Below are 131,742 nucleotides of genomic sequence, written 5' to 3'. Positions count from 1 at the left end.
AGGAACCCTTCTCCATTGCTGGTGGGAGTGTAGACTGGTGCAACCACTGTGGAAGTCAGTATGAAGATACCTCAAAAAACTCGGACTAGTGGTTCCATTTGACCCAGCTATTCCCCTGCAGGGTATCTTCCTGAAAGAATTAAGAGAATCATGCCACAGTGATATATGAGCACCCATGTTCATAGCGGCACAGTTTGTAATAGCTAAAGCTTGGAAGCAGCCCAAGTGCCCATCAACTGGAAATTGGATAAAGAAAATGTGGGTTTTTTTATAAAATGGCGTACTACTCAGCCATAAAGAATGAAAATCTAGAGTCATTTATTGCTGAATGGATGCATATCCATGCCATACTCTTAAATGAAATAAATAGGACACACGTATAAATACTGAATAGTTTCACTAGTGTGAGAAACTGATAGTGTAAACAAAGGTTAAAATGATTAAAATGAATAATTGATATTTTGAAATAGGAAAAAAGGTCCAAAGACTAAGGAGGGAAGGGAGGGGAAAGGGAAAGGAAAAACTATGAGAAAAGAAAAAAAATGGAAATGAAATCTATGTAAATAGGGAAGGGTGGAGGGAGTGAAGGGTGCACAGGTAATGGGTAAAAAAAAAAAATTAGAACCAAGATATATCATGTACAGGTACAAACACCCAATGATAAATGTAAACAAATTGTATACCTAAAATGTACCAATAAAAGAACTAAAAGAATTTTTAAAAAAGAGTTAGCTGGTATAAGTTGTGCTGCTATAAACATGAGTATGCCTGTGTCATGGTAATATGATATCTTTAACTCTTTCAGGAAGATAACTATAAGGGGAATAGCTGGGTCAAATGGAATTTCTAGTTTTAGTTGTGTGTGAGGAATCTCCATACTGATTTCCCAAGCAGTTGTACTAGTTTTCATTTCCACTAACAATGTAGAAGTGTTCCCTTTTCCTCATGGTTTCACCAGCATTTGTTCATATTTGATTTCTTCCTAATACTCACTGTTTCTGGAATACAACTGGAAACTCGTTGTTTCAATTCGCATTTCTCTAATGTCCAGAACATTTTTATTTTTAAAAGGTCTTCTTTTCATGAGTAAGGAAAGTTTAAGTCAAAACCTCAATCACATTCTGATTTCAAAGCTTTTTGCCCCGTCCCAGCTCAGTCCTCATCTTTTGGGTCAGAAATAAACAGAAAGGAAGAGGGAAGGTCTGACCATTCAATCAATTCAATTGACCATTCCCAATCTTGATTGAATTCCCTTTTGGTTTTCAGGATTAGAGTACGAAAATTAAGAATAAATAATTAGTAATTAGAAGAAAAGGGGAAAAGGTAATTTTATTTAGGTGGTAGGGGTTTTAATTTCCTTTGAACTGATAAGGACTTACCATGCATTGCACTATGGCAGGCAGGGAACCACATGTTGTTTCTTCTGCGCAGTGCAACTTTAGGGTCATTGATGACTTTGCCATATAGGCTTACATACTGCACTGCTGCCTGGAGTTCCAGCCCAGACCCTTTCTCCTGGAGTCCCCTTGTCTGAGTAGACCTTTATTTAGGTCATATTGCAGAAGTGGCTACAAACATGTGACTTGCCGGAAATTTGTAGGAAAAGGGGCCACTGTGAGCTAAGTGATTATACTAAAGTTCAAAAAGGATACTTACACATTTAGAAACAATGAGTGTTTCAGCTAGTTGAATCATGCATGATTTTAATGTTACTTTGATATTACTTATAATTTCTATTTTTATATTGACTGGTATATACAATTCAAACAATTAGTATATTCACCCAGTACAAGTCAGAATTATTCCAGATAAATTTTTGAAGGTATTTACAGCTAGCAGTATAGCTCAATTGTAGACCACTTGCCTAGCATCTGTGAGACCTTGGGTTAGATCCTTAGCATTATGCAAAGAAAAGAAATGATATACATGTAATATATATTCAACCGTATGCATCATTCAGTTTCAGGGTAACATAGACACTAAAACTTAAATAACTTTATAACTGCTCATAATTATACTGGAAATCAATCCAATGCTATATAGGCAGGCTACATTTATTTTGCCCAGAGATATTTAATAAATCACTAATACTCAAGTTCTACAGGTTTTTTTTTAATTCAAATTAATGTAGCACATAAAACATTTCTATTGTAAAATATATTTTCTAGATGAAAACAGTTTAATGTTTTGTCCTTCATATTAGTAAGTGATTTTCATAGAGCAAGAATGCTGTGTGCATTGGCAAGACAAATGAAGATTATGGAAAAGCAATTTGATATTGCCTTGTCTTTATGTGAAGTATGCTTCTTGAAATGACTATGTCATTTATGAATTATATACAAACAATGTAATGTAGGTGAATTGTGCTGACACTGTAAAGGTGATTATAGTGTTCAAATTCATGTGAGCTGAAAGAACAAAGCAGCTGAAGACTAATAAATCAGCTTCCCTTTCTGTGAATGGCTTCTTTATGTATTACTCATCTATTTATTGGGACTCTTCTGATTCTAATGTCACAGTTCTTCTCAAAGATAATGTCACATCTTCCTGTGGTGAGGCTTCTAACCATCAGCAGAGAGTAAAGCATATAGACTTGAGACTGTAAAAAAGGGAAAATCCTTTAAGGCACTGTCTCTCAAAACTGTTTAAGAATCTCCTGGGATCTTGATAAAACTAAGATTTTCAGTAGGTCTGGGATATGGTTTCAGATTCTACATTTTTCACAATGCCTAGATAATACCAATGCTGTTGTCCCAAAGTTCTAGGGAAAATGAGAATGTCAAATGAGTCAGGAAAGAATTGCTTGAATGTCTGACACCATTAAGCATCTACCTCAGTTCACTGTCGTTAACAAAAAGTGAAACTAATGAACATATTTGTGTCCTTTATTCCAGCCACCTTTTGCCTGATACATTCAACTGCAGAGTAGTTGAAGAATTGGTTTAAGCATAAATTTGATTCTGTAAAGTAGAAATTATTAAGAAAGAGAAATTCAAAGTCAATAGTGAGAAGGGGAAGCATTTAGGAAGGAAAGGCCTAAATGTTTGAATATTGAAGCTGTAACTCCCACTGTGAGGTCATTTGGAGATGGGATCTTTGGGAAACAGGGCTACATATCGTTACGAGGCTGACACGCTCAATTGGTTTACTGACAACTTGAGAAAGAGAGAGATTTCCCTGCTTTTATGCTTACCAAGGGAAGTTCTGTTGGGGACATAAGAAGAAGTCAACTGTCTACATGCCAGGAAGCCTCACCAAAACCCAAATCAGCTGACATTTGATCTTGGACTTCCCAGCCACTATAATTTTGTGAAAATGGATTTTTATTCTTTAAGCTACTCAAACCTGATATTTTGTTATGGAACTTGAGCTGACTAACAGGAACAGAACTTGGTGAGACTGGGTTAAAAAAGCTCCATGGGTTTTGCTGAAACTGGTGTTGGAGAGACTAGATATTGAGATTATTGGGGGTGAGAATGCCAGATATTGATGCCAGATGGAGTAGTAGTATGTGAGCATTGGAATGAGTGGCTGAATTAATGCAGAGAAAAAGATTTTCAGAAGAGATAGGCTGAAGAACCTGAGGCCTATGTTTTACAAGGACTGTATTCTCCTCAAAGACTGGAATAGAATTGGAGAAGCTGAAAAAGTATAGTGCTTGATATAACTGATGATCCATTCTAAGCTGCAAGTTTTAGAAGGAAGAGATAGTATCAATCATGGTAAAAACTATAGTCAATACCTTTTATTGAATGCCTTCTAGGACAAGTTAATTACTCACTGTACATTGTACTTATCTTCACCTCAGCACTGAAAGACAAGAGTTATCATCACCCTATACAAATTGTTATGGTTTATATCTAGATGTCCCCCTAAAGTCTCATGCAATCTTAGGTGGGACCTTTGGCAATTGGATTACGGGGGTATTATACGTAGCTGATTTACCTGATAGATGGGCCCTGATCTAAAGAGTAAGGGCACTGTGGGCATGACCCGGAAATGTATAGCTCCATTCCCAGCTCCTCCCCTGATTCTCTGCTTCCGTGATGCCTCAACATGAGCAGCCACTCTTCCGCTACGTCCTTCTGCCATGCCATCCTGCCTTGGAGCCAGCTGACCTTGGACTATAAATGTGAGCCAAACTTCTCTTTAAATTGTGAATCTTGGGCATTGTGTCTCATTGATGAAAAATATGACCAAGACACAAATTAAGATTTCAAACTGGGCATGGTGATACAATGTCTGTTATCACAGCACTCTGGGAGTCTGAGGCAAGGAGATGGAAAGTTTGAGCTCAACCAAGGGAGCTTAGTGACTTTGTGAGACCCTGTCTCAAAATAAGAAATAAAAAAGGGCTGAATTGTACCTTAGTGTGAGGGTCCTGGGTTGAATTGCCAGTATAACACACACACGCACACACACAGACACGGACAGGCATGTGCACGCACGCACACATAGACTCCACCAAGGCATGGTCCTCAGGTCGATAGTCCCAGCTACTCTGGACACTGAAGCAGGAGGTTCTTGAGTCTAGAAATTTTTTAATGTATAGTGAAATACATAATTATTAAATTAAAATTATTTACAGAAAAAATCCAATCCTGGGAAATCAGTAAAAAGTGGTTCACTTTTTGAAAAATTTGGAGATTGGTATAAAGGATTGAGCTAGAAGTTAAAAGACCAGAGTTCTAGGACTGGTTCTGCCACTTAAGGAGCTGGGCTTTTGCAAACAATAGCTTTTCAAAGCCTTAAGTGCCCTTGTCTCTGGAATGAGTTTAACACAATTCAGGCACATAGTATTTGTGTGTGTGTGTGTGTGTTTCTTTCTTTTTTTCCCTCATGGTACTGGAGATTAAACCCAGAGCTTGTGTACTAGACAGTCGCTGTACCACTAAGCCTGTGTCTTTCCCTCTACCCTTCATCACCAGCATTGTCTATATGATATGACAGTAATCTTATGTCCTAGGTTAAAAACATTTTCATGATCCTATATATTTTTATTATATTTTCAAAAATGCACATCAGGATTGTGATATTGTCTTGAATTTCCACCAAAATAGCTATAAACAGAATATAGTACCCCAATAGTATATTTCTGGCTCATAGTATATTTTTCAATAATAGCTAATATACCAATAATTTTCATTTCTTCCACTGATTACTTTTCATCACTCAAGCATTTTGCCTCTTCTATGTATTTCTGGAAGGAGATGAAATGGCCTTTCAGCTAGAGGTTTTCTAAAAATGAGGTAAGCACTATTTTTTTCATATTCTACCTGAAGTGGATAAAGCCTGATAACTCACAAGAGAGAATCCTAGGAAAAATGAGTTAATTTTATAAACCTAAATAGTGATTCTAAAGTACAGACTGTTAAAAAGCCAACACTTGCAAGCGTCTTTAAGGGCTCCAGGGGAAAGTTGATGTGTCTGAATAATAATAAGCTATAATGCTGATAGCCAAGTGCACCTCATAGAGGTACTAAGTTTTAATGACTCAATATTTGTGGAACCCTTTGAGAATCTCTGAAGTTATGTAAGCATAAATGAATAAGTAGGGACATAATATACCATTGTTATTTCTGCATTAAATCTCTCCTGATAATTTTTTGTAATATCTTATAATGTAAGCACTATGTGAAACTAATGTATGAACAAAGTTATGGGAAAAATGGAATAGGAAGTAATGTATAGCAGTGCTCTCAAATTAAATAATTATACTCTCATATTAATGAGAGATGATGACGTCAATAATTGCCCCTCTAAAAAGCCATTTCTAGGTTGTAAAAATGGGAAATGAGAATCTGAAATAGACACTTAAGATACAAATGTACATAAAGAGTGTGAAAAGTCATTTGCATTTTATTTTTCCTTATGGAGGAGACAGCTAGATTTTTCCATTGGCTCTCTTCACATTGATCAAATTTTAATGATAAATTCACTGTTTAATTTATCACTCAATATAAATTTTATACATTGTTTTAATATATCTTCTATCCTGTCTTTCCATCTATCCCCTATCACCAATTTTGTTAATATGATATGATAATATTCTTATGTCCTAGGTTGAAAAGATCTTCATAGTGCTGTATATTTTTATTATATTTTCCAAAACACATCAAGATTGTGATATTGCTTTGAATTTCCACTGAGATAGCTAAAAATAGAATATGATGACCCAAATAATCTCAATGGGCTTTACTGTAATACCTAGATCTTTCCCCAGTGAAAGATTCATTTCTGTCAGCAAGCCCTGTCCTTTAAAATGAAAAATCTCTTGAGAAGATTTTGTTGAGAAGGCTGTGTTTCTCACCTTTGCATTTCTCCTTTTACTTAAATGACATCATTTCTTCTCAAGACAAAAGGACTTTCTAAGAATGAAATGAAAGGAAGAATAATCTGTTGACCATTTGTAAGGAGAGTAATTCTGGGTGGGACAACTCTCTGTGGGTACACTCTGGCTGGAGGAATGATTGGAAGTTTTGCTAAAATGAAGGGATCCCCTGTGGTGATGGCTCAGGCTTCCTAGAATTCATGGTTAGAGATCAAAGCAGGTCAGAGAAGGCAACTGTTGAGCAGGATCTAATTCAGATTATCCTTAGATATGGTTGCTTCAGCCACTGCTGCTTATGTCCACCATGGCTTGCTTACATTAGGGAAGTACAAGTCACTAGCAGACCACTTTGTCCTTCCTCTGTCCCCTACATGAATTCCTGCACAGATACCATTCTTTTGTCTTTTATATTTGATTCTTGGTTCTTTCAGTAAAAAGCCATAGAAGCTTCAGTTTGGGGATATTTTCTGGGGCTGTCCCACACTTTGGAGTCTCAGCAAGGCAGCCCATCTGGGTGCTCTTGTAGTTTAAACTGGACATTGACTCCTAGTTATCACTCATCCTTTGCCCCACCACAGTCATGAACCCTGACAACTCCATTCCAAGTTTTGAGCAGATTCCATTTTATTTTATTATTCTTAAGTTCTTTTATTGGTATATTTTAGGTATACAATATGTTTACATTTATCATTGGGTGTTTGTACATGTACATGATGTATCTTGATCCTTATTTTTTCCCCATTACCTGTGCACCCTTCACCCTCTCCACCCTTCCCTATTTACATAGACATCATTTCCACTTTTTTTCTTTTCTCATAATTTTTCCTTTCCCTTCTTTCCTTTCCCCCCTCCTCCCTTCACCCCTACCTCTTTGGACCTTTTTTCCTATTTCAAATTATCAATTATTCATTTTAATCATTTTAACCATTATTTACACTTTCAGTTTCTCACACTAGAGAAACTATTCAGTATTTACACGTGTGTCCTATTTATCACTTAAGAGTATGACCTTGATATGCATCCATTTAGCTAGTTTCTCATTCTTTATGGCTGAGTAGTACTCCATTTTATAAAAAAACCCCACATCTTCTTTATCCAGTCTCCAGTTGATGGGCCTTTGGGCTGCTTCCAAGCTTTAGCTATTGCAAACTGTGCTGCTATAAACATGGATGGGCATATATCGCTGTGGTATGATTCTTTTAATTCTTTTGGGAAGATACCCACCAGGGGAATAGCTGGGTCAAATGGGACCTGTAGTCCTAGTTCTTTGAGGTATCTCCATACTGATTTCCACAGTGATTGCACCAGCTTGCACTCCCACCCGCAATGGAGAAAGGTTCCTTTCTCCACACACCACCACTAGCATTTGTTATTGGTTGATTTCTTGATAACAGCCATTCTTTCTGGGGTGAGGTGGAAGCAGATTCCATTTTCTAAGAGAAAACAGGGACTTAGGGAGGTCAGAGGGCATAGATACCAAGTTTGAACACATCACATTCTTCCTAGTAGCTGATGTGGTTGCCAATAAGTGGCAGAGTATTGTGCCCTCAGAACCCAGATAATATATTCCATTTAATGAATATTATTCTCAGTAATATTTTAGTTGCATAATTGAGCTTTTGCATAGTTAATTGTATGTTATATGTCAAGTACCCTAAGTTTTGTCACTCTCTGACAGCATTGTGTTCAATACCAAACCTAGACTCTTAGACCTGGAAAGGAGGCCTCTACCCTCACAGGTTCTAGAGATGCTTTGCTCCATACTCTGGCCACAGGCCAAGTGCATGTGGCCACAGATCCTGTGTCCCATCTTCTGCCATGCCATGGTGGCTGAGACTGCAAATGCCTGTTTCACAAGTCCTGAATTCACTCCAGAGCCCTTTGTGGCTCTTCCCTAAAATTTCTTTTTTGGCTGCATGCAGGGGATTCCCACAGCCCTAAATCTCAGAGGTGGTAAAAAGAAAATAAAAAGAGCTGTTAGCAGAGCTGTCCATGGATCTTGTTTGTAAGGGTGTTCAGGCAAAGAGACAGCTCAAGGAAGGGAAGGTGCTAAGGTGAGAAAGGAGGGAGAAGTGGACTAAATGATGGAGTGGGGACATTTAGAAGAAGGGTTCCATTTTCTACAACCATCACATTTAGTTCTAGAACAAAGAGTCTTAAAGTTTTAAATTGGAATCTGTCCTTTCAGCCTTGGGATCCTTCCAGGATGTTTAAAGAAGAGACCAGGAGGTGGGGCCTAGAGTCACTAAGTGGGCAGATTCCAGGCAGATTCCAGGAGTGGATGAGGCTTGGTGAAGACAAACTACAAGCCAAAGAAACCGTTTCCCTTTCCTATTCATGGGTCTTTCCCAACAAATATTTTTTGGAGAGAATGAAATTAACCTTGCAATTGTACCGTTCATGTTACTATTCTTTTACAACTTTAAAATTTTTATCCTTTTAAAGTTACATTTGTTCTTATGAAGATAGAAAATATTTCATTTAACAGCTTCTTGGTATATTTATTATATTCTTTTATATTTAGACAGGCTACACCTGGTTATGTAACGGGCACTCATGGTTTTTCTGAGTAGAATTGTAAAGCAACAAAAGGAAATTACTGACTCAAGTGTTTTTATAGTATGTTAATACAATGCAGAAAAGAAGGGTGGGGATAAAAGAATATTATGCATACTATGAAATTTTCTTGAAGTCACACTTTAAAAAGCATATATTAAAGTGACTCTCTTTTTCCCATTGTGAACAAAGTACTGATCTGTATGTAAAATGGAAAAATGATTAAATTCTTAATAAGAAGTCTGCATAGATAAGTGCCTATTATATAGAAACTCATACTACAGTATATTAAAAAAATTATTGTAGAACTTTATCTTAGGCAGTATAATAGAAGAACTTTTGAAATGACTCTTCATATTTCATATATTAAAAAGTTGAGACAGAGCTTCAGCAACAGCCTCATAATTACATAACTTCCCAATTTAAGAGGATTTTGGCTATCATATTTCACAAATATCTGATACAGTCCTAAAAGCTACCTAATATTACCTATGGCTGCTCAACAAAAGACTATATTTCTGTTAAACTCATAAACATTTGCCTGCTCAACATCTCTAGATCTTTTGTCTTTTAATCTAATAATTGCTAGTTATTTTTTGTTATAAAATTATTGCTTAAGAGAATACCCTGAAATTGATTGACTGTTACTAAGCAAATATTCTGCAAACCTAGGGATACTGTACATAAAGGGTTAACTTGGTAGTTATGGTTCTTACCTTATAATTTAAGGACTCTCCAAACAGATAATGAAGGGATCACTGAAAAAGGCATTTTCATTTTAGGGTAATATTTAGAAGAAGCCTTTCATAGACCTTAAAAAGTACTTTTGTGCTTTATATCTTTGATTAGTATTACCATACCTCTTCTCAATTTTCAACTAAAATATTGTTGTGACCTTGACTAAAACATGACCTTGTATAAACTCCAAGTGTCTGATTCAATTTTTAAAAACATGAACAGAGCAGGGGTTGTAGCTCAGTAGGAGAGCATGTGAGGTCCTATGTTCAATTCCCAGCACCAAGAAAAGAGAAAAGAAGGAAAGAGGAAGGGTGGGGAAGGGAGAGCAAAAGATGGGGCAGGGAGAGAACAAATAAGACAAAAGCAATCTTAACACCATTATGGAAAATTAAGTTGGCAATTAAACAAGGAAAATACGTGTTATGTTATGAAATGTTTCTATTTTCTATGCCTCACAACTTAAATTTATAAGAGGAGGAAAATTTCAACCCTATTTTAACTTCATTTGAATGGGAAAAATGAATGTCTTCTTTAAAAAATTGAAATAAAACTTAAATAATGTTGAGATATAACTTAAGATAAAAAGTGCTCAAGTCTTAAGTATGCAAGTTGACAAATTTTTACAGTTGGTTCATTCATGAAGCTAGTATGCTAATCAAGTTAACACATTCCAGATCCTCTCACTGAAGATTTTCCTGTACCCTACCCAAAGAGTCCTCCATTCCACCCCAGCACTATTCTGACTGAGCTGTGTATTAGTTTTGTTTCTTTTAAACCTCCAGGAAAGAGAGTCATGGTCTCTTATGTCTGACTTATTTCAGTCAACATGAAGACTGTCAGATTCATGCCTGTTGTTATCTGTACCAATAATCAGTTCTTTTGCATTCCTGTGAAAAAGGAACTTTTAGCTCAAAGTACATAAGTGTGTCAGCATTAGAAAGGAATACTAAATATATTCCAAATTGATAACCACAAAAGATTCAGCTGCTCAACATGCTGAATATGTCAATTTTTTCATTTTACTCAATTTAGTAGACACAAAATTATTCATTTTTCATCTGTCTGACAAATAGTTTTAGAGAACTTTTTAACTGCATATATTTATCACCTATTTTAATATTCTCTTTTGAGAAGTTTTGTTTCAATCTTTTAGTCATTTGAATTTTCTGTTTTTATATTTAATAGTAAGACTTCTTTATATGTATTGACTATATTCTGGTTATTGAGTATATATGTACTGCAAATATTTTTTTCAGTTTTGGCTTACATTTCATTCTCCTATTTATTTTAATGAACAAAAATAATTATTTTAATAAATATCAATATTTCTTTGGCTACTACATGATGTTTTACTGTTTTTCTTTGAGAAGCTTGATTTTTTTTTTTAGAATTTACATTTCTGACTATTACTATCTTCAAATAATTGTGTATATGGTATGAAGTATGGATCAAGGTTCTTACTTTAAAAAATTATGTATAGTCCAAAGGACCCAGCACCATTATTGAGAAAATTGTCATTTCCCCTAAGTTGCAGTTGAGCTTTTATCCTAAATCAGGTGCCCTTATTATATAGGCTTATTTGTGGAGTTTCTGTTCTTTTCTATGACTGTATTTGGCCATCCTTGTACTAACATTATATGATCTTAGTTACAGTCTCTTTATAATAGTTCCTTATATCTGTTAGTGTAAGTTTTCTATCTTTGTTTGCAAGTTCTAGCTTAAACTCTAACATGTAAATCCTTAGAAGTCACCGCTTTGATTCTTGTAAAGAATAAAAAAAAATAAAAGAAATGGTGAGAAAAACCCCAGAGAATTATTTCTCTTGGATTCATCAGAGAATTCAGGTTACAGGGCAAATGGTCACACAAAATCTGAGAGATGAACAAATGAACAGATCACAGATGAGATCATCTTACCTGGAGCACCAGCTGCTGAAGTTACAAACTAGCAGAAACACTTAAACAGTAAATGTGATGAATTACTAGGGATTAGTCAGAGTGGCTCTCCTCACTTTTCTTATTTTTCTTTGAGATTTTTCTCCATATTCACAATTAGTGCTATGTTCTCCTCTGCTTGGAATGTTTATTCCAATTATTTAATAATTATTAATTCAGATATTATATTTTACTGTTTTGTTGTCCTGAAATGCCCATTATAGGACATTTTGTAGATTTTTGTTCAGATTCATAAACATTTTATGTTACTTTCATAAGTTTCTGCAGAAGTCACTCATTTCTTATTCATGTCTGTATTTTTCTCTGTTATCTTTCATATATTAATCACAGATATATTAAAGTCTTTTCTGCATCTCTTTTTTTAATCGTCTCTGGGTCTGATTCTATGGGCTATTTCCTCCTCAGAATATAAATCAGTCACGAGCTACCTTTTTAAATTTAGTAATTATTTTATTTTAAATGTAAATATTTTTGATATTGATTATATCATATTCTCCTAGATTTTTTCAAGCAGTTAATTACATCCACCTACTTTGAAAATAGCACAGTTTGAACTAGGGACTTGTAGACTCGATCTGTGTGGGTTATACTCTTACTGCTAGTTTGTTCTCTTTACTTTTTTAACCTTCCTGGGTTCATAACTGAAAGCTCTGATTATTTGCAAAGAACTGTTCACTATGGCTGGTCCCAAATCCATTCTTCCTTTTCACAATATTATGCAGCTGCAAAAGTCTCTTCTCAACCCTTTACCATTCAGCTATTCTTCTCTAGGCTTTGAAGTCCTTCATACTAAATATAAGGTTGCTCATTCCACTGCTCCTAGGGCAGAGGAGGTGAGCCAATCCCAGCGCCCAGGAAGAGGCTCCCCCACCACCATTCCACCATTTCTAGGGCAGAGAAGGTGAGCCGCACAGGCACCAACAGCACCTCACCCTACCCTGTGGAAATGAGAAGACATGTAAACAAGCCTCAAAAACAGACTTCCAGATCACCTACAGAAACCCCAAAGGGAAATGAGATGGAACAATCTGATACTCAACCACATGGACTCCCTGAACTGGCAATAAAAGAAGATCTGGGAAAAAATGAAATCAGAAATAATTTCTCAGATAACAGCAAACATTGTGCCCTTAGTGCAAGACATGATTAATAAATCTAAAGAGGACACAGACAAAAAAAAAAAGAGGAGCTGAGGAACATGATGGAATCCCAACATAGGAAACAAATGGAATCCATAAAGCAGATACAAACAGATTTCCAGGTGATTAAAAACTCCATTGAAAGTCTACACAGCAGAATGAACCAGTGTGAGGACAGAATTTCAGATATAGAAGATAAGATTGCAATTAGTGACCAGGAAAAGAAAAATTGCTTTAAAATTGTAAGGGACCATGAGAAAGCAATCCAGCAGCTGCTAGACGATGCAAAGAAGAATAACATAAGACTGAATGGAGTCAGTGAAGAAACAGGAGAGAGTGCAGATGACATAAAAATACTCTTCACAGAAGTGATGGCAGAAAACTTCCCAAGCAGGGGAAAAGAACTTGACATACAGATAAGTGAGGCATATAAGACTCCAACTAGCCTTGATCAAAAAAATCTACACATAGGCATATAATAGTTAAGATTCCAGAAAGCCAACAGAAGAACAAAATTCTACAAGCAGTGAGAGAAAAGAAACAAATTCCATACAAAGGAAAGCCCATCAGAATCACAGCAGACTTTTCAGTGCAAACCATCAAGGCAAGAAGAGCTTGTAGTGATGCATTTCAAGCCCTAAAAGAAAACAGCCTCCAACCCAGATTAATGTACCCTGCAAAACTATCTTTCAAAATTGATGGAGGAATAAGATACTTTCATGATAAAGAGCACCTTAGGAACTTCATGAATAACAAACCAACACTCAAAAAAATTTTAGAAAATATCCTGGGAAAAGACAATGAGGATCACAACCCCAGGAAGCCCAGCAGAATGAATCCTTTGGGTGTGACAAATTAAACACAAAGGGGGAGAATCCAACAAAAAGAAAAAGTCATGACAAGGCTTTTAAAGCTTTTAACTTCATCTCCCTAATGCGTGTATAATTCAATCTTGTTATTGTACTGGTTAGTATTTTTCTGATTCTAGAGTTGCACACCTTTCCTTGTGCTGTACCAGTTATTCATCATCTTTTTGTGTCTACTTTTTAATCGAGTTGTCTATTAATGAGCTGTAAGAGTTCTTTATATATTCTGGTCATAGGTTATATGCATTGTAAAATGGTCTGTTTAAGGACTACTTTTCATTTTAATGATGCCATTTAAAGTTCTAAATTTTGATGGAATCTTATTTATCAATTTTTTTCTTTTATACATCATGTTTTTTGTATCCTAGGTAGTTCTTGCCTACCCTGAATTCATAAACATTTTCCCTTATAATTTCTTCTTAAAATTTTATAGTTTTAGTCTTTCATATTTAGGTTCATAGATCCTTTCAAGTTATTTTTATGTATGGAAATAAAGGGTTGAGGTTAATTTTTTATATATGGACACCAGGTGTTCTAGTGCCATTTGCTGAAAGCACTATCTTTTCCTCTCCTCTTGAATTGAGTTTATATTCTATAAAATGTTAATGTTAAATAATCTTTCAAAACTCAGTGGACTATATATGTGTGGTTCTATTTCTAGATTCTCTGTTTTATTTCAATGATCTATATGTCTTTTCTTACACCAACACTGCCTTGATTACTGTAGCTTTACAGGAAGTCTTAAAATTAGGTACTAAACGTCTTCCAACACTGTTTTTTTTTTTCTTTTTCTTTTTACTTTCCTAGGTCCTTTGTACTCCTACATAACTTTTAAATTTCAACATCCAATTCTTCCTTTATAGCAAGTATGCTTAGACCTGAACTTTTATATATACCTTGTGTTTTCTAATCCTTCTAAATTCAAATACAAGTTCTAGGGGCTCTGAGAGATGTCTTAGTATTTTCTCTGTAGATGATCATTTCTCTACATATAAAGATTTTTCTTCTACCTTGCCAATGCTATCCTAATTGTGTCATTTTATTGCCAGACTACTTTGGTTTAGGCCTATGTTTCAAAGTTTAATGGACAGATGAAGGGTAGGCATATCTGTCCTTGTTCCCCACCTTAGGGAGAAAGCATTGTATTTTCTTCATTCATATAAGGCATTTTTGCTGGAAATATGGAGTACATGTCTTTAATCTGTGGAGAAGGTTTTGTTCTACTTCTAGTCTCCTGATAGCTTTTACCATGACCAGCTGTAGAATTTAGTCGAGTACTTTTTCTCCAACTACTGACAGGATCGTATGGCTTTTTCCTTTCCTCTGTTAAAATGATGACTTCTGGGGATGGATCTTCCAATGCTGAACCAACACTGCTATCCCTATAATAAAACCACTTTCTACATACTGCCAGTTCTGACTTCTAATTCTTTTGTTAAACAAATTTCTATCTATGTTCATACTTTTTTCTTCTATTATTTTTATCCAGTTTTAGGATTAGCACAATATTTATTTCCTAAAATGAGGGGAGAAGTGTTCCTTTTTTTCTGCTTTAAATGTTTGATATAACTTATCAGTTAAAATGTATATGAGCCTGTGGTCATATAGGTAGGTTTTCAAGCTATGAATATATTTTCTTTAATAGGTGCTATTCAAATTTTATATTTCCTCCAGAGTTAGTTTCATTAATTTGTCTTTCAAGGTACTTCTTAGAAGTTGTCAAATTTATTTCAAAAAGTATTTTTGTAATATGCTTTCTATATCCTCTTGAATTCTGTAAAATCTGTGGTAATGTCTCGTAGATCTTGATATTATAATTTTAAAAATGCATGATTGATATTGTGTAATAGGAAGTAAAGGTCTAAAGGAGTAGGGGAAGTGGGAGGGGTAGGGGAAAGGAAAGAAGGAAAAAGAAAAAATATGTAAAAAGGAAAAAAATGGAAACAAAGTCTTTGCAAATAGGAAAGGGTGGAGGGGGTGAAGGGAGGGCAGGTGAATGAGAAAAAAATACGAACTAAGATACTCATGTAAAGGTACAAGAGCCCAATGATGTATGTAACTGTATTTTATACCTAAAATATACCAATAAACTTAATGGGGAAAAGAAAAAAAAAAAGATTGCTCAAAGATCAGAGGAAATTTTTATGCAGATTTTTGAGGCTTGTTATATTGGCCTGTTTGATAGTTTTTTGTTACTGTGACAAAATATCTAACAATAACAACTTAAAGGAGGAAAGGCTTACTTGGCTCATGATTCCAGAGGGTCTATGGTCATTTGGCTGTACATCACAGTGGGAGCATGTAGTGGAGCAAAGTGGCTCAATTCAGAGCAGAAAGTAGGCAGAAAGGGGAGGGGTAGGGGACAAATTATGTCCTTCAAAGGTTTGCCCTTAGTGACCTTCTTCTTCTGAATTGGCCCTCCCTCCTCTGTTTCATGATATTTCCTCCAGGTGGGGACCAAACTTTCAACACATGAACTTGAGAGGGGTGGGGCACATTTAAGATACAAACTATAACAGCATTTTTAGTACTCTTGTCCCTAAATCCCAGCCTACTATGTAATTCTGATCGTTTGCCTTTGTCTTTTCTCCACTGACTGTGAAAGCCACAGTCATATTTCACTCTTTGGTTAGGCTCTATTTCCTGTGCTGTTGTTTGAAAAATACTGCAGCAAGAAAGACAGGGAATATGGGTGTTCCTCCCTTTTTCTCAAGATATATAGATAGCTCTGTGTGATGTCTTTTCAATGCTTGCAAATGGTTGCTTTTTAAATGTGATGTTTTAGCCTACTTTTATAATATTTATAATGGGAGCTTAAACATTATTTTACTTTACTGTGTATTTTCAATACGATAATATGATATTTTAACTATTTTTTTTAATTTTTTGTTTTATTCCACAACTTTACTGCCCCCCCCCAACATAAATACTGTGAGACACAATGGAATCAGGAACAAAGATCAAATCTTTTCAATAATAGTGGAGTGTCTGTTTTCTCTGATATATAAAATAATTACAGTAAATTTTTATTTTAAAACTAGCATTTCTTATGAAACATTAATTATATGTGTTGAATGTTTGACCACAAAACACTGAAGCTCTTGAGAAGATATTTAGCTACTCAGGAACCAAACCAGAAAAAAAAAAGTGATATATTGAGAAAGGGCCGTCTGTGGAGGGTTTAATAAAAAGACCGAAAATATCTAGGGATGATATAGGGAAGCCATAGGAGTCAGTGATATTCCTTAAGTCTAGCATTACTTTTAGGAAAAAGGGTAGGAAATATATACAGAGCTATTTTGAGAAGAGTTATGGACAAAGCTGAAATCTTTACTCAAGGGTTACACCTAAGGCCAGCCAGTCCACAAAAAGGAAGCCAGAGGGGAAAAACACATTCATGTGTATGTATAAACCAATTTATCTCTCAATCTATTATTTGTTATATTTGTTACACTACAGCTAAGTAATTTCCTAAACTAGAGTTTAATTTGGGAAAACATTAATTACCTATTAACCTGAACAATTTTATAATTTGATAATCAAAACTGTTACTTTTCTTATCTTGAATTTACTAAGTGATACAAAGTCAAATGCTAACAATGAGTTAAATCCTTTTTGTCCTTGTAGTTGTCCTCTTTGTACTTTCTCTTTTTTTTTTTTATTAGACTACCAGAAGTTCAAGGCTTCAGTGCCATGGGACATTCCATCATACTGTACCTACCCAATCTCAGTATCTCACGGGAAGACTTCCTATCCTACAATGAAGTCTCTTAAAATATAGCGATTTTCACAATACATAAATCCATAAATCCATTTTGTATTTAAGAGAATTTTATAGTACAACAAATCCTTAAAGTCACAGTAGTGACAATTTCAAAGTATACATAATATTTAAAAATTAAAAGCAGTGTCCCTTTTTTTCTGAAGGGAAAGGTCCAAGTTTGCAGTACACTTCACTACATCTTTAATAGTTTCTAATTTCTCTCCTTAAATGAGCATTCTACAAACTCAGAATCATCAAAGTCATAGTCATGGCCAACTGGACTCAATTAATAGTTTGGGGTTTTTTCCCTTGTATCAGTTTTTACATTTACTCTTTATTAAGAACAGATGTTACCTCACTGTCACAAATAGGTAGATCAACTAGAAAAAAAACAAGCAACAAAATACTAGAACTCAAAGTCTTGAAGAAATGAACTTAAGAGATGTTTACAGAGTATTCCACCCCACAAAATCAGAATACACATTCTTCTCACCTGCACATGGGTCATTCTCCAAAATAGACCACATACTTCCTCATAGAACATATTTAGGGAACTGCAAAAAATTCAAGTTCTTCCCTGTATATTATAAGACCATAGTGCGATGAAATTGGAGATCAACAGCAAAAGAAACTGCAAAAATTTCATAAACACATGGAAATTGAAAAACACACTTCTGAATAACCAGTGGGTCACAGAGAAAATTAAAGAAGAAATCAGACAGTTCCTTCAAATAAATGACAATGACAAAACAACATATCAGAATCTATAGGACACAATGAAAGCAGTCTTACGAGGGAAATTCATAGCAGTGAATACTCATATTAGGAAGACAGAGCGAGCCCAATTAAACAACCTGATGCTGAACCTCAAGCTTCTAGAAAAAGAAGAGCAGGACAAACCCAAAGCCCATGTCAGGTAAAAGGGCCGAAGACCAAGACCAGACCAGGCCACAACAAGCCTTTATTAGGGGAATAGATCTGCCGGGCTGTCTCTGAACAAAGGAGAGACAAAAGCAATATGGTTGGGGCAGGGAGAGTCTTTTATAGAGACTGGGGTGGGGCTTGTAGGGGCTGAGGCGGGGTTGAGTGAGGTAGTGACTAGGGAATGGAGGAGCCGGTGATGTCACTAGGTGGTAGGAGGTGAGCAAGTATTAGGTTACTGTCTAGGTTGGAACAGGGGCATGCTGGGAAGAAGGGTTTGTTCTTTGGTGGGAGCAACCATCTTGGCATGATGTCACACAGGGGAGGGGGCAAGGCACCATAGGAAGAGGGCAGCTACTGTACTTAATAGCTGCTGAGGTGGTGGGAGACCTATCATTCCAGGCTTTTGTTTTATGACAGTTGGGCGAAGGTCTCTTTTTCTGGAGCTGCTTCCTGTTGACAAGGGGCGAAGATCGGGGCTAGACCTGGATCTGATGAGGCACGTGGCAAGTGGGGACCTCTTCCTTTTGCCGTACTGGCTGATACCCTGCCATGATGAACTCTGTGACTGTCTGGCTGGTGAATGCCCTCAATCGTTTTTGCAAGAAATTTTGAAAACAGCGAACCAGGCACGGTCCAAAACAGAGAATTAAACAGATAATACTGAGGGGTCCCAAGAGTAGTAATAGCCAGGTGAGCCATGAGCTCCAGGAACCAAACGTACCCCACTATTGATTAGTACCTTGGGGGGCATATCTATCTGGCCCATTGAGTTTTAACTTTTTTCATTTGACATGTAATTTTTTATTTATTATTTACATAGGTTTTACAGAGACAGCTGGATGTTTAGGGGCTCATTTGTTATAGAAGTAAGAGACTGTTATGGAAGAGATCATAGCTCCTGATCTAAGGGCCCATGTGTCATGTCCTTGCTCTTAGAGAATGAGTGGAAAAGTGATAAACACAATTTATATAATCTTTATAATCCTTTTTTTGGGGGGGAATATAAAAGGTGTATGTAACTGAGCAAATGTCTTTTGGAGGCCAACATACCGATGAGTGTAGTGTTACTATGAACCTGACTTCTTCTTTAAATTCAAGGCCAGGACAGTTTTATTCCTGTATCTCTCAGTTTTTGGAGGCCTCCTAGATATATTTAAAAATAAAGAGAACTGATAACCTCAACAAGGACACGGGACGACTTAAGGTGATCAAGTGTAGCATAAAAGGCTTGATCTTTTTAGACACGGGTAGGTATCCAGAAAGTATGAGCACAATGAGAAGAGGCATCATAAACAGAGAACAAGGATGTACATTATTTTAAAAGGAATAAATCTTGTAGCTGCTTGGTATAGAACTTATCCTGACTGTTGCTGACAAGCACGTGATTTTTTCTCAATACTCTTACTTTATGGTTTTTTTTTTTTTTTGATCATTACACGAAAGTTAATTAGTTATCACAGAATCAGAAAAACACTTATCTAAAAGGAGAGATCTGGAGACCAGTGGTTTTTAGGATTGGTTACCTGTAAATAACTTCTTTTAATTTTTTTTGAAAAGAATCTGTACACACTTGTAGCTAATTAATGATTTTTGTTTCTATTTAGTACCCAAAGTTTTGTCTTTTTGAAATGGCTGTGTCATGAGTGAACCAAAAGATTTTAATGGGTGGGCTATGTCTTAATTTTTCTGAAGTCTAGCTTTATTATTATGTCATTGTTTTGTGTCTCTTTTGGTTATTTTTTCTGCTGGGTGTTTAAGACCAAGTTAAAGTGAGACCTGTGTCAATCAATATGAACCTCTTGTTATCTATTAAGGTCAGTTAAGTCTCCCCAGGCCATTACTTTGGAACCATGCATAGTGCCTCTCTGTTTCTCTGTCAGTGTCAGCCATCTGGATGGGTTATGGCCTTGTTTGACCAAGTTGTTTTCAGTGAAAGCAGTGGAGAGTTTTTTCTTGGTGACCCTCCTTTGGCACACAGTACATTGTCCTCTGGTGTCCAGCAATCTCCCAGGTTAGGAGGTTGAGTGACTTACCAAAGATGTAGGACCCTGTAGAGAAGGTTTCCTCATGTCCTGGAACTTTGTTGACCTTGAGGGGGCCAGGGCCAAAATATTGGCTGTCCTCATAGCCCAGTTACCTTTTAGTTTTGGTCTCCAAACTTTAGTTGTTGAACACCCAGAAGAGAAGGTCAATAGCGTTAGCATTGTAACAAGAATAATGAACTTAACTATTATAGTTTTACCTGAATAACAAACATTTTGGAATTTAAAATATAGAGAACTGTTACTGTCATCAGTCATGGTTGTTTTTTAGTAGTTGAATTCCTGTAGAATATTAACAGAAAAAGAGCCACAAATAATATTTTAACATGACAATTATGATGACTTTACCTTTGTAACACATTTAAATGTCCATCTTGATATAAAATAGCCATCATTAAATGTACTCATTTTTTTTAAAACACCAAAAGTTTTTACCTAAATTATCTTTTAAAAAAATAAATAAATAATCTTTTGATAGGATACCATCTAAAGAAAATACCCCATATATGTATCTGTTATCATAAATAGCTAGAGTGTATGAAAAGGCAAATATCTGAATCAAAAAGAGGTTATTATCATAAACAAATATTAGAAAACCTGTACAGTAAGAAAGTATAAATACATTTAGTACACTAGAAAAAATAAAACCTTGTTATTGTTGTTTTTTACAGGATATTTAGTCCTTTGAAAATGGCCAGTGTAAGCACACCATAATAACATATTTAGAATTTATCCCTTTGATGACAATTGATATAAACAGTATAATAATATATTTAAATAATATTTATTCCTGTAAGTCTTTTATAAGGCTATGAAAACTATTGGGTCAGTCTCTTGTAAGATGAAAACTGTTGAGGTCCCCCTAGTGAACAAAGACTGGAAAATATTTCCATGCGGCCGCTCCTTTGTTCACCAAGGGGAGCATGCCTTGAACTTAATAACCTTTATCTATAAATAAAACAGCTGTAGGATTGGACAAAAACAAAGATATAAGACAATTTCTAAAACTAGAGTGCACTCAAATATATTTAGCCCAATGGAATTATAATCTCTTTATAATTTTAGGTTTATAATTATAAATAAGACTATTTAAAACTTTTTGTAAGTCAATTAACAGAGATCTCTTGTAGAATTAAAATCAGAAGGAATGAAACCTCTATTCCTGTAAACCTTTTATAATAAACTTGAAACCAACAAGTAAACATATATTTCCTTTATAAATCACTTTCGCACACCTTCTTGATGTACTTAGGCCTTTTGGTCTTGTCCTGCTAATAAGACAAACATATAAAATCCTTTTATATCAAAAATATATCTTTTACTTATAGCTTTTTAAATATTTTGTCTCCGACTCACTATAAACATTTTATACTTTTGTCCATCATTATCTCATCCCTAGTGGTCTTTGTTAAGTAAATAAAGTTCTAATTCCTGTTTAATGGTTAGACACAGGTGGTTTCTGTCACTGATTACAGCCCTAAACACATGACAATTAAGGCACATATATCACAAGTTTGTTCAAGGATTTTCACTTCATTTTTTAGTTAGGATGTTATCTATAGTGGAGCTACAAATCAAAGAAGCTATATAACCTTCACTTTGAACAGCAGAAGCAATGGGCTAATGTAAGTTTTTAAAGGGATACACTACTTAGTTTGTTTCCACAACTACTTTAATAGCTAATCTATTAAGCTTTAAAACTTTTTCTTATCAACAGAGTTATAAAGTGGGGGAGGTATGAGCGGTGAGTGATCGGCTCAGGCTAGGAGTACTTGAGAAGAACAGGTTTGACAGAGGGAGGGTTAAGAGCATAGGTAGAAAAGGCTTGTATGTAGGGGATTTCTGACCATTTGCCATTGTACTGACAGAAGTTGTGTAAATCACACAGTATGTTAAAATTGAAAGTGCCATTTTTGAGGCGTGGAAACCCATTATCTAATTTATACTGAGGCCAAACCTGATTACAATAGAAAACAAATCTTTTTGGCCTAAAGTCTGGTCCCAACAATCCGAGGGGTTTGAGTTGTGCCAGAAGGCAGCCCAGAGGCGTTGAGGGGCGGGGTTTGGATTGTTGGGCCCCCTGATTAGAGCGGGTGAGGAGGAGGCAGCCCCTGGGGAGAAAGACAAAGGGGAGAAGCATCCTTGTCTCCTTTGACAATCTCCGAGTGAGTCTCCCAGAGGGAGAGAACGAGAGGAGGCGGGCCGATGGGACGTCTCCCAGGGGCACGGTCCTGGGCCCAGAGGCCGTGGGGGTTTCTCTGACCAAGCGCTTGGATTTCTGAGAAGTCCCCGGAGGGAGAGAGAATGAGACAGAGAACCCGACGAGAGGGAGGCTGAACTCCCTACTCACCCAGACATTGGTGACCGGTGTGGATGTGTAGCGTCAGCAATGGCAAAGGTAGAAAGCCCCGGAGGGTCCTGGCAACGGCAGATAGGTCCGTTGGAGATGGCCAAAAGGTCAATCAACCCCGTCCTGCGGGGGATCGTCCCTTAATGGACCATCTACCATCCGAGTCACGGCACCAGAAATGTCAGGTAAAAGGGCCGAAGACCAAGACCAGACCAGGCCACAACAAGCCTTTATTAGGGGAATAGATCTGCCGGGCTGTCTCTGAACAAAGGAGAGACAAAAGCAATATGGCTGGGGCAGGGAGAGTCTTTTATAGAGACTGGGGTGGGGCTTGTAGGGGCTGAGGCGGGGTTGAGTGAGGTAGTGACTAGGGAATGGAGGAGCCGGTGATGTCACTAGGTGGTAGGAGGTGAGCAAGTATTAGGTTACTGTCTAGGTTGAAACAGGGGCATGCTGGGAAGAAGGGTTTGTTCTTTGGTGGGAGCAACCATCTTGGCATGATGTCACACAGGGGAGGGGGCAAGGCACCATAGGAAGAGGGCAGCTACTGTACTTAATAGCTGCTGAGGTGGTGGGAGACCTATCAGCCCATAGAAAGGAGGAAATTATAAAGATCAGGGCAGAAATCAATGCAATGGAGGCTAAGAGAATGATTCAAAAAATCAATGAAGCCAAGAGTTGGTTCTTCAAAAGAATAAACAAAGTTGACAAACCCTTAGCCACCCTTATCAGAAAAAGGAAAGAAAAGGCCGAAATCCATGCAGTTAGGAATGAAAAGGATGAAATTACAATGGACCCAGCAGAAATCCAGAGGATCATCAATACCTACTTCCAGAACCTATACACCAATAAGATGGAAAACAGAAGAAATGGACAGATTCCTAGATACATATGAATTACCTAAGTTGAACGAGGAAGACCTAAAAATTAAAAACAACACAATATCTATTAATGACATTGAAAATGTAATTAAAAACTTATCAACTAAGAAAACCTGGGTCCTCATGCCTTCACTGCTGAATTCTACAAGACATTTAGAGAGGAACTACTGCCACTACTGTTTAAACTCTTCCACGAAATTGAAAGGGATGCAATACTCCTGAATTCATTCCTGGAAGCAAGCATCACCTTGATCCCCAAAGCAGACAAAGACCCAACCAAAAAAGAGAACTATAGGCCAATCTCACTAGTGAACATAGATGCAAAGATCCTTAAACAGATACTGGCAGATAGAAGCAGAAGATCATCAAGACGATCATACACCCTGACCAAGTGGAATTTATCCCAGGGATGCAGGGATGGTTCAACATATGCAAATCAATAAATGTAACACACTGTATCAATAAGGCAAGGACAAAAACCATATGATCTTCTTAATAGATGCAGAAAAAGCATTTGATAAAATCCAATATGCATTTATGATAAAACCCTATAAAAATTAGAATAGACAGTCTATAACTCAATCTGATAAAAGCCATCTATGAAAAACCAACAGCTAATATCATACTAAATGGTCAAAAACTGAGTTCCTTCACACTAAAATCAAGAACAAGACAAGGATTTCCACTATCACCACTCCTGTTCAATACAGTTTTGGAAACATTAGCCACAGCAAATAGACAAGACAAAGAAATAAAAGGAATAAAGATAGGAAATGAAGAAGTCAAATTCTCATTATTTGCAAATGACATGATACTCTATATAGAAGACCGCAAGAACTCAATCAAAAGTCTTCTAGACTTAATAACCAAATTCAGTAGAGTAGTTGGATACAAGATCAACATACAAAAATCAATAGCTTCCCTCTACACCAACCACAGCCTCACTGAGAGAGAAATAGGGCAAGCAATTCCTTTCCCAATAGCATCCAAAAAACTGAAATAACTAGGAATCAAGCTGAGGAAAGAAATCAAAGACCTCTTCTCTGAAAACTATGGCACTCTGAAAAGAGAGATTGAAGATGATATCAGAAAATGGAAAGACATCCCCTGCTCCTGGGTAGGAAGGATCAACACAGTAAAAAAGGTCATAATTCCAAAACTGCTATATAGATTCAGTGCAATCCCAATTGAAATCCCAGCAGCATACTTCACAGACCTTGAGAAAATAATCCAAAAATTCATTTGAAACAAGAAGAGACCCAGAATAGCAAAAGCAATTCTAGGTAACAGAGACATGAAAGGGGGTATTACAACCCCGAACTTGAAATTATACTACAAAGCTACTGTGATAAAAACAGCATGGTAGTGGCAAAGAAGAGACCTGAGGACCAGTGGAACATATTAGAAGACACAGAAACTACTCCAGGTACACTCAGCCACCTCATCTTCAACAAAGGAGCTAAACACCCTCACTGGAGGAAAGACAGTCTCTTTAATAAATGGTGCTGGAAAAATTGGGTTTCAACTTGCCAAAGATGAAAACTAGACCTATATCTCTCACCATGCACTAAATTAAAATCAAAATGGATTAAAGATCTAAATATTAAAACAGAAACACTAAACCAGTTGGAAGAGAATTTAGGAAGAACTCTTGAAGACATTGGGGTAGGAAAAGATTTTATGAACAAAACCTCCGTTGCCTGTGAACTAGCACAAACAATCAACAGGTAGGATCTCCTCTTACTAAAAAGCTCCTGCAAAGCAAGAGAAACCACCAACAGTATGAAGAGACAACCCACAATGTGGGAAAAAATTTTCATCAGCTGTCCCTCAGACAAAGGTCTACTATCTCAAATCTATAAAGAACTTAAAAAAATCAGACCTCCCAAATTTAAAGATCCAATCCGAAAATGGGTATCTGAAATGAACAGACATTTCTCAGACAAAGAAGTAGAAATAGCAAATAAGCATGAAAAATTGTTCAACATCACTGATCCTTCAAGAGATGCAAATGAAAACAATGCTGAGATTCCACCTTACCCCAGAAAGAATGGCTGCTTTCAAGGAATCAACCAATAACAAATGCTGGTAGGCCTGTGGGGAAAGAGAAACACTGATCCACTGCTGGTGGGAGTGTAGACTGGTGCAACCACTGTGGAAATCAGTAGGGAGATACCTCAAAGAACTAGGACTGGAAGTCCCATTTGACCCAGCTATTCCCCTGCTGGGGATCTTCCCCAAAGAATTAAAAGAATCATACCACAGTAATATATGTGCACCCATGTTGTAATAGCTAAAACTTGGAAACAGCCCAAATGCCCATCAACTGGAGACTGGATAAAAAAAATGTGTGGCTTTTTGGTATAAAATGGAGTGCTCCTTAGCCATAAACAATAAGAAATTAGAGACATTTATTGCTAAATGGATGCACATTGAGGCAATGCTCATAAGTGACATAAATAGGACACACATGTGCAAATACCAAATATTTTCTCTAGTGTGAGAACCCCAAAGTGATAGTAAGGACTAAAAGGTATAATAGATAATGTGAAATAGGAAGAAAAGGGGCAAAGGGGGAGGGGAAGTGGGAGGAGTAGGGGAAAGGAAAGAAAGGAATAAAATTAATATGAGAAAATGAAAAAATGGAAACAAAATCTTTTTAAATAGGGAGGGATAGAGGAGTTGAACGGAGGGCACGGGAAGGGGGAAAAAGTAAGAACCAAGACAGATTAGGTAAATGTGCAAATTTCCAATACTGATGAATGTCATTGTACCTAAAATGTATCAATAAAATAAAATTTTTTTAAAAAACAGATGTTACTTGGCTAATATGTAGTTAAGTGATATTGTTCTCATATAAATTTAGAAGAAAGGAAATAACTTTAAAGAAAAGCATTAAGTAAATAATAATACAGGTAATACATGTATAAATCACACCTTATCTAGGTGATGATAGCAAATGACTAATATGTTTTCTGTTGCATTCTCAAATCTTTGAATCATGCAATATAATAGATTAACCATAAATATTTGTATAGTTGAATCATCAGAATTTAAAACAGTCTCAAATAGTAATATCTTTGAAGAGATATCCTCAAGCTTTGTCATATAGACCAATCTTTATTTTGTTTACTGAAGAGGCTGATCATTACTTTTATAGAAAGTGTCTCTGTCTTTCAAATTCTTTATCTGCTATGACTTGTCATACCAGATGTCATGTTGACACTTAATCCTCAGTGCAATGGTATTTAGAGGAGGGACCTCTGGGAAGTGACTAAGTCATGAAGGATCTCCTCCTGGTGTATGGATTATTATTCTTTAATGTTCCTATAAAACAGCTAGAGGGAATTAGCTAGGGCCTTTCCCCTCCTCTTCCTCCTGCATGTGTGCTTCAAGGTGCTAACTTGAAATCTGAGAGAGTAGCTTTCCCTAGACACCAAACTACCAGAACCTTAATCTTGGACATGCACACCTTTAGAATGTTGAAAAAATAAATTTTTGTTCTTAATAAATTACCCAATATTAGGTATTTTCTTATAGCAGCACAGAGTAAGAAAACCTCATGAAATTAATGCAATACAGGAATTTTAATTGAGCTATTGCAAAGAACTCTTTGATCTATTTAAAAAAACAAACAAAAAGCCCCTTTTTCTTTTTCCTTTTTTGAGACAGGATATCCGTGTTAGTCAAACAGATTGGCTTTGAAATCACTGTGTAGCCCAGACTGGCCTTGAACTGGCAATCCTCCTACTTTAACCTCATAAATGCTGAAACAACAGGAGTGTACCACCATGCTTAATTTTTTAAACATTTTTTTAAAGTTTAGCAAGTAATATCTTTACTAACTTACTGTTTTTCATAGTAACAAAACCTGAATTACTTTATTTTTAAAAGGCTTAAATTATTTTAATGAATTTGATGATTTTCTAACATAAATCACTACGTTCTTTCATTACATCTAAGCTTTTATTACTAAGTCAAAAAAATAAAAGGCCATTGACTACAAAATTGAATTTTACTTCTCATAGAAAATGATATTAAAATTCATCACGAGAGATCCTTATTTTATTTTTAATTAGGCACCAAAATATGTTTCAACTAGAGAAAGAAATGTCTTCATAAGTAATTAAAGAGCAATAAATTTCCACAACAAATGAATTTAACAAGCTAATTAAAGGTTTGGTTTGTTTTTTTTTGGTACCAGGGATCAAACTCAGAACCTTGTGCTTGCAAAGCAGGCGCCAGAACCACTGAGCTAAATCCCAGACCCTAATTAAAGATTTTTAAAAAAAAATATGACACAATATAGCCAAAATTGTAGCAAAGACTTATTGTTAAGGATGCTTTCAGTGGAAAGGTGATTAGCAATATATCTCAAAGGCGACTTGAGAAAATAGGACAAACTGGTTCTGTCTGTAAAAGAACTCTGGGTATTGAACCCGGGTTTATAAAGGCTAGAGTGTGTGCCTAAGACAATAAGTGTAGCAGCTATACAGTTATAAATTTTAAAGTATTTTATTATCTTCTAACTCTTCTTTTTGGAATAGGGAAGATAAATACTTATAGCAATTGTATCCATCAGGGCTATATCATTCAGGTTAGAAGTTCATGTACATTCAAGCCTGGCCATGCAAGAGAATTTAATAAAATGATTGTTTCTAATGGTGAAAGCATGGTTTAGCAAAAGGATTAAGGGGCAGTGAACCCCTCTGCAAATAATAACAGACTAGAGTCCAGACCTAGGGTTAAGCGACCAGGGAACATAGTAATGGTAATTATCGGATCCAGGAAAAGAAAACTATATAGAAGTTGCCTGACACAAAACTGTCTGTGATAAAACACACACCAAGTAAGTTAATTAATACCTTGACATTAATTTCCTCCTTTCCAATCCCCTAACATTGTCCAACTGGCTAAAAACAAAGTCTTTGGGCACAAAAATCATTGAGGCTTCCTAGGTAATGCCTCCAGGGACATACAACAGAGTAGAGAAAAATAGGGTATTTGTAAGGACGCACAGAAAATATTCAGCATAGCAGTAGAAACAAAATTAACTAAATATCACACAAAATTACTCTTTCACAGAAGCAAACTGATTAAATATGTTAAAAAATAAAATAGTGGTTGAAATGACGTTTCAACTTGGAGTTTAATTTCCTTTATCACACATAATCTGATGTATCCTACAGCATTTTAAATAAGGAAGAGCAAAAATTTAATCAGAAATATGAAAATTACTTTAGAAAAAAGTCAATCATCTTAATGACTGTGTAATAAGCCAACACACTAAAATGTTGCTGCATGGTACATGGGATGGTGTGATTGTCCAAACTGTGGAGTTCAACATGAGTGCTATGAAGTGGAATGAAAGCATATGGCCAAAGAGCGCTCCTCAAATTATTTTAATAATATTTGAAACTAGAAATAGATGTTCTCTGACAAATAGCCTAAACTCAATTTTCAGTTGAAGACTTATTGCACTGTAACTTTCAAACTACTTATGGTATTAAAGAAAAGTAGATTTGGGATGTAAAAATCTATCTCTTGCTAATTGCACATTACCAATAACCCTTCTCTAATTTTTTTCCCTTCTCTAATTTTAAAAAAGCATATTCCAGAATGCTATGGGATACTGAGAAATAATAAAGATAATTAATAATTAAACTTCTTTAAATTTCAATGGCATTTAGAAACTTATTTGCAGTATCTTAAAATTATTTACACCTATTCAACACCACAATGCTGTTTATATCTTAATCAATGTGATAACTGTGCAGTTTATTAGAACAATTTAAATTTCTGCCTACACAGCAAAAAGTAATATAGATTATATATTTATTATTTATTATATTAGTTTTATCTTTATATTATATGGTTAATATGTATATAATAATATTACTAATTCTTCTCATAATTCACTATCTTTGCCAAGTAGAATTTCTGGTACATAAATGATTGTAGGGGCCAGGGATTTAGCTCAGTGGTTCTGTTGTCTGCTTTGCAAGCGCAAGTTCCTGAGTTCGATCCCTGGAACCAAAAAAAAAAATGATTGTCCCTTTGGGCTAAAAATAGTGTCTATCCATGCAAATCTATTTCCAATAATAAATATTGTTAGTTGCCTTCCCAGTACCCATTCTTGTTTTCTTAGTTACAAAAATCTCAATTTTCTTTGTGATGGCAGTATGTTCAATTAAAATATGTTACTCTGGAGTTGTTTGCAGTTTTGTAAGTCCTCTCCCAAAATACAAAGGCTGACAGTTTCTTCAAATACTAAAATATTTGTACCAAAATAGGTACTATCTCTTCTTCTTTCATTTTTCTTCCTGCCTGCAATCTTGATATGAGCCTGGATATAAGTAAATGTCTTGAGATCATGAGTTAGCAAGCATAAAAATGGCAACCAAATGTTTAACTACTAGAATGGAAATGGAAAGAACCCAGGCTACAGGTTATACCATTGAACTCCAGAGTCAGATCCAGACTTCCAACCTCTGAAATTGCTATGTAAAACAAATTAATCCTACATGTAAAGCTAAAATGGTTGGTTTCTCTATTATCAGCTGAATGCAATTCTAATATATGTTATATGTATATATATGATTATATATAATATATATATGATTTTTTTCTTTTTTTTCAATATATATGAGTTACTTTCCCATCACTAGGACAAAATACTTAGGATTCAAATTATCAAAGTAGTCCACTTATATGTCAGTTGAAAATTTAAGAAGTTTATTTACATTTTAAATTGTGTGTGCATGAGTGTGTGTGTGTGTGTGTGTGTGTGTGTGTGTGTGTGTGTGTATGTGCATGTATAATACTGGGAATTGAAACCAGGGCCTTACCCATGCTAGAGAAGCACTCTAGTACTGAGCTACATCCAGCCATTTTTTTCCAGGCTGGCCTCCAACTAGTAATGCTCCTGCCTCAGCCTCCCAACTAGCTGGGATTACAGGCATGTAACATTACACCTGACAAAAGCCCATTTTGATATATTATGAACAGGAACCCAGAAACACATTTTTCAAACTTAGTTTATTAATACCTCTTAATATGTGAATTTAACTTTTTACTCAACCTTTTTTACACTTTTTGGTATAAATTTAAGAATATTTCTTGACTACTTTCCATCTATTTGAAAAGTTTTTACATAATGTTTTTCAAGGAACATTCAGAAAATAAAAGACTCAATGCTATATAAATAATAGGCTTTTGTTTATGATCAATAAGAAAGTAAGTCAGATATATGTCATGTGCAATAAATAATTGTTCTTTTGTTTTTATTATTTTTGAAGGCTTTATTATATGTTATATTATATATATCATATGTATTATATGTAATATATTATATTGTGTATATATTATATATATGAGAGAGAGAAAGAGAGGGCTGGAGGGTCCACTGATTTGTTTAAACTTGGAATTATCATTTAATAAGATTTTTTTATTAAAATTGGTTTAATAATGGTGTTGAAAGATTAGATTTATTTTTCATCTCAGTTACTAAGCATATTTATTAAAGTATTTCATCATTTCCTAACTCATCATGAAAATTCATACTGTCTGATTTATATATTTATCAGTTAAATATAAGAATACATAAATGTGAATATTAAAATTTCCATAGTAATCATCAATAGAAATGGAAAAGAAGAATAAAGCTATTAAAAACACATTTCAAAACTGAATGTTCCCATTACTACAAAGATGCTGCTTTTTCAATATAAAATGTAACTGATTTTATACAGGAAAATTTTCAAAGTTTTATAAAGCAAAAAAAAAAAAAGAAAAGAAAATCAACCAAAGTGCTGTTCTTATGTTCTGTTTATATTAGAAAGCAGAATATACATTCTATAACAATGCTGCCATAAGTTCCTGAAAACTTTTGTGGTTCTTTGAAACCTAGCATTACAGGTGGTGCTGATACATACAGAACTTTGTATGTGAAATTGAAATTTATCCTGTAAATGGATGAAAAACCTGAGTAGACTCAGATGAAAACAGAATACCACAATCAGTTTATAATACAGGCTAATTCAAATGGAAAGAGGTTCAAATTCCCATTCTGAGAATATGGGAACATACTCAAAACCTATAACTTATTCTTAATGACACTTCACTTTTCATTTGCCTTATAGCAGCCTTCTACCCAAGGGCAAAGATTGACATACTATTCCTTAGTCCCTTAATTTCAGCTGTCCCCTTAACTATGACTCTGGGGGTGGAACTCACAAATAGGACAATACATCAGAAAAGACAAGATCATAACAGAGAGGGAAAAAAAAGTATGCTGAAAAATTTCCTTTACATGCATCCTTAATAATTGATAAAAGATATCTAGTTTGCTGAGTCCAGTTATACATTTTTCAAGACAGAAACATTTGTTCCTGGTTTTCCCAGAAACATTTGTTTCCTGGTTTTTATGTAGAGTGCTACTTCACATTTCCTGTTGTTGTTATACTCTAGTCAATTTCTTTAAAATAAAAATAAATTAGGCTTGCTATTGGGAAATATTTTTACGTGCCATGTTCTGTGCTCTTTGAAAGCAATATAAAACTTTGTTGATTGAAGCAAACCTTTATGTAAACTTCATCTTTTGAAAGAAATGCACCTGCATTAGCAAACAATACGTTGAATTTAGGGTTATTTCCTACATAAAGCTAAAGGCAAGTTTAATTTGTCACCTTCAAAACATGGGTGTCAGAACTATTAAGTTTTTCTGATTGTTATTGACCAAATCTCACTCAATTTTTTTCCCTTCCTATATCAAATGACAAAATTACAACAAATTTAGCTCACTCCCAAAATAGCCTAGTTTGGCAGGCATGATAAATAAGTCCCCTTCATTTTAACTTTTACAAGGAAACTAACTTTGAAACGACCAATTTGTTTTTTCTTCCCTGTATACTTTCTCCAACCCATTCCTGTCTATAAAGCCAACCACCTCTGCTAGGCTCATCGGAACACTCATTTTTTTTCTAGAATCAAAAATAAAAGCCAAGTGAGATTTTAAAACTAAATTTGTTGTAGTTTTGTCTTTTGCTGGAGCACTGGGGAAAATAGGACAGGTTGGGATTAAGGGATTTTTGGGTGTCCTGGGCAGTTGGTTAAACTTTCGTGCTACTAACCAAAAGTAGGAATGTTGAGAGTTAAGCAAAGCAGCTCTGAAAATGATATACACTTACTTTAGTTTTATTAAATTTGGCAAGGTAACTATAATAAGCCAAGCCTATTGCATTGCCTATTCATACCTCAATTAAGGTGGCCAGGGAAGGTTTGTAGAATGCAGACAGGGTAAAGACATTTTAAGATACTGCCGCAGTTTTCTTTCATAGTGTGTAATTAGTTTCTTCAATTATTGTTTTTAATTCTGTTTTTCTTTTGTGAGTTCATAAGTTAACTCACAATTTTTCAACCTGACAAATGTCCTTATGTATACTGTAGTAATTGCATATAAATAAATCACTACATAGAGAAGTTCCGATGCATTTTTTTCTTTTTTTTTTCTGTCGCATTTTTATATTTGTCATCCATATTTTATGTGAGCAAGGGAAAAACATGTTTATTCAGAAATTTATTTTTCAACTGTCTATACTGTTTCCTTTTTTGAAAGCTTTTGATCATATTATGCCAATCTCTAAGCATTTTTTCCTTTATGATTTGTAATCAGTTTCTCCATCTTCATTCAACAATGCCCATTCTGTTACCAGATGTGCCACATCTAAAGAGAATTGCTCTGCCTCTCATTTAGAGTGAAAAGGATTTATTTATCTTGAAAATTTGTGAAGCAATTTCACATAAAATACCCAGTGATGATGGGTATGGTAATATTCAGGTGAAGCAAAAATCCTTTTTGTTTCTTCATTTATGTGGTTGGTCATGATTCTGCAGAATTCAATTCTGTTTTCTTTGAGGGAAAATACTCTTTGTATCTTCCATATATAAAAGAATTTAAACTCAGCTTGACATAGAAGTAAAATGTTAACTCTATTAAATGCAAATCTTGGGGCTGGGGATTTAGCTCAGTGGTTTCGCTGCCTGCTGCTCAAGCTCAAGGACCCGAGTTTGATCCCCGGTACCAAAAAAAAAAAAAAAAAAAACAACAATAAATGCAAATCTTTATACTAACATACGGAGAGAAGAGGGTCTAAAAACCCTGACATCTCCCTTATCCTGACAAGGGATTCCAAGCTGTTGACTCCTGTCATTCCAGCCCCATCAGAGTCTGGATGAGGCTCTTCATAACAACAAGTATGCAAGCCACAGAGCCAGGCATAGAATGAACAGTTGGTCAAACAAATGGCTATTCACCAGCACAGATGGGTTAAATGGCAGAATAGGCATAGTTTAAAAGATAATTACTGATTTGAGGTAAATCTAAACAAAGTGCCCAGTAGCATAGAAAGACAGATTTGGTAAACAGGAAATATTAAGGAATTGATAGGAAGACTAGAATGAACAAGTGGCTAATTTATCTAATGGGCATCCTGAAGAAACAAATATAAATAATAGAAGTTGAAATAATATTAAAATAGATGATAATAATTATTCAGAAATAATAGTAAACACAAACATTGCATTTCCTATGTGTGTCAGATGTTTGGTGTTTCTTTAATTTAATCTTTATAACAATCCTATGAATAGGCATGTCAGGAATCCATAGATATAGGAATTACAGGAAGTACTGCAAAGCATCAGTACAAAACACATATCTGGACATCCTGCACTCAAACAATAAACACCAGATTTAAAAAATAGAAAAGATAACAAGAATAAAAAACAATAAGAACAATTCTACTCATAACAAATTTCAAGTAGTAGATAGTGGAATAATGGCCTTGATATGTAGGAAGAAAGTAACTGTTGGATTAAGTATCCAATAAAACTGTTTTTAAGTATAAGGAAATTATAGTAATATTTTAATATAAAATAATGTTTACCATCAACATATTTTCATTAAAAAATTATTCTCAAAAAAAGGCCAAGGGTCAAGAAAGAATGATGAACAGATTGGTAAACACATAACTAAAGAAAGTATTGTCTTTATAAATAACAGTAATCATTTCTAATTTAGAGTATAGAAAAGAACAAAATTAAAATACTTTACTATAATAGTGTATAACTCAGAAAAGAACTGACAGGAGTTAAACTGTAGGAAGAGTCTTATATTATTTGATATGAGGTTAAAGAATGATTTGTATTTTATCAAGTGTGAGAATTTCAAAGTTGATAACTAAAAGAATAAAAAAGTATACATTACTCCCAAGTCAAAGAAAAAAGATGAACTAAAAATTAAACAAATATAATATTCCAGTTTATCCAAAAGAAATCAAGAAAAATAGTAAAAGTGAGAAAATAATCCAAAACAAAATGGTGAAAATAAGTCAAAATAGATGTATAGCCATAACATATTTAATATTTTTCAGTTGAAAGACAAGATCCCTAGAATATGATACCCCAAAATATGACTTTTGATGTGGTGAGTACATTAACTGATGATGGTTGGTTGAAGGAACTCAAAAGCAAGCTCTCCCTAACCTTCTCCTATCCTTCAGCTCCTTCTTTCCCCTCTCCCAAAGTGATTCATAAAAAAACAAGAGGTCCTCTTCCTCAGGAGAGTCATAGAAATTAGAACTGCTCTCCTCTGCAGCAAGCAACTGAACCTATAATGGTGTCTGTCTTAGATACTGGGACAAAATACCAGACATGCAATGTTAAAGAAGGAAAGGTTTATTTTAGCTCACAATCTGTAGAATTCCATAGCCAACTGGCTCCAAGTCAGGATGGCATCACAGAGGAGAAACAGTCCATTGCATGGCAAGCATGAGGTAGCAAGCAGCCAAGCAGCAAGCCTGCCTTTCCCTTTTATCCCATCCAGGCTACAAGCCTTTTGGGTGGTACCACCTGTACCCAGGATTGGCCTTCCCATTACCAACACCCAGACCTATGATAATCCCATAGTGGACTAATCCAGCACTACATCCTTAATCCTGGTATCACATCTTTAATCCACATTCACACACCCTAGATCCAGCCATCTACAAAAAGTCCCACCTATGACTGCATAAGGATTTGGGGAGACATCTAGATACAAGCCATAACAGTATCTCTCTTCCTTCTTCCTTCTTTCTGGAAAATCCTAATTCCAGAGTGGTCCTGCACCAAAGCCACTAGGAAGGACAGCTAAACAGAGAGGCCAAGAAGAATCTGAACAGGAAGACCAACTCTGTTCTCACTCTATTCAGATTAGCTCATGCCTATTTATACACACTTCTGCACAGCTGTCCATTCTTCCTCAACCGTAAGTATAAAAAGTTTGCTCTTATCTTGGGACTTCATTTGTGAAGCCTCCCATGACACATAAAACTCTTATTACATAAATGTGTTATGCTTTTCTTTGGATAATCTGTATTTTTAAAATTCTGTGACACTTATAATGGGTGAGGAAATATATCACATCTTTCTGCCCCTTCGATGTTTAAAAAGGAAACTTAGCTATACATTGAATGTAAGTGCTACACATATATCCTAAGGAAACAGAAAAGACCAAGAGCCAGGGATATGGCTCAGCAGCACAGTGCCTGTCTGGCAAACATGAGACCCAGAGTTCGATTTCTAGTACCAAAAAACAAACAAACAGAAATAATAAAAGTCCAAGAGATGGAGGGAGAGGAAGAGGATGAAAAAGAACTAAAATGTGTTATGTAAATGTACCAACTACCCACAATGAATGTAGTCATTATGTACTGCAAACATGTACAAACAAAATTAAAATTTTAAAAAGATCATGCTTACACTAGTAAAGTCCCAGAGCAAAAGATTAAACAGGAAAACATTTTTAAAAGATAGAGCAGCTGTATTAACATCAATGAAAACATTTAAGCAAAAAGCATTGTTTTCACTAAAGAAATTAAAAACATTTATTGATTTACCCAAAGCTCACATAATATTACTACTTATTTTTTTTTCCAGTGTTAGGAATTGAACTGAGGGTTTCACACATGATAGACAAGTGCTCTACCATTGAGCTACGAACTCAGCTCTTAGGTCATATGAAGTTAAATATATGTCTACCACTACTGTGGGATTATAAATATTAGTGCACTTACTTCTCATTTCAATCCAATCATGTAAATACTATTTCTATTGTTCAGGTGAGGCAACAAAGGGATAAAGTTTAAGCAATTTGCTCATGGTCATTTAGCGAGGAAAGATGGAGGTCAGGACTTGAACCCAGAGGCAATCAGCCTCAACTCCATAAAGTTAACTGCCAGGCTATGCTGCCCGATGAAAAGTTTAGTGTACTAGAAACCTGTAAGCAGAAAATGTAATGGCCTCAAGTATATAAAGTAAAATTTGATAAAACTGCAAGGGGAAAGAGACAAATACAAAAATAATAGATATTTTAATACCTTTCCAAATTATGAAAAGTTTAAGCAGACAAAAAAAATGTTGCAAAAGAAAGAAACCTTCAGCAACACAATCTGAAAGAGTTTGATTTAACAGGAATCATATGCTCTGAACCCTTTAGCAAAACTATAGCAAAATTGTATATAACAGGCAAGTATGATGTATTGGTTATCTACTGTTGCCTAACAAATTACTCCAAAGAACAGTGACTTTAAACCACGTACTTTCATCATCTCACAGTTCCTGTGGATCAGGAATTCAGGCTCGAGTGTCACTGGCTCAGGTTTTCACAGGTGGTTTGGCCAAGGTGGTGGCTGGGGCTGTGGTTTCATCTTAAGGTGCATCTTGGAGATGAGCCACTGCAGTCACTCATGTGGTTGCCACCTACAGTCAGTTCCTGCCAGTTGTTGGACTGCAGGTCTCACTTCTTCCTGAATGTTGGCTGGGGCCTCACTCACTTCTTTGCCAAGTGGACCTTTCACAAACCAGGTCACACCATGGCAAATGCTTTCCTCAGTGCAACCAAGAGAAGAAGGAAGGGAGAGTGAGAAGAAGGAGAAGGAGAGGAGAGATAGAGGTAGAAGAACACAAAATACTGGAAACAAGTCAAAATATATTTATAACCATAATTCAGTACATTTAACTTTCAGTTGAGAGTGCTTCAAAATGATAACCCACATTTGGCTTTTGATTTGCTGAGTTCTTTGAACTGAAGGAGATTGGGAGGACCTCAGAAGCCAGGACCTCCTGTATGCCTGCCTATAGCTACAGTATTTTATAACTCAAATGTCCACTTTTCTAAGTGAATCACTAAGTTCAGTGCACCCTCAAGGGAAGAATATTACTCAAAGGTTGGGAATGCCAGAAAATGTGGGTGATTGAATATAATTTTAGAGGTTTTCTAGCACAGATAATAAATACAAAATACAAGACAGTAAAGTGGTCTAGATGAGAAGAAAGAAGACTATAAGAGAAACACAGAACTCACTGGCACAATTTTACTGGCACTGGCATTTTTTAGAATTAGATGATTCAATTGTGTCTATGAAGCTTTATGATAGAGCTATAGGCTATTTTGTATATATAAAATATCATATAAGATATAACATTCAAAAAGAAAGTCATCATCATCTGAAACAAAACAAATTCTGTCTATATGACATCAACCCTTTGTAACCAGATTTTATTGAAAATTAACCATTGCATTTCTTCTGATTTCTGAGTCCTTTTGGAAGATGGCTTTATCCCTTTGTGCTGAGATTACGATTGCCTATGTAAACTAAATAGTGCATTTTAATTCTATCTTTAAAATGAAAGAATTTATTTTGATGTATCATTAATTCAATCCTTTAAGATTTTAAAATTTTCATGTAAAAGGCATTCTTCAAATTAATCAATAAAAAATCATACATTTATGTAAACATGAGCTTGCTGCTTGAATTATTCAACTACAAACTCAACTCTGTCATAAAATTGATTTCTTTTTTATTCATTATATTTATTGCTACATTTTAAGGATTCAATATGATGACATTCATTACTGGGAATTTGTAGCTTTACATGATATACCTTGGTTCTTATTTTTTCCCCATTCCTCTGGCCTCCCTTCAACTCCTCCAACCCTCACTATTTACAAAAATTTGTTTCCATTTTTTCCTTTTCTCATATTTTTTCCTTTCCCTTCTTTCCTTTCCCCTACCCTTCATATTTCCCCTTCCCCTTTGGGCCTTATCTTCCTATTCCACATTATCTATTCTACATTTTGATCATCATTTACACTTTAAGTTTCTCACATCAGAGAAAATATTTGGTATTTACACATGTGTGTCCTATTTATTTCACTTAAGAGTATGGACGTAATGTGCATCCATTTAGCTATAAATGTCTCTAGTTTCTCATTCTTTATGGCTGAGTAGTACTCCATTTTATAAAAATACCACATCTTCTTAATCCAGTCTCCAATTGATGGGCAATTGGGCTGTTTCCAAGTTTTAGCTATTACAAACTGTGCTGCTATAAACATGGGTGCACATGTATCATTGTGGTATGATTCTTTTAATTCTTTTGGGAAGATACCCAGCAGGGGAATAGCTGGATCAAATGGGACCTCTAGTCCTAGTTTTTTGAGGTATCTCCATACTGATTTCCACAGTGGTTGCACCAGTCTGCACTCCCACCATCAGTGGAGAAGGGTTTCTTTTTGCTCACGACCCTGGCAGCATTTATTAGTGGTTGATTTCTTGATAGCAGCCATTCTTTCTGGGATGAGGTGGAATCTCAGTGTTGTTTTCATCTGCATCTCTCAAGGGACTAGTGATGTTGAACATTTTTTTCATATTTTTATTTGCTGCTTTTACTACTTTGTCTGAGAAATGTCTGTTCATTTCAGACAGTTTTGAATTGGGTCTTTAAATTTTGGGGGTCTGATTTTTTTAAGTTCCTTATATATTCTAGATAGTAGTCCTTTGTCTGATGAAGAGCTGTTAAAAATTTTTCCCACATTGCAGGTTGTCTCTTAGCTCTGTTAGTAGTTTCTCTTGAAATGCAGAAGCTTTTTAATAAGATGAGATCCCAGTTGTTGATTCTCTGTCCAGCACCATTTATTAAAGAGGCTATCTTTTAGCCAGTGACAGTGTTGGTCTCCTTTGTCAAAGATGAGGTAGCTGAGTATGTCTGTAGTTGTTTCTGCATCTTGTAACTTGTTCCATTGATCCTCAGGTCTGTTTCACTGCCATGCTATGCTATTTTTATCACAGTAGATTTGTAGTATAGTTTCAAATTTGGGATTGTGATACTGCCTACCTTGTCTTTCTTGCCTAGAATTGTTTTTGCTAGTCAAGGTTTCTTCTGGTTCCACATGAAGTTTTGAATTGTTTCCTCAAGGTCTGTGAAGTATACTGTTGAAATTTCAATTGGGATTGCTTTGAATCTGTATAGCAGTTTTGGAAGTATGGCCATTTTCACTATATTTGTTCCTCCTACCCAGGAGCAGGGACGTCTTTCCATTTTCTCATATCCTCTTCAAACTCTTTTATCAGAGTACCGTAGTTTTCAGAATAGAGGTCTTTGATTTCTTTCATTAGGTTGATTTCTAGGTATATCATTTTTTTGGTTGCTATTGTGAAAGAAGTTTTTTCTCCATTTTCTCTCTCAGTGAGTCTGTTGTTTGTGTACAGGAAGGCTATTGATTTTTTTGTGTTGACCTTGTATCCAGCTACTGTACTAAATTTGGTTATTAAGTCTAGAAGACTTTTGGTGGAGTTCTTGGGGTCTTCTATATAGAGTATCATGTCATCTGCAAATAATAATTTGACTTCTTTATTTCCTATCTTTATTTTTTTCTTTCTTGTATAATTGCTGTGGCTAATGTTCCCAGAGCTATATTGAACAGGAGTGGTGATAGTGGACATCCTTGTCTTATTCTTGATTTTAGCATGAAGGATTTCAGCCTTTGACCATTTAGTATGATAGTCACTGCTGATTTTTCATAGATGGCTTTTATCAGGTTGAGGTAGAAACTGTCTATTCCAATTTTTTGTGGGATAAACAAAAATTTAATCATGTATGTGTGTTGGATTTTGATAAAAGATTTTTCTGCATCTATTGAGATGATCATATGGTTTTGCCCTTGGCTCTGTTAATATAGTGTATTACATTTACTGATTTGTGTATATTGAACCATCCCTGCATACTTGGGATGAACCCTACTTGGTCAGGGTGTATGATCTTCTGCATTCTGCTTGTATCTTATTGAGGATTTTTGCATCTATATTCATTAGTGAGATTGGCCTATAGTTCTCTTTTTCAATTAGGTCTTTCTCTGCTTTTACAATCAAGGTGATGTTTCCTTCCAGGAATGAATTTGGGAGTATTGCTTCCCTTTCAATTTCACTGAAGAGTTTAAAAAGTAGTGGCAATAGTTCTTCTCTAAATGTTTGTAGAATTCAGAAGTGAAGGACATGGGCTTTTGTTTGTTGGTGATTTTTAATTAGGTTTTAAATTTCATTGATTGATATTGGGTTGTTTGGAATTTTTAGGTCTTCTTCATTCAACTTTGGTAATTCATATGTATGAAGAAATCTGTCCATTTCTTCTGTGTTTTCCATCTTATTGGCATATAGATTCTCAAAGTCGGTATTGATGATCCTCTGGATTTCTGCTGGGTCCATTGTAATTTCACCTTTTTCATTCCTAATTGCATGGATTTGGGCCTTTTCTTTCCTTTTTTGATACAGTCTGCTAAGGGTTTGTCAATTTTGTTTATTCTTTTGAAGAACTAACTTTTTGGTTCATCAATTTTTTTGTATCATTTCTTAGTTTCCGTTGCATTGATTTCTGCCCTGATCTTTATAATTTCCTCCATTGTATGAGCTTTGGGTTTGTCTTGCTCTTCTTTTTCTAGAAGCTCGATAATCAGCATTACATTGTTTATTTGAGCTTGCTCTGTTTTCCTAATATGATAATTCACTGCTATGAATTTGCCTCATAAGACTGCTTTCATTGTGTCCCATAAATTCTGATATGTTGCATGGGGATTGACATTTAATTGTAGATACTAATTTCTTCTTTAATTTCCTCTGTGACCCATTGGTTTCTCAGGAGTATGTTGTTCAATTTCCATGTGTTTATGAAATTGTTTTTCTATCTTTTGCTATTGATCTCCAATTTAATTTCACTATGATCTGATAATTTGCAGGGTATAACGTCAATTCCTTTGCACTTACTTAAACATGTTCTATGAGCTAATAAGTCATCTATTTTAGAAAATGAGCCATGTGCAGCTGAAGAGAATGTGTATTCTGATTTTGTGGGGTACAACACTGTAAACATCTGTTAAGTCCATTTGTTCAATAGTTTGGTTGAGTTCTAATATTAAGTTGTTTATTTTTTGTCTAGCTGATCTATCTATTTCTGACAGCGGGGTATTGGGGTCCCTCCCTACTACTGTATTAGAGCTTATTTGATTTTTCATTTCCATTAATATTTGTTTTATATAGTTTGGTGCACTAGTATTTGGTATATATATATATTTGTGATTGTCATCTCTTCCTTTTGGACTGTTCCCTTTACAAGGATGTAGTGAGCTTCTTTGTCTCTCTTAATTAGTGTTGGTATGAAATCGATTTAACCTACAAATAGGACAGCTGCTCCTGGTTTTTTTGGAGTTCCTGTCACATGGAGTATTGTTTTCTACCCTTTAAATTTCAGTCTATGAGTTTCTTTTTTAATTAGGTATGTTTCTTGTATGCAGCATATTGTTGGGTCTTACTTCTTGACCCATTCTGCCAGTCTATTTCTTTTGACTGGGGAATTGAGACCATTAACATTGATGGTTATAACTGATATGTACTCAGTTGTCCTTGTTATGACCTTTTCCTGTTGTTGGATTCTCCCCTTTTGCATTTAATTTATTGTGCTGTCCAATAGATTCATTCTGCAGGGCTTCTTGGGGTTGTGGTCCTCATTGTCTTTTCCTAGGATACCGTCTAAAATGTTTTGGAGTGCTGGTTTCATATTCATGAAGTTCCTCAGGTGTTCTTTGTCATGAAAGTGTCTTATTTCTCCATCAATATTGAAAGATAGTTTTGCAGGGTTCATCAATCTTGGTTGGAGGTTGTTTTCTTTTAGGGATTGAAATAGTTTACTCCAGGCTCTTCTTGACTTGAGGGTTTGCACTGAGAAGTCTGCTGTGATTCTGATGGGTCTTCCTTTGTATGTGATTTGTTTCTTTTCTCTAACTGCTTGTAGTATTTTGTTCTTCTTTGGGGTTTCTGAAATCTTGATTATTATATCCCTAGGTGTAGATTTTTTTTGATCATGGTTAGTTGAAGTTTTATATGCCTCCCTTACCTGCATGTCAAATTCTTTTCCCCTGCTTGGAAAGTTTTCAGCCATTACTTCTGTGAACTATTTTTTAAGTGTCATTTGTACTATATCCTGTTTCTTCATTGAGTCTGATTAGTCTTATGCTATTCTTCTTTGCATCATCTAGCAGCTGCTGGATTGATTTCTCGTGGTCCTTTGCTAATTTTAAGAAATCTTTCTTTTCCTGGTCACTAATCACAATCCTGTCTTCTATATCTGATATTCAGTCCTCACAGTGGCTCACTCTGCTGTGTCAATTTTCAGTGGAGTTTTTAATCTCCTGGATATCTGTTTGCATCTATTTTATGGATTCCATTTGTTTCCTATGCTGGAATTCCATCATTTTCTTGAGTTCCTCTATTTTTTTTTTATATGTGTCTGCTCTAGAGTTATTAATCATGTCTTTCACTATTAACACAATCTCTGTTGTTATCTAAATTATTTCTGATTTTATTTTTTCCAGATCCTTTTGTATTGCTAGTTCAGGGAGTCCAGCTGATTGAGTTTCAGATTGTTCCATCTCCTTGCTCCTTGGGGTTGGCTTTGGTGATCTGGAAGTCTGGTTTTGAGGCTTGTTTCAGTGTCTTCTCATTTCAACCCATGCAGTCTGCTGTGCCTTTATGAAGTGACTCTCCTTTCCCAGTGGGTTTTAATTCTCAGCAAGCCTCAGAGAGGCTTTCTGTTGCTCACATCTGTGCCAATTCCTGGGTTCAGAATGATGGCCTTCTAGATCCATGTGCTGGTCTGTTGTCTGGGTGGGATTCTGGCTTGGGGCTGGGTACACTTAGGGCTGCTATCTGGGAGGGCCTCTGGCCTGAGATTGTGTGCCTGTGCAGCTGTTTTCCAGGAGGTAGGCCTTTGCCTGGGGCCTGTGCACCCAAGCTGCTGGTGCCTGGACAGGGCCCTGGCAGGGGCCTGTGCACCTGGGCCACTGTTATCTGGGAGGGCTTCTTGCTGGGGTTTGTGTTGCTGAGCTGTTGGTTTCTGGGGCAGCTTCTGGCAGGGGTCTGCACACACTTACTGATGGTATCTGTCTGAGCTTCTGGCTGGGGCTTCATAGAAGTGATTTCTAAATGTTAAAAGAAATGTAAACAAAGGAACTTTGTTTTTTGATTTGTAGTAGTGTATATCTCTTTCCTACCCACCCCCTTTTGTGCTATTATCAGAAATTTAGTTTGGCAACGTGAATCAAACTAACAACATTAGCCAATTACCTGTCTGGTCTGGCCTTACATTAAAACTTGAAGAAATTTGGGACTATAAATTGGCTTACTTAATTTAAATGCAACTGTTTCCAATTAAAGACATTTGCATCAAGGAGAATCTAAATCTTTTATTCTGAAAATAGCAGAATTATAAATACCACAACTAAAATTTTATACAAATGACATTGATATTTTTACTAATTTTCTATTTCCCCATTAAGAAAAAGAATACAGTGGTTCTTTCTTTCTTAATTCATTTTATTCTGAATGTCCCTAAATATGTATTTCCAGAAAGCTGCATTGTTTGTGGCCAATTGAAGATTCTTAGAGATAAATAAGTTAAAAAGTAATTTACCATCACTATGAAAAAGGTAAGAAATATAAATGTATAAATATAATTTTAAAATATAAGTATAATTAAAAATATAAATATAAATTAATATGTGAAATTGTCTTAAATCATCCTTCACCATCCATTTCCACCCTCTTGAAGTAACAAATTGTAAAATTCTGATACTTGTTGTATTTTCTATATTAAAAATGCTTTTCTTCTTTTATTTATAAACTTTATTTTCATTCTAGCAATCTTATCATATGTAGCAACAACATTAGTTTTACTTTTACTTGTCATTTGAGAGTTTATCATTTTTCTTTTGGTACTGGAAATCAAACTCAGGATCTTGCACTTGTGAGGCAGGCAGCAGCACCACTGAGCTAAATTCCCAGCCTGACAGTTTATCATTTTTAATTTTTATTTTTATTAGTACATATTTGCAGCACATAATGATTACATTCATTATGGGGAGGTGATCCTTGTACATAATATATCTTATTCTTTAAAATTTATGTGTTTCCATATCTACAAACATATACATTTTGAAATTAGAGTGTATATAATTAGTCTGGAAATTTCCCTTTGCACATTTTCTTCTAAAACAACATAGTCATCTTTACATGACTGAAGACATAGCTGCACATTAATCATTGTTTTATTAGATACAGAAAAATTCCATGGCTGGGTAATAATAATTTAACTATTTCCCATTATTATTTAAAATATTATTTATCAATTTCCATTTATGCATATACATTATTTGCAATAATTAAAATTTATTTTTCAGTGCTGAAAACTATGCTACAATAAACCTTGTTGGCAGTGAAATTATTATTTAAGTTAAATTATTTGAGAAGTAATTAATAGATCAGAGGGTATTTTAATTTTTATTTATTCCTTTAAATCATCATATCTCTAAATTTTCAGTGACAGTTCCTACCTATTGCATTGCATTGCTCTTAAAGTGGATGTGATAACTCTTATTAAATTAAGACCTAATTTAAGGTTAGAAATCTTGATTTTGTTAATTCAATTGTTAAATATTAGCTAAAGTATTAGTAATAGCATGATTTCAACTCAAATGAACAGCTTAATAAAGCATAAAATTTGACCTTATAAATTTTTTTCTTTCAGCATAAATACTGTAATAAAGTAAGTTAGGCATGTTTACTTTTCTCTGACAGATTTGTATGTATAATAGTGTACTTTTTATGAAAAATAATGAGTAGCAATCATTTTAATTAATCACAATGCGGCTCTTAAAAAGAACTCAGGGCTTAATTAGTTAGACTCTCACATGTATATTTCCAGCATGAGTGTTCTATGGGTAGATCAAACTAGTTATTCATGTCTGTTACAAGGATGCTTGTCATTTTAGTATTCCCTGAGTTTGGGCAACCTAACAACTTCCTACACAGTGTTCTCACTGGTACTTAGTACTAGGGACTGGCACAGCATGTAATCTGCTTGCTTTCACAGTTTAGTAAAAGATTTTTGCACTTTAGTGGAGCTCAATATTTACTCACTTGGAATACAACAGTGTTATTCAAAACAATTAGAAATAGGAGTTTGCCCTTAACTATTTAGCTTAACAGGGATAGGAAGTTGAGCTCATGCAAGTTGTGCTGGCAGATAGTGCTCTGGAATCTGTTTTCTCCTTTCAGGAGAAAAAAAATCTGAAATTTTACAATTCTTTACCTTCCTAACGCAAATTAAAGACTGGAAGTCTTTTGGAATATACTGTGTATCAGGACTTTATCAGTAACTACAAACTGCCTTCTGTCCTCTTTAGTCCCTTGACCATCTTGATTCAACCATGTGGCTCTAGAAGAATCAAATTGTTGCTCTCCAGAGTCAGGGACACAGCTGAATGGCAGTCCTCAACATGCACAATTTAGGCTAAAAATAAGCAAGCTAGGTTTTCTGTTCTGGTAATGCAAATTTCCATTTCCTACAGTTATATTTCCTTCTATAGGGAGAAAAAGAATATGAAAAAATGTTTTTCAAAATATTTGCTTATGACTCAAGAAAGTAATCTTCTTTGTGAAAGCTCTCATATTTTCTACCAAGCTTTGTTAAAACACACCCCCGCCCCTTCCCTGCTCGTTGAACCATGCAGCTTCATGCAAGTCTTCTGTGGAGGCCATTCACTTCACTGCTAGACATAAAGTGGACAGACTAAATTCATCTGTAATATTTATTTCATCTACAATGTTGTAGGCAGGTCTTTTGTTTTTGCATTACACTGAGGCGCTACTTGCTTCTTCAATATGGGGAGATAGGTTTCAGATCAAATCTAAAGAAAGAATTGATTATTTCCACAAGAAGGGGTATGAAAGAAATTTCTGTCCACACCCAAGTTCTAAGAAAATGCCAATTAACAGAGAGAATGTATCAACAGTGAATGCCAACATGACAAAGAGCAGTGAGATTAGGGGAATGAAGTATCACACAGTTGGTAGTGTCAATAAAGGAGTCAGTATCAAAACCTTCCCTTAATGAATTGGCAGATACTGCTACCTCACTACACAATTTTAGGTGATGGAATAAGTAAGTCCAAGAATTTTCTTTTACTGATAATCAGAGCCCTGGAGGTGTCAGGGAAGGTACATTTCATCTCAGAGGACTGCACCAAATCTGTAAAGGAAAAGCAGATGATTCTCCTGAGGTCCTAGAGGAAGAAAACAAAATAGATCATAATAGTATCTATTCACATTAAGCACAGACTATTGTTGATTTCTTCATGAGGAAGATTGAAGTTTGATATCAGAGTCTATATACATTTTGTCTATATCTACCTATCATTTATCTATTCAACTGAAAAGTAAGAGCCGCAGGTATAGTTCAGTGGCAGAGCCCTGGATTCAATATTAAGGCCCTGTACTTGATCCTCAGCACAGCTATATAAATAAATAAGTAAATAAATAAATACATAAATGTGTGGGAAATAAATTAGTTTATTCTCACCATGGTGTGTATGTCCAGTAAATCTTATTATTTTTTAAGCTTGTAGTGTCTCAAATCAAAGACTACTACACATTGTCATGTACAGAAAACTGGTGGAACCCTACTTACCTATAGACAAAAGTATGGTGCCAAGAAGGAAAACATTATACATAATAAACACTTTAATGTCAGAGTATGATATGTATAATTATTACATTCATGATTAGTTCTTAGCGATAGAAAAGTATAATCTTGAAATATCTAAAAATACTGTCTATTTTAATTGTTCAAATTTTCCAAGTTCAATGTACACAGAAAAAAAAAAGATTTCTGTCTGCCTAATAATGCATACTCAGAAAACTTCACATCTCAGATGAATTCAGTAAATCACCAAATCTTCAAATGAAAGTAATATTCCTTATTAATATAAAGGGAATTGTTAACTGAACTTAGGTGAGTGCTTATAATTATTAGATAATAACAAGGCCCAACAAAGATATCTAAGCTTACAGGAAAAACTGATGTCATGTTAATGAAGAGTTTTATTGTTGAAAATGTCATGTTTGCATAAAATTTTTACTATGTTCTCTTGTGTTTTTCTGGGAACAGAGGAACTAGCACCATCTGTAGGCAAAATCTGCTCATTTCATCTGGCAGTAGAAAAGGTTAAAATGAAGGTTAAAATTATTTCAAGAGTGATGGAGATGCTGTTGCTACAATAAAATTATAAACTGAAATGCAATCTAGTTTTTCCTTCCTGTCTTTTATTCTCCCCAAACATTCTCAAGTGGCTCTTTAGAGAGCCCTGGGATCTATGAATTTGTGTGCTTGCATCTATCACAGACTTGCAGGCAGGGTCACTTCCAGACTACCCAAGGAGGCAAAATGACTATAGCCCACAGTACTTTAAAAGGCCCATAACAATATTTTATTTTCTTTTATACTCAAAAGAAAAAAAATGAACCCTTAAGTCAATTGTTTTAAGCTAATATTAACATATTCATCTTTATATCAATCCAGTTATAAACAAAATTTTTATTTATTTATTTTTGATGCTGGAGATTGAACCCAGGCCTCACACATACAGGAATTCTATCATTAAGCTATACCTCTACCTGATCTGGCGATTTAGCTCAGTGGTTTTGCCACCTGCTGCACAAGCACAAGGACCAGAGTTCAATCCCCAGTACCAAAAAAAAAAAAAGAAAAAAGCTATACCTCTGCCCTAATTTTTAACTTTTTTAAATGAAGGAAGAAGCATATGAAGACAAAGGTGCCTAGACCGCACTGAGGTCCCATTCTCACTCATAGGCCAATTACTAAATGCTGAAGAATAATACAGGCAGCTATGAGGACTAATCAACATAATCCTTGTAAACCACAGCTGAGAGCACAGCTCTGGGAACATTCAGTTCTCAAATTTTTAGTTTGTAAATGCCAGATGCCTTTAGTATTTTTGGTCTATTTCTTAATAATTGTGTGCTATGGTTGATTTAAAATGTATGGTCACTGATTTGATTTGATTTTTAATTCATACATTGTTTAATCAGTGCTTTTTTACAGTCTGATTCAGGAACGAAAAATGCCAATGTACATAATGAAAAAAATCTAAAGGTTGAATAAAGGTGTCTGTCTGACATCATTTCTTCGGCTGGCTCAACAGATTCATATTTTAACATCAAAATCCAGCAATTGTGACCATTAATGCTAGCTTATTTGGATTAAAAAACACCTAGCAGATTAGTAAAGCTTACTTTTGAGTGTGTCTGGATGGGTCATGGAGGCATGACCTTGGGTACTGTATATGATACCTGGTTCCTTTCCTTTTTTGTATTCTTGCGTTGACCCTCAAGTTACCACTGGCCTGACATATAAACAACTTGGGTTAATTAGGTTAATGGAAAATTCATCTGCCTCTTGTTATCTTTTTTGTTTGTTTTTTGGTACCAGGGATCAAACTCAGGACCTTGTGCTTTCGAGGCAGGCAACGGAACCACTGAGCTAAATCCCCAGCCCTGCCTCTTGCTATCTATAGCATGTACCCAGGCAAACATCCCAATCTCAGCTGTATTGACTTACAACCAACAACCAATCGATTTTGTAAGTCAAGGGTCCACTGTATTTTTGCTTTGCCACATGCTCGCACCATGATGTTTCTGCCTTGGAGACAGACAGCCACAGACAGCCATGGGCTGAATCCTCTGATGCCATGAACCAAATAAACCAGGTCCTTCATTAAGTTGTAGGTGTCACGTACTTGGTTCCAGCAATAGAAAAGCTGACTAATATAATAAAACTCATGTGATATGTTGTGGCACACATCTGTAATCATAGCTCTCTTGGAGACTCAATTTGGAGTATTGTGAATTAGATTCCAGCTTGGGCAACTTAGTGACTCAGCAGGACCCTGTCTCAAAGTAAAAATAAATAAGAAGGGCTAGGGATGTACCTTAGTTGAAAGGCCTTTTGTTCAATCCCTAGTACTTCAAAACAAAAAAAAACAAACAAACAAAAATGTGTTAGACATTTGTTATATGATAGTCCTATGAAAAATAATTTATAATAATCTCATTTTAAATTAACATTACCCAGTAACCCTATGAAATAAGTATCATTTATACTTCCTTTACAAATTAAGGAATTGAAGCTTATATGATGGTGAAGTTCCATGTACAAGCACACATCATGGTGGGTGAGGAGGCAGGATATGGAGCTGAATTAAAACCTAGGTGCACGTGATCCTAGCTTCATCCCAACATGTCCAGCTGCTTTCCTGCTTCAATATCTCTTATTGCACTGTGCTGGTAGTGACACTTTTCCAAGTATCAAGGCATGTTCCACAGGAAAAATAAATAGGCTATTGACCCAGGAATATTTGAGATCTGCTCCTTTCAAAATATTTTTGCTCAAGCTGGGTGTGGTGGTGCACACCTATAATCTTAGCACTTGGGAGGCTGAGGCAGGAAGATCAGGAGTTTATGACCAGTGTAGGCTATATGGTGAGAACCTGTTTCAAAAAAAAATTGCCTAATAATTTAATAAACTGAAATATCTTTTTAAATATACATAGTTTTCTTCCATTAACTCATAATGTGAACTGAAATGGTAAACAAGAAGAGACCCTCAAAGAGGATACTTGAAATATCAAGTGGTCTTGAGCCATAAAAAAAAAAGTGCTTTTTAGCAGGTGATACTATGTAGTTAATAAAAGCAATAGGTCAGATATACATGTTTTCAAATACATTCTTTGCAATATATAAGTAGTAAGGTATTAGATAAATAATTGGACTTCTCTGGCCTTTGGTGTCTTCATTTGTAAAACAGGGATAAATCTTTCAAAAAGATTTATGAAATCTAAATGATGTTAATTCCTAACATCGTGTTCATTATAGTTTTCTTACCTCTAGCCCAATTTAAATTTTCCTTTAATTAATAATTATAATATCATAATAACTGATATTATAGAAAGAGACTTCTGATTTTCTTTCTTTTCTCTCTCTTTCTCTCTCTCTCTCTCTCTCTCTCTCTCTCTCTCTCCCTGGCTCTCGGTACTAGGAATCCAACTCAGGACCTTGCACTTGCCAAGCAGGTGTGGAACCACTGAGCTACATCTCCAGCCCAGAGACTTCTGATTTTCATACTGTGTTCTCTTTTTTCTTCTTGTGGTACTAGTGATTAAACCGAGGGCCTTGGCAAACCTCAAACACTTAGCTACACTTCAACCCTTTTCACAATGTGTTGATGTTTTATAAAAATCAAGCATATATGTTCAGCGAAAATGTCATCATACCTAATATTCACTTTTGACAGATTATAGTTAATCTCTTAGGTTTCAGTTTACTTACCTTACTTATATAAATAAATTAAAAATAAAAGCAAAAACAAAAGCACCTCCTTAATAATCATGGTCTTTCAAGAATCATGTAATTTCACAAGAACAGTGAGGGACCCATTCTAGGCTAATTATCTGTCTTAATTAACTTCAATAGTACAAAAGTTAAGCTGTAGAAACCATGGTATACTGGGAATATTCTGTATTATAACTGTTGGGTGCTTAGCTCAGAAAATGAACTTCCTCATAGTCTAAGCAGACAGCTCCATCCACCATAGTACTCTGCTGCCTTGATTATGGTTGATTGTTCTGGGATGGTTACAGTTCAAGCCTATTCAGTGCACTGATTGGTCATTACACTCTTAGATTTTTCTTGCTTAAGATTTTTTTAACTAAATGATACATTTTTTTTTGTCAACTGATGGCAGTTATCAGAACTGAAGGGTCATCAGATAGATTTGGTTGTCACATTGGATCCTGAGGAAAACTAGTAAACAGCAGTGGACAGAGAACTACAGATTTACAGAGAAGTCAAGAATGGAAAAAAGTGAGTCTCTTGTTCTGACTGCTTCTAGGTTCCCAGTCACCTCAGCTTTACTTCTTATCCTGGTTGCCATAACCTTTTAATCAACCACTATTCTCACTGAGTTGAATCAAACAATCCCTCAATGTGGTGGCTCCAACTTGGAAAAAGGAAGGCAGTTTCTACCCAAGTAGGACTATCAGGACAAAGACAGAAAATCAGGGAAAGTGAGGGCAGTTTCCTACTTTTGAACATCAAAGGTAGATATAAATCCAACATCCTCATCTGAAGCAAACCCTAGATCAGGCCAGGCCTGATTAATTTGAGAGAATGTCAAGGAGCCTCTTGTTATCTTTTTTTTTTCCATAATTTTCACATTCAGGAAAAAGTTGAAAGGGTATGAAGTGGTCTTGGTGAGGAAAATTTAGAATGAAGGGGAAAAAATCTGACAAGAACTAGTTAATAAGGTTAGTTTAAGCAAACTGTTTTCTGGAATAAAAAACTCAGTGTTGTGAAAAATAAAAATCATCTGGGAGGAGATTTTATAAGTTTCTTATTCAATATTAAGTAAATCAGCACAATTATTTTACCATTCTTTACAAATACTTCACCAGACCAAAAAATTGTAACATGCATTGTTTTAGGGCTTTGTCAGATTTCATTTCCCTATAATCAAGAATTGAGTTGACATTTCTGGTAGCACCTCCAAATGGTGATAAGAAAATATCAATTATGTTGCTATTCAGTATCCATTATATAAGAATTAATATATTCCACTTAAATTTCCTACTTTTCAGAATATTATGTTAATTTGGGATGATGATTAGTGTGGGTTGTCAAGTTGGTTGGCTTGGGAGCCATCCCAGGGATTAATAAAGTGTACTTCTGGTGCTCGCTTTGGAAGCACATATAATAAAGTGTACTTCTGGGTGTGCCTGGTTGGGTAATGGAGTCGGGTACTTCTGATCTCTATCTGGCCCTTTGGCCCTTCCTTTCTGGCACTGTTTCCCTACTCACTTCCCAGCCACCATGAATTAAACATCTTCACTTCTCCATGCCCTTCAGCCATGATGTTTCTGCCCCGGAGCCAGCTGATGATGGCATATAAAACCCTGAGCCAAATTAAACCTCTCCTCCTTTTATGGGTGTCAGAGTTGTGTCTTAGCAACAGGAAAGCTAACTAACACACAAAATTGGTACTGGAAACAGTCTGTTGCTATGAGTGTATATGAGCACGTAGTTCAGAAACTTTTGGAAATAGTCTGGAAAGGTTTGAAGATGCAGATTATAGAATCTCCAGAATGTTGTAAGCAATGTCTGAGATCAGAAGACCAGAATGCTGATAGGAATGTGGACCACAATGACCAGTCTCATGAGGTTTCAATTGGAAACCAGGACTGTACTGGGATGTAGAGGCCATGTATGTTATACTCTGGCAATGTATGTTATACTCTCTGCCAAAAAAAAGAATTGTCTACATTTCATCTGTATATTGAGACTTTGTGGGAGGCTGAGTTTAAGGGTTCTGATTTAGCTGAGAAAAGGTAATGTCATGTTCAGGAGTGGCATGGGTACTGGTGACTGATTTTAGCTAGATTTATAGTGAGACTGGGAGACAAAAGCCAAAGGATAAAAATTTGAAAGGAAGTTGGAGATGCCAGGAACAGAAAACATATGAGGAAAATTTCAGGCTGTGAGCAGAGCCAGGCCAAGAAAAATGCCATGTGGGCTACAACCAGCAAGACCATAGGAATAGGGTCACCAAAGCCCTCTGGATGTTTTGAATATATGAAGGATAGTTGTGTTATGTAGATGGAAAAATGATCTTGTGTTTAATTGGTGATTAAATATAGTTTAAGGAGATATGTTTGGGTTTCAAGTTGACAAGGGGTGGGATATGATACTTAAAGTAGATTGCCAATTTGACTAGCTTGAGAGCCTCCCAGAGGATTAACGAAATGTACTTCTGGGTATGTTTGGATGGGTCATGGAGTTGTAACCTGGGAATCTATATCTGGTCTCTTGCCCCTTCCTTTCTGTCACTGTTCCCCTGCTCTTCTTCCCAGCCATCATGAACTAAGAATCTTTGCTTGCTCATGCCCTCCAGCCATGATGTTTCAACCCTGGAGCCCGCTGACAATGGTCTGAACCCTAAGAAACCATGAACGAAATTAATCCTCTCCTCCTTTAAGTTGTAGATAGCAGGCGTTATGTCCCAGCAAAGGGAAAACAGAGTAGTACATTTGGTTAGCATAAATATATATGATTTAAACTGAAGTACATAAATATTTCAACAGTTGAATAACAGAGCTTTATAAAATTGTTATACACAATACATCTATGTTTCCATTATGAGCCACAAATATCTCTAAATTGATTTAACCTGAAATTTTAAAGTTTGTAATTTGTGAATATTAAAACAAGATAAATGTATAATTTTGTCAAAAAGACTGTGATACTTTAATATTTTTCATAAGGTTTACCAGATTTTTTTCTCCTTTGTGATGATGTTGATCTAAGCATTATACCCCTGAACTATATTTCCAGTTGTAGGAACATTTTAAAAAGGAAAAAGTATTGCATTTTACATAAAGGGTCAATGAACATACAGAAATGCTTAATAATAAAAACATTTTGTTTTAATGGTAACATGAATAAAAATCAGCCAAGCATAGAAATTAAGTAAGATCTATGATTTGAATTATTTTTGATAATTATTTATAAGGTACACATAAGAAAAACATGTTTTAAAGTAACTTGTGCTCAAATTCTGAAACACTCATTTTTTAAAAAATATTTTCTAGATAGCTTCTGAACAAAATATTTCAATTGATGGAAAATTATAACCTAGAAATAAGCAAAAAAGTCAATTTCATCCCTATAAATTTACCAAATTTCTTGCTTTTCTAAATTTAGATTATATTTTAAAAATAATACTTTCATTTGCATGAGTCATTAACTTTCATGAGTAGTTTTATACAAAATCTATAAGCCATAGCATTTCTTCACTATTAGTATTTACAGGCCCATTAAACATATTACAAATGGATTCTCCAAGTTGAGAATTCTGGTATGAAACTAAGAAATATTTGTGAAAATTTTAACATATTAGTTTAGGTATTTTACAATATATCCTTGAACAACTATAAACTTTTCAACTATAAAAAGTTGCATGAAAATAAATTTAATGAGACTATAGATAAAATTTCTGTTTCATACTAAGAAAAGTTGGCAGAGAGACTGATATAGAATCATGACTATTTTCATAGCTTGGATTTGGATTCAAATTATGAACTTCAAAAATTACTCTTTTATCTACAGTACATTTTTCATTGTAGTACTCATGTTTTCACAAGATCTTAGAAATTTAAGTGCATACCAAGTCTCAATGGCTTATTTTGCATTTCTATTTCTGAATTTTTGGTAAATAAAACAGTGAAACTTTTAATTATATTCTCTTTAATAATCATTTATAACTGATTTTCAGCAAATATGAAAGGATGTTAAAAATCTCTTTAATTCTGACATTAGAAGCTAATACTTAAAAGTTCCTTATCAAAGTTAGCAGTAATTCTATACTAATAGTATCTTAATTTAGCCTATGGTTTAGATATGGCTAAGGAATGCTCAGCCTTTCTGCGTAAAAAAAAAAAATGAGTTTTACAAATTTATATAATTTAAAATGGGGGAGGCAGGGATTTAGCTCAGTGGTTCTGCTGCCTGCCTTGCAACCACAAAGTCCCGAGTTGGATCCCTGGTACCAGAAAAAATAACTAAATAAATAAATAAATAAAATGGGTATTGCTTAAATTAAAACGATATACTTTTTGAAAAATGGGAGATTAAATATGAAACAGGATAAAGATTTATAACCCTTATTGACAATTACTTGTAACATTGAAAAAGATCATTCAGTTATGTGTGTATTCCCTGTTGTCATCACTCACTTTTCCAACGATACATCTAATTTTGGGTTTTTTTTAAATCATCTACAACCAATTCTCTTGTAGAAGGTTTTAATTTTGTGATCATCTCTCTCAACTCCCACACCAAAATAGGTCACTACTAGTAAACTTTCTGCCACTATAAAAAATAACAGATATTAATCAACTTAAGAGAGAAGAAGTTTATTTTGGTTTACAATTTTGAAGGTGTCAGCCCCTGACTGACTGACCCTAACATTTCGGGGCCTGCGGGGAGGCAGCACATCTTTATGGAAGTGTGAGGCAGAGCAAACTATTCACCTCATGGCCAGGAAGTGAAAGAGGAATATAAGGGTCTGCTCCCCACTATCCCCTTTCAGGCCATGGCCCAAAGAAATCTCATGTGTTCAGAAGTGGTAGTTTTAGAAGGTAATTCGATTGTAGTGAGTCTATAGTCATCAGGGAACTTATCCATTGATGATTTCATAGCTAAAGGTGCTGTTAGAAGAAGGGGAAAGGTTAATCAAGGTGTGTGACTGGCAGCATGCCTTTGTAGAGCATTTCGCTCTCCTTGGCTCCTCCTCTGTCTGCTTCCTGGCTGGATGGGTTGAGCAGCTTTCCCTGCCATTCCCTTCCACCATGTTTCTGCCTTAGAGTCAACTGATCATGTACAGAATCCTCTGAAAATCATGACCCAAAATAAACCTCTCCTCCTTTTAAGTTGTGAGTATAGGTATTTGGTCTCAGCAATGGGAAAGTAGCTAATAAAGAAGGGAAAAGTAATACAGGCATTTTGTTTTTCTTTTCTCATATAAACATTATGACTAAATAAGTCTTTTAAAATAAAAATGTTTATCATTTCTTCCCCCTTACTGAGGAATAGTATAGGTCAGAGCAATAGGAAGATTAGAAGAGAATAAAACAGACACAACTAAATATGTTACAGTATTTCTATCACTGTAAAGTGATGGCTTTGATCTTGGAACACAGTCAACAGCAGTAAGACATGGATCTTCTAGTGAGTTTTGTGTCAGCTCACTAGTTTCTCCACAGTTCATTTCTGTATCTTTCTAAGGCTGGGAACTATGTTATCAGAACCCCATTCTCTGAGGGTCTCTGTGTTAGAGTTTGCCAATGAGAAGAACTTGCTGGAGAGTTGTGAGAAGGAAATGAAGAGGAAGCTGTTATTTTCTTTACAGGTATTTGTAGTTAGATGCATGGGTGGATGAAAGATTCACAGGACTTTCCAGCACGTGTTTGTGAATGACCCACTTTTCTTCAGAGAGCTGGTGCTGGACTATGAAGATTCTCAAGTACTGTTCATAGCAGCTCCAGGAAAGCTTCTCCAAAGTACCTGCTTGGTGCTTTAACTGGACTCTTCAATATCAATCGCTCCAATCTTTTTTGCCCACTTTTGGACCTCCACATCCCTGTTCTCATCTCCAGTTCTTTCAACAGCCCTGCAAGACCTTAATTATGTCTTACACACTGTATATTTGGGAGACATCAAGTGGTTTCTCTTTTGCTGATTGATCCCTCATAATACAACACAATCTAGTCACAGGATTGAGAAAATACTCAGTTTATTAAATATTGTAAATATTTGGAATATCAGATACATCATCTCAATATATAAATATCAAATCACATTTTAAAGTGAAATTTAGATTGTGTGGAGTTCTTTTTTGCTTTTCTCTAACAATTACAATTAAAATCATTCTATAGGTTTCTTCCATTTAAAAAAATTTTTTAAATGATATTCAAATAAACTTCAAGAGTTATCTTCAATTTTTTCTGAATTAAAAAGTTTCAGTTTTTATGATATGGGCCTGTAATTCATATACTTGATGTTACTCAATGATGTTTTATCTGTAGTAGGAAGAAAAAAATGAAGTTTCAACAAATAGTAGAAAATCCTTTAATCCCTATTCATTAGTTTCTCCCTCTTTCTCTATGACATCATGCATAAAGCTCTTTTGGCTCTGTTTGCCACTACACTCTGTATTGTTTTTCTAAAAATGTCATCCAATCAAGATCATACTTACAGGTCAAAGCAGCTATGACTGAATGAAGCTTGCAAAATATGTGATTCCATCTTTGCAAAGCATTACATTTTAAAAAAATCTATGCATAATAACTAACAAACTTTTTTCTGATATCCTTTGGGAAAGACTGTAGATATTCACGATGTGTTGTAACTTTTCTCTTAAGTTTCCCTCTCTACCCCTTCTCCATTTCTGTATCTTCCTCTATTTCATATAATAAATAATAACAAACTTTTACATAGTGCTTTCTATATTCCAGGGACTGTTCTAGAAACTTCACACAGGTATTTGTTATTATGATTAGCCCCATATTATTGATAAAGTGCAGTTCAGAGGAGTCAAGTATCTTGCTTCAAATCAGAAAGAAAACAATTAGCAAGACCAATATCAAGTGCATTCAGCAGTTAGCACCAGGTTAGTGAGCTTCTCAGAGCTTTTTACCATCCCACCCTCTTTAGCACCTCTTTCTTTCCTTGTCCATTTTCCTCTTGTTCTGTGTCTTTTGTCTCTAGCTGGTAATTCTCTATTTTATTAAAATTCTCGCAATCTAACCAGTATCCTCCATTTCCTTTTTCACTTATTAGTTTAAGGTACGAGAAGAGAGGCCAGGGGCTGATTAGCCAGTCTGAGTGCTCCTTTGGGAAGCTGGGGAAGAGGGGAGCAAAGGAAGGCTTTAGAGGTTTTGTGAATTCCCATAAAAGATGCTTGCTTTTTTTATGCTAAAATGAAATTTCTTTAACTTGTTTTTAAGAACCAAAGAAATATTAAAAGCAAGTAGAAGTGATGCCACCAGTGAGCAAGAGAACAGAGCCAGATTCAAGGTAAGAATTTTGGAGATCAAGTTTTAATAAAGCAGGAAGTGTTTTCATGACTAGCCTCCTTTCCTTTATCTTTCCCAGGATCTTCTGTTCTTTTTATCCTTTGTAGGACTCCAGATGCAGTATCACAAGCCACATTAATGGGGATGAGGATAATGTGCTATTGAGCACATAAGGATTCACTTGATGAATAAATATAGAGAATCAAGCTAGTTTAATACCATCAAAGATGAAAAGCTTTTGAGGTCATAAGATTTTCTGAGCCATAGAAGCTCAAATAAAATTAAAGTATTATATATTTGCATTGTTTTCAAACCCAGAGAGACTAAGCTTTTACTTTTATTTTTCTCAAGTAACCCCTAATCACATAAGTACCCCCATAAGTTTAGTTTTTTTTAAATTTTCAAACCATAGCCCTATTGTGAATCTGTTATTTTCAAAATGAGGGCCATATCCTTTGACGATAACTACCAGTGATAAGAGAACAACATATACAAATCCATTTTGATTCTAAGCCAGATTGTCCAGTATCAAGCTTCAAGAAGAAAATTTTTAATCATTTTTCAAATTATGGTACTCCAGGAAACTTTGATATTCATGATCTTTGGGCACTTTATAAAGTAATAAATAGCATAAAATTAGTTTTAAAAATAAAATAGCTATAGATTAACATTAAGATATTTTTGAGAGGTCTTTTGTATTGTGTGTACACACTGAAATTCTTTAAGTGCACATCAAACTTTCATATAATAACTAAAACCAAAGTGGAAAGATATTTTTAGTTTAAAACCAAGTCTTAAATTCTTCTATTTTTATTTTGGAAATAAAATATAAATAGAAGTCAATTACTAAGTAGAAGAGATATTGAGAAGTCACTATGCAATATTCGTTTTCCCTTTACATTTTTAAGTACTCGTATTTTCTTTTCACATTTGACTCCAGCATATCTAGTCCGGCGAAAACATACATTGGGAAATGCACATATTCCTCCATAAAGACACTGCTGATTAGAAATTGCTGTAATGCAAAATATTTTACAAGTATCATCCTTTGACACTAAAAGCTTTGATATGTTCTGTCCCAGTAGTGTGAAGCAATTCAGTTGATTTTACTGATGGCCACTAATATAGTTATAGGAAGCTATTACACTGCCTGATCTACACACATTAAAGCATCACATGGGGCCGGGGATTTAGCTCAGTGGTTCCACTGCTTGCCTCACAAGCTCAAGGTCCCAAGTTTGATCCCTGGTACCAAAAAAAAAAAAAAAAATCACATGACATATATATCATATGTACAATTTATATGTGTCAGTTAAAAAATAAAATGATCATTGACCATAAAAAGAAAACCAATGTGAGCTCACAAGTAATTTTAAATTTTCTAATAGTTGCATTGCAGTAGAAAATAAATAAATAAATAAATAAATAAATAAATAAATAAAAACCCATTGACAAACCATTCATGGTTGATCTAATCTATGCACTCTCTTCTTTCAGAACACACAGATTCCAAAAACAAAACACCTTAAACTCAAACAACATTTTTACAATTCTATAAAGATATTATTAAAGGAAACCCAAATTTTATTGGGTACATTTTAAAGTATTTCAAGTATACCTTTCCTTTTTGAGAGAAGTTCGAATGAGTAACTAAAGATAATGTTTAGAATTTTCTTTTGAATAACAGCAAAAATTTAACAGATAATCATTACTGGTTTACATATGCAAAAAAGACAACTATGTATAGTACTACTAGTGATAGTTTCATGTGAAAAACCTGCTAGAAACTTTCTTAAACATATTAACACTGTGCTAGAAATTTCTTCTTTAAAATGTCTGTCAAGGTAATTTTAAAAGTTTCTATCCCTATTTTTGTTCATTGTTGGTGGTTTAAAAAAATTCCCCCATGTAATTATTGTGAACACCTTGCTCTGTGTGGTCACTGTAAACATTTGGGGGTTAGACACGAAGGAAAGTGCCAGTCATCCACATGTCCCCAGCATCTGTTCAGAGCAGTGTGCAGAATGTAATGCTCTTTTGTAAGAAAATGTTTTATGATTTTTAAAATAAATTTAGTGAACCTAAAAAAATTTAGATTTAAAAAGTTCCTATGCCTATCTCAATATCTATCTCTTGGTCTTTATCATCTATCTATACCAAGAAAATGTTTATATTACTTGTAATAATACATTACAAATAACTAAAATGTTGAACATACAAGCCAAGTACTTATATTGTGTACAAGTACAAGCCATGGTACTTATATTGTGGACATTAATGTACTACTTAAAATGAAGATTTTCTAGAACATGGTAATATTTTTATGTACTACTGAATGAAAATGAGCATATTATAAACTTATATACAATATAGTTATTTTTCATGGGAGCGAAACTGCTTCAATGTCTAATATTGGAAACTTCCCAATTCAAGAATAATATTACCTTTGATATAAATACAACGTTGACAGGTTATGTTTTTATCAGGGCTGCTATATGTAGTTGGGCAAGCTGTATACTAGACAAGTGCTCCATAAGCTAAGTAATTATAAAATAGGTAGCATATATTTGAATACCTATTACACCAAATTCCCAGCAGATGGCAGTAAACCATCTGTTTAGATAGCATACGCAATGTATGGAAAAGTTTTGGAACACTTGGAAATAAAGCATTTGAGGATTAAAAAATTTTATTCATATGAATAAAGGTGCTGCAGGGTGTAGGAACAGACTACGCAGCTCAGAGACCGCAATCTACAAACCACTGGAGTATATTTCCACACTCGCATGCTTTCAGCATCCTCTCATCATTCCCCCTCATAGTCCACACTGACTTCAGGAGCTGCCCAAACTGAGGTTCATAGCTTTGTTATTCTAGCATTCTACCACATCTAACTTCTAATCCGAATTATTAATTGCTTATGTAGCTCCTGGGACTTAATAGTACTTTGATATATTTTTCTAGGTTAAGAAGTATATAAATTATACTAGCAATTACTGATAAAATAATATCTAAGTCATGAAAACTACATGCAAAATTTCTGATTCAGAAAAACAGTAGGGTGGTTCATAGACAGAAAGGGAAGGTATATATTTCTAATAAAAAGATAATGTCGCTGGGTGGATCCCAGCGCTCCGGAGGCTGAGGCAGGAGGACGGCCATGAGTTCAAAGCCAGCCTGGGCTACATAGTGAGTTCAGAGTCAACCTGAACTACAAAGTGAGACCTTGTCTCAAAAAACAAACAAACAAACAACAAAAAGATAATGTCAGGTTGCAACTAAATTTCAATTTACAGTACATTTTTCCCAATAATTTTGAACTTAAGAAATTATTGGTTATCTGAAAATATTTTAGAGGGTTTAAACTTTTTCCTATTAAATTAATCTTTGTTAATATTTTAACATGATGTTTCAGGTTTTCATAAATTTCAGAATTTCATAAAAATTTTTCCCCTATAGCTTGGGATTTATTTATGAAGAAATTTACAAGTAAAACTGGATGGAAATATATAAATACCAAAACAGTAACAGAAATTAATTAGGGGTGGTAAAATTTGAAGTGATTAGTTTTTTCCTATTTTTCCATATTTTCTAAGTTTCCTTGGTAAGTACATGTTAATTTAATAATATAAAATAATATTTAAACTTCTGTATAAAACTTTATTTGGCCCACCTGAAGAAATTTCATTAGCAAACCACAGACTGTAATTTGAAATGATGTCACAAGAACTAGTTGATTATGTCAATGTTACATGGTCACAAACTTGCTTATGATTTATTTTTATTTTTTAAACCACTTTTTTAAAAAAGATCAGCATGCTGGAAATTTTTCCCACTATGTTTTTTCAAAGATTATATTTTAATGACTATCACACATTCAGAGTCAGAATATATAATAGAAAAAGGTCCTGTGAACTCACGGATTTGACACTGCACTCCTTCCCAGGTGGGAGGACAGTGGCATATGCCAGGAGAGACACATTCACCACCATTTCTACATTTCTGAGAGCAAACAGCTGCACATAGAAATATAAATGAGTTAAAATTTTAAATTACATGTCAAATCCTATCATGGGCCATAAAAATGTAATTAAAGAGACAATATTAAAAGCCAATGATTAAAGGATCTTTTCCCTTCATATTTTATCAAAATTGGTTTATAATATTCTTAAAAATGTCAATTTAAAGTTTGTACAACCCAGTGTTTGAATATACTGTGCTGTAAGTTTTCTTAAATTGTTGGAATTATCCATGTGGCTTCTCATTTTTTACCTTGATCATCACACTACAATGATTGCTTATTTTAAATAATAATTTTATGGAAAGGGATACTGAGAATTGCTGTAGCTTAGAAACTAACTGAAAGGCAGTGAAACCCCACTTTGGAAAGGCCTGAGTTGCTTGGGTTGAGGTGAGGCCAATAAATCAGCAACTTTTAAAACTTTTGACCTCTGTTTCAGATTAAGAGAACAGAATTCAAAGATTTTTTTTTTATCTTTGGCTAATGTATAGTTGAAAAACTAGAAAATACAATGTACCCCCTCCCTCTGCTAATGTGAAAAAATCATGCATGGGTCTAAGACTATTAGTAACTAAGACTATCAGTATATGTTTGTGATACATAACAAACACATTCGTCATGGGGAACTGGTACACACACATATCGCATCTTGATCCTTTGTACTTTCCCTTCCTTTCTTTTGCAGCTTGTCTCCTCCCATACCCAGATCCCACTCCCATCCCATACAGTCTATTTCCCTATTTCCCATCATTGTCTTTTATTTTGCTCTTTAAATTATTCATACTTTGGGTTTGTTATACAGGAGTAAGCACGTGACGCTTAACCTTCTGTGTCTGCTTCATTTCACTTAGCATTTAGCATTTTAAGAGTATTCTTACGTGTGCTGCATCGTTTCCCACTCCAACCAGAAGGGCAAGAGCAAATGTTTGGTCCCACACATTTTCCTCCATTCATGCACATAGGATCACAGATGCCTTAAGGTAAAAGCATGAAATATCAGCTCTTAAACAGCAATAATTTTGTGATTGCTTTGCCTATAATTGGTAAATAGGTTTAGTGGTGACTTACTTTTTTGGCATTTCCTACCAGTGTATCCTTCACGACAGATGCACACATTATTTCTCATACAGTGGCCACCATTCTTACAGGGAGGGTGACAGATAGCTAAAAAGAACACATGGCAGGAAAATATGAATATCACATACTCAGTTACTAGAGGTTATATATTGATTGTATTATGTGCCTGTTATCTATGGAGCCATAAGGCAGAGGGATGTGCTACTAAAATGAAAGATCACAACTGCAAGTCATTAAAACTATACTTTCTTAATCATAAAATACAGTGCTATAGCCATAATCTGCTAGTGGGCTAGTACAATTCAAAATGTATTGGTGGAGTATTCATAACAAATGTAGTCTTTGCTATCACAGTGAACATATTATAAATCTTAACTCACGTTTCACCACATTATGAAGTGCAGCATGAAATGATTTGGACAAAAACCATGAAAATAATCAAAACCTAGCTCAAAATAAGAATTTATTTGCCTTTTTGGAAATTAGAAAAATCTCAACAATTTGTCTCATGATACCATAAAAGTATTAGAAAATATTTTTGTTTACTCTTAAATACATACTGAGGTCATGAGGCAATTATATGACCAATTTCTGTGCCTTTTTGGTATAGATTTTCAGCAATAATCCTTGGCTCTATTTGCAATATTTACTAGATATTCAGAATACATGTTACTAGTATCTTCTGTGTATATAATTCTGTTCCTTGGAATTCAGATGTAAATATTTATCATTTTTATGAGAATTATTATTGCTTCATCTTTCTTCCATATATAAAAATTAAATGTTAGCATTTTGCTTGTTTGTTTGCTTTTGGTACTAGAAAAGGAAGTGAAGGTCTTGTACACTTTACCACTGAGCTACATCCAGGCCTCTAAATGCAGCATTTAAAAAAAGAAATTACACAGACAAACCTGTCTGAAAGTTTAAAAAATTTCTCTCCAAATGAATTTAAAATGGATTATATTTGTATTTTAAAAATGAATTTCAAATTAATAGGTTTTGGTAACAGACTAGCTCTTATTAGTAGTTGCTTTCTTCATTCCCAAACACTGTAAAAAAATTCCACTGATTATTAAATGGATTTGTAAATAAAAATATAGCACTTTAATTATAAAAACAATATAACTGGATGCTTTAGCAATGGATAATTGCTAATTTAAGATGAACTTTCCTTGGTTCATGCTTGAGTCTTTCTGTAATATTTTATTGGCACATTTTTATAAAGGATTTATTCAACGAACTTCATTGAGAATGGGAAAAACTGTGACAATAATTTGTGTTGACATATTAAATGAAGTTAGGTTGAATTACTGATTACTATTCCCAATTTTTTTACCCTTCTTTTCATTCATGCCCTTTGCCATTTGACTTTGTGTCCCCTCCCCACAGTGGAGGTGGAGCTTATTTTCTTGTAAAATTGTTACTCTTTTTGGGATTTAATTTGACCAATGGCCTGTGTGTGAGTCAACAAAATGCAAGAAAGAAGATTTCTATATACAGTGAAATTTGTCTTGCCTTCTTGCTGTCCTATTTACTTGAGAATGTCATGCTCCATGTAAATGTTGGTGTACAGAGGAAGAGAAACAGGTGAAACATTCTAGAGTCCAATCCAGCCAATCTGTAGGGTCTATGTATAATGGAAATAAATGCTTGTTGCTGGCCACTGAAATTTTGAACACTTACTAATAAAACACCTCTATTCAGATGTTCAAACAGATCAAGTAGATTCAAACAGAGGTATGCCTTACTGTTATTAGTAGTGAAATGCTCTTACATTTTATACTCCTTATTCTTGACACAATTTAAGATCATTTACATTTATCAGAAAAAAATTCTCTCCATGACAAAAACACCATAACAAATGCCTATAGTTAGAAATTTAAAATTAAAAAGAAAAAACAACTTTGTTTATGGTGGGTAACTTTGTATAATTAACAAGTATTCACAAAAATGTGAGTGTAGAGATTAAACACTACATTTACACAAAAAGTCTATATAATTAAAACAATAAATATAAAGAGAATGAAATTTGAATTTTGCCTTGCACTATAATCACATATTGGAAAAGGAGTTTTAGGAGAAAACAAGTCCTTGCACAAGATTCTACAGGCCTCAGAAGGCTATCCCACCAAACTCCAAAGTGAGGCAAGGTAAAAGGAATTTTAAGAGGTGAAGAAAATTAGAAAGTATATTTATACATTTCTTCAGTTATACATTTTAAATTTTGTTTATTAATAAGTAGTTTATCCTTATTGTGGTTTTAAATCAATTTCTTTTTCCTTTGAAATTCTATAGTACACACAGAATATGTTCCTCCTACTTACTTTTAAACATTCTAACTAAAATTTATTCACTTGCTTTTCATATGTGTGCCAACTTCCCTTCCTCTCATTTGGGCTCACAAAGGGATGTGATCTAACACTGTCTAGGTCAAACTTGAAAACTTGAGGACTGAATTCTGAGGCCTGAAGACTTACAGCAAATTTCCAAAGTGTAAGCTGGCTAGGAAGTTGTAGGGACTAATTCCAAAATCTGCTTTCTTCTCATAATAACCTGCTTCCTTGCCCTTAAAAAGGAGTATTCAATAGAAAACTTTTAGTTCAACTTAATAGTTTAGAGATTCCCTTCTTTATCCAGTTACATAGTCCATGTATATTTTTGAGAACTTTTCTTACTATGTCCTTCACCTTTTGAAGAAGCATGACAAATCAGATTTTTCATTGTCCTCTTTACTTTCTCCACTCAAAACTAAACTATAACTTTTCTTCAGAATGGATTTAGGCTGTCTCTTCATTGTTAAGACTTAGTTTAATTTAGTCTTTATTTCTTTCCATTTTGCAAGTTGGCTCCTTGTCAGAAATCTAAATTAGAAAAACTCATTCCCTATGTTCATCTTTCTTGTGCTTGATGGAATGATGGTTTATTCTCTGCTCAGTCTCATTCTAAGAATCCTAGTCTACCACCAAATAAAAGAAAAATATGTTTGTAAATCAAAGTATTATGGTAAGGAAAATACAGCTTTTAGGAATTAAATTATGATGCTCTGACATGTTCTATACTAAAAATCAACTACATTTAGTGAAACAAAAATATAAAGATGCAGAAATACTTTACAAATTTAATTTATTGGCATTAACTCAAACCTATACTGTCACCTTCAAGACATTACCATTATTCTGATAAAATCAGTTTACATTAATTGTACAGAAGATGGTGTTAAAATAATGGGCCACAAATGGGGAATACTGTGCCTCTCTTCACATAATTTTGCACAATGTTGTGCATGGATGACTCTTCATAAATGTTTAATGAAACTAGAGAGATTATGAGATAACAATAGATAATAGATTGATCACAAATCAAACATTTTTTGCCATGAAGATAACAAAGTGTAACCATTTCATTATAACTGTAAGAGACCTTTGCTTAGATTTTTCATATCTTGGTTCTACAAAACTGCGCAAATGTCAAAGTTGTGAGGCTAACACAGTGAAATAAATATAACCATTTACACAATAACTCTAATACATATATATGATGATATCATTTGGTGACCATACCTTCAATATCAACAAGAAATAGAGGGGAAAAAATAAATAGCATCTTCCACTTCAAAACCTGTCTTGCATTCGCTCACAGCTCTATTGAGTTCTAGCATCTCATTTGCCTATTTTACTTATATATAAATATAATTACCATTCTGACATTGTGCACCAAAGAATCCATTTGGACAGAGGCAAGTGTTTGGCTTGTAACAGGAACCACCGTTGAGGCAAACGGGATCACACAAAGCTGATGAACAGCACGAAAAAAGAAACATAAATGTTTTATTATTTTAAAAATGAAGGTTGAACAGAAATAAAAATTGATGCATAACGAAATATTTTATTTTTACTCAAAGTAAAATCCATAACCTATAATTAACTGGACTTTGCCAAATAAGGGAAAGTAGCTAAGTTATTCTTTGAAAGTATGTTTATTAAGTTTATAAATAATATTACAGTAAGAATGTAGAATGTGGGACTCAAATTCAGAAAGCCATGGGTAAGATGAACAGAAAAGGTTTTAAGAGAAGACTATTTAATTCAATAACACTAACAGAATAGTTTGTAACCAGCTCAAATACATATGTTCATTCATGTGTCTTTGTCTCCTTCCCAAATACAGGGACACTGCATTTCAACTCCAGAATACTCTAAAAAGTTCTTTCATTTTGTTTCATGACCTTTGTTTTGCATTGAAAGGCATTTCTATTTTTAACCTAGATTTTATCAGTTCTCCAACATCCACATAGTTTTCTTCGAAATTCTACTTGCTAATTAATTTCTCTTTGCTTCCAACGAAGTGTTTCAATTATATAATTTATTATACACCAACCTGTCTCATATCTCTTTTTATAATAATTGTATCTTATTTCTCCTTCATTAATGATGTGCTACTTGAAACAAGGGCAAAAGCCAAATTAATCTTTGTTTCCCTTTGCATCATTCTTTGTATATAATTAGGAAGCTATAAATGTTGAATTAAATTTTCATTGAGAAAAGCCATTAGATAACATCAATTAGATTAAACATGAATAATTGAAAACACTGCTGCTAAAGAAGTCTGACAATGTGATAAATAAATAGAATAATTATGAATGTGCAGTTAACTCAGAATTACTTAGGAATTATTAAATAGAATGTGTTGTGATAAAAAATACTTGAAAAAAACCTGGAAAATGCAACACAGATAGGAAGTTTGTGTCCACACAAACTAAACAGTTAAGGGAACTACAAAAGCTAAAAAAAATATTGGCTGGATATAACAATAACAAAGCTATAGGAACAGGGGCCGGGGATTTAGCTCAGTGGTTTTGCCGCCTGCTGCGCAAGCGCAAAGACCCGAGTTCGATCTCCGGTACCAAAAAACAAAAACAAAAACAAAAGCTGTAGGATTGTTTGGCCCAATATAAGAAGATAAAAAATTAAACCGTAAGATTTGAAATGACAATTTCGTACTTGGCATGTCAGATCAGTTTTGTTTCTTAAGTTCAAGTCTTTAGATCACTGTCACATTTAAAATTTAGTTTGACAACTTCACTGAAAATATTTCTTATTTTACCTGTGTTACAGGTAGGTCCATACCACCCAGGCTTGCACTGGCAAATATCTGGTGCAAGACATTCACCTCCATTTTCACAGTGTCTGTTACAAATCACTAAGATCATAGAATAAAAATAAAATTAAGGTAAATCAGGTGTGAAATGGTCATACTGTTGGGTATTACCTAGCTAGTTGCTAGCTGCCAATCACAACAGCCAATGAGTAAGATCAGGAAGAAAAATAAAACATAACTATATAGTTTGGCTTTAAATGCTCTCCAGTTTTTATGTTCAATTATTTTCTTATTAAGAGAGATGAGGAAAGTAGAAAATCATTGAGCAGAATAGTAAGCAAGAATTGATCATGTGGAGAAATTACATTACTGATGAAAGTAATCTTAAATTAAATCAGATACACTTATATGGAAATGAACACATTTCAGTCCCTGATATCTCAAAGAAAAGGTTATGGCTAGGGTCAAGGAGAGAATCATTCTGAAAACCAAATTCTTAACTTAATATTGGTCACCCATAGTTGCTTCCAGTGCTACCTAGATTGGTAACTGTCATCATAAGTCATGAACATGTGTTCTTTACTTAAGGTTTGGGTTCATTTCATTTAGCATTAAAGCCATTAGCTCATCAAAAGAGAAAGAAAGTTTTGCTTACTTGTTTCACACTTTGGTCCTACAAAGCCATAAGCACAAGTGCAGAGATTGCCGGGCAAACACATGCCACCATGTTGACAAGGTGGGTTGCAAAGTTCTGCATACACAGATTATATCATTAAGTTGGTTAATGATAATTTAATTAAAAATCAGTTTATATTCAGGAACCACAGGCACAATAAGCCTTGTTGTAAAAACAATTTATAATGATCTCAGTTCTTCAATATTACACAATTTAGTTCTGTAGGATTAACTATATGGATTCACACTTTTGAAAAACCAGTGATCAGCATGTTTTGGTTTATAAAAGAAACCTAGAAAACACAACTCACATAAGTGTGTAAAAGGCTTATAAGACGTTTACTAATTGAATGGAAATATATAACTGTTGGTGTCTCCTGAAAAGTGACTCTGGGGCTTACGTGTTCCTGTTCTACAAACAGAATTTTTCTGTGCTTCTATAGTTACTTTTATGTTACTGGTGTGAATATTTTTGTTAGTTCACCCTAAATTAATTTGTTAATTAACACCTTGTCATTGAAGAATTTTTAAAACTCCAATCTTATTTATAATTATAGGGACTGTTTAAAAATATATTCCTTTAAAACTCTTTAACAAAAAATTTCATATTTTTTTCACTTAGTATTTCAGCCAAAGCAATGTTATTTATATGACCATAGATACATTTTAAAAATCACTATTTAGGCCTCTTCTTACCTTATAAATTCCAATTATTTTACATTTATTGGTTCTTGGAATAATTCTTGATAAGTCATGTAATAATTAATAATCTTTTGCTTCAGGACAAAATATTTGTAGGGATATGATACCTCATAACTAAATTTCAAAAAATGATTTTGGAAAATAATTTTACCAAAGATAAACCATTGTTTTTTGGAGATCAGATTTCTGAAATTCAACTTTTTAAAATTCTAAAATTATTTTTATTGAATATTAAAAAGCATAGACTCTTGTATCAACATTAATGAATACATAGTAATATATATAATAAAACTGAATTATCTTTTAAAAATATTTAAAAGAGAAAATGTCTTATTTTAAGCCTAGCAGATGATTTTTAACTTGAATTATCACCTTCATCACAGGTTGCTCCACCGTATCCTGGAAGACATTCACAAATGTTAGGCTTAACACATTTTCCATGGTTTCTGCAAGCAGGATGACATACAGCTGTACAAAATAGAGCCCATGCTTTAGAAATATCAACTATCAAGTGAAATTGATTATACAAACGATGAATGATGTACCTACCAGTTTGACAGTTAGAACCAGTGTAACCAGGCTTACATTTGCATGTGTTTGGTGCAACACACTCCCTGCTTTTTCCACATGGGTATCTACAAATGGCTGCAAAAATCAAGGAAAAATGACTTAATTATACCAAATACAGTTTTCTCAAATTTAGTTATAATAAAGTTAAATTTTTTTGAAATTTGAGATTTTTAATATTGTGTTAAACAATAACCACTGCATTTAACCATAATGTTTTTTCTTTACTATTATAGTATTTTTTATTTACTATCATAGTAAATTTTCTTTACTATTAGAATGGCTGAGGAAAATGGTCACTAGACTAGAAAGTACCATATGTGGTGATTACTTCCACAATAGTACCTAACATTGGAGGCAGCAGCTAAACACACATGAGATTACAAAAAATCTTTTTTCATAAGGAAATGAAATCTCAGATATAATCAGCTAAATATATATACATATATATGTGTGTGTGTGTGTGTGTATATATATATATATATATATATATATATATATATATATTTTTTTTTTTTTTTTTTTGTACCAGGGATCCAACTCAGGCACGGTGCCAGTGAGCTAAATTCCCAGCCCCTAATCAGCTAAATATTTATGAATGACAGGGACATTCAGAATTTCAAAGACTAAGAAACCTGGAAGAAGTTGTTTACATTTTTAGACAACCTGATATAGTCTATTGGGTATGTAACTTTCTCTGAGGAAACTGAAATGCATGAAATATTTAAATTTGTTGAAAACAAGGAATTCTGTATTATGAACATATAAGCATTGAGAATTATTATTCATATTCCTACCAACAGTTTCTTTAGATAATAGTAGGAACATAAAAATACTACAACAGCTTTCTTGCTTAATTTTGTTCTCAAACAAAAACACAAAACAAAATACAGTAACACAGCAATAACGCTAACAACAACAAAAAATAGAGCTTATATGTTGTCAAAGCCAAAACTTTGATTTGCATCAGGAAAGCAATGCTGATGATTGTGAAATTATAAACAATATTTATAAAATTAAAATGAATCAAAACTTGTTACTCTCAAGTTGGAAGAATGACACTTAAGTTTATGAAAATAAACAAATATTCCAGAATTAGTAATTTAAAGTAGTAAAATATTGTGAACTAAGAAGAACTAGGCCACGTATTAGTCAGATCTATATTCATATCCTTGTTTTATCTCTATTTCAGAATAGGCTCTCCTTGTACAATGAGAAAAGTACACTTAGTATGCAGAGTGGTGGATTGTGGATTGTGTTAACATAACTGATATTGGGTGTTTCTAAAGAACCTGGAACATAGTAGGTACTTAGTATATTTATAGTATGTATTATATAATTTTAATAGTATATGATATTAAGATCTTAAAAAGTAACTCAGAAACCCCACTTTTGCTTTTTTTCAAAAGATGATGAGCTAAATAAAATCAATAGAAATTAACAAGCAAAAAAAGCATGTCTTCTTAGTTACTTGAGTTTGAACTAGATAGTTTTCTTTGCATCTTGTGAAGGATACTCATAGTACCTCTGCAACTGATACCATCTCCATAATACCCCGAGGGGCAGCGTCCACATCTGAAGTGACCATCTGTGGTCGGCACACAGGAAACACCGAGAAAGCAAGGTGAGTCAGCACAAGTTGACATTTTGGTTAATCCAAACTTTTCTGGCAAAATAGTGATTGTTCCAATATCTGATGTTGCAAACTCATCCTTAGATTGTGTGTAACTTTGGGAAGAACTTTTAATTGGAGAATTGTAGTCTCTCGTCTCTGTTTGGATGGTGGTATGGGTAACATTTTTTAGTTTACCATTGGAATCATGTGGATTAATGCTTAATGAATTATTGTTGTTCATGGGAATTTTTGACTTTTCCAGTCTGGTATTTTCACTGACAACATGATCTGCATATTCAAAATCTGTTATCTGATGGGAAACAACCATCTGTGAATTATCCCTTTGAGTTGTAACTGATTGCAGTGACAAATAGGAGATGTTCATTATGTTCAAGAACTTTTTGATAATAGCAGGACTGTGGGTAAAGTTTCCACCAATTAGTGAATGTTCTGTTGATGGTGACTGAGAATTCAAACCTACATAAGCAGAAAGAAATAGAAAGGTTAGCCAATAACTTCTTTCTGTTCTCACCAAATATTTGGCATTAAGTAGTAATTCATTCTTTCATTTAGTGTCTACAACTACACTACACTGTTCACAGCTACAACTACACTATGAGCCAGGCCAGGAGCTATGAATAAGTTATGAAACTTTTCCTTCAAAGGTATTATAACCTACTTAAGTAAATAAGAGAACACAGAATGTTACCTAGTGTAAAAGTTAAAGAACAATAATTAATGAGATTCTCTGAAATTGCCTTAAATGATGCTATTCTTTATTCATTTATGTGACAAAATATATTTTTTAGAATCTAAGCCAAAGGATTCAATAGATTAACAAGAAAAAATAAAATTTAAGCTGCAACATAGAATGTTCAGACAATTTTTCTAAAAGGGAAAATACCTGAGGAATAATTATGTTGATTTTGTGGAAAAAAAACTGAAGGTATTTTCACTAGATTTGAGCTAAAACCATTACTTACTAGAGGCATTTCTGTTCGTTGACTTAACATGATTCTCTCCTTGTTTGGTACCCTGTTCCTTAAGTACATTTTTGTCAGATCTTGTGATAATCATAGTTTGTGTGGTAAATTCACTTAAAATTTGTGTTTCAACTGTAAATGGGTGCATAAAAAAGAATCAAGAGTTAAAACTCTTATAAAACCAAAGCATCATGAATAAGAATATATAATAAACATGTCATTTAGACTGAACTCTTTGCAATTTAAATTACAGAACCACTTTAGATATCATCTCTTCAGAAGACCCTCTGGTTATGTATGAAACTGTGTGCCTCAAAATTGACACATTGAAGCCCTAACCCTAAATGTGGCTGTATTTAGTGACTGGGTCTTTAAGAAGCTAATTTAGGTTACAGAAAGTCAGAAGAGTAGGGCCCTGATCCAAGAGAACTGTTGGCCTTCTAAGAAAAGGAAAAGACACCAGAAAAACATACACACAGGAAAGGTCCAATGTGGAAGCAGCCATCTGCAAGCCAGGAAGAAGGTCTCACCCAAAGCCAAGCAAACTAGCACCTTGATCTTGAACTTCCAGGCCCCAGAACTGTGAGAAAGTAAATTTCTGTTGTTTGAGTCCCTCAGATTCTGGTATTCTCTTACAGCAGCCCAAGGTGATCCATAGACTTTTCTTCAGTGTCACTCACACATTCAACCTATTTTGTCCATCTGAATTTGTCCACAGCACTTTGTCTTTCATGCTAGTGATTCTTACGGATCCCTTTCCCTAAGCAGTTAGCAATAGCCTCAGTAATAAAAACTGTGCTTTATTTATGTTTATATTCTTCAACTTTGTTGCCTATCATAAAACTAAGTAACCACTAGAAACCAAAATTTCTTTTGTAGTATTAAGCATCTTCCTAAAATACACAAATTACTCTGACAATGTTAAGAAACCTCTTAGTCACTCATGTGTTTTGGGATTTGGTTCAATTTGCTTTCTTTCTGTAAGCTCACTGGATAAAGGTTTTATTGAGAAATAGGACTTTTTGGAAAAGAAGGATGTTAGTCACAGAGTGGAAGGGGAAAATATTAGGAACTGGACACTGAGGGGAAAATGCAAACAGTTGACAGAGTAGGAAATCCTCTTGAATTTCTGCACTGTGGTCCTCATACTTGTGACCTCAGTTCTAGACAGGTCCACCCCAATCTCAAGCAAAAATGGTAGTATTATGTCATTAATACATTCGTTAACAAAACAGGATCCCATTCAACTATGCCAGATATATATTTTTTGATACCTGCTTTTCTCTTTTAAAAGTATTGATATCTACAAAATTTTTTGTCCCCTTTTAAATGTGTGTTCCCCCTGTGTAATTTTATTCCATAGCTGATGATGGTAAGAACTGAGTCTTTAAGTCCTCTGTCTTGAGCATCATGTGGCTATACTACAGTCCTTCCATTCTTCTTGTATGCAAACTGATTCTTTACTATTCTCTTCCAAAACCACTTCTTCCTACATGTTGCATGTGTTAGCTCATTAGCCTGGGTGAATGAATATAAAGCTATTTCCTTATTGTTCTGGAGGCCTGAAATTCATGATTAAGGCACTGGTCTGTTTGGTTTTTGAACACCCTCTTCATTTACTGGAATTGTTCACTTTCCCAGTACATTCTCACATGACAGCAGAGCTCTCTGGTGTCTCCTCGTAAAAGTTAATAATCCTATTGAATCAGGGCTCCACCCTTTTCACTCTTTTAACCTTAATTACTTCCCTACTCCATATGTAGCTACATAGGCTTCAAAATCTGAATTTTAGGGGGATACAGTTCAGTCCATAGCAATGTGAATGCCAATTCTACACACCTGCTCAAACATCTAAAATTTAACAATTTTCTTTTCCTTATCAGGCTAATCCCAATCATTAAATATCACTTCTTTGCTTCTTTACTATCTTTCATTTGTCCTCTCACTTTAGGCCAGAATATCTTCATTTTTTTCTTATACTTTTGAGATGCAGTTTTAAATTTTCTTTTCACCTTCAGATTTATACAGTCCCTTATCCACAAGTGCTCTATCTTCTACATTACTTAAATAAACTTTCTCAGATGTAAATCTTATTATGTTTCTCTATTTCAAAATTGTAAGGAGCTCTCCATGGTCTTCCTGCTGCCTTTCTCTCTAAATTTAAGTATTGTAGCAGCTCTCCTTCCCTTCTGTAATCCGGGAAAAGTGAATTATTCAGAGTTCCCAATGTGTCTTGTGATGTCACATAGCTCTTTTCCTTTGCTCATGCTATTCCTTCTACCTGGATTGCTTTTCTCTCCCTTGATCTGCTACATTAGATACATTTCTTGTGTGTCTAACATAATGTAAACATTTTCTTTTAAGGGTTTTTATTATCCCTCCAGGTAGGTACCATTCATACTACTCCATTCTCACCTAAGGAGTTGGCGGACATGTCTGATACATTTCTGCATCCTCTGCATCTAGTTTCAAATACAATGCTGAATGTGTACACACTGAATGATGTAGGAATAAAAGTAAAATGGAATTGGGTGACTGGAATAGTTAAATGCAGCAGAAAATAGGAACTTTTACCATGACATATTTTCCCATCACCATAAAATCCTTTTGGACAGGGACCACAGTGATAAGATCCAAAGGTATTGAGGCAACCTGCTCCTGGAAAGCAAGGCTCAGACTCACACTCATCAACATCTTCCTGACAGTTTGTACCTACATGAAATATAGATCAAGTGTTCAAATCATTTAATTCAAAATACAGTATATGTCCGATCAGCTTTTTATAATTCTTAACTCACACAGAACTTTTATGAATTATGTGGAAAAGAATGTGCTGTTTTTTAGCATGAGCTATGTAATCAAATATAGTTATTAATTAGATTCCGGTTAATATTTAACCTGACCTTTAAATTACATAAGATTTTTCCTAAAATAAGATTATTTAAAAGTCTATTAATATATAAGACAAAATAATATATCACAGAAGAAAGTTGTCCTTCATTTAAAAACTCAGTGATCTTTTCAAAAACAATGTTTAGGTTATCTGCTTAGCTTAAGGACAGCTTGTTCTGTTCAGGGATTGCATTGTCTGTAAAAACACTGAAAATTTTACAATGTGTTAGGAAAGCCAATTTTTTCTAAATAAAATATTTTGAGATCAAGTGGTAGTCTTCAAAATCCTTAACAACTTATTTGAATGAATAAATTCATATCAGTTGTGGATAGCTGCCCTTATTATTTCAAAATCCATGAAGCAACCAACATTTAAATTCATTCAAATGCTGTCTGCAATAATGTAGAAAAGTCATTTATCAAATACTAAAATATTCATTTAAATCTGGTAAAGAAAATGAAATACTCTCCTTTATTCTAATGTTAACATACATATTTTCAAGAAAAATATCAGCTCAACAGGTGCATATTTAGTATTTACACCTATATAACTTAAAAATATTCATAAGAGTTTTTAAAAGACTTGGGAAATTAAAGGTTGTCAAAACTGGAGTTATACACATATTCCTGGAATTAGATATTTTAGGATAATTAATGAGTTAGTGCATATGGTAGCACTTCATTTTATTTCAACTCTAATGTATATGTGTGTATGTGTGTGTTGTGTATATTATGTATATGTGCATGTGTTATGTGTGTGTGTTATGTATATGTGTGTATGTGGCATGAGGACTGAACCCAGAGCCATGAGCTTGCTAGGAAAGAGCTCAACCATGGGGCTTCATCCCTAACCCTTCAACTATGATTTATACCATGATATTTCTAACTCAGTGAATTATCAATAAAACTTCTCTTAAATGATAAGTTTTGTATTTCTGCTGGTATATTTCCTTATTTTTCAGTATTATTTTACAACAATAATACATTTCAATATATTTTACCTATTAAATATAGGAACAAATGTTTGTAAAACTCCAATTCATGGTCTTGTTTGCTATTAGTGTTACAAAAATGGGCAAAATTGAAAAAGTATAAGTAAGCAATTCACAAAAAATTGAAAACCCTAAGATGCAAATAGCACATTTACTGTGGCTATTAGATTATGTAAAGATATATATTAAAATCTTTAGGCCACATATTTGCTTGAGTGATCTGTAGATAAATGCTTCAGGGAACTTCCCTTTCCAATCCATTCATATTTTACTTTAGTTCATGAAAAACCAGAACTTACCTTTGAGCTCAGGTGAACAGTCACAGAAATAGCTGTTCAAGCTTCTAGTACATCTGCCAAGGCCACAAGGGTTTGGTTGGCACACATTGACAACCACTTCACAAAGACCACCATGGAATCCAGGCAAGCAGACACACAGGTAAGCTCCACTCCCCGGAGGGAATTTTCTGTCAGGCACACATGATCCAGCATTCAGGCAATCACAAGACTTCACAGTCACCTACAAAAGAAAAAGAGTAAATGTTCTATTTTGAAATAAAATTATCATCAGTGTATACCCTAGAAATTATGACAGGCATGTATGCTTAAGAACAAGTGTGATCAAATTGCATATCTTTGTAAAATATATATTGTATATAAAATGGTGGTTAAAATGATTTAATAAGGAAATCATGCCCACTTTCATGAATAGCCAAAGTATACATGCTAGGATAATTTTTTAAAGGAATGTTCCAAGTTGATCAAGTTAGAAAATGCAAGCAGAATACTTGCAGAAAAACATCCAAGAGGGAAGCGTTCATCCAGGTTACCCCCAAATCTAGAGAGCGATGATGACTTGAGGTGCCTGGCTATCAGGTCAATAGGACAAATTGCCTTACATAGTATTGTGAAAGCTCTCCCCACTTCCAGTGAATACAGCATATAAAAAGGTTTATAAATATTCAGAGCATATGAATGGAATAATAAAAAGTGTCAGTAAAGAAACTATAGTTGTCAATTTGTTATTTTGAGTCTTATATCCAAAATTTTGATTCTAATTCAACATCTGAGATTCTTCTACTTGAAGGCAAAAGGTATAATAATCGATCTCATATTAGTGGCAGGTCATTCATGAAGAAAAAATGGATGAGTTCTTTACTCTGTCATTATTAAGTGCAGAATAAAACTGTAGATTATTACTTTAGTTCCATGCTTCTGGATTGGGAAATTTTCTATTTTTACAAAGAATGATCAGATGTGCAATGTTTAGTAATTCATCTCTCTTTGCAATTAAGAATACGCTTTGTGTTTAAGAATTAATATACAGTTGAGACTATTGTTAAAGGATCCAATGGCACTTATGTATGTAATTAGAATTCTGACCTCAACTGTGACTTTAGTTTCCGCATCACAGTCATCATTGAGGTGTAGAGTGAATCGCTGCGGAGCTTTCAAATCTGCTTTCCATGTAAGTAATCCTGCAGAGGAGATATGTGCTCCTTCTGGACCAGATTCCAATGTAAAACGAACTTCAGAGCCTTCTGGGTCCAAGGCCATGAACTGGTACTCAAAGTTTTCTCCATAAAATGTCTGTAATTTGTCTTGTGATGTTTGCATCAAAGGGGGTTGGTTATCTGTAGCAGAGAAATCATATACCCTTGTATATGTGTAGAAAAGGAAAGAAGTGTGATTCTGAAAGTTGAGAGAAAGAAAGAGAGAGACAGAGAGAGAGGCAATTTGATAAAGGCTGAACTCTGGCAATGTTTCTATTAGCTGCTTTCATTTTATTTAACATTCTGAATAAACTTGATTTCATTCTAAGAAATTTAAAAGTAACTGACAATTGCAGACTTCAAGCTTTGCTATGAAAGTGTGACAACAGCATGAAATATAGAAATACATTTGCACTGCCCAGACTGAATGCCATCTCCTGTTTTTCTTGTCTCTTGCACTATATTTTTCCTCAAATTCCCATTGTCCTTCAACAATATTCCATGCATCTTGTACCTAAGTAGTGAATCATCTGGCAAATAATCTAACACAATAATGAAAAATGCACATACAGTGACATGTATAATAGTATAAGAAAGCACTGTATAAATGTAGGTTTCATTACTCTCTGAGACAAAATTACATGAGGCTATAAATATGTCCTGTGTTGTATCTAATAATAATTGTTCACATCCTAAGGAAAGAGAACCTTGGACATTCAGTTGGAATCATATTCAGCTGTATTCAGGAAAGTTATATGGTATGTGACCTCATTTTAGGATATTGTTTGTGTGGAACAAAGAATCTTAAAATTATCTGTACCCAATATTATACTCACAGTATCACAGAATAGTAGTGTTGGAAGGCAATTTATAGATTGATTCCAGACATTTTATTTAACAAATGATGAATCCATTTTCTTTGTAGCATAAATGATTAAATACCCTGTCATAAAACTCAATAAAGGTAAGGCTAAGAATAGGAAATTGTGTATAACTGAATTAAGCATCCTTACTTCTTCTATTAATAATTCACATTTGCCTTCCTTACCAAATATTAAAATGAATATTTCATAGCCTAGTATAGTATGATCATAAAATCCTATACAGTTATGGGTCACTTAATGATGAAGATAAGTTTTGAGAAACGTGTTGTTAGGCAATTATGTCATCATAGCATGTACTTAAACTAAAACACCTATGACTTTACTAGGTGATGGTCTTATGAACCCATCATTGTATATGCAGCCTGTTGTTGAGCAATATATCATTATGCTAGGCATGAGTATCTATAAAAGAATATTTTCATTTTACATTTTCTTATAGTAAAGTAAATTATGATATTAGGAGAGATGCTAAATTAATATAGTGTTCGTCCATTTTAAACACATTTATATAACTCCTGGTTAAAACAATCACTTTCAAACTATATTACAGAGGAAATATTTGAGTAAATAAAAATAACTTACTTTCTAAATATGACCAAGTAAATTTTGAGATTTTGGGTCTACAAATCAAACAAGGACTGTTAAGTTTTTTATCCCCTTCAGGGTAGCAGACTCCATTGATAATGCAACCATTTTCCTAACAGAAAATGTTTGAAAAGGAAAACATTAATAAAGATAAGCTATAGTTAGTATATATAAAAAGTGCACATAAAATGCAGCATATATATTCACGATTATAATGAATGTATATAACTGTTTTAAGGAATATTTTATCATAAATGCAAGTTAGAGAAGAAATTATTTTCTGTATGTGTAAATACCTATTGAACTGATCAATTCAGAGGAATAAAAATATTCATGTAAGTTGTATCTCTGTAGAAAATCATAGCTCATGGCTTATAAATAAGAAGAGAAAAAGCTCTCACTTCCTTTTTATTGCTAAACTAATACAAGGAATGCTTGATTAATAAATAAATAAGATTGGATGTAGTGGCACATCCCTGTAATCCCAGCTACTGAAAGAGAAAAGGCAGGAGGATCTTGAGTTCAATGCCTGCCTTGGCAACATAGTGAGACCCTGACTAAAAAAACCCTAAAAACTAAAACTAAAAAATAAAGAAAAAGATAAAAAAATTAAAATTGACACTTCTTCCTGCATGTCTTCAAACTTATATTAGTTTGTAGTTAACTTCCTTTTCCCTAATTGTGCATTTATTTTCTGTGACGGCAGCAAGGTAGACCAGATCCATTGCATATTTATCCACACTTGACAATAAATATCATTACAAAAGTAGTTGAAGAAGATGCTGACACATATGGGATGAACATTAAATGTAGCAATAGTTCTAACTTGGGAAGAAGATCAGAAATTATTTGAGAACTATAATCTCTACTCACTTTACAAAATCTCCTTTTATATCATTTATAATATTGTACAAAAATAGGAAAGAAGAGTTCCAAGAGAATAAGACAACCTTGAATAAAACATTTCTAAAATACTTATGGGCATGTGGATGTTTGCATCACAGGGGGTTGGTCTCATATCACAGGGGGTTGAAATCATATACCCTTGTATATGTGTAGAAAAGGAAAGAAGTGTGATTCTGAAAGTTCCCAGAGAGACAGAGAGACAGACAGAGAGAGAGAGAGAGAGAGAGAGAGAGAGAGAGAGACAGGCAATTTGATAAAGGCTGAATCTGGCAATGTTTTTATTAGCTGCTTTCATTTTATTTAACATTCTGAATAAACTTGATTCCATTCTAAGAAATGTAAAAGTAACTGACAAATGCAGACTTGAAATGTTTGTAGAAATGAAATGGAAATGTTTCTGGAAATGAAATGTTTGTAGAAAAATAAAAATCAAATAACTTTTCAAGAACCAAAATTTCCTATTGACAGAAACAGCAACTAATCTCAAGAAAAACAAGATTTAAAACTTAGAAAGATACAATACTTTTAAATCTCATTTATATATATTTTATTTGTAGACTTCTTACTTTTTAAGCATTATATTAAATCCATAATATCTGTTAAATCAGTAATTCACATTAAGGAAGCCCTGTGAATAAGCCCCGTAGACTGGATATAGAAATGAAGGTGTATCTTAAAAGAATTATGCTTAAAATGTGTTATTGATCTATAGACAATAGTGGACATTTGCAAGATCCAAAGAATTCACTTTCAGAAAACTGTAAAAGTGCTAGCTTTATACATTTTACAAACTGTACTCAAGGGCATGCCATTTGCCTTGAAAAGGACTAGGTGTTATGGTTTAGATGAAAAATGTCCTCCAAAAGTCTCATATTCAGTGGTGTGGATTTTAAAGGTGATTAGATCATGGGGACATTATATTCATCAATGGATTAATCCATTATTGATTTCATAGCTGACTGTGGAGTTTGGAGGTGAGGCCTGGTCAGAAGAGGTGGGTTACTGGGCACATGACCTGGAAGGGTATATCTCTGGTCCTGGATTCTCCCTTCTTTTTCAGCTTTCTGGCCACCAGGTGGTAAACAGCTATTCTCTTCGATATCATTTTGTCACATTATTTCTGCTTTAGAGCCAGCTGAACATGGACTGAATCCATTGAAACTGTGAGCCAAAATAAACCTCTCCTTTAACTTGCATGTGTTGAGTGACATTGTCCCAGTGACAGAAAAGTGACTAATACAAAAAATTGGTGACAGAAATGAGGTCATTGCTGTAACTATACCTGACCTTGTAGTTCAAAACCCTTTTGAACTGGCTTGCAGAAAGAGTTTAAAAAAGTTTGGAGATACAGGTTAGAGAAGTTCTAGAATGTTTTGAGGAGTCTTTGTTGTGAAATATTGGTTAGAACTTAGAGAAGAACAGAATGCTGACAGGAATGGGGATGGTAAAGATCAAGCTTAGGAAGCTTCAAATAGTCAGGTGTGTCAGGATCTGGCAGAAAATTTGCCCATATTTTGCGCATGTCCTGAGACTTTTTTACGAGACAGTTATTAAGGGAAGTGAACAAATTAATATGGCAGAGAAACTTTCAAAGTGGCCTAATTTTCAGTCTCTTGCATGGGTACTGCTGGCTGCTAGTAGCCAGATCTACACTAAAAATCAGAAGCAAGGAGCAGAGACAAATGATTTGAAAAGTCTGCAGTTTAGCCATAAAGAAGGGCCTAAAAATTTGTGACAAAGCAGAACATGGTTACTACAAAAGATTATTATTAAAAAGAAGTCAAGTATTTTGTACAGGAATAAGAAGGAAGGTTCCTTGAGAGCATCTCAGAAATCACCAAATCCCCACCCATTGCAGGTTCAAAATGCAAAACTATAAATCTTTCATAGTAGAAGATAATCTCTGGGCTGCCTGCTCATTCAGATCCACCCAGGGATGTGCATTACGGAGTTCAGTCATTTAGGCATTCAGAGACTGCTGCAGCCATAGTCCAAGAAGGCCCATCTACTGCTTAAGCTCGTAGCTGACCTTGGAGTCATTCATGTGGTGCTGTTTATTTAGGCATGCAGAATGAAAGAGTTACGGGCTTATAGAAGCTTCCAGTCAGATTTCATAAGAAGGCCTAGGAGACCAGACAAAAATGCGTGAAAAGGTCATAGTCCTGTCCAGGAAACCATGAGTGGGCAGTGTGTAAAGCTGTGAGAGTGAGGCCAAAGGCACAGTGGAAACCAAGGAAGTTGGAGATGCTAGGAACATGGAATGTCTGCTGAGGAAAGCTGATGGAAGTCAGCAGAGCCAGCTCAACAGCACAGGAAATGAAAATATCTATGATGCCAATGTGAAAGGAAGTGGAAAGATACATACTTTTACTGTACATGAATCATTTTCATAGAGACCACAATCTTGACAAGCACCATCATATATGATCATTGTTTTGGGATTACTGAATTTATAACCATCATTAGATATCTGTAAGAATAAGTCAGACACAAAAAGTTAAGTATCACATGGTTTCTCTAATGGGCAGGGGGTAAAAGGATTAAAAATGATGAAGATATGTATTACACATGTACCAATTCTCCAGAAAGACCATGATTATTCTGTATTGCAAATATACACTAATATAAAAGATGAAAAATAAAGCTAGAAAAAAAGATGTACTTCTACAGTAAGATAGTCTGTTCTAAATATAGCCTCATAAATTTATTATGAAATTTTATATACAGATATTTACTTTGTTTATAAATATACCTTTTATTATTTTACCTTTAGTTGCCACTTTGCAATTGGCTTCACACCTATTGGATCAAGGCTATCAGACTGCTGGAAACTAGTGGGCAGCTGACAATCAACAGTTCCGTTATTTTGAAAAACTGCCTGTGCATAGACAGGTTCTCCAAGCACCCATTTACTGCCATTATACTGTAAGAATAATGAGAAAGCAATTACCTTCTGTAAATTATCGAAATATTTTGCTAGTCAGTTACATAAATATATAAATATAAATGTTAATATACATACTTAATATAATGGAATAAGAAAATAAAAGTCATACTGAGAGTGAATTTTATTCACAATAATCAAAAGAGTATATATCTTAATTTGACATAAATCACTTCTAACAAACCATACATTTTCTACGTATTCAAATCAAAGAAGTAACCTATATTGGCCATATATAATGGATCACTGTGCAAGGACTTTTGGAGCAAGAAGAAACACTTGACTATGTAATAAACACACACTGAATGGACTCTAGGGTTGGGCTATAGAAAAGTCTGGAATACTATGGGATGGCAGAAAATTAAATTGTACAAGAAATTATGAAGGCCTATTAAAAAGACAGGAGAACCAACTTGAAGATGCTCCCACTGTTCAAAGTGGGGATAATTTGAGCAAAATAAATAATAATGAAATTCAATTATATTTCATAAAGTAAGTATCTACTAGTCCATACTGACACAAATGGATAAATGAATGCATAAGAAGGGAACAAGAAACATTTATTTCTTGCAGTAGAATTCCAAATGACATATGTCATATGTAGTAATATAGACCCTGTCTCACAAAAACAAAACAAAAAAGTAATATATGTAGAATGATGGAGATAGAAAATCATATTGGTAAATTTCACAATAATTATTACAAGGAACTATAATTTTAGTTTGTTGCTAAAATTAGAAAATAAAGGAAGTAGAAGTCATACATTTGTGTTATCTAAAAGTTTCTTGTCGCAACATATGTATTAACTCCAAAAAAAAATAGGAAAATCTTTCACATGGAGATAAGTGGAAAATTTTAAGTGACCAAAACTCATGTCAACAGCAAGGAGTTATATTGTATCACCTGAGAATGGCATAACCTCAATCTAATCAGAAGAAAGGAACATTCCACAAAATATCTGACTGGCACTCTTTGAAAGTGGTAAATTCATGAAAGACAAAGAAAGACTGAGAACTGTCACAATTTGAAGAAGATTGGGGAAAAAAAGACATGACACAATAAAATGCAATAGAAAATCTTAGATTGGTTCCAGAATCAGAAAAAGGACCATTTTTTGAATGACTAGCAGACTTTGAACTAGGTCTCTGTATTATTTCATAGCATTGCATTAATGTGAACATTGTGTGGCCTAAATAATTGTTTTTTCTGCAAGTCTCAAATTTCCTCAAAATAAATGTTTTACAGAATTACTTCATAAAATGGAAAGTTGTAAAGGGCTTTGCACAGTCTAGTTTTTTAGAAGCTAGATTTTAAAGAGAAACCTAATATTCAAAGGAAATTGACATTCCAAGAAAAAGTGAACAGAAGTCAACTCATGTTAACTGAACACATAACAAGGAAGACAGAAGAAAACATTAGGTTAGGAGAAAAGAAAGTACATTCCATACCACAAACAAAGTGCAAGGCTTTCTTCAGGTCCAAAGCTAGAGCAGAAGGGATCTTAAAATAGTGCCAAATTATAGAGGCTTGAGTCAAAGTGAACTAAAGGGTGAAAAAGCCAAAACCAAGCTCTGGAGAAGACTGGGGATAGGAGAGACTGTCTTAACTTAAGCACAATATAAAATAAATATAGTAATATGTCAGTTCATGAATGTTTTTTGCAAACAATAGAAAACAAAAGCATATGGCAAAGTTTTGCTGTTGTTCACAAACTTCATATCGGGTGACACACAGGACCATGCCATCTTCCCTACACAAACACAAATGCAGCCATGTTCCCCCAAATCGTAAAACACATTAAGTTCATAAACCAAGGTAACATTCTCCTCAATATGCATTCTAGGCTTAGTTTATGTCTTCCCATAGTTGTGTATAGTGTGTTAAAGAATTCCAGATTTTACTCTTTATCAGATGTTTGAAGAGAGAAGTAGAGTAAATAAAATGTTAGAACAAAATGTATTTTCTTAGAAAATATAAACCTATAAAATTTGCTCCTGGTAAATCATTTAATTGTAGTGTGATATCATATGATTTATTCTGCCAAGACTAAAAGAATACTTACTCTCCTGAGTTATCTTGAAATTATACATCCATCTTTTTATTGTGTCACATTATTTCATTGTGATTAAGTTATTCTATGGATTATTTAGAAAGGCTCTATCCATAATATATATATATATATAAAATACTATACTCACTGCACATAAATATATGATTAAAAACATACAAAAAGTATTTCCTACTGTAAATACTCAATCTCAGAATTACATTTAATTTCATCAACTTAAGCAGTAAGAAGAATGCTAAAATATGATTTTATATATATATAATTTTTTTTCTGGGGGGAGGGTTTGGTACCAGGGATTGAATTTGGGACCCTGCACTTGCCAGGCAGGTGGCAGAACCACTGAGCTAAATCCCTGGCCCTATGATTTTATATTTTAAGTTTAAGCTTACCCACATAAATTCTTTTTATATTCAAAGGGATTCCCTGGAAATAAAAATTCCAGTTGAATAAAGGAAATAAAGATGATTATACATATAATAAGCAAAAAAGATATAATTTGATATACTGATGTTTAAACTAAACGATCATTTCTGCTTTTACAACCTCAAGAAAGTAAAAGACAAATGGGGGAGGGGTATTTTCCCTCTGAAGTCCATAGTAAAGGAAATACAAAGGATGAGCATTTTTCTTCATTTTTTGTTTTGTAGAGGGAAATATTTATATTCCTGTATTCTATAGTTCACGCAGTATGTCTTAGATAAAAACAATCTTCATTCTTTGTTTTTTCATTTCAAAAAATATAGATGTCTCCTTATATCAAGCTCAATATTTTTTAGTCTTTTTTGACTGAAAATAGTGAGCTAATACTTCAATAAATATTAGGTAAAATAAAAAAGTTTATAAACAGGGAAGCTTTTAAGTTTAAGGAACTGAACCACTTTTTTCCATTTACTCTCTGTGGATATAGCATCCTTTGGAATTATGTTGCTAATTGATAGAACAAATTAATCCAAGATAAAATTAATCTGAATAACACATTAATTCAACTGTTTTAAGCAATCTGTCATGAAGTCTGTAATTAACATACCTTCTGTTTAGTAACTTCACATGTAATGGAAGGTGATTCTTTGAAGCCTTGACCAAAAACTTTCACCATCACACAATTGTATTTTTGCACATCACAGAAGCCAGCATTCTCAAGCTCTGTGATTTCAGGAGGGTTGTCTTTGGGAAAAATTGTGACAAAGAGGACATTTTTTAATTTCAGAAAAGAGCTGCACAAGTATTTTCAAGTTCCAAATTAAAAGTATATGTGAAATATATTTCAAGGTACTGTATATCCTAGGAATTATTCTGTTAAATGTTAAGAGTAATCTGGTATAAAAGAAGTGTGATCTTAACATTATATCAATAGCCATATCATTACAGGTATTACCCGTGCTTACATATACAAATTTCATTAATGTTTTAATAATATTTTATGTCAACTAAGGACAAGTATTAAGAAATAACTACTATAATGAAATAGGTTTTGGTTTTACCATTTCTATTTGTAGCACATAGATGGGTAATGATAAACATACTTTTACAATGAAATAGTTAATTAGTCCAATATATTAATATTTTTAAATTCTTAATTTAAGTTTTAGAAAAGTTTTCAAAATTTAAATATGCTGCTGTTCTAATGTTATGGATATTTTTGTGTATTATTGATTACTATCCTACAAGTTACCATATTTTTATATGTACCCCTCAATTATAGGAGAAAAAATTCTTATAGCAGTAAGAGTTAACTGACCTTCATATGATTTTTATTCTGTACCTGGACTTGGTAAGAGCATACATTGTCTCTATCTGCGAGTCCTGGTTGTTAACATAAATATGCACAGTTCATAAAATAATGACTTCTGGTGAAATCTAACTGAATATAACTATACTAGCAACAGGGTTCAAACAAAATCATAAGTCATGTGCATTCACAGCCCTAAAATTATGAACATCCTCATGTAGAAGTACATTCCTTCATATATTTAACAAACGTTTATTTAGCAATTTCTTTGCATGTAATGTTATTATAGGGGATATAGCAGCAAACAAACCACTCCCTGCCTTCATGTAACTTACAACCTAGCATACAAAAGTAAACAAATGAAAAAAAAAGAAATGTATCAGCAAGAGTTTCCAGGAATATTGAAAAAATTACAATAACTATAGGAAGGGATGTAAAAACTATGGGACTGTTATTTTGGATGGCTATGGGAGGGTATTCTTATAATATGATGCCTGAGCAGAGAGGTGAAGAACATCAGTCACGGAGACCTGTGGTAGAAAAACATTCCTGGGAGAGGCCATGGTAAAAACAAAAGTCCTAAGGAAGGAACAGGCCTAGAATGACAGCAAGCAGCCAGCATAGCTGGAAGCAGCGAGCTAGGGGGAAAATGGTAGATGGATTCACAGTGAGGGGGGATTCGGATTAGCTAGGATCTTCTAAGCCATGTAGGGATTATGGATTTTACTTGAAAAGAGCCATTCCAAAGGATTTAAGAAGTGGAGCAAACAACATGATCTGACTCACATTTCAAAGAGTTCATTTGGACTGCTTCTGCATGCAAAATAAGCTTTGGGAAAATCTGTGATGGTCCAAATGTGAGATAATGGCTTGGAGCAAAGGAAGAGATGAAATGCTTTGAAGCTAGAGCTGGACTTGGCACTAGCAAATTAAAATTGAGGCACAAACAAAAAATCACGAAAAGTCAAAAATGACTTCAAGTCTCCAACTTGAACAATTAGAGAAATGAAGTTTGTTTTTGCTAAGATAGAAGAGGTCATAGATGGAAAAGTATAGGATGGTGGTTGTGGAAGGGAAATCAAGCGTTATCTGCTTACTGGATAAAAGAACCAAATCAACATTTTAAAAAATTTTCTCACTCTAACTTATTGAGATAAAATGGTTTGTACTACATAGATGGGTTAGAGAAAATGATTTAGTGTAGAGAGCAACATAATATGAACACAGTGCTTAAAATATTCTAAGTTTGAGTTTTAGGGAAAAAATTATTTTCTAGATAGAAGGACCCATGGAAAAGAAAGGCCCTGAGGTTGAATGAACTTGGCATTTTCAAGGAACAGCACAGAGACCAAAGTGGTAGAGGTGGAGGTCAGGGTGACCTTAGCGGGGGATGAGCTCAGAAGGATTCTGTATGACAGATCCTGATGTACCTTATTGCCCATTACTAAGACTTCAGCTTTGGCCAATGGAACACATTTTGGAAATTATAAATGCATTAATCAATATAATTTGGGTTTCCCTAGATAATCTAATAAATTCTAAGATTCTAAAGCCAAAAAGGAAAGACATTTTCAATTAGCAATCATCACATCTCAGATAAACCTCATTGGCTATGATACTGCCACTGTGCAAAGCTAAGACATTTTCAAATTGTCTTATATGACATAATCAAATGTCATACACAGTATCAAAGCCAAACAGGCTTTGCTTACCATACAAATCACTGCAGTCATAGGAGCTAAAGCCTGGGAAGCATGCACACCCCCACTCCATACACTCTCCATGGCTACTGCATAAATTGGGGCATTTTAATACCAGGAGAATGTCTTCAATTGACTTGCCATATTTTTCTGTGTTATATTTCCCCTCTTCCAAAACCTTCCTTTCACATTCATTTTCTAAAAGGGCCAAACTTGCTTTGGCCCAGCTAACATCATCTTTCAACAGAACATCCTTAACACACATATCGATGACATTGTTTATTCTCTTGCCAAGAAAGGCAAGACAGAGTTTTCCAAGGCTAGAGTTGGCTAGAGTCTGCTCACAGAGAGCCAAGGTGCTGTGCTTGGTAAGACCAGAAGGTGTGGGCCATGAAGCGACAAATTCTTGGTAGACATCTTCAGCATGGTCTTCAGGGAAAAAGTAAGTAAACTCTTCGAGGTTGGTTTGGCTGAGACTTTGGAAAGCAGACAAAGGAGGAAATGCATTAACGTTTTGCCGTTGCCAGCTCTTCTGTCGATTCCACCTTGTTTCTTGGCTGTGGCCAGACTCATCCCGTGTTTGCTTCTCACTGTCCAAATATTTTGATGCATCCTGCTTTTCATTCTCAGGATACTGTAAATTTAAGTCCAGTTTGGTTAGGTTTGTATATTTCTTTTCTTGCAGTAAGAAATTCAAATTATTTTCTTCTCCAGATGTATTCTTTCTTATTCCTTTGATAAGAATTTTAGAATTAATATATTCTGAAGTGACATCTAGTTCTGGTATCAAAGAAGAGAATCTGACATGTTTGATGTCTTTGCAACCTGAAGCAGTTTCTGATTGAGAAACACTGTGCAGATGATTAGAAAATCGATAATCTGAGGTGGTCTCCAGTGAGCAGCTACAGTAGGATGGTTTTGCAGGCAATGTCAGAGAAATTGGTGTTGTGTCAAACATGCTTTTCCCTGGCAAAATTCTTCTCGATGGAAAACAGAAAAGACTAATTATTTGAACAAGAACATTTATTCCCCAGTAAAATATTTTTAAAAAGCATAGAATTACCACCCATTTAAGTTTTATTAATGCGATCACAAATAAAATTGTTTATTTCTTACCTCCATTCATTAATAAATGCAACAAAATTATTAAAATTTTTATCAATTTTGATCCCATTTCTGTCATGGAAATCATTTTCTGGATTTTCATCAAAGGTACCACAAAGGCCCAAAGTGTTTTGGTAATCTAAACTAGGGGCTCTGATTGTTAAACTCATGCCCCATTCACTAAGGTCGGCACGAATAAATGCTCCAGAAGAAAACCAAATCTGAAACATAGAAGTAATCAAGAGAGAAAAAAAGATGTTGAATCAATATTCAATATGGGTCAAGAAAAGAAATTTTATTTAAGAAATAAGTAATTACACTGAGTTATTCCTTCCATACAGTGACTAAAATACTGATTTCTTTTAGATGACAACTTTTGCTAATGCTACACTCAAAGTAATAGATTTTTGTGTTTGCAGATTTGAAATTTGAGCTCCACATTGATCTTTTTATTGAGATATATTATTTGCAACTCTTTAAGTAATTTAACTAAAATGTGATTTTATATAATGAAAGTTACAAATTTTAAAGTAAAGCTTACCAAGTCACATTTCTTACGGTAGTCACTTAATATGGCTCTTAACTACCAAGTAATTTATTTACACAGATTAAATATAATTCCAGGGGCATACATATAAGTATCCTCTTACTGCACATGGGCACATCAAATCAGAAGCCAAGTTATAACCAGAGGTTGCCTGGGAATTGGACCAAAAGGAGTTTATCGAATGATTCTAATAGCTTGTAGCATCCAACCACGAGCTACTTCTCTATACTGTGAGTGTCATCTGTCCCAGACCAATTACTTGGATGTATATGTGAAGGCACTATCTCTTTTAAAAGCCAATGAGGTTATACCTCCTGTGTTTTCTTCTCTAATTCATATTCTTCTTTAATATTTTAAAAATTTAACAGTAGCACTTTTTTCTTTATACAAGAATGGTTGTGTTCATTGCAGAAAATTAAGCATTACAGAAAATGGAAACAAACCTTACAAACCTCCTTAAAATAGCTAATTTTGTTGCAAATTCTTCAAACCCCTCTTGTATATTACACAAATATCTCTGCTTGTCTACAAGCACACTCCTACTCCATCATTTTCATGACTACAATGTGTTCTACACCAATTGTATTTAGAATTTTAGTTAAATCTAACTGATCACAGATTAATTGTAACTTTCCCCTCTCACAAGTAGAGATATAATGAGTTATTATTGGAGTTTTGTACATCCTGAATTACTTTATTAAAATAAATTTGCAGGACTAAACTTTTTTTGTTAAAATTACATACAAAGGTGGATTAAGATTATATATAATTTATATGGTCTCCAGAAAGACTTTCTTACTCTCTCCTCTTGCTAAAATTATATGAAAGATGTTTGATCTGTATTTATTTAGTTGAGTACTAATGAGGTCAATGTATTCATATTTTTGTTGATTATCTCTTTGTATATGTTTATCAGTATTCTTTGTGAATTGTGTTTTATATTATTTGCTCTTTATAAATGGAGTGCTGATTATACATGAGTATGAGAATTTTATATATTGACTATATAACTTATATGTAGTAAATATTTTCCTAATTCTTGATTTGCATTTTGCTTTTGATGATGGAATTCAGTTCCATAATGCTACATTCAGAAATTATTGTTCACCTTAATACATGTTATAAAAACATAACACTTGCTTTTTAATACTTTTGAAATTAAATTATATTTACTTGAAATTTAGCCTTTTGAAAGATGAGAGGAGGATGAACATCACCTTAAAGTACAAATAGCTCACATATATGAAATGTTATTTTTAAAAAATTAATCAATATATAATCTTGGGTAGCTCTCTTGACTTTCTATTCTCCTCCTACTTATCTATTTATCCCCAACCAATTTCTGAAGTAACAACACACTATTCATTTAGAAAGTTGGTTAGGTATTCCTGAATATTGAATTTTAATTTTCTGTCATACTTGTCTAATGTACTTTTTATTAGACACTGGCAAAAATATTTATATGAATAATCCAAAATTGTCATATTGAAATGTTAAGTAATGCAATTTATATTTGATAGTTTTATCTATATTGTGTCTACTTGTGTGTGGTAGGTGAAAAACACTTTAAGATCATAGATCATCTAAATGCTATTTTCTTGAAAAGACTAATATTGAAAAATGGTAGCTCCTAATTTAATGGAGATAAAAAGTTCCCCCAAAAGGAAAACTATTTTTAAATTAAAGAATCATACATACTGTGACTTTTCTTCCTAAGTAAGATTCACTTATCTTGATATTGCTGGATACATCTTGGCTCTTCACAAATAAATATGGTTGAGATGCATGTAGTTGACCATTGCACATATCAAAAGTAACTACAACACCTTCTTCTTTGGCAACAAACCCACAGTTACAGGACACAGGATAGTAAAGGCTTCCACAGTCCCACTGACGTACATGGATTTCAAAATCACGTGATATACTCTTATAAAGCACAAATGTTCCAGTCTTGAAATTATCATATATCCTATCATTAACAAAAGTCAATTGCATTAAGAGTTGGTACAAAATATCATAATAGTATATGATAAAGCCAAAAATTTGTATTAAATATATTTATAGGCATTCGATATATTTTGATGTTAGAGAAATGTAGATCACCAACCAGTTGGAGTCATGAGCATTTATTTGTAGACACTGGATGAAACAAAGTATTTATAAACATCTGTCAGTCTCTCTCACTACTTATCCCTTCCACCACTCCAGTTTGGCCATGCACCCTGGGAGGGAGGGCCTGCTGAATGTGTATGCACATGGTTGTTCCCTTCACCTTCTTCAAGTATTTGGCCAGATGTTACCCTCACTTGGTCACTTTCTATATCCATTTTATTTATTTGCTATTATTTTACTTTTGGGGTGGTACTGGGGAGTAAGTCTGGGACCTTTGCACTGAGCTGTGTCCCTCAGTCTTATTTTTATTTATTTGGGGATTTTTTGAGATATGGTCTTGCCAAGTTGTTACTTTACCTAGATTGGGCTAGAACTTCTGCTTCAGCCAACCAGAGTGGTAGGATTATAGTTGTGTGCCACTAAGCCTGGGTCCATTCTTTTTGATGTTTGTTTGTTTGTTTGTTTGTTGAGACAGGGTCTCGCTTTGCAGTACAGGCTGGTCTTGAGCTCACTATGTAGCCAAGGTTGGCCTCAAACTCGTGGCAATCCTCCCATGTCAGCCTCCCAAGTGCTAGGATTACAGATGTGTGGCACCATGCTCAGTTCCATTCTATTTTAATATACCAATGCCAAAAGGGGGGGGGGCAGGGATTTAGCTCAGTGGTTCTGGCACCTGCCTTGCAAGTGCAAAGTCCTGAGTTTGACCCCTGGTACCAAAAATAAAAACCTTTTTTCTTTTTCTTTCTTTTTTCTGGTACTGGGGATTGAACTCGGGTCTTTGAATGGTGAAACCACTGAGCTAAATCCCTGGCCCGATTAAAAGAAATTTTTAAAAAAGGTTGATCCCATTCTATTTTAATATAAATTACAAACTCTACTTCCAGCCTTTCCCCACTCCTGATTAACTTTTCTTCATGGCATGCATCTATCTCAGACATTCTATATATTTTATTTATTAATGGTGTTTATATCTCTCTTCACTTACTCAAAGGTCAGTTCCACAGGAGCAGGTAGAGTTTATCTATTTTGTTCACTGTCATATATCCAGCATTTAAAAGGTGGCATAATACATTGTGTTGAATTAAGTTGAATGAAATGCATCATGACTGTGCTTTCCTGAAGTTTTTCCACAAAAACGTTTTTAGTTTTGTTTTTCTGTTTGTTTGTTTGTTTGAGACAGGTCTGATTGTGTAGTTCAGGTTGGCTTTGAATTCCTGGTGATCCTCCTGCCTCTGCATCTCAAGTGCTGTGATTTCAAGCATGCACCAGCAGGCCCAGCCTCCACCAAAACTTTTAAGCCTTCAATTACAACTTTTCAATAGTTGGCTTAGATCTGTAGAGTGTCATTTTTATTGGAGGGTTTCTATACATATATACACCATATTGAATAATTTTACTGACAATGATCACATTATAATAAATTATATCTTACATCATAAATTAAATTTTCACTCAAAATGAGGTATCGTTTTCCCGTAGGACAACTAAATATTATGAATTCCCCTAGAATGGCATCATTAAGTTTAACTCTTACAATGCACTTATTAATAGCAGGATAGTTTTGATACTTTTTACCAACTATTCTTTAATTCCAGAGGCAAATAGCTAGACATTCATGATGGTTATAATAGTTTTCTCCCTGAGAACTCATCATGAATTAGCAGTGTTTAGTTTTTTAAATAATCTAATGTGTTAGTTTAATCATTCTGCCTAAACTTTAAAGATTATTTTATTATTATGTAGAAATGCAACATAGTAAATATTTTTACTACAAATAATGTAATCAATTTTGAAAAATAAACAATGGCCAAGCAAAAACAATTGTCTGCATTTTTCATAATCTTTACTTCTATAAATTCAGACTCACGATTATTTTATACTTTTACTAAGGACTAGATCTAAGGCAAAAAATATATTCATAAGTAGACTAGTAACTTGAAACTAGCCAGTAAGAGAGATACATGCTATTCTTTCTAATTTGTCAGTAAATAGAACTAAGAAATGATAAAATAGTATGCTGTTTAAAACAAAACAATATTGGAAACAAACAAAAAGTACTAAAAGAAAAACTTACCTTCCATCGAAGGTTATTATATGTGGGTCAGTAAATGAGTAACAGTAAGCAGTTGGGATATCCTTGACTCTGATCTTAAAAATAAAAATACTTCGGTAAATACAACCATCAGTTGTTATTTAGGGATACTAAATAGTTTGCAATTGCAATGAATTCTTGTTTTATCATTGTTTTGAAAACCAAGCATTTTAAACACTAAAGTAATTTACCAAATAATCTTAGATAAAATTGATGATATAATGATACAATATAAGTATCTGTTAAAGCTTAAATTATAAAGATCATTTTCTAATTTGTCAACCTGGACGCTGTCTGGAATGTAGCCATTCCACAGGAAATCCTCATTAACTATCGGTTGCACTATGATGTTTGTGACTCTGTCTCCATCTGGGAAAAAGTCTGGTACAGCAGTGTAGTTCACAAAAGTGTAACTACAGATTCCATTGGCACAGGGTGAGGTCTGGTGAAGGTCCACATGACAGGAAGACAGTGCCAAATTTAAGCCAAGGTGTTCTTTACCTGTTTGAATGAAAAAATATGTTGAAAATTTTCCTATGGGTATATATCCTAAGCAAAACATGTAATAGCTTTACTAACATCAAACATTGAACTAAAAGATTAGTCTTAAATTCTCTCTTCAAAAACATAGTTTTGATTTTTGTCCAAATTAAAACAAAGCTATGGAATCTACCTGATCTTAACATAAATGTATTTGCATATACATATACATACATATTATTTTTAATAAAGTTAAAAATTCACATACAGCTAGATAAAATTCAAAAGCAATAAATAACACAAAATAATGATAGAAAATGTTAAATACTTGACTTGATCAATACATAGTGCACACATGTATTGAAGCATCACACTGTACTCTATAAACATGCAAGAATTATGTGTTAAAATATTTTTTAAAATTTAACAAGAAAAAATCAGTAAATAAAAGTTAGCCTTGTTTCTATAAAAATCATAATTCAAAATACCGAGAAATATAGTTTGATTTTTTTTCTGGTAACAATTGGGCTTAGGGCTCAAATACTTCTTTAATATTTTTCAGGACATGTATTCCTGTTCCATCCATTGTTCAATGGTAGCAATGCATTTAATTATTTATATAGAGTTTATCATCTTGAAAATTGAAAATATGAAATAAAATGACCCTCAAACCAGTAGTAAACTATCTCCTTTTACTTTCCAAATGTTTCTGAACATATTCAAAATCCTGAGATGCTACCTCAGTTATGGAGCAAAGATTAATAAAATGAATTTGGAAAGGTAAAGCTAATACAAAATGAAAGAATTTTGAAATTTGTGTAACTAAACAAAAAGAACAGATTCCCCAAAAAACTGGACATAAAGGATGTATGTTTTCCTACATTAATGGTGACTACAAAGTCCTTCTGAGAACCAGGCAGGGAGAAAGAAATTTAAAATTTTCTATCTTCTTTTGCATGCAGATTTTAAGGTACAAAATTATAATGCTCAGATGTGGGCACATTGAACTAGATTCAAAATCCCTTAAAAACTGTTTCCGGTTACACACTTTCCCTAGAAATATAATATACTCTTCTCTCATACATATATAAACTAATGGAAATATCCAAAGTTTTAACCTTCTCCCTAAGGTGAATGTAGAATATTTCTGGTTTAGAAATAGTCCATGATATCATTTCCTGAATTTCCGGTATGAGGAACAAGTGTCTTCTCTTTAAGCTTGTAAAAAAGCAGCAGCGTATTTTCTGAAGAAATACACTGAGACACCAATTTTTTTCTCTATAAAAGCAAAGATTTAATAGAAGTACATTTAAAGAAGATACAATGAGGAATATCCAGAATGAAATCCAGAATTTTTTCTGTAAATAAAAAGAAAGCCTTTTTTAGCAGACAAAGAAAGAGAACAGGCAAACTCCTAAAATGTAGGAAATATATTCAGGGTCTCCATATGGACATAATTGACTTATTGAACAAATTCAGGGAATGATGCAAACATATTTTAAAGTATACTTGTAACTGAAGGAAATCATTATCTAATACAATTTTGGAATATATCGATAATATTATCTTCCTATTATCCGTATAAATTGTGCTAAGATTTGTATGATATTGTTTTCAGAGAAATCTTGAAGTATAACTTTTTTCAGAATCTGAGATCAGCGTAGAATTTCATATTTCTGAAGTGCAACTGAAAATAACTGTGTTGCTCATGGTGCTTCTGCAATGTGGGTAATTGGATTACATCTAAGCCTGTTTAAGTGCAAACTACCTTAGTGTGATGTCTCTAAATTCTCCTTTCTTGCTCCTTATCCATCTTTTAGTTCCCATGAACTGTATGTGGCCTTTTACTTCTCAGATTTAATTAGGTATAACATGAACATCAAGACCTAACTTGCTTTTGGTGTATTTCCTAAATAAATGTTATGATCTATAATGAAATGTCAGTGATACGTGAACAGAATTTTGATCACTCAAAAGTTCTATTTTAATCTATCTATCTGCCACTTGCTTTGAACATAGGCTTAAGGGTGTAAAGAACTCAGGCAACCCAACTACTGCTCTACCTTACTTGTCCTCTTATATTCTATCTTGTTCAATGAGAGGATTTTCATGCTTCCTATATGGCTGCAACAGTGATGTACATGTGGCCACGCATCATAACTCTATGAAGGTAATAATTTAAATAGAGAAATTATAAGACAAAAGGTCCCCAACATGAGCTTACATTAGAAAAAGAAGTGTGAAGAAAGTGTTATAAGATCCGTGTTTCATAAACTTGAATTTTTAGCATAATTTCTCACACCTTCTTTGAGGATGATTTGGAAAAATCTTAAAGAACAGTGTGTTCCTGTCTGAAAACAAAGCAAAGAGAAGAATAAGTAGGAAGGTAAGGAAAAGGGAGACGAAAAACAGGTAGAACAGGAAGAAAAGGAGGGAGAATAGAAATAAGACCATGAAAAGGAAGTTGTTCACTTTTAAAAAAAAAAAAATTATGCTTTGAGCTCAAGAAGCATAAATATAAATTGCTTTTTGATAGGTATCAGTTTGATGTACTAATATGATCAAATACTATAACCGGATGTAAACACACAACATAATTTACTATATGAGTACACGCCACAATTTATTATATGAGGAAATTTTTCTAGGGGAAAAAAGCATGTTTCCATTCAAAAATCTAATAATAAAATTAAATGAATTTAGTTTATTACCTTCATCAACAGTTTTCAGTTTTAATGAGATTTTGCATTCTTGATCAAATTTACTAAACTCAGAACAAACAATAGGAACTGTGCTCTCTATCCTCAGCTGATGTTCTTTCCCATCTTCTGATACAGTGCTCAATTCAGGTTGTAACTGATGTAAGAAAATAAAGAAGAGCAGTTTTGTTAAAATAGAATTTATTTCTAAAGGATAATTTTGAAAGCACATTTTCTCAGCAGCTCATCTTTTGCTAAATTAACTGGTAGTAACTTAAGCAAAATGTTTAACTAGACAAAACCAATGAAAACTAAACCAGATAAATATATAAGCAGCATGTAGAGTGCATGGAGCCACTACACTGCTCTGGATTTAGACACAAATTGGTTCCCCAAACATTTGGGCAAGGTCTAGCCTGCCTTAGTGATTCTAGTTCTGTGCAAGTTATTGGAAAATAGAGGAAATACAGATTCCTGCATTATTCCACATGTTAGCTAATGTTTGCTGACAAACCAATAAAAGAATCTGGTTATTTTGAGGGACTTATACACACCATCTTAATAAGAAATTTGGTTGTTTTAGTACATAAATCCAAGTATTGCTGTCACTTGTAAAATTTATATCTGGGCCTCTGCTTTCCACAGTTGGACCAACAAAGTATTGCTTAGGACTGTCCCTCTTCCAGTTCACCAGCCAATTTGTTTCAGAAGCAGGGATTTTTTTTTTTTAATGCACTATGCTAGCAAGTTTTGGCTAGCTCTTGAAACAGATGTTTCTCAATAGTGATTATTCTCTGTGTTAGCTTAATTAGAAACAGTTTCTGGGGGCTGCCCACTGGGCCTTGATGTTGTCTGCTGAGTGCTTAGCAATGTAGATCAAAAGATTCCTATGTTCCCAGGGTCTAAGGTCTGCTTTGCCTTAACTGTGGGTATGCTATTCCAACAGTCTAGTCCATTCTTCATTTCCCAATCCCCACTGTGTATGCATGGACTTTATCTAGAAATAGGTTTTATCTTGGTCCTAAGTCTTATTCTCATAATCTATCAATTTCCCCTTCTTGTCTTTTAAACATGAATGAGTCCAAGTCGAACTCCAGTTCTGTGAATAAGATCTCCCAGGTGCACGGTGCTTGCCAGATTTTACTCTTGATATTGTCATTGTCACACACCTTCCATCACTCTGATTCCCTGTCACCTCTGCTCACCTGTTAAAATAGCTCATTAACTCTTGGATCCTGGTGCTACAATGCAATTCACACAGCCCAGGTCTCCAAGGCAACTTTACTTCAGTCAGATCTCTATTTCCTGGCTTGATACCTCTCACCAAAAATGCACAATAACTAATAGTGATATGCTAATTTTTATTTACATGGTGGAATGAATTGTGAGAATAAAGCCTTTGTATTTTTTTGATTTTTTTTGTTATTTTTAAAAAACAAAACACATTTTTTAAAATGATGGCTTGAATTCTGAATTTTTTATTTTATTGATGATGCAAAAGCAATACTCAGTATTCAGTAGAAACTATACTTCAAATTCTGAATTTTGATCTTTTCCTTGGCCAGAGATATTATATTCCATTCGATATTCTCCCCTGATGCTGGGCAGGGCAGGAAACCACAGCTCTCGGAGAGTCATGTGATAACAAGTGTAAGTGAGCCATATTCTATAGTGTCCTATATTGCTAAGCTATTATAGTGCTAGGTAAGTTAAGTGTATTAAGTGCATTTGTGGCTTACACCATTTGCAACTTTTGATGAGTTTACTGGGAAGTAACTTTATCGTAAAACAAGAAGGATCTCTATACCCCAACTTGAGTTCATTAACAGGGGTTCTCAAACTTTGTTGTGCATTAGAATTATTAGGATTGCTCTTCAAAAATACAGACTCCTGAGTTTCAACTTTCTGATTCAGTTTGTGAAAAATCCAGGCCCATCATGGACAGAGCACAGTTTCAGGAGAATAATGTTTCTGATCCCTCCCCACTGCTACTTACCTTAATGCCTGCAAAAAATTCTCTGCTTTCACTAGCCAAACTCTGTACATGTGGTTTCTCCAAGAGAAAGACAGAAGCACTACAGAATATCTATGAATACAGTTAACAAACATTTAGCTATAAAATTATGTATAAATTGTTATCTTTAAATTCTTAATTTAATTAGAAGATACTGCCAAGAGATAAAAGAACTAAATAATTTAAATATTTGGCTGAAATTTTACAAACATTCCATCATTATAAAACATCACTTATTTGAACCTTAATATAAAGGGGAAATAGATTTTTATTTAATATGTATTTGAAAGTAGATAAAAACTGTATCATTACTGAAAAAAGTAAAACATTGTTTTCCAAAGTATAAGGATTTCATTTTAAAACCTGAAAAAGACATATAATTCTAAAGATTCATCAATAATAATCAGCAAATTTCTAAAAGGAGATGTTCATATTCAGTCAGACTATATTACTGACTCATGCAATTATCACTAGAATTAGCACAATTGCTTTGCAGCAATTGTGGGGACAAATATTCTGGGGACATATATATATATATATATATATATATATATCCATATTTGATAAAAATGACATTCATGAAAATAAATGATAATCCAATTTTTTAACATACCTTATCTCCAAGTCTGAGATTTATGCCATCAAGCTCTAAAAGAGAGAATGCCTGAACTGTGGTCTCTTGTTTCAGCTCTTCTTTGATCTCTTGAGAAGAAAGCCTAGACCACACTACAAGAAATCCCACTGAGTTGTTGGTTGGGGAAACATCAAATGCACACCTACAGAAAAGCCTGGACTCAATCACTTCCACCACAACCTCTGGCCTTCCGGGAGGTGAAGGTGGCGATGCGGCCAAAGACTGACCTAGTGGAAGAAAATGCATAATTTGTAAATTAAAGATTTTGAAGAATGAAGACTGGCTTATGGAAAAAGCATAGAAAGATTATAACTCTGGTATTTCTCTTAAGTAAAAATGAAATTAAATGCAGAAAAGATGATTATTTTCTAGCAGTCAACAAAATACATACATGGTTTGATCTCTATATATGTATTGTTTGATAGCACAGCAATTTAGCTCATCAAGCTTATATTGATGCCAGTTGTCTGTCTATGAAAAAATCTGTTTCTTGAAAATAAGAGTAATTTACTTTTTAAGGCAATTATCTTTTCTAAAAGATTGAAGAAACAAAATTCAAGTTCTTTACATTATTATTTCTTGTTATAAAGAAAAAAGTCACTGTAATATAAAAGCACATGCCTTTCTTTTATTTTTATAATTTACTCTTAGAACTCAACTTCAGCCATGAAGAGATATTCATCCTGGGGATGACCATACTGACAGTGAAATAAACTGTCAAGTTTTAAACAATAACCTTATTCTGTTCAATTTTCTGAGGCTAAAACAAAATAAAAATATTTAGAGACCTTTCAGAGCCTCAGATTTCATTTTGCAAATGCTCAGAGTCAAAAAAATGAAAATACATTGTTAAGTTTCTAAAAGCTAACTTAATCTCTAACCTAAAAGAGGTTAATTTCAATTTCTGCCTATTTTTTTGAAAAGTGCAGATTGAAAAGAGAAAAACTTTAAATACAACTAACGTCTTCGGTGTTTTTGTTTGGTATAAAAGCCATCTTTGGGGCCGGGATTTAGCTCAGTGGTGCCGCCGCCTGCGACACAAACGCAAGGTCCGGAGTTCAATCCCCGGTACCAAAAAAAAAAGCCATCTTCCCAGAAAACAAAATGGAATTGTACTGCATAATCTGATTTCTTAGGTTACAATAATGACCAAGGGCCAGGCATTTAGGTCAGTGGTTCCAGTGCCTGCCTTGCAAGCAAGCGCAAGGTCCCAAGTTCGACCCCCAGTACCAAAAAAGAAAAAAAAAAAAAAGTACAATAATGAACCAATATCTACTAATGTTACAGAAGGTGCTCCTACATTTTAATGCTTTTTTGCTGAGTACTTAGTCATTATTTACCTCAGAAATATTAAATCAATCAGCAGTTACTATATATTTGAAGTTTTCTTTTCACATTATTGAAAAATGTTTTTATAAATAACTGTGCTTGCATATTTCCTTGAATAGTTCTCTAAAATAGATTTGTGGAAGTATAAATGTAGGTACAAATACATGTAGATTTTTAAGAATGTTGAGATAAATTACCAAATTTTCTCATGAAAAATCCTACCAATATTCACACTTTCTTTTCTCTGTACTTTGGCTAACTGCAGGAATATTTCTTAAGCCATGATAACATTATTTTTTTATATCTGTCAGGTGGTAGCATTGTCTATTATTAATATAATTCAACATTTAAAGTCACAGAATATAAGTAACTACTTGAAATTACTAATTTATATATATATGCACAATGTTTAAAAAGAAAACCACTAATTAATAAATATGTCATTTAAAAAGAAAATGTTATACATACCAATACAGTCACCTCTGATTTCTATTTCTTCAGGGCCACAAGTGTGTAATTTTGTATCAGAAATAGCTGCAAAAGGTTAGTTTTACATTTATTCAACTGGGCATAAAGATATAAACATACGTAGATTCAAAGTAAAATTCCTCTGAAAAGTATGTTTTAATATTGGACCAAGACTTTCTTAGTTGTACACTCTGTTGTTTTTTTCATAATAGATGTTTTCTTTTTAAGGATGAACTGGTAAGGACAGGGCCTATATTTCAAAATAGTCATAGCTTTTATATCCCACATTCTAAATCTGAATCTGCATTATTAAATAATGAAACACACTGACAATCAAAGCAGTAGGGATTCTTGTGGAGAGTAGAAATGTAATATGGTATGGTCACTTTGAATGACAACTTGGAAATTTCATAGAAAATTAAATGTACTTATCATAATACAGAAAATCATACTTTTTGGTATTTACTCAAAAGAGATGACAACTTCACACCAAAACTTGACTCTGAATATTTATAGCACCTACCTTATTTCACCATTAGATAATTGTATAATTAATATTTTTATGGGTAACAATTTTGGTTTTACATTTTAGAAATATTTCCTTAACTTATGATATTCATATTTTAGCTTTATTGAAGTTTTATATTTTAGCTTTTATATTTGGGTATATAATTATTGCAAGGACTTGGGGCTCTTTCTTTTTTGTATTTTGGTGAAAGGTATGGACTAAAGTTGGCTTTTTTGCATATGGATTATATTTCATGTATGTGTAGACAATATTATTTCTATATTACTGTGTTGAAAATCAGTTAACCATATGCATGTTAGTCTATATATGGGCACCGTTTTTCCATTGATCTATCTGCTTATCCTGATAAAAATACTTTATATACATGATAAGCCATCTCAACAGGTCAGACTGAGAATATTATCTTTCTTAACTAGTCTCTATTATCAGATAATATAAGTAATAAATAGAGTAATAAAGTAGACAATAATGCCTTATTTGCTTACAGATTTTTTTGACCAGTAATGATATGTTTACATCAAATTTAGAAGCCATTTGAAAAAATATATAGTAATAAAAATAGAAAGTGGAGTTGGAGTATTTGGCATTACTTTTAAGAAAAAAGAATTAGTTATAAACTGCCATTAAGTATTCAAATTGTTATTTTCCATTGACTATTGGTAGAAATACTTAACTATGGAGAAAACTTACGTTCTTTATGCTGACATTAAGAGATAGATTTTTAGGAGGTAAAGGTGTTAGAAACATTAAATTCCTTTTTCTAACAATGCTGGTTCAAATTTCATAGCTATGAAAAGCAAAATTATTTTTAAGATTTGAAATTAAAAAAATATTTGATATTTATTATATCCAATTAGGTTATTAAAATTCAAAACAACAGATTTGTGTGTGTGCGTGTGCGTGTGTGTGTGTGTGTGTGGTGCTAGGGATTAAACCTAGAGCCTCACACATGCTAGGCAAGCAGCCACTGAGTCACTGACCCAGTTTTAACTACTCTATGTAGTTTTTATTTAACTACTCTAAGGCCTAAATAACTATTGTATTTGTTTTGCTGTATCTGTGCTTTCTGGTTTGTTAGTTTGGAGAATCTAATGGCTTCACCATGAAAATGTTTTAAGTGTTACTGATACAATAATTACTGTTTGCTGAATTAAATGTTTGCCTCATTTAATAACAATGATCTATTCTAGCATGTTCCAGGACTTGAGTCTCCTACATAGATTTTAAGTTTCATTATTGTCTAAATAGTCCAGGCCAAAAAAATAAAAAGAAGCAAACAAATGATGTCATTACATAGTTTCTGTTTTGAGTCTCTTGCATCTGAGAAGTTGGACCAGTAATTCTACTAAACATTGCAATTGAGTACAGTGTTTTTGAGTCCCTATTTTGTTCAGGACAACAGATCACAGCACTCTAACGTAAAGGGCACATTGTCTAATTTGAGAGTTCCTAGTCATAGTTGAGTACAGGCTGGCTCTTTTCCTCTATTTATCTAATCATGTATTTATATAGTAAGGACTCATGGATATTTATTTTATTCTTTGATAGTAGGGATTTATGTACATTTGTTTATTTCATTGAGACATATCCAGTTTATTTTTATATTTTTCTGAGATACTCCACTAGAAAGTAAGTTCCACAAGGACAGAGATCTCATTTGTCTTGGTCATAACAGTGAGCCCAAAGCCTAAAATAATTCATGGCACAAGATATATATTCATTAAATATCAATGAGTGAAATATGAAATAATATAAAATCTAAATTTTTGTAATTTTTACTTACCATCTAGAGAAAGGGTGTGAGGAAACTAAAGAATTTTTAATGCAATCATAGTATGCAGTGGGAAAATGGTGAGAAATCTTTTCCACGTTAGCATACATTTTTGAGCACTTTAAGAATTTGCAGTCCAGGCATAGTAGTGCATGCCTATAATCCTAGCACTCTGGAGGCTGAGGCAGGAGAATTGCTGCAAGTTTGAGGCCAGCCTGGGCTACATAGTGAGTTCAGGGCCAGTGTGAACTACATAGCTAGACTGTGCCCCCCTAAAAGAATCCCAAACAAACATGACCAATTTAAATTGGAAATTTAGCTTCTATTTACCAATAGTGGTAGATCAGTCTCTTACTGAAATTTGCATTAGCTCAATACAACCTGTCCGGAGAATAGCACAAATACAACTAGAGTCTCATAAATAGTAGTTCATGCATATTACCAATATTTTCTTACCGTCTGCACAGTAGCCCATACATCCCTGAGTGGGTTGCAGAAAGTACACGAAAAAATTCCCACAGTTTCTTACAGACACTGGAATTTGAAAGAGACAGCAGTCTTTCCTAGGACTAAACAAAAACTGCCATGTCGCACAAGCTGTCAGATGCTTGGTCTCCCCAGGAGGGGGCAGTGTTTCTGAATTTCTCAGAGACAGCCAGATGGGGGCCTGAGTTCCACAGTGGTTCATCTTTTGCATCAGAAAAAACAAAAATTGGAAATGTAATTTATTTTCATACAGATAAATCGACTTTGCATTTTCTTCCAAACAATCTTTAAAATACAAAATTACTAATCATTTTAAAGATCTATTAGCTTGTACTTGTAGCATAAAGAATAGCAATTTTAAATAATACTAAATTTAAAGGTAGATACCTCGTAATTAATACAATGTTATTCAGTGTAAGTACCTTTATTCTATTTGCTGTATCTTCATTGTAAACTAGAGAAATATGATGTCTGGTAAATTACTAAACTAGATGATTTATTCTAAAACGAGATAAGCTAAACTTATCTAACATATAGCAAAGACAAACTGATCTTGGAGATTCATTACAAAATTTCTAGAAATAGTATATGTAAGAAATTAATGTATAATTCAACATGCAACCAAAACCAAGCAAATGTAACGATCATTCAAAATCAAGTGATGAAACAATTATTTAATAATTTGGGAAACAATGAAGTTAAAAGCACATTTGAAGCCTATTATGATAGTCATTTACAGGTAGGAAATGTTAATTAAACAGAAAAATAAGAAAAAAGTACATATTTTGGGAGAATTGATTAAATGTATGCCCTTGGATAAGGCACTGAACAGGCTTCTGTTTCATATTAGGTGGTTAATAGTATTCACCTCAAAGTGCTATGGAAATATGTAAATGCAATAATGTATGCAATGCAATGTCTACCTGGCAATGGCTCAATATTATTAAACCAGATGACAATTCTTAGTCTTGCTATTTCCATATTTTAAAACAAAGAAAAGTATCACACAGGGAAGATTGATAGATATGACTAAATAATAGTTTTTAAAGTATAAGTTAGATAAGGAGTAAATTTTTGTAAATAATGTTAAATTTAGTATGGTATATTATTTATTGTTATATCATTATATTTATCAATTTTATTTTAATCATGTATATTACCCATTCAAAAACTCTCAGACTAAAAACTTATCATTTATAAAAGAAATTCAGGTATGAGTATTCAGTATTGAAAAAGGCATTTTCTACTAATATAGGAATTACAATTTTATATTATGTTTAATATAATTTTCATAAAAGCTCCCAAAAGATTAATTTTCATTAATTTTATAAAAAGATTTATAAAAATCAATCTTACTAAACACACTAAAATTCTAATAATGATGTATAAGTATACACACTTGTTAATTCATAATTACTTATAGAAAAATTCTGAATGTGCATACATACGGCAATGGCTTAAATATAGTATATATTTATTACAAAATACTATTTTCAAAACTGATGAGAAAGACTTTATAAAGCAGGAACATGCTAATGCTATAACTATAATTAGAAAAAGTCAACAAAATAATATAAGAAAGGAGAAATAATAGCAAAATGTTAATGATAGTTATGACTATGTGAATAAATGATGAATAAATGTTCCATTTCTGTCCTTTATTTTTTAAGTTTTCTATTTTCTATGCATTACTTTAAACATCGCCAAGTCAAAATTTATTTAAAAAGAATTGTATTATCCCGCAGTAAAAAAAAAAAAAATTATATTAATTCTTCACTGAACGCTCTAAATTCTTGGTTCAAGAAGGGATGGGGATGCCCAGGAAACACTTCTCCATGGGCACAGTATGACAAGTCTTAGTTGATATCTACAAAAAGAGACACCTCTATTTTCATTTGTTGAGGTTCTAGATCAATTGTTGCTCATTCAATCAAAGGAAAAGAGCACAAATGTTAAAGAATATAGTGAATTTCCTGCAATTTTCTTGAATTTTAATTTTAAATCCTGATTTTTTTTTAGTTTTTTGCAAGCAAATCTTGACAAAAGTGACAAATTAAAAAAGAAGACAGCCGTATTGTCATAAGTTAAAATTAATTATTAAAATGTGAATTTTTCTCTGAATTCTTAAATTAATGCTTAAAAAGGAAAATCATTCCTGTTTCTGCATAATTCACAAAATGTGGGTGATGGTAAGGAAAAGAAATCTTGTGCTGAGAAATAATCCCACATGACATAGTCTCACTCCGAATGATAAATAGTAACTGCATATCCTCCAGGGCAAAAAAAAAAAAATTTACCTTAAAAAATGAAATAATACCTAATATAGTGTATGATTATAGAGAATAAACTCATAAGTGATGATAAGTATCTTCAATAGTTGGCAAGTGTGACACTGGACATATTTCTGGAATGTCACAGTGCCTATATTAGCCATGTATCACAACTGAACACTCACTTCTGTCTGGACTTTCTTGGGAAACCAGACAGCTGAGAGAGATGGCGGCTTGTGATCAAGAAAAAGGCCTCATGCTGTGGGAAACACTGCATATTGTGCTGCTTGCTTCCAGGTAATGACTGTTCACGTGGCTCAAACTCTTGGACTCTGTTTTCATCTTTAGAAGTAAGCTACTTCAAAGCCTCAGAGAAATCAAGTGAAGTTCTGAGTTGCAAAATATATGTCAGGTTGAAGCCTTTCTTTACCATTTTGATCCTGTAACTGAGGATGATGAGGTAAAGGATTTAGTCTTTTATGAGATTTAGTCTTAGTCTCATTCTTTACATTATGTGGGTGGAAATATGGTCCCAATAACAAGAGTTGAATTGAAAGGCCAAGTGGTCAAAAGTGTCATAAATAGAGATGACGGTCATTCCCTGAATGTATTACTAGCTGAATGGGGACCATCAATGAATTAGGGGAAATTTGAATTTGAAAAAATCATCATTCAGATAACTAGAAATCTCAACAGAAATTCAAGGAGGATCTTGATAAGGAAGCAAGCTAGCTGAATAATACCCAAGAAATCATGTTTTGCATTTGTTCTTCTTGTTCTTATTCTTAGAAGCATTTTAGAAGAAAATGTGTGTATCAAAGCTTTCAGCATGAAAGAAATCACTCAGGCTAGTTCACTGAGCAAGACCTGCCCTATAAGAGTCATCGTATAGTGTGCTCCAGAGAGTGAACTTTGTGAAAAAAAATTTAAGTTGTAGAAAACTACATTTGAGGGCCAGGGATTTAGCTCAGTGGTTCCGGGGCCTGCCTTGCAAGCGCAAGGTCCCGAGTTTGGTCCCGAGTTTGATCCCGGGTACCAAAAAAAAAAGAAAGAAAAAAAAGAAAAATACATTTGATGTGATTCCACATATGAAAGTTTAAAAATAGACAAAATTAAGCCTAGTGTGCTAAAAAATGCAGTGCTTGTCTGTTCACAAACAATAAAAACCAAGGTATGCTGGCTCCCCAAACTGTGGGGTTAGAGAAGGAGCCCCGGTGGGGTGAGGTCAGAGAAGTGAATTTGCTGCCAGTGCAGTCAGTGCTTGCAAACTAGGGCCAGGAAATACTTGATTTCCCAGCCAAGCTAGGTTCTCCTCAGTCTTTCATTAGCAAGTGCTCTACATGTAGGCTTCATGCCACTAAAGCCTACAGTAGCAGTCAGCAGTAACTGCCAAGAATTGAAGCACAAAAATACGTAGCATTTACTGTTTGCAGGTTATTTGCGCTTAAGCCCTGGAGAATGATTGTTTATATTTAATATTTGGCTCTCTTACTTGCTAGCTGGGTGGCTCTAAGAGGATTAGTCCTAAAAACCTGCATGCCCTGCATTGTTTGATGGAGATAATGATTACTAATAGACTGTATCCTAGAGCTGTCAAAATTATATAAGCTATGGGGGGTGTGGACTGCATGGAGCATAACATTAACTATTCCTATTGGTATTATTATTAGACTAGGTAATGTAGGAATACTCCTTTGAGTTAACTCAACCCAATACATAATTAGGCCTATGTAGAAATAAATTGCCTGTATGATTCAGTCTTTACATTAAAAAGCACCTATGGAAAGCCACATGTAGGTTTTAGTGAGCTGAAGTACCTCAACACATTTGGTTGGCATCTCAGCAGGTCTGTCAAAGATGAGGAATTGATACCATCCCGGGGAGAGGGAATGGTCACAGATGAGGTCTTGACCAGCTGCCTGCTGAAGGTGCATGGAGTCAAAGTGGATACTTCTGTAAGGACTCTGAAGAATCTGGTGGCCCTCGGGAGAGCACTCCTGGGCTAGCCAGAAAGAGAATGGTCTTTATGTAACGTGCTTTGTTCATTGGCATAGTTCAGTTCTCAAAGAAAACTGATTTCCAAAACAAAAATAAAGCAAACCATTAGAGTACACAAAAGCTGTCTGAATCCTCTAAGTCTCTCAGTAAGTCAAGGATGGTTTAACTCGCACTTTTCATTGACACAATAAACAACTCAGCAAAACCCTTCAGAAGGCATTTTTGAGGGACTTCGAGACCTTTATTTTCATTTTATTTTAAAGAGGCAATAGAGCTGATTGCTCTTGAGTTAGGATTTGTTTATTGTGACCATCTCAAATCCAGGCCCTATAGAGATTCCTCTTGGGCCTAGTCCCCTCCTCCTCCAGATTTCAATGTTACTATGGATCCTCCGGGAGCATATCCCACCCCACCCCCCAAGAAGACACACGCCCCTCCAGATCCTATCTTTTCTACATCCTGGAATGCAACAAACTGAATTAATCTTTTAAGGTTGATCTAATTTTGGTGACTCCTAAAGTCCCTTTAAAGGAAGTTTCCTGCATTTTTCGGTGCAAGAAAGAACATAAAGTTGTTTAAGTCCATAACTCCCTCTTCCCTTCCCCTTCCTTTCCTTCCCTCCCTCTGCCTTTCTTTTCTCTCTTTCATATTTGAGTACCATTTACAGTGAAGCACAGAAAAAGCAAGGGGGTAGAGGAGCACATTTAGATAAGAAACAAGGAGAAAGGAAGAATTTGAGTTACTTTCAAAGAATCTGGTTTTTTGTGTGTTAAATTAAAGAAGTGGGACAGGGTAGTCTTTACATAAAGATCTCTTTTACAGTAGAAAATCTGATTTTAAAAGATAAAATGAAAAATATCATGGGAGAAGAGGGGAAGGGGATGAAAAAAGAATTAAGATGTGTTATGTACATGTACCAACTCCACACACGGAATGTAAATTTGTACTGCAAACCTGTACCAATAAATGTTTTATCAAATCACACATAAAACAACTTAGTGATTCACTGTAAGAATAAAGTATTCTTCGATTATTTCTGAAGGTGGGGATGGAAATCATTCAACTTGGAACTCAATTCTTCTGATAACTGGGATCTATTTGCCTCTAGGATACCTGACAGGTTCAGCAAAGGCGTTTTACGGCAGATTAGAAGGAATTTAAAGAGCAGGGAAGCAGCAAGAAACAAGACAACAAAAACAGGACGCAAGGTCCGAGACAAGAGGAGGCTGTAGCCATCCGCATGCAAAATAAAGCCAAAGAGCAGCAGAGGAAAAAGTGACCCCTCAAAAACAGCGGGACCAGGAGAAGGTTCGTGGGGTCAGACCTCAGAGGAGGCGCGCATAAACCCGGGTGGCTCCGCGTTCTCCGAGAAGCAGAGACCTACCTGGCTGGGCTTCCCCCGAGGGCAGGAACGCCAGCGCCAGCGCCAGCGTCCAGGCTCCGCTGCCCGGCATCGCTGCGGTGGCGACAGCGAGGGGCTCGCTCTGGGGCGCGCATCCGGCCTGGACCTAGAGACTCCTCCTCCGCAGCCCGCCCTAGACCGCGAACCGCCCCCCCCCCCCCCCCCCCCCGCGTCCCAGGCGCCAGCCTGAGCCCCACAGCCGGGGAGGGAGGGGGTAGCTACAGCGTGGTGACCCTAGAACTGATCATGATCAGAGGGACCTGCAGTAAAAAGAGGCCAAGGGATTCAAAGTTGCTAGCACAGGTGAGCAGCTGCCCAGATGCTTCTATTACTTCAGGTCCGTGAGGTGAGGAAGCGAGGAGGGAGTCGAGATTAACTCTGGAGGATCAGAAGGTTTGCCAAGGCACTACGACAGGTTTTTCAGAAGCGGGAGCCACTGCGTGTAGCCACGTCGGTTTGTCGCCATGGTTTTGCAGATGAATCCCAGCGCTCCCTCAGGTGTCCAGTGGTGACCCCGTGACTCAGCACAGGCCCCCTTGACCCCAAGATGGGTCTTATTCACTGAAGTGTTTTTCAGAGGTATAGTTGCCTCTGCAAAGGAAATGGCTCCTTTTTCCAACTGATCTTTCTTTCTCTTTTTCTTTTTTCATCTACAGATGAAACCTGCCTCTTCCTAGATTTAAGTCAAACCTGTCTCGGAATTTCCTTGCTTGGAGCCTGTAGCTGAAGGGAAAGCAATCACTCGTCAGCAGAGGGCAGTGTGGAGACACCTAATCTGAACCCCAGGGTTCAGATCACATTTTTGTCTGTAAAGTTGGGGGGCAGGGGAGGGGGGCTGCTTCTGATGGGGAAGCCAGGAGGTTCCCAAATGCATAGTTTCTTTTAAAATTGTTAATACTTCTTCATTATTTGAAGGGGAATTACCACTTAAAAGTTTAAAACCTGTCTCAAAAACTGAAAGTGTCAACCCATTTGGAAAATAATTTATCTGTGTTGAACAAAACTCGTTTTCAGCTCCCTTTTTATATGCTGCTAGGCTGCCTAATTTTCTAGGATCAACGTGAAGTATAATTGAAATATAATTGGCAGGAGTGGCCAGGCAATTTTCATATTAAAGTCTAACTATGGAAGAGCAATTTCATGTGGGCAGGATGAAAACCTACAGAGTTCTTAGTATATAATCTGAGTTTCAGCTTATACATTCTTAATAAAACTGAGGCAAAAAAGTAAACAACAGTTTTCTCAGTGTATCTCTGAAATCCAGAATAAAAAAATAGTTTTAATCAGGATCAAGCCATAGCATGCCTTTTGTAAATTGTCTAGCAGTAGTTGTAGAAATATAGTTTAACAAACTTTCATAGTTTTTTGAAAGATAATATCATATCTGGCTTCTGTCAAACATGCAGTATAAAGTATATATACTTATATTTCCCTTAAGTTTTCAATTTACAATGACCAGCCTATGAATTTATAATATACTTATACCAAAAACCAATTTTCCACCTTATAAACTGAGGAAGGAAAACACTAAAAACAATTTTTCAGCTCTTAATGGAAAATTGATCTAAACTGGCTTTGAGCTCCAAGAATGTACTAAACACAGGACTATAAAAAAGAGCAAAAAGTAATAAAAATGGTGTTCTACAGTGTATCTAGTAGGGTTAATCAGAAATTGGTATAAGATGTTTTTTACATTTTTTATTTTTGAAAAAAAGAAAAATATCTACATCCTACCCTCATTAAAGAAACTTATGGTATTTGTAAAATTCAGAAAATGTCGATGTGGGATACAAAAGAATATGGGAAGAAGTGAAGTCACAGCTATCAAGTACAATATATGTAGCTTAATGGAAGGAAAACTCAGGAAACACTTTCAAATGATGATTTTCTTAGAAAATGAAATAATTCAGGTCTTGTAGTTTCATTTAAAAAGTAATCATGAGACTTTATAGTCAAAATACCAAATTCAGAGGGCAGAGTGACACAGTGGCTAAGCACAGAAGATACCAGCTCTACATCTAGGCCTGCTGCCTGTTTCCTGGCTCTTTGAAACCTTGAACAGGACACTCAACCCCTCTTAACCTCATTTTTTTATAATAAAAAAAAATAATATTTACCCCATAGAGTTTAAGAATTTAAGTGTATGTATGTTTTGTGAGTAGTAGAATGGGGCTCAAGGAAGAGTGAGAGTGAACTCTTGGAATAGTGTCTGGTCTAGAGTAGCTATTATGACTGAATATAATAGTTTACTGTTATAGAAACAAAGGATAAAACCTCCATAATTAAACCTTTTTCTTATCTCTCTATTATAAAGGTATGATGTTTCTCAGTATTATTCTATTACAGTGTCCCGTATGATTTGGAGCTGACTAACTGAAGAAACACATCATTATATAACATGAATTCTTCACAAGTGCTACTGAAGGAGAGAATTCTTACTTCTTCCTGAAGCCTGGTAGCAAAATGAAAGACCAGTAGTGTTGGTTGTGTGATTATTTGTGCTGAACTCAAGTATAGTCAGAAGCAGAAACCAAGCCCTATTTGGCTCTGACTGTGGCAGAACAGAGAATGCCAATCTATGGAGACAAAAAAAGGCTGAGGAGGATGTCCAAGGAGAAGAGAAGAGAAAAGTGAGCGTGACAGAGAAATAGGAAACCACACATAGGCACAGAGATTTGGAGAGAGAGAAACACAGAGAAAGACAGAAATAAAAACAGAGACAGACAGGCAGAAAGAGAGTCTACTTCCTAGGGGTTTTCTACTCTGTGGCTCCATAATCTTTGGACAACTGCTTATATTTCCTGCTTTGGAGTTCCATGAAATAGTCTCAATACATTGCCTACTGTTTGGTTTTAAGTGACTCTGAATTTGTTTCTTTGTTATTTACAATGAAAAGAATAGTGTCTAATATCAGTAGAAAATATAAACCATGTAAATTATTTTATATTTGCTTGTGCTTATGAAGGTCGGTAGTGAAAAACAGGGAAAGTACCATCATGATTTATATTTAAATACTGCAGTCATTTGTTGGAAGGGAAATAGACTACTTGTCTGGCAAGAAAAGCCCATTAATCAAAAAGTTGTAAGGGAAAGTATGGTTTGATTGTTTGCACAGTTACAAGAATGAGCAGATAATTTTAGTATCTTTTAAAGGAAAATAATGCCATGTTCGAAAGGCTGAAATATCATAGCTGCCTTTTTTCCAAGTAGTCTGATGATCGCCTACAAATGAATAATAATTTTATTGTGGTCAGTTACAGAGACTGTAACTGCAAATGGCTACCAGACAGACAGAGGTATGATTCTCTGGTATTGAAGCCCAACAAATAAAATTTACCAAATGTATCCTGTCTTTACTTTTCATGCATAAGCCAAGCTTGCTCCTATTCCTTCTCTTCTTGCATTTCAGTTTCTTATTTTAATTATTTACAAGTTAATGGAAAAAAGCTGTATGAATAGAGAACCAGCTTTACTTAAATACTTTAAAGAAGAAAATAAATTTATAGCTGAAAAGAAGATGCTCTGAAATCTGCATTACAAAACTATTTTACTCATGCCATACTTTCTTCTTTAATTATGGAAAATCATCATTTTTAAAAGGAGAATAATTAAAGTGAATAATTCGTTTGGTTTCCTTAGAAAGCTGCCTTAAACTTGCCTCCTCCTTTGGTTTTTCTTGTTCTGGATGATATTGAGCAACAGATGTTTTCAAGGTTTGTTCTGATTACTTGTTAAGGATTGAATGGGAAGTTGGAGAGTGAATGTCCAGAGAGAGGAAGCTGCTTCTCCCCTCCCTTTCTAGTTTATGAGGAGGATGCCAGCAGTGGGAAGCCTCCTCCCTTGTGTTGTCATTCACTGCTCAGCCTCTGTGCTTAATCTTTTAGTTGGAGTCAAAAGAAACTTCAGCACACCTATTGCTCTGTATCATTCCTGCTGCAATACTGGTCAGATCACCAAGACTGCTGTGGGTCACTGCAGAACAAGAGTACCCTTGCTCTCTGCTTGCTTAAGGTTCAAGCTGCTCCATACCTCTGCCATCCAACAGCTAAGATGAGCTTAAGTTAAATAACGTCAGGGCTCTAGACCATGTTTCCTGAGTCCCCATTGCTAGTGGGTAAAAATACCAGTAGTACTGTGACCAGGACACCTGCTTCTGCCTAGCTTTTCAAATTCAAATACTGATCTTTTCTCCTACCTCACTCTGTCTTCAGCTGACTACAATGCTATGAGTCAAGTGACAGTTTCCAAAATAAAGCAGATACCATACAGCAGGGCGGGGGTGGGGTGGGAGCTTAGTTGCTTAGTCTGCAGGTGAGTTTCACCTATCAAATGTTCTGTTTAAATTGGGCTTTTAGTCCAGGTCATTACTTAAGATTATGCCATTTTATTTCCTATCTATCTATCTATCTATACTGGAAATAGAACTTGAGTCATCCCACTGAGCTGCATCCTCAGCAACTTGTTTGTGTGTTTGTTTGTTTATATTCTGATACAAGGTCTCTTTAACTCTTAACTGCCCAGGCTAGTCTCTAACTTGAAATCCTCCTGCCTCAGCCTCCTGGAGTGCTGGGATTAAAGGTGTGCACTGCCATGCTCAGCTTTTAGTTCCTTTTAGCAATTTAAAGCAAATACAGTGTTCAACCTATATCCTTGGTTCTTATTTGTCTGTTCTACTACAGTGTAAAGTCTGTGAGGGTAGGAAGCAAGACTCTATTGTTCTCTTCTGTATCCCTGGCAGGAATGAATGTAAGATTAGTATTTTTTGTTTTGTTTTGTTTTTTGGTACTGGAATCAAATTCGGGTCCTTGTGCTTTCGCAGCAGGTGGCAAAACCACTGAGCTAAATTCCCAGCCCAAGATTTGTATTTTTAAGCAATAGCACTCAGTGTTCATATTGAAAGGTGGAATGAGGCTTTGACTCTTAATTTTTCATACTTTAAATTAAAGCATCAATCCATGAAAAATATCTCAATTATTTGGGGTATTTTTTTAATAAATTAAGTATAAAAGTATTTGTAACTCAGTTATTCTAGATGATGTTTCCTTGTTTTTCAAATTCTGTCAGATTGCAGTTATTTTCAGTTATTTTAACAAATTATTACAAGTGTATGGTGTAAAACACCACATAATTTTAACCTGATTTTCTCATCTTACAATCTTACATTTCTGGAAGTGAAAAGTTATGAAATCCCCTCTCTCCTTGTTAACTATTTCTCATTTCTTTATTTTGTTTTTTATTAATCTTTGCCTTTATTTATCTTTTTCTACATCTCTAATGAGGTATTATTGACAAATAAAAATTTATTTATCCTAAAGTATACAATGTGATGTTTTGAGACAGATACACATTTGTACGTGTTCTATACAATCAAGTTAATGAACATACCTATCACCTGTCATAGTTACCTTTTCCCTTATCATGGGGATATTTATGACACAGTCTTAGTATATTTAAAGTATAAAATACAATATTATTAACTATAATCAACATGCTGTACATTAGATTTCCAGAACTTAATTCATCTTGCTTAACCAAAATTTTATATTCTTTGACCAAAATGTTCTCATCCCCTCCTTCACCCACAGTCCCTGGCAACCACCATCCTACTCATTGCTTCTGTGAATTCAAGTGACTCTGTTAGACTCTGAATATAAGTAAGTTCTGAGTATTTTCCCTTTGGTGCTTGGTTCATTTCACTTAGAATAACCTCATTTAGGCTCACCCATGTTGTCATAAATGATAGAATTTCCTTCTTTTTGAGGTTACTATTCCACATGTGTGTGTGGATGTGTGTGTGTGCATATAATATATTCTTTTCTCACTCATCCATCAAGGAACACAAGTTAATTCCATATGTTGACTATTGTGAGTAAAGCTGCAATAAGCATAGAGGTGCAGACATTTCCCCCAGATAGTGAGTTTATTACCTTTTGATATACATCCAGTAGCAGAATAACTAAATGCTATGGTAATTACAATTTTTGAGGAACTTCAAAGCTATTTTTGATAATGACTATACCAATTTATATTTTTACCAATAATGCATGAAGGCTTTATATGTATAAAACCTTATGCTGTACACATCAAATATATGCAATGAAAATAAGTTTTTCATTTATGTTTTCTTCTAATAGTTTGAAGTTCAAAATCTTATGTTTAAATCTTTAATTCATTTTGCCTTAATTTTTGTACATTATGTGAGATAAGGGTCCAATTTTGTTTTTCTGCATGTGGATATCCAGTTTTTCCAAAACTATTTATTCAGAGATTATCCTTTTCTTTTTGTGTGGTTTTAGCAACTTTATCAAGGAACAATTGATTATAAATGGCTGAATTTATTTCTGAGCTTTCTATTATGTTTCATTGGTCTTTATGACTTTTTGTGCCAATAGCATACTGCTTTGATTTCCATAGCTTTATAATGTATTTTGAAATTTGGTCCCTACAGCTTTATTGTTGTCACTCAAGAGTTCTTTGGTTACTGGGGATTTTTGTGGTTTCATAATAATTTTATGATTGATTGGAATTTTGATAAGGATTACATTGAATCTATAGATCACTTTCAATAGTATAGACATTATAATGACATTGATTTTATTTCCAATCTTGTGAACATGAAATAGTTTTTCATTTATTTGTGCCTTCTTCAATTTCTTTATCAGCATTTTATAGTTTCAACTGTGTAGACACTTCACCTCTTTTGATTAAACTTATTTTATTTTGTCTTTTTGATGCTTTTGTAAATGAGATTATTTTCCTAATTTCTGTTTGGGGGTAGTTTATTGTTAGTGTGCAAAAATATAATTGATTTTTATATGTTGTTTTTGTATCTTGTAACTTTATAGAATTTGTTCATTATAAGAGGTTGTGTGTGTGTGTGTGTGTGTGTGGTTTTAGTGTTTCCTACACAAAATCATATCATCTGCAAACACAATTTTACATCTTCCTTTCTTGTTGGATATATTTTATGCCTGTTTTTTTTTTTATCTTATGACTTTCAATACTGTACTGTATTGAAGAGAAGTGGCTGAAATCAGTTTTACTGGACTAAAGTTGTTAAGAGATCTGAATTCATTATGGAGGCTCAAGGAAAATAAATCATTTCTTTGTCTCATCCAACTTGCAGAGGCCTCTTATATTCCTTGGAGCAAAGCCTCTTCCTCACATTTTAAAGCAGGCAGGATAGCATCTTTTCTCTTTAACCTCCTCTTCAGTTCTTAAACCTTTCTCTGACTCTGACCCTCTTACAAGGACAGTTGGGATCACACTGTATTCTTCTGGCAAATCCAGGATAATCTTTCCATTTCAGACACTTAACTTCATCACCTCTGTGAAGTCCTTCTACTGTGTAAAATAACTTATTCATAGATTGCTGGATTAGAACTTGACAGATCAAGAAGGTGAGCAGGGACCATTATTCAGTCTATTGCAGCAGGGCTTTCAAAACCTCAGCTATTTACCAGAGACACATTAATGTGCTTGTATATAGCTAGCCTAAAAACTGAAATATAAATGTTATTTATCAGAAGGAAATTTTCCTGTAATGCATTGCTACTCACCAGCATAATGAGGGAACTGTACTATATGATTGCAATAAAGTCTTTTTACTGTAAAATCTGAGCAATTGAAAGTGAAAAGCTAAACAAGATGCTGCCAGACATTTTGCAGAAAATTGGATAAATACTTTTTAAAAGTTCAATTTTTGGCATTTTTATTCAATATGCTCAACTTTTAAAATGGTTACTTTAATACAGAAATTAATGTGCTTAATATTTTCCACAATGTAATTTAAACATGAGGTTGGTAGATTAATGTTTCTTTGAAGAAAGTTGAAAAAGATGTATATTTTCCTTCTCAACAGATGTCCATGTACATAAAGTAACACTGTTTCTCAGGTATACATTAAAAAATGCCTTTGCAATTAAAGAGTCTGCCTCATAAGTATCACGGCTACACTTGAATACTATCTAGACTCTTCTGGAAGCCTTAAATGAAACATTGCAGCAGGTGGTAAAGCTATGTGACATTTCTGGCTTTGTTTATATGATTTATATATCTTCCTTTTCTAAATCACAATGCATTTTGAATATCAAAATTATAACTTGTAATATAATGTACAGTTTGTAACTGGAAATAGATTAACAAAACATACTTACAGATTTCATTGAATTTAGTTCTTGTGTTACTGCCGCAAGCACCAAACTTACTTCAATTTGAAATGTACCAGCTGTTTTAGAATATGCAAACTCATTTACAAAATAGATTTATTGAGATGCAGTTTATATAAAATAAATTTCACCTGTCTTTATTATACACATCAATGAATTTTAGCATATTTACAGTATTTTACAAACTTCAATGTCATCTAATTTTAGGACATTTTCATCACTCTAAAGAGAAATCTTATACCAATTTATAACCATTCTTCATTCCAGCCTCTAATCCAAGGGAACAACAAATCTATTTTCTGTCTTTGTGTATCTGTATTTTTTTTTTGCTTCTAATTGTAGAATTTTTTTTTCTTAAATTCTTTTATTGGTACATTTTAGGTATACAATACATTTACATTTATCTTTGGGTGCTTGTACCTGTACATGATGTATCTTGGTTCTTATTTTTTCCCCACTACCTGTGTGCCCTTCACCCCTAAACCCTTCGCTATTTACATACTTGGTTTCCATTTTTTTTTCTCATAATTTTTCCTTTCCATTCTTTCCTTTCCCCTTCCCTTCCCACCTCCCCTACCCCTTTGGACCTTTTCCAATTTCAAAGTATCATTTATTAGTTATTAATCCTTTTGTCCTTATTTACACTCTCAGCTTCTCACACTAGAGAAACTATTTGGCATTTACACATGTGTGTCTTATTTATTTCACTTAAGAGTATGGCCTCAATATACATCCATTTAGCTATAAATGACTCTAGTTTCTCATTCTTTATGGCTGAGTAGTATTACATTTTATGTATTTTTGACATTATATATAAATACAATCCAATTGTCTCTGTTCTTTTGTGACTTGCTATTATGATTTGTATCTTGACCATCCCCCCGAAAACCCATTTGTTGAAGACTTGGTTCCAAGTCTATAGTATTTCCAGAGGGGATGAAATATTTAGTAGGTGGTCCTTTAAGGAAGAAAGTGAGATCAATGGAGCCATGCTTTTGAAAGTGACATGGGGACCCAACCCCATCCTCCTTCTTGGTTTTCTGACTGGCTCGAGGTGAACAGCTTTCTTTGTCTCATACTCCTGTCATGTGATGTATGTACTATGTTACCAGAGGTCCAAAGCAACAAGGCCAAGTGACCATGGACTGAGACCTCCACAACCATGAGCCAAAGTCAACCTTTCCTCCTTTTAAATTATCTCATGTTATATAATCACAGTGATATGAACCTGACTCACTGGCTTCTGTTACTTTTTGAGATTATGTTATAGATTTATCAGTACTTTATTCCTTTTTATTCATAACTGATACTGGATTTTATGGATAGACCACATTCGTTTATCTGTTCATCAGTTGATGGATAATTTTGGGTGCTTCTACTTTTTCATCTTTATGAATAATGCTGAACATTTGAGTGTATGTCTTTGTGTGGACATATAGTTGAATTATTTTGGAACTGCCATACTGTCTTGCAAATAAATTTCTTTTAATGAAGAAATGAGGGTAGGCATGATGGTGCATGCTTATAATTCCAGCACTCAAGAGGCTGAAGCAAGAGGATCACTGTGAGTTTGAGGCCAACCTGAGCTACATAGCAAGTTCAAAGCTAGCCTCTACTATGTAGTGAGTCTGTCTCAAACCACTCCCCCCAAAAAAGAAAGAAAGAAATTTGAATGTCACATGTATTCTGTTTGTATTTACTCTTCTCCCAAATAAAAATTCCTCAGAAATTGTTTGATTAAAAAAATTAAATACAATTGGCCCTCTATATCTGGAAATTTCACATCTATGGATTCAACCAACACTACATCAAAAAACTTGAGAAGCATTAGAGTCATAGTTTAGTGGTAGAGCACTTGCCTAGCATGCACAAGGGCTTGGGTTCAATCCTCAGCACCAGAAAAAGAAAATAAAATTGTCTATACTGAACATATAGACTTTTTCTTGTCATTACTTCCTATCGATACAGTATAACAATAGCATTTACACTGTATCAGGTATTACAAGTCATCTACAAATGGTTTAATATATACAAGATGTTGTGTGTAGTTGTATACAAATATGTATTAGCCAGATTTTTCACCAGTGTGACCAAAGAGTCAACATAAACAATTGAAAAGAGAAATGAGTGTTTTTCAGAGGTTTCAGTTCACGGTTTCAGATGTATCAGTTCATGGTTAACTGTCTCCAAGCAGAAACATAATGACAGAGGGCATAGTTGAGGGAACTTGCTCATTTCATGGGGTGCAGTGGTTAAAACCTTGAATTCTGGAATTAGACTGACTTGTTCTGAAAACTGACACTCCACTTCTCATCTTAATAACTGGGCAAGATGCTTGGTTTTTATTTGTCTTTCTTCCATTACCTATGAAATGGAGTCAACACTACTTGCCTCATAAAGTCACTTTGGGGATGAAACCAAACAATGAGTGTGATGTATTAGTATGCCTGCCACATAGAGCACATGCAGTGAATCGCTGAGGCTTTTGTTACTGTTAGTGCTATTCTTCAGATAGCTTTCAAAACAATCCCATCAACTCAGTGTAGGTCAAATGTGACTAAATTACAAGAAATTATCAGGAAAGTCAGAGGTTGCCTATGGCATTCAAAACTTTTTTCATCCTCTCTTCTGTTTTTTTCCCTACTCATTCCTTGTACTCTAGCAAACTTCACTAAACTTGAAAGCTGGGTAAAAGCCCCCTTTCATACCTTATTACTTACTACCTTGCTATATTCATAATTCATACCAGGTTAAATGTGACAAGCATACTATTTAAACTCTGGAAAATAGATATGATAGGCAAGTGGCCGTCCATATAGTGGTATATAAATAAATAAAATTATAAATATATATGTTTATGATATTTCACATAATGTCTATCAAATACTAAATAATTGATAGATACTTTCTAGATATTCCTATATTATTTATCAGCACAGTGATTAAAATATCCTATTCATTTGTTTGTGTCAGAGTCATTAGAATATGAATTCTAAGTAAGAAGAAACACTGCTGAGCATCAGCTGTCCTTAGCAAGTCTGTACACTTAGCAAAGTAGTAATAAGGCATGGTAGGGGGCTCTTACCCAGCTTTGTCTTCATTTCACTCTCACTGTTGGAAGAGGAAAGAACTGCATTTCAAAATAGTCAGAATGTTGACTATAATTCAGTACAAAAGGAGACTAAAATAATTGTCATGTTGATGAAGCTTGGAGCTTTTTGTAAATAGTCATGTTAAGCAATGGCTTTAATGATAGCCTATAAGGAAAATAAAGCCTCCAGAAAGGCCTTTCTTCTCCTTTAGCTACCAAAGAAAATTTCTAATCTTAGAGGAACTGAGTTTCCTGTCTGTTGCTTCTAAGACCTACAAGTTGTTTATATTAAAAGCCAGTCAGACTTTCAGCAGTTATGAAAAAGGCATATACCACTACAGCACTGTAATAAAAAGATTTCATAAATGATAGAGAACAGTATCTGAATTCAGGAAAATATCAACCACTATGTTAAAGTTTCATGTAAGGTAAATTGCTCACTAGATAGTGAGGGTATAAACAAGATTTCTGGGATTGCTTGGTAGAAAAGTCTCTTTTTTACGGTCCCTTTAAAGCTTCATTTTCAAACAGTGACAACTTGCTTTAGTATATTGGCATGACCTATTTTTGATGATGCTCTCTACAAACATGAGACTAAAATAAGTACCAAATTGGAAACACAGTTAATTGACTGCTTCTCCTAATTGAATTAACAAATCCTAAGAGATTTGAAAAAGAAATATTTATTCATGACCTGATTTGTTGGTGCTATATCTGAAACAGGTAATGCACAAGGTACTTAAATAGTAGAAATGCTAAATAGTAGATAATGCACAAGTGAAAATGTGTAAGTAGAAATGGATTTAATAGAGCAATTGAATGCTCATGAAATTACTGCAAGGACTGAGGAAAAGGACTTCAAATCCCAGGAATTTCAGAGAATAAAACATCTAATAATGGATATCTACCCTGCCCTTGTTGGGAATCAGAGGAAGTTTTTGAAGCCCATGAAGCCCTCAAGGCTTTCAGCGGCTGCATCATTGCTGAATGAAAAAGGAGTAGAATCTAGCCATTGCCCTTAGTAAAATATAGGTCTACCTCAGTTGTTGAACTCAATTCATTCCAAGTTCATTTGAACACTGAACATTTTGAGAACTGAACATATGTTCCCATAAGAAGTCATGGACAAACAAATAATTGATTCTGAGGCCCCCAAATTACACAAGCACTGCATGTTGCCTGGGTGAGAGAAGTACTTAAACTTAAACATCACCCCTTTCTTTCCAGGGGAGATGCTATGTTGGTGACTCACTCTCGGCCAGTACAGGTTTTTTCAAGTTGGACTTTCAGTTCAGTTCGACTATCAAGCAAAGTTACAAATACCAAACAGATTTTTTTAGAACTTTGTTGTTTGAGTAGGGCAAAGTTCAAGCTTAGAGCAGTTCAGCAACTGAGATATAACTGAACTCCTAGATATACATGAACCTGAAAATTGGGCCCTGGAATCAAGCACTGCAGTTGAAAATGTCGTGCTCTGTTTTGCAGAAAGAAAAGATAAAAAAGCAGCACCATGTTGGACGTTGTTCACATGTGCCTTCCAAATCCCACCTGGGGATATGTAAGTGTGGAAATCAGTAAAGTGTCTAGAAAATTATGTGGTGTGGGTTTGGGAAGCAAAGGGTGTGCACTTCCTTCAGCTGCTATAGGAAAGGAAAGGAAATCATACAAATAGGAGATGGAAATGAGAGCCAAATGTCAACTGAAAATATCCACAATTAAGATGTTTGCTGATTCCATGAGGGAAATATTAACTATATAAATAATCCCTCAGTTGCACAGACTGTATAATTTTGATTTAACTATCTTCAAACTTATTAATTCCTTTTTCTGTCTACTGAATCCTATTATTCAAAACCTTATGTGAATTTTCAGTTTCAGTTATTTGACTCTTCAGCTCCCAAATTTCTTTACTTGCTCTTCAAAAATTTCTATCTTATTATCGCTATTTTTATTTTCTTCATCCATTATTTTTTCTGATGTCTTGTTATTTCTTATGTAATGTTGGGGTGGTTAAACTTCATTGTGTCAAATTGATTAGTTTGGAAGCTGACCCAGAGATAAGCAAAGCCCACTTCTGGGAGTGTCTGAGTGGGTCACAGAGGTGTGATCTTCAATACTGTATCTAGGCACTTGCCCTTTCCACTTTGGCACTATTCCCCTGGTCTGCTTCCTGGCCACCATAAACTAAGCAGCTTTGCTCTGAAATACCTTTCCACTCTGATGTTTCTGCTTGAGACCAGCCAACCACAGATTGACTGTCCTGCAACTATGAGCCAAATTAAATCTCTCTTTGTCCAAGTTGTGGGTGTCAGGAATTGTGTTCCAGGGATGCAAAGCCTGGCTAATACAAAAAATTGGTACAGAAAAGTGTAGTCATTGCAATGACTGTACCTGACAGTGATTTAGAAGTCATTGGAATTGGCTTGCAGGAGGTCTTTGGACAAGTCTGGAGATGCAACTTAGAAAATCCCTTTCCCATTGCTGGATACAATACCTAACACCCACAACTTGAAGGAGGAGGAGTTTAATTAGCCTCATAGTTTTAGTACATGATAAGCTGACTCTAAGGAAGAAATATGGTGGCAAAAAGATGTGATGGAGCAAAGATGAATATTTCATGACAGCTGGAAACCAGAGCACGTGAAAACTGACAGAGAGGAGAGTTACAAGTTACATAATTCCAAAAAGCATTGGCCCAGAATAAACCTTACCACTCCAAAAGGGAGGAATAGAAATGAATTGGACCAAAGCAAGACTGAAATCCTTCAGGGCAAACATTAAATCCTATTGTTCCATATCTGGAATGGAAGTTACACCATGGTAAAATGTAAATCCCAAAGGGCTTGGACAGCCCTGCGTGGTTCTGCTGGTTACAATCCACACAACCACTCACTTGGGTTAGCTCCTTTCATGGCCTACAGCTTCCCCTGACAGACATTCCATGCTCCCAGAATCTCTCATGTCCTGGGGACCGAACTGCATGCCTTTGGCCTCATTTCCCCAGCTTTATGCACTGCTCTTTCACGGTCTCCTTGCCAGGCATTCCAGGCCTTCCTTTGAAACCTGAGCGAAAGCCTCCATGACCTCACAGCTCTTGCATTCTACATGCCTATAAAACCACCATTGCTTAGATGATCCCAAGGTCCACTCTCAGCAGAAGCAGTAGCTGTGACCCCTTGGGACCATGGCTGCAGCAGCCTCTGAGTGCCTAGATACTGAGCACAGTGAAATGAATTCCAGGAAACCAATTCCTTAGGAAACCCTTCTTAAGCAGGCATCCTAGGGACATTCTTCTCAAATGAAAGTTTGACACTTTTGCATTCTTCCCCCCCCATTAAGTTTATTGGTACATTTTCGATATAAAATACATTTACATACATCATTGGGATCTTGTACCATTACATGAATATCTGGGTTCTTATTTTTTCCCCCTTCCCCTACCCTCCCTTCACCCCCTCCACCCTTCCCTATTTGCAAAGATTTTGTTTTCATTTTTTTCCTTTTCTCATATTTTTCCCTTCTTTCCTTTTCTCTACTTCTCACACTTCCCTTGTTTCTTTAGACCTTTACTTGCTATTACACAATATCAATTATACACTTTTAAAATTAAAATATCAAGACCTAGGAGACATTACTGCAGATTTTACAGAATTTAAAAGGATATAGAAAGCATATTTCAAAAATCTGTTTTGAAATAAATTGGGCAACTTCTAAGTACCTTGGAAGACAAATTAATGAAACTACCTCTGGAAGAAATATAAAATTTGAATAGCACCTATTAAAGAAAGTATATTCCTAGCTTGAAAACCTACCTATATGACAACAGCAGGCTTGTATACATTTTAACTGATAAATTATATCAAACATTTAAAGCAGAAAAAAAAAGGAACATTTCTCCTCTCATTTTAGGAAATCAACATTGTGCTAATCCTAAAACTGGATAAAGATAATAGAAGAAAAAAGTATGAACATAGATAGGAATTTGTTTAACAAAACAAACTATTAGAATTCTGTCAGATCTGGCAGTATGTAGAAAGTGGTTTTGTTATAGGGATGGCAGTGTTGGTTCAGCACTGAAAGATCCACCCCCAAAAGTCATCATTTTAACAGAGGAAAGGAAAAAGCCATATGATCCTGCCACTAGTTGGAGAAAAAGTACTGGACTAAATTCCACAGCTGTTCATGGTAAAAGCTATCAGGAGACTAGAAGTAGAACAGAACCTTCTCAACAAATTAAAGACATGTACTCCATACTTCCAGTGAGAACACCTTATATGAATGGAGAAGATACAACGCTTTTTCCTTAAGGTGGGGAACAAGGGCAGATATGCTTACTCTTTATCTGTCCATTAAACTTTGAAACCTAGGCCCAACCAAAATAGTCTGGCACTAAAATGACACAATTAGGATAGGACTGGCAAAGTAGAAGCAAAATCTTTATATGTAGATGAAATGATCATCTACAGAGAAAATACTAAGAAATCTCTAGGAGCCCCTAGAACTTGTATTTGAATTTAGCAGGATTAGAAAACACAAGGCATATATAAAAATTCAGGTCTATGTATACTTGCTATAAATGAAAATTGGATATTGAAATTTAACAGTTATGTAGGAGTACAAAGGACCTAGAAAAATTAAAAAACAAAACCAAACAAACAAAAAAAACCAAACAGTGTTTGAAGACGTTTACTACCTAATTTGTTTTGTTTTGTTTTGTTTTGTTTTTGGTACCAGGGATCAAACTCGGGTCCTTGCACTTGCACAGCAGGCGGCGAAACCACTGAGCTAACCCCGGCCCTAGTACCTAATTTTAAGACTTCTTCTAAAGCTACAGTAATCAAAGCAGTGTTGCAGTAAGGAAAGACATAGATCATTTGAATAAAACAGAGAATCTAGAAATAGAACCACACATATATGGTCCACTGAGTTTTGAAAGATTATTTAACATTAGCATTTTATAGAATATAAACTCAATTCAAGAGCCAAGGAAAAGATAGCGTTTTCAGCAAATGGCACTAGAACACCTGGTATCCATATATAAAAAATTAACCTCAACCCTTTATTTCCATACATAAAAATAACTTGAAGGGATCTATGAACCTCAATATGAAAGCCTAAAACTATAAAACTTTAAGAAGAAATTATAAGGGAAAATGTTTATGAATTTAGAGTAGGCAAGCACTACCTAGGATACAGAAAAAGTGATGTATAAAAGAAAAAATTGATAAATGAGATTCCATCAAAATTTAGAACTTTAAATGACATCATTAAAATGAAAAGTAGTCCTTAAGCAGACCATATTTACAATGCATATAACCTATGACCAGAATATATAAAGAACTCTTAGAGTTCATTAATAGACAACCCAATTAAAAAATAGACAAGAAGATGATGAATAGCCAGCACAAGGAAAGGTGTACAACTCTAGAATCAGAAAAATACTACTCAGTACAATAACAAGATTGAATTATACACTCATTAGGGAAATGAAGTTCAAAGTTTTAAAAGCCTTGTCATGACTTTTTCTTTTTGTTGCATTCTCCCGCTTTGTGTTTAATTTGTGATGTCCAATGGATTCATTCTGCTGGGTGTCCTGGGGTTGTCATCCTCATTGTCTTTTCCTAGGATATTGTGTAAAATTTTTTGGAGTGCCGGTTTGGTATTCATGAAGTTCTTAAGGTGCTCTTTGTCATGAAAGTATCTTATTTCACCATCAATTTTGAAAGATAGCTTTGCAGGGTACATCAATCTGGGTTGGAGGTTCTTTTCCTTTAGGGCTTGAAATACAACACTCCAAGGTCTTCTTGCCTTAAGTGTTTGCATTGAGAAGTCTGCTGTGATTCTGATGGGCTTTCCTTTGCATGTGATTTGTTTCTTTTCTCTCACTGCTTGTAGAATTTTGTTCTTCTGCTGGATTTCTGGAATCCTAACTATTATATGTCTATGTGTAGATTTTTTTGATCAAGGCTAGCTGGAATCCTATATGCCTCACTTATCTGTATGTGAAGTTCTTTTCCCCTGCTTGGGAAGTTTTCTGCCATCACTTATGTGAACACTTTTTTTTATGTCATCTGCACTCTCTCCTCTTTCTTCATTGACTCCAAATCAGTCTTATGTTATTTTTCTTTGCATTGTCTAGCAGCTGCTGGATTGATTTCTCATGTTCCCTTACAGTTTTAAAGAAATTTTTCTTTTCCTGGTCACTAATTGCAATCTTATCTTCTATATCTGAAATTCTATCCTCACATTGGTTCTTTCTGCTGCGCAGACTTTTGATGGAGTTTTTAATCTCTTGGAAATCTGTTTGCATCTATTTTATGGATTCCATTTGTTTCCTATGTTAGGATTCCATCATGTTCCTCAGATCCTCTATTTTTTTGTCTGTGTCCTCTCTGGATTTCTCAATCATGTCTTGCACTATGTGCACAATCTTTGCTGTTATCTGAGTAATTATTTCTGATTTCATTTTTCCCAGATCCTCTTTTGTTGCCAGTTCAGAGTCCAGGTGGTTGAGTATCTGATTGTTCCATCTCGTTTTCCTTTGGGGTTGCTGTAGGTGATCTGGAAGTCTGTTTTTGAGACTTGTTTATGTGTTTTCTCATTTAGAAGGGGGGGTGCTTCTGTTGCCTGTGCAGCTCACCTTCTCTGCCCTATGAGCATGGAATGGTGGTAGGGGAGCTTCCTTCCGGGTGCTGGGACTGGCTCAGCTTCTCTGCCCTAGGAGTGTGGAATCGCGGCCCAAATTCTGACCAGTAATTTCAGTGGAAGACCTCCAGACTGATATGGAGGGAAGAGATGTAACTCCCAAACCTACTAGATATCCGAAACATGAATTCATATTCTCTAAATTCAAAGAATGAATTCTAGGAACAACAGCGGTTAAGAGTAGGAAAAATTTATTGACAAAAAGAAAGCTTCTGCCTAAGAGAGACAGAAGGGGGACTAGAAAGTGGGTTGCCCCCACTTTTGCATTCTTGAGACTACAGTGCATGGGGTCTTGTTGATTCCTGGGATACCCCCAAGGCACCTTTCTTCTTGTCCCTATACAAAGTACACAGTTTCTTTTTACTGGAATTACCTGGGTTCACCAAACTCTCCCTTATTTTTCCACTTGTTGAAAGTTGGCCTGAACTCTTACTGCTCCTCACTTTTTGTCTGGCTATCACATACTTCAGTTTAAGTTTCATCTGGCATCACCTTCTCTACAGAGTTCTTTTGATACATCAAAAAATGTTCCTATAACACCTTGTATTTAACATCCTCACAGCTCTAATTTCTGCCCACTGCATTAAGGGTGTCCATTTCCTGGGTTGTGTACCCTACCAAACTTTAAGGTTCTTGAAGGAAAGGCAGTCTGGGCCAGTATGTTAGATGCAGGGTTGGCTCAGTGCCAAAGACAGCATCAATCCTCAAAACCCATTTGTCTAATTAAATTCAATTTAATGGAACTATAAATTTTACTGATGTAGAAAAATAGGTCAGGGTCCTGAGTGGGTAAAATTATTCAGCAGGCACAGGAGAGTGGAGAAGAAAGCCAAGGCCTGGGGCTGCCACAGCAAAGCTCCTTCTGTGACAACTGCCCAGATTTGGCTTCAGATGTAGGTAGATGTCAATTGTCTACTAAAAATCCTATTATTTTCTTCCCTACATTAAATTTTCCCTTCTCTACAACTCCACTAGATGCTGTATGACTCCTAAATGTAGTGCATGTTGTCAATTGCATCCCTTTACTGTTCAGGTTCTTCAGCCTGAGCCCTCACTGCACCTACACATTGGTTTTTGCTGGCAAGACCCTGTTCATGATTAAGGTAAAATCACCCTAGGGACAAAGGTAAGTGTGCGCCACTCATAACTAAGATACCCATGCCATCTCCACAGTGTCACTTTCATGTTTCTCTGTCTTTCTCTAGTACTTTTGCTCCCTTGGATCTATAATCACAGAACTAGCACAATAACTACCAACCTATATTTTACTTATTCTATATTACACTCTCTAAACTCAAAAAGCAAAATGGTCCATTTCTTGGAGGCAAGCAAAACCATCAGACTGTATTTGCAAAGAAACTGCTTGAACAGGCAGACTATAGTTGTAAGGCAAGTATGACATTTTTAATAAGAGTTAATCTTAATTACAATATTCTAGTGAAAAAAATCAAACTCAACAGGCTACTGACTATATGATTCCATTTATATGATATTCCTGTAATGGCAGCACTATCTGTCTGGAATAGAGGAACTTTGCTGAAAGGCTAGTTGTGGGTAAATTGTTAAATACAAAGAGACATGGAGATGTCATTTTAGGGTGAGGTAGATATTTGTTCTCTATCTTGCCTATAAAGATGAAGACATAATATATACCTTTTGTAAAAACTTCCAGATATTTACACTCAAGGGGTGAACATTAGCATGCATAAACTATATAATTTTTAAAGGAACTAGGTAAAAGAAAATTCCAGAAGTAATATTTGTGATTACTACATTGAAACCAAAATCTAATTGTTTTATAATTAAATATTCCCAGCCTTGCAAGACTGGGGGAAGGGGTCCACTATTAGTCTTTTTTCTTGCCTAGGATGCTATAAGCATTGAAATTACAATGCCACTTTTCAATCTTTTTATTTACTTTAATGTATGTATGTTATTTGTGGTATTAAAAATTTCATTAAAAAATTCAAACTGAGTGAAAAAGAGTACTACATTCAGGAATTTGTAAAATAAAAGGGTTGGCACTAAATAAAGGAAAAATGCTTAGGGAAAATGCATAGTTCTATAAATTTTGAGTAGCAAGCACATTTGCTTTTTTAAGAATCTTTCAGCTTTTACTTCTAGGATACATTCATCTGGAACTTTTTTATTTCTTTACAATTTTTCCCCTAAGAGAAATGAATAAAATAAAAATATAATCCACTTACCAACAATGTTTGTAACCAGAGAAGAATCTAAAATCTCTGCTGTGATAGTATAGGCTCTTTTTTAAAAATATAAACTTCATACCAGAAATAAAGCCTGAGTATTCTCTTTCTTTAAAAATATACTTTTGCTGATCAGAGTGCCATGGCTCCCAGGCAGGACAAGGCTTCCGGGTACGCATGCTGCAGCTCCCAGCATAGAGGGAGCTTCCGGGTAGGCGTGCCACCCTAACCCCCCCACCCGCACCACCACCCCTGG

The 131,742-nt window shown here is 34.5% G+C and overlaps 1 protein-coding gene, 1 long non-coding RNA gene and 1 pseudogene across 5 annotated transcripts; 1 reads left to right on the top strand and 2 right to left on the bottom strand.

Moving 5' to 3' along the window:
• Positions 1 to 31,131: 31,131 nt before the first annotated feature.
• Positions 31,132 to 112,142, top strand: LOC147829648 (uncharacterized). The gene is made up of 9 exons (XR_015448740.1): positions 31,132 to 35,849; positions 44,320 to 44,399; positions 51,569 to 51,687; positions 58,383 to 58,452; positions 72,102 to 72,214; positions 101,117 to 101,379; positions 102,893 to 102,934; positions 111,022 to 111,221; positions 111,972 to 112,142. It is a non-coding gene; the product is annotated as an uncharacterized LOC147829648 (long non-coding RNA).
• Vwde (von Willebrand factor D and EGF domains) lies at positions 46,412 to 111,410 on the bottom strand. 4 transcript variants are annotated; one of them, XM_087204664.1, is made up of 29 exons: positions 111,298 to 111,410; positions 109,733 to 109,917; positions 105,616 to 105,847; positions 102,860 to 102,925; positions 101,042 to 101,289; positions 100,411 to 100,500; positions 98,427 to 98,571; positions 95,519 to 95,736; positions 95,218 to 95,291; positions 92,730 to 93,000; positions 90,497 to 90,705; positions 89,393 to 90,357; positions 86,979 to 87,115; positions 83,707 to 83,862; positions 80,031 to 80,145; positions 78,455 to 78,705; positions 77,372 to 77,591; positions 75,763 to 75,900; positions 73,189 to 73,320; positions 72,116 to 72,682; positions 70,573 to 70,668; positions 70,396 to 70,491; positions 69,302 to 69,397; positions 68,653 to 68,748; positions 67,246 to 67,341; positions 63,541 to 63,636; positions 63,351 to 63,446; positions 62,372 to 62,467; positions 46,412 to 47,033 (listed from the first exon to the last, which is right to left on the bottom strand). In XM_087204664.1, the coding sequence occupies exons 1-29, from the start codon at positions 111,365 to 111,367 to the stop codon at positions 46,981 to 46,983; spliced, it is 5,310 nt and encodes a 1,769-aa protein (XP_087060790.1). In that variant the 5' UTR covers positions 111,368 to 111,410; the 3' UTR covers positions 46,412 to 46,980. The 4 variants fall into 4 exon arrangements, with proteins under 4 accessions (XP_087060790.1, XP_087060789.1, XP_087060791.1 ...); XM_087204663.1 differs by lacking the exon at positions 46,412 to 47,033 and adding an exon at positions 54,502 to 57,455; XM_087204665.1 differs by lacking the exon at positions 46,412 to 47,033 and adding an exon at positions 59,392 to 59,696.
• LOC147829649 (U4 spliceosomal RNA) lies at positions 89,195 to 89,316 on the bottom strand (annotated as a pseudogene).
• Positions 112,143 to 131,742: the final 19,600 nt, after the last annotated feature.

This window comes from Heterocephalus glaber, unplaced genomic scaffold (assembly GCF_053883595.1).
Source record: "Heterocephalus glaber isolate CG9 unplaced genomic scaffold, H.glaber_assembly_v1.0 deba00000546, whole genome shotgun sequence".
Lineage (NCBI taxonomy): Eukaryota > Metazoa > Chordata > Mammalia > Rodentia > Bathyergidae > Heterocephalus > Heterocephalus glaber.
This window is presented reverse-complemented; position numbering and strand designations above follow the sequence as displayed.

Excerpts from the sequence above, each read along its gene's own strand:
- Vwde (XM_087204662.1), bottom strand. The coding sequence starts at position 111,367 with ATGCCGGGCAGCGGAGCCTGGACGCTGGCGCTGGCGCTGGCGTTCCTG. Across the intron at positions 101,290-102,859 it reads AATCAGAGGTGACTGTATTG|GTCAGTCTTTGGCCGCATCG; the intron begins GTATGTATAACA and ends TTCTTCCACTAG. Across the intron at positions 78,706-80,030 it reads TACTTGGTCATATTTAGAAA|ATAACCAACCCCCTTTGATG; the intron begins GTAAGTTATTTT and ends TCTCTGCTACAG.